The sequence below is a fragment of the Platichthys flesus genome, chromosome 3, assembly GCF_949316205.1.
Source record: "Platichthys flesus chromosome 3, fPlaFle2.1, whole genome shotgun sequence".
Lineage (NCBI taxonomy): Eukaryota > Metazoa > Chordata > Actinopteri > Pleuronectiformes > Pleuronectidae > Platichthys > Platichthys flesus.
The window spans coordinates 20,292,253-20,418,067 of NC_084947.1; the positions used below are offsets into that span (position 1 = coordinate 20,292,253).

At 41.5% G+C, this 125,815-nt stretch overlaps 9 protein-coding genes across 15 annotated transcripts; 5 read left to right on the forward strand and 4 right to left on the reverse strand.

Annotated features, from left to right (window-relative positions):
* Window positions 1-28,736: 28,736 nt before the first annotated feature.
* On the forward strand, window positions 28,737-37,793 carry anapc5 (anaphase promoting complex subunit 5). Its single transcript, XM_062384741.1, has 17 exons — window positions 28,737-29,254; window positions 29,341-29,420; window positions 30,358-30,467; window positions 30,584-30,827; window positions 32,271-32,337; window positions 32,475-32,576; window positions 32,695-32,885; window positions 32,970-33,051; window positions 33,180-33,272; window positions 34,309-34,490; window positions 34,752-34,887; window positions 35,033-35,107; window positions 35,604-35,725; window positions 35,801-35,908; window positions 36,116-36,263; window positions 37,074-37,236; window positions 37,339-37,793. Exons 1-17 carry the CDS (start codon window positions 29,057-29,059, stop codon window positions 37,557-37,559), a joined length of 2,322 nt encoding a protein of 773 aa, XP_062240725.1. The 5' UTR covers window positions 28,737-29,056; the 3' UTR covers window positions 37,560-37,793.
* Window positions 37,794-39,439: 1,646 nt separating this feature from the next.
* On the reverse strand, window positions 39,440-45,740 carry ggt1a (gamma-glutamyltransferase 1a). Of its 2 annotated transcripts, XM_062381973.1 has the most exons (12): window positions 45,568-45,740; window positions 45,329-45,459; window positions 45,155-45,244; window positions 44,609-44,801; window positions 43,773-43,933; window positions 43,455-43,604; window positions 42,874-43,010; window positions 42,089-42,276; window positions 41,843-41,970; window positions 41,306-41,418; window positions 41,115-41,228; window positions 39,440-40,368 (listed from the first exon to the last, which is right to left on the reverse strand). In XM_062381973.1, the coding sequence occupies exons 1-12, from the start codon at window positions 45,738-45,740 to the stop codon at window positions 40,222-40,224; spliced, it is 1,725 nt and encodes a 574-aa protein (XP_062237957.1). In that variant the 3' UTR covers window positions 39,440-40,221. The 2 variants fall into 2 exon arrangements, with proteins under 2 accessions (XP_062237957.1, XP_062237958.1); XM_062381974.1 differs by lacking the exons at window positions 42,874-43,010; window positions 43,455-43,604; window positions 43,773-43,933; ... (2 more) ...; window positions 45,329-45,459; window positions 45,568-45,740 and having other exon boundaries at window positions 41,115-41,235; window positions 41,271-41,418; window positions 42,089-42,264.
* Window positions 45,741-49,894: 4,154 nt separating this feature from the next.
* Window positions 49,895-62,871, forward strand: lrrc75ba (leucine rich repeat containing 75Ba). Its single transcript, XM_062380360.1, has 4 exons — window positions 49,895-50,458; window positions 53,242-53,370; window positions 54,201-54,313; window positions 60,593-62,871. Exons 1-4 carry the CDS (start codon window positions 50,171-50,173, stop codon window positions 61,194-61,196), a joined length of 1,134 nt encoding a protein of 377 aa, XP_062236344.1. The 5' UTR covers window positions 49,895-50,170; the 3' UTR covers window positions 61,197-62,871.
* Window positions 62,872-63,906: 1,035 nt separating this feature from the next.
* ggt5a (gamma-glutamyltransferase 5a) lies at window positions 63,907-73,850 on the reverse strand. The gene is made up of 12 exons (XM_062380327.1): window positions 73,684-73,850; window positions 73,168-73,295; window positions 72,985-73,080; window positions 71,647-71,833; window positions 71,398-71,558; window positions 71,035-71,181; window positions 69,985-70,112; window positions 68,949-69,133; window positions 68,764-68,855; window positions 67,051-67,157; window positions 66,761-66,871; window positions 63,907-66,328 (listed from the first exon to the last, which is right to left on the reverse strand). Exons 1-12 carry the CDS (start codon window positions 73,848-73,850, stop codon window positions 66,182-66,184), a joined length of 1,656 nt encoding a protein of 551 aa, XP_062236311.1. The 3' UTR covers window positions 63,907-66,181.
* A 1,899-nt stretch (window positions 73,851-75,749) lies between these two features.
* On the forward strand, window positions 75,750-81,641 carry asphd2 (aspartate beta-hydroxylase domain containing 2). 3 transcript variants are annotated; one of them, XM_062384150.1, is made up of 5 exons: window positions 75,755-75,863; window positions 75,987-76,061; window positions 77,137-78,341; window positions 78,839-78,952; window positions 79,179-81,641. In XM_062384150.1, the coding sequence occupies exons 3-5, from the start codon at window positions 77,477-77,479 to the stop codon at window positions 79,307-79,309; spliced, it is 1,110 nt and encodes a 369-aa protein (XP_062240134.1). In that variant the 5' UTR covers window positions 75,755-75,863; window positions 75,987-76,061; window positions 77,137-77,476; the 3' UTR covers window positions 79,310-81,641. The 3 variants fall into 3 exon arrangements, with proteins under 3 accessions (XP_062240142.1, XP_062240134.1, XP_062240126.1); XM_062384158.1 differs by lacking the exon at window positions 75,987-76,061 and having other exon boundaries at window positions 75,750-75,863; XM_062384142.1 differs by having other exon boundaries at window positions 75,766-76,061.
* A 2,652-nt stretch (window positions 81,642-84,293) lies between these two features.
* Window positions 84,294-94,727, forward strand: cabp1a (calcium binding protein 1a). The gene is made up of 7 exons (XM_062380238.1): window positions 84,294-85,180; window positions 91,692-91,722; window positions 91,895-92,038; window positions 92,141-92,250; window positions 92,344-92,418; window positions 92,624-92,696; window positions 92,801-94,727. Exons 1-7 carry the CDS (start codon window positions 84,437-84,439, stop codon window positions 92,824-92,826), a joined length of 1,203 nt encoding a protein of 400 aa, XP_062236222.1. The 5' UTR covers window positions 84,294-84,436; the 3' UTR covers window positions 92,827-94,727.
* A 3,352-nt stretch (window positions 94,728-98,079) lies between these two features.
* Window positions 98,080-105,446, forward strand: mlec (malectin). Its single transcript, XM_062384168.1, has 6 exons — window positions 98,080-98,294; window positions 98,697-98,917; window positions 99,442-99,620; window positions 100,097-100,273; window positions 102,274-102,331; window positions 102,487-105,446. Exons 2-6 carry the CDS (start codon window positions 98,716-98,718, stop codon window positions 102,738-102,740), a joined length of 870 nt encoding a protein of 289 aa, XP_062240152.1. The 5' UTR covers window positions 98,080-98,294; window positions 98,697-98,715; the 3' UTR covers window positions 102,741-105,446.
* A 1,150-nt stretch (window positions 105,447-106,596) lies between these two features.
* Window positions 106,597-108,905, reverse strand: si:ch211-170d8.2 (uncharacterized protein LOC571755 homolog). The gene is made up of 3 exons (XM_062382026.1): window positions 108,372-108,905; window positions 107,372-107,516; window positions 106,597-107,242 (listed from the first exon to the last, which is right to left on the reverse strand). The coding sequence occupies exons 1-3, from the start codon at window positions 108,763-108,765 to the stop codon at window positions 106,900-106,902; spliced, it is 882 nt and encodes a 293-aa protein (XP_062238010.1). The 5' UTR covers window positions 108,766-108,905; the 3' UTR covers window positions 106,597-106,899.
* A 462-nt stretch (window positions 108,906-109,367) lies between these two features.
* On the reverse strand, window positions 109,368-116,692 carry hps4 (HPS4 biogenesis of lysosomal organelles complex 3 subunit 2). Of its 4 annotated transcripts, none has more exons than XM_062384181.1 (13): window positions 116,368-116,689; window positions 116,052-116,204; window positions 114,701-114,791; window positions 114,395-114,538; window positions 114,187-114,294; window positions 113,557-113,673; window positions 112,986-113,080; window positions 112,816-112,888; window positions 112,049-112,167; window positions 111,271-111,922; window positions 110,870-110,996; window positions 110,483-110,594; window positions 109,368-110,186 (listed from the first exon to the last, which is right to left on the reverse strand). In XM_062384181.1, the coding sequence occupies exons 1-13, from the start codon at window positions 116,430-116,432 to the stop codon at window positions 110,015-110,017; spliced, it is 2,028 nt and encodes a 675-aa protein (XP_062240165.1). In that variant the 5' UTR covers window positions 116,433-116,689; the 3' UTR covers window positions 109,368-110,014. The 4 variants fall into 4 exon arrangements, with proteins under 4 accessions (XP_062240165.1, XP_062240180.1, XP_062240173.1 ...); XM_062384196.1 differs by having other exon boundaries at window positions 116,052-116,275; window positions 116,368-116,688; XM_062384204.1 differs by lacking the exon at window positions 109,368-110,186 and adding an exon at window positions 110,727-110,783 and having other exon boundaries at window positions 116,368-116,692.
* Between the last annotated feature and the right edge of the window lie 9,123 nt (window positions 116,693-125,815).

Genomic DNA, 125,815 nt, shown 5'->3' on the forward strand with positions numbered 1-125,815 from the left:
AAACTGTGGTTCCAATCTTCTCTGTTTTAGCGCCTCTAAATCTTTGTTTGTTGTGTGGCCATATCCATTGCAGAGTTTATGAGTTTGCAAATGTAATGGTATGAATGTAACCTTACAATTTTTGCTCATCAGCACCACATTATCATAAGTTTAGGAACTTTGAGAATAATGTGTAAGAAGCTGAATCTGTTCTGAAGAAAGAGACCTTGAGGAAGTTGCATCTTTTGTTGAGGAGAAAATGTTTGGTACTGGGTCTATATATATATTCTTGTTAAGAAACCATGCGATTGGTTAAGATTTTGGACCAAGAAGGATTGGAACTCTTGGTTCTACTTGCTGCTTATTCCAAGAATTTTTTTTTTTGTTAACATTTATATGTATAATATTCTGACTTTTTCTTAATAAGTAACATCTTATTCTCATGATTTCACGGCATTATTCCATTAATATTTTGACATTATTCTTCTCATGGCACAACATTATTTAGAAATGTTGGTTAGGAATAAGGCGATGAGGCATTCAACTGCCTGAAGTGGAAATAGGAAATTGTAGCAACCATTGTTGTTTCTGCTAATGAGTGCTGTCAATGTATTTAGGTATTTCTATAACTCTGCTGCTACTTAAGGTGTGAATCCTCCTTTCATAATAATTATGCTGGTCCCCATGCCCTGCTCGGTGCACAGATTGGCATTTGTACAGAGGAAAAAAAAGGTTGCTAGGCAATCCAATGCGTTCTAAGAAAAGGTCTGTATGAGATGTAGCAAAGACAGAGAGCTGGCAGTTGCTGGGTAAATTGCAAGTAGACAATCAAAGTCATATCACACTGAGCTGGGGGGAAGAATGAGAGTAGCAGACTGCTGAACAAAGCTGTTTACCTCCTGTCCCCACACATTGCAGCAAGTGCTGGATATCAACAGGCAACATGAACAATTAAGTAAACTACATAAATTAGTCAGTGATTGATTATGTTGTTTTGAAATTGAGGGCGAGAGAGAGAAAAGCACAGCATACATGACACCTTTTTCAGGATATTACATGCTCAGCCGTTATCCATAACTGACTCAGTTAGAAAGGCTTAGGATGTGTCTCTGAGCAAACAGCTTTGATTTTCACTGGGACAAGTGAAGGAGATGGCATAATTGGTTTCACACTCTATGGAGACTGAGTAACTCCAAGCACCCCCCTCTCTCTCAAGCATCTGAAAAAAACCCGACCAGGAATAAATAATGGGCTGCTGATGAAAAGGCACCAATTTCTGACACCCGACCAAGTTCACCCACTGACATGGCACGCCGGGGCAGGCCGAATTTAGCCGTCTTTCAGTTTAATACACAGGTGTGGCTGTGTGCCCTGCAGAGTGTGGGGGGATTTATGGCTGGGAAGACTGTAGCTGTCATGTCCCTGCAGCAGCAGCACCACCACTGCTCAGCATCTCTGCCAAGGCGCAGTTTACTCTGCCAGCACTGCCCTTGCATCCCAATGAGCTGCATGCAGGAAGCGGCTAATGTTACAGCCTCTCATCATGTATCCAGGGATATGAGCTCAATTAACTCAACATAAGCACTGTCAATGGGGATCAAAACAGATACAGGTCCTCCTATTCAGCTGTGTCCATAATTAGAGTTTATGAAACAAACCAAGAGCAACATAGTAAAAACAAGGGCAGTATCAGTTCAATGAGATTCAGAGTGGTTATGCTGAATTTCTTTTATTACGCATCTCTCATTTTTGCCTGTCAATCCATCAAGGGGCATTTGGGGTGATCTCCAGCGCCAAGAATAAAACCAGAGGATGCTCCATCAATTTTCGCTCGCTACACTGATTTACATCTCCCTGGCAGAAGGCAGTTCATGGCTTGCGGAAATCCGGCGTTTCCCCCTCTATTTTTCCACATGACTGGGAATCTGTCACGGAAGATGTAATCAAAGACTTCAAGGGAGGCTGTGGAGGGATCACTTCTGTTCCCGTTTAATTTGTTATCGTGACCAGAAATGAGTGAAAATAAGAAACCTGGTGTGAAGTAACCGGCAGATCTGTTGCTATTAGAGTTTGTAATGATGAATGAGGATCAGAGCACTTTGAGCATGGAAAAGCCTCTTTGTAACTGGCAAGGTCTCACCCGTGAGTTATCTGTTTAGGTTACACACAAACACCTGGCAGGAGGGAAACTCATTAGAGGGATCGGAGCTGAGCGTTGCACAACACTGATGTCCCTGAGATCAGTATCACATTAAGCTGGTGTGTGTGTGACGCTCCTGTCCCCTCTGAAAGCAGATCCATTTTGAAGTTCTTTGTGTGACACAATTCGTAACACACTCCTTCAGAGATGAATCATGGATTTTACAACTATTGGATGTTGCTTTTGTTGCAATATCTTTTCGATGTCACGTGTTAACATCACCCAGGCTGCAGATAAATGTACAGAATAAAAGCATTTGGAAATAAAGCAATTACAAATGTATTCAGCCCCTGAAATGTATTGTAGTTGCATTGCTACTCTTGTACTACAATTGTTTAATGAAGCTGTTTGTGTGCAACAATTGTTGTTCTTGAATGTGTCATTAGCCTACAATGCAAACTTTATGTGTGAAGCCAGAATATAAATACAATCATTTGTGCCTTTCAGGGTATGAAGCTGTTTTATTGTTTGTCATTCTCCTGTTCTTTCAGCATCTGCTGACTAAATTGATCAACAGCTAATGTCTTGTTTCGCAATTATGTTGACAAGAGTAGCACAATTAATTTAAAATCATTTAAAAATAGAAAAAAACAATTGTAAGCCAACACACATGTGGCTGGAAAGGATTGTTCAAGTCTCACCATTACAGCCATTTGTTCATATTTCCTCAGGAATACAGATGCTGCGAAGTGGAGTGGAACGTTTAGCCTTCCTTGAACTGTTTAATAGTTTTTTCTCATCTGTCTTTTGGAGACTTTAGCTGCTAAAGCATGTTGCTTGTGTGTAAAGCCCATGGGCATCGTGAGCACCACAATGAACTGATTTATTAAAGTGATGGCCTCACAGCAGCCACAAATATCCTCCATATTACAGGGGAGCTGAAGACTGTTGACTGGTGCAGCCTACCACAAAAATGATAAATTACATCAAGAGCAGACACACATACACACATACACAATGTCTGACGTGGGAACCCACACACACACACCGACATACAACACTAGAAGAGTTTCCTGTCCCTTTGTGTGAAAGACAAATGAGTGTTGAAAGGACACGTAAGTAGAAAGTGAATGGTGACTCTTGATTCTTCACACTCAACATCTTTGCTGTCGGATGTAGTTATTGCACCTTGTGATATGTGTGTTCTCTCTCAGGATGTAAAGTGATCTCCACCTGATGTCTGCAGAAACTGACATCACTTCATTTGCCCACGTCGGCATCATTAGTGATGATGAGTGACAGCATTTTTACTGCTGCTGTAAATGCTCAATGTTTCTGTTTAATAATGGCTTCACATCTAATTATACTTCTACTTCTCTAGAATTCAGAGGGATCCATTACACTTTGCATTCCATATTTAATTTATTTTACAACTTCAGTTACTTTGTTACAGAACAAGATTTAAAATGAGTAATGTGTTACATTAATGCAATGATGAGGATAATAAATATATTTTAATATAAAATTTACATTATGAGTCCTTATTAAAGGAAAAAAATATGACTAGATCGATTTTCTTACATTATGCTCATCAGTAAATCAATTTCTACTTCAATATTGATCAATACTGTATTGCAATAGATGTATGAATAGATGTTAAAAAGATGAATGAATAGCAAGTAGAAACTGAATGAAAATGTGGAGAGGATTGATGGTGCAGCTGTGTGTTGGTCTTCTATTGTGAACAATGTTCTGTTACATTACTTTAGTACTTTATTTGACAGGGACAGTGTATATTAAGAATGTTTCCTAAAATATAACAGAGTTAGTTACAGAGGCAAATGTAAAAGCAGTGAAGACTAAAGAGACACAAATAAGAACTGCAATACATAAAAGTGAGTTGTATATTGTACAATATACAACTAGCAAGATAAATAATAAATCCTTCCTTCATAGGTTTCCATGCTGTTGTATGTAAAATATAGATAATATGGACAGTATAGAAACTGTCATTTTGTAACATTTCAATGCTAATATAGTATACAATACATGTTTTTAGTCTAAAGATAACTCATTTAAATTTGAATGTTTGTTTAGGATTTAATATTTTGCTTTTTGTAGTGAAGAATTTTGAATATCTTTTCTTTTCAGTGATACGATGATTAGTCGGGTGTATGTCATCAGTGGTGAAAATTTACTAAATACATTTACACAATGAAGCACTTGAGTATGTTCGTTTCAGAGTGAAATATTTAATTTTTTACTTGCAATGATTTGCTTTTACAGTTACAGCCTACATCTGACCAGCAGTATGAGGTAAGATTTAACATGTTCCAATACTCACCTACTATTGCTCTTACATGTTAATGCATCAATGATACTACTAATAATACTTCTACTCATACTACTAATACTATTCATACTACTACTACTACTACTAATAATAATAATAATAATAATAATAATAATAATAATGATAATATACCTGTAAGATTTTTAATAAAAACCTTTGGTGTATTTTTATTGTATTCTCACACCTACTTTGACTTAATAATAGTCGACTTTATATATTTATAGTTACATATATCACTCCAGAAATCAGCACCAAGGATATCACTTAATCTCGAGGATTACCACTGTGTGTCCAAACCAAAGTCAGTAACTGTGAAATGTTTGGATGTTTGCTCAGGTGGCTGTTTAAACAATGCATTCCTCTCCTGCTGGCGGATTTTCTCTGCCAGTGAGGTTTAACAAATTTTGAGAAACTATTGAAAAAGAGGAAATTGAGTAAGCGTCGTGCTTTGTGCATGAGGATAATAAATGATGGAATGTTTTGCTGAACACATTTTTGTCATACAAAATGTTCACTCCAAAAATGCATGGAAGTCCCCTTCATAGACCCTGCACAAAAAAAAAGAACATGAAAACTCACATCTGTTAAGTACATGTCTACACTGCTAAGAGGTATTAATGAAGAAAAATTGAATCTTCTCTGTCGCGGGATGAAAATCTAAATTGTTGTCCTTTTTTGAGTGCTGCTGCATTATATTATCTGTTCAAAATGTTCCCACAACAAGCCGCACAAAAACCTCTCACACCTGTCAGCTCCATAGATCACCCACACAATCTCTGCATTTGTCTGTCTGCCCTGAGTAACAGCTCATCAGCTACCAGACTCTGTGGACAATGACAACAGCTCACTCACCCCCACACACACACACACACACTCACCCACAAACACACACCCACCCACACACACACACACACACGCACACACACACACACACACACACACACACAAACAAGCTTGCACGGATTCACCGCCTCCACTGCCACCCAGACCTATGCACATCTATCATAATTATGCACAGCAGGAATTCAAATAGCTCTTGGTACTTCAGAGCGGAACAACATTGCACCAGTTTCCCTCCACATTATATAGCACAATCAAAACAAGCAACATACAAATCTATTAAGGCTATTTTCATTTGCTGACTATATGACATTAGAAAAGCTTTGCTTGCCTCATCCCCAAAAATATTTTTAAGGTATTTTTCTGCTTTCTGTTGTTGTTTTATCTGCTTCACTGAATCTCATGAAAAAGTTGCTGCACAGTAAAATGTTAAATACCTGGAGGCTGTATTGAGTTGCTATGCAAACCCATCTCCCTGCTTCTATCATAACCTGTGTGGGATATATGTCACCTCTTCTGTGAGATTTTTCACCCACCTGAAGGACAACTTCAAGCTGTGCATCCCTACTGGTGTCATGTCCACTTTTTCCAATCGCACCTGAGAAAGACTTGACAGACGGCGTCCTCCAGCAAAGCCACACAGGCCTGTGTGGCTCTCTTTGGTAAAAGTTAAAGATAAAGAAGAGACAGATGGAGAATAAAAGAGAAGGAAACTAAAGAAAGAAATGGTGGTTCAGCATTACTCTGCAGAAAAACCTCTGTGCTGAAGCCAGCAACTATATATTTTTTGGAGCAATTTCATTTCTTTTAGAATCCATTTACTTAATTACGTACCGTTGAAGTAATATCATTGGAGATGAAATTTTAACTAATAATTTTATTTACAGACTTTACAGACCACCAGCTGTTTGAGGGTGTGTGTGTGTGTGTGTGAGTGTGTGTGTGTGTGAGTTATTTTATGTGTGTTGCTCATGGCCTTGAACAGCACTGTTTAGTCCAGACGATAACAGGATCAGCTTAGTGTAGACTAAATGCAGCTCTGTGAAATTGAATCAGCTTGAATTGTGGGGTTTACGTGTGGAGTTGTGCCGCGACGACTGCAATTCTGTCTGCAAGTTTTAGAGTGAAATATTCAGTCATGGGGCATCACATAAGACACCCAGTGATAAAAAATAAGATTTTCTTTTTCTTGAAGATTGGATTATTCTCAATCTACTTTACGGCTAATCCATTTGGATAGGCCTTTCAGGGAGACACCAAATGTTGCTTGACATGCAAAGTTCAATAATGAAGAATATACATTTCGTTTTAGGCCAGGTCATCTGCCTCTGTTGCAGTAAGTCCATACATAATAAAAAGAAAATGCACACTTGATATCGCCGTAGGGACAGGGAAGGAAGACGGGACGAGAGAAAAAATGAGAATCGTAAACGCGAATCACAAATCATAAAGTTTTAACTCCTTGAAAATGGAAGGTTGGATGAAACTCGGGGGAGATTAAGTGAGATTAAAAATGCTTAATACCTGGCAGCTCATCACTGGGGCAGCTTTCCATGAAGCAGTGACACGAAAGGTGACTTTGACACAAAGAGTGGAGCTGTGGATAACACTTTCATGGAGCACAGCTTTTTTTCAATTATAGAGCAACAACATCTAATAAACTACAGAAGCTGTGGCCAGTGGGCTCCTTTTGTCGCATCCTCCTAAATCATTTTCATATACTGTTGGATTTGAGAAAAACAAACTGCTTACACATTCTGTGATTTCAGATTTTAAAGTGCCCGTTCTAAACCTGTCTGTTTTGAACGGACTGTTCTCTTGTCCTGTGTTAATGCTCCGGAGCTTCTTCAGAATTATTTCTTGACATTAGTGAGTCCTACTTGAACAGTTGTACAATATACTGTCCCTTTTTATGGTTTGTGTGCAGAGATTGTTATGTACAGTCTAGAGCAGAGTGACAGTTGCGTTCCTCCTATCTGGTTTATCTGCAATAAAGATTTTATAGTCAATGTTTTTCACAAAATGAAACTAATTTGCTTTATTGCTGTTCACGTGTGTATATATATACATCTGAATGATTTACTTAGCTGGTGTTATTTTGAATACATTGCATGAAAGCTATTTCAGAGATCTGCTAAACAGGCAACACAACTGTCAGACTCAACATAAAGCATTGCAGCACGGCATGAATGTCTTACTTATACTTTGCAGTTTCACTCCAAATGATAAAATAAAAATAATTAAATCATCAAAATGATCTGGAGGGACAGATATTGTTGGCTGTAGGCGGCCCATTGCTGAGCAGTGCTGTAAAGTTTCCGAGGACGTGTTTAACTCAGACCACAGACTACAAGGCACTGATCGTCTGTTTATTCTTATTTAATTGATATTGAACATATTGTGTGTTCAAATCCAACCAAATTCCCCACGGCACTCACCTGGAACCTTACACATGCCAGGTAAGTTCTCAAGATATGTTCCGAATACAAACAAGAAGATTAATTTAAGAAATTAGTAGGTAGATCAATAATGGTTCAACTAGCACATTACATCTTTCTTTTAAGGTCTTAACACTACAAGAGTGTCCACACTTAAAAGAGTATTTATCAAAGCAATAGTCTTCCTGTCTGAACCAGTCATCCTTCATTTTCGGTTCCTTTATCAAAACCCATAACACCAGATATATATTTAAAGTGTTCCTGATCACAGTGAGTTGCACAGTGGCTCCATACACTAAATTATGGCTCTATATCTTAGGCTTTCATTGACCTGGGCGCCACCAGTCCATGTTCCATTTCCTCCCACAGTAATGTTCCCCTTGAATTAAATGGGTTTGTGGTATGGTTTCCTGAGAATATAGGAAACCATTTTGGAGAGATAAAATTATTTTTGGTACAGTGGGAGCAAAGTGTATATCCTCTTCTAAGTGATTTCAGGGGGTACAAAAATCAATAGCTCTCTAGTTGCATTTCTGCCAAGTAGATGGAGGTGGTTGAGTACAGGTGCAAAGATAGATCAAGTTGGAAATCAATCAAATCCGAAACATTCCATTTGAAAGGCGAGAAATGTAGGGCACTGAAGTGAGCAGGAGTCAATTTCAGAGCTCCAGAGGTTCTGTCGTGCCGGAGAAGCAAACGCCACCTTGTCTTGGAGGAAAGGGACTTTATTTAAAAAATATTGCAGGTGAAAGAATTGTTTAAATGGTAATCAGCCAGTTAAGGCAGCGAAAATGTTTCTAATCTTTGGATTACTTGCCGGCAGAAAATGTGAAAACACAGTATTTTTATAAAATAATACATTTAATCTACTTTAATCTACTTAACAGGTGGGGTGGGTATTACACTGCCTCAAGAGTCTGTTCATACCCAGCACTTGAACTGTCTCGAGTGGGAATGGATTCAAGGGTTTCAGGTTTTTTATTTTTCTGCCTCGAGTGACAAGACAGATTTCCTCCCCTGTTTCCTTCCCCTTTGTTTTGATGGTTTTCAGGCAAGAGTAATGCCTTACACTGAGCTTATTTCCTTTATCACTGGACGTGACCTTTGGGTGGGTTCAGAAAAAAAGACCAACACTTACCTTGGAAATGTCACAAAACCATCTTGATGTCTTTATAGTTGTGTATTGGAGGGGGGAGTGGGATGACACCAGAAGACGTGTCTTGCAGGGGTGACAAGAAATCATTCATCACATTGACCTGCGATACATTATTGTTTCAATAAATGGCCACAAAGTGCGATTCTAATTTTAACTCTTTATTTTTCATATAGGTTATCTGAAAAATACATAATTACAATACATTTAGCTAACGCTTTCATCCAAAGCGACTTACAATAAGTGCATTCAACCATGACAAACCCAGAACAACAAGAATCAAGAAAGTACAATTTCCTCAAGAAAGCCAAACTACAAAGTGTTATAGGTAAGTGCCATTTAGTGCTACACAATTTTTAGTTCAAACTTTTAGTCAAGGTATAGTTGGAAGAGGTGTGTTTTTAGTTTGCAGCGGAATATGAATAGACTTTCTGCAGTCCTGATGTCCATGGGGAGCTCATTCCACCATTTAGGAGCCAGTACAGCAAACAGTCGTGATTTTGTTGAGTGTTTAGCTTGCAGCATGGTGCGCAAGTACTAATGTTTTGAAACGGATGCGGGCAGCCACCGGTAACCAGTGAAGGGAGAGGAGGAGCGGAGTAGTGTGAGTGAAATTTCCACACAATCTTACTGCACTTCTCCTTGCTTTACAGGACACTATGAACCTATGAACAAAATACCTTTCAATGTGGTTGTTTATGATAAATCATATGATGTCCTTTACAAAAGATTATGACACATTTTAAAACATGACCATGTCTAAATCCAAGTTATTTTAAGTTTAATATTAATAATTTCAATAAGAAAGTGCAGCATAGACAAACATAAAGACTAGAATTATTAAAAATCATTTGACAGCTTTAATAAACTAGAATCTGCTTTATAATGTGGAAGTATAAAAATAAAGCCAATTAAGTTCAGTGAATAGACATAGTCATGTAAATAGCTCACCGCAGAAACTTTAAAATTAATATTATTTGATTTAGGCACACATATTAATACATTCTGCACAAATAAATACCACACCAGGACTGAAAAGGTACCACATTGTTAAAAATGGAGATCAATTGTCGCAGGGGGAGAAATGTGAATGAGTTTATATGTGAGATAAAGTATTGACTTCCTGTGGAATGATAACAAATTATAGGAAGGTTTTCTTAAACTTTACAAAATACAGGAAGATCTCTGATAGTATTTTGAGATCTGACCCCAGGTCTGTGCCAGATGTCGAGCACCGCCACTTTGCTCCACAGGTCAGAGAAATTGAGCGGGTCTGCACTTGACAAGTATGAATACCTGTTTGTGTGAGTAGCCATAATTACGCCGATAGGAACCATTACCTGTCCTTCCCAGGTTAGATTATCAAGTCAATGGTGTTGAACTAATGACCAGAACATTGAGCCCAGACCTCTGCGAGCTGCTCAGTGCCTGAGCTGCGGAGGCACCAATCAGCCTTTTCTACAGCTTCTGGTGAAAACTCGAGAACAAATTAATGGCACTTAGACCAGCAGAGAGTGAAGATTCAGTCCCCAGTCAGAAGAATGATTCACAGCTCCACTTTGAATTGTTTGAGTGAGAATCTCTAATAGTCCTCATTGTTATTTCGTGTTTCAAAAGACCAAAATGTTTGGTTGCTCTAATCAATATTTTTAAATTAACAATGCAGTGACTGTGTGAAATAGGTTACCGTTAATGATGAATCCATAGACTGTATAAAAAGATGAATGATGTGTCACTTTATTCCTCCCACTGTTTAGGAATGAAACCCAAAATAGTCGACACACTAACGCCGCAATCTTACACATTTGGAGTCTCCAGGTATCATTGTGCACACCTGACCAATCATACGTCGTTCTCAGCTGTCAATCTTTATGTTTTACCGTTTTTTTAAAGCTTAAAAAAAATGAATCAAAACTGAAATTTACCAGAAATACATCATACAGCATCACACATTAGTCCAATAAGAACTACCATAAATGACAGAAATAACCTTTGAGAAAAAGTGACCTATTTTGCAGCCAGCCACCAGGGGGAGACCAAGATGCTTTGGCTTCACGTTTGGAGAGCCAAATCCCCTACAACTCTATGAAACATCTTAGCACCTCAAGCAAAATGTTTCGTTTTTCCGATAAGCTCTAACCACTAAATGTTCACTACCTGCCCTGCACCAGATGACACAATGTTTGCATATTGTAAGCATAGCGTACCAATTTAACTAAATACTTCCCTCAACAGTTTGTACAAAGGGAATATTTACTGCACCAAAATTCACCATGCAACATTTAAAGTGCAACCAAACAAATTAATATTGCTTCCTGTCTGCTGGATATTTTAACTGTTGGCTTACTTGTTCACCACATCAACTTCAGCATATATTCATTTTCAGGATTCAAATTTCTATTTTGAATCCCGGCTTGTGCACATGCCCCTAAGGAAAAAGGGTAGTTAGCAAATTCATAGAACAACTAATATGTCAAACGCTCTCACATATTTGTCAAAAACAAGAAACTTACTAAACCTGTATGCACTTTGTAGCTTCTAGAAAGACAGACATTTGAAAAGTGTAAAACCTGCTGATAGTCAAACTGGAGATAATATTGTTTCGCTTTAATAAAGCACTCCCTCTCCATCTTACACACGAGCAATATAATTTTAAGCTACGTCTCAACAGAGCCGTCATCCCAGCTGCCTGGTTTCAAGTTGGAGTCCTATACGTGATAAGATGAATGATAAGAACGATACAAAGGAGCAGCTTGTGTATCTGGTGAGGCTTTAATAGCACCACATCTGCTCACCTCAAAATAAGAACGAATCATAATCTCACACCTGCTGCTTGCTTTCACTCAACTGCACCGGCAGATAAATCTCACGGATTGGCACACCAATGCACACACAATCACACACACACACACACACACACACACACACACCCCAACTGTCACAGTGAATCCAAATGTGTGAGGCCAAACATCTGGAACTAATGCTCAGGGAGAGACTCTCAGATTTGATTGAGTTATCCTCCTTCTGAGAAGAACTCTATTTGGTCGACACTTTAGAGAGGGGAAAGTCGACTCGACATCTGCAGCACATCACCCTGAAGCAGCGTTACATCAAGTGTAGCTGTCCTGTTTTGGAGAACTGAAATGAATATAATGTTACCAAGGCAATCCTGTTAGCACGGTGTCATCCGACTCAGGCTGGTAGACTTGAGGACTGGTCTCGTAAGCAGCTTGAGGATAACCCAGCTTGAGTCTCATAAACACCACACATTCTGGTCGCTATGTCTTTGGCCAGAGCTGAGAGCTTCAATATGTCAATCTATTGGAGGTGGAGCAAGAGAAAAACTGGGGTCACTGACACTCTGGTCTTTATATCCTTGCTGCTCTCACCACGCACATTAAGGTTGATATAATGAAAGAATGGAAAAAGAATAACAGCAAGTGAAAAACAACACAGCGAAGCAGCATGCGTCATCCAATTGTAGTCAACACTCTGGGGGCCTGCAGTCTCAGATGGCTTCTGAAGGCTGTCGGTGTTTGATATTTACCAGTATGTTTACATCTGTTCCTCCTGTCTGTGTGGGTATTAGAAGTTTTTATGCAGCAGCTCAAGTTTCACTTTTCATTTACCCAGCTTTGCCAGCATGTCTTTCTGCTGCTTTGCTTTCTGTTTGTCTTTCATACCACAGTCTAAATTGTCCGGATCTTTACACAAAATGGATACAAATCAATGACAATTGCTCCTCTAGAACTGCTGAATAGCAAATTAAGGCTAAAGGGGCGATATGTTAGTTTTAGCTTTTGCTACATAGCACATTAAAATACAATACTTTTAAGCCTCTGGTATGATATGTCAACATTTCACATCTTGCAACCTTTCCATTGCTCTACTTGAGTTAGCATGCTTACCAGCTAGCCATGGCCCAGCTGGCCTGTCTCGTCTCATCACTTTCCAATATTGAGTACTGTAGTGTTCAGTCTGCTCTATAGAAGAAGAACTGCTCAGAGGACATAATATCACCTCTTGTCTTGTAAATGCAATGATGGCTGAAGCACTTGGCAAACGACCGTCACTGCCACCCACTCCTGGCAAGAAACCCAGTCAGCAACAGAGAAAACTTACATATAGCACCTTAAAGTAATTATAGGTAAAATGCCACAGATAAATTACCCTCATCCACTTACACAGCGTTCATCACACAGTACAACACATTAGGGCTAATTGGTCATTTTTGCCATTTGGGTGGTATTAATTGAAAAGTCATCACTGCCAGCCATAATGACCAAATGACCACATTAACTGTCAACATTATGTTTGACACTCTCCCTGATGAAGTAGTGCTTGGGGAGCTCTCCGTGGGCTCTTAGAAACACCAGGCAAGAGAGACAAGAGCCACGCTAAGCTTGTGTGTGGGCTGTCAGGCCTAAAGTCAAAGAACAAATTGTCATCTCTCTGCATCACTGGTGCTAATCACCGATGGATGGGTCTGCCATGTCATCCCGGATCTGTCTGTGCTGCGATGAAACTGCACAAACTCCCATGCTGTGTCATAGGTTCAGCCAGCGATGAAACATAAAATAATAAATGATCCCCTTGGTCTATTTAGAAAAGAGAGCTTACAAGCTGTTTCCCTACATTTTCACCTCATTTCTGTTTGCAGCACATCTATCATGTTATATCTGCAAGATATTTTCACCCTCGTTGCTCCCCGGGTTTCACCCTGTTTGAGTATCTGAGCTTGTGTTTCAGAATAGGTAGCCTAGGGAATAAAATGCAGATTCCTGTCTCCTTCGGTACTTTGTGCACTCACTCATGCGCAGCTCTGTGCACTGTGTTGCTTGTAAAATGACAGCAGCGCTTAATTTTAACATAAAGGTAGATGCCAGATCCCTCTAGAAATTCTTTGACCTGTATGTTTGCTCAAGGACTATGTGGCATTGTGCTATGCAGTGGGTTCTGGAGTCAGAAATAGCTGAAACAGCTTTTAAAATTTGGTACTTTTTTCTGAAATGTTTGAAAAACAAGTCGACATGAATAAGTATCCGTACAAGAAGCTACTGACTTAGACAATCAAGCAAACAGGGCTTTCAGAATGAAATGTAAATTATTAACTATTACTCATATTACATACAAGAACACCCCCAGTTGAGTGTGATGATATTTTGTGAAAAATAACAAATAATAAATGACAAAGCCAACTGAGTTGGGAAAATGAAATAGAGCAGACTGGGGGTCATATGATAATCAGTTCTTTCATACTGAGACTAGAAGACAAATCAGTTTTTCATTCAGTTTGTATGTCCCCTTTCATGTTGAAACCAATATAGTGCAATGAAGATCTGAAACTGGAAACGCAGACTGAATAATGACGACAATGTATTGAATGACAGATCAGGGTTAACCTTATATTCATACTGCAGCATGTGGTGCCCTCTGTGGATGTGTCCCTGATGCGTAAAAAGTTTTACTTAATCCCACTTCGAGGACATTTCTGGATCTGCCAAATGTCTCCAGGGAACCCTTCCTCTGAAAATGCCTGGGAGACTTGAGTTAGAGCCTCTGATGTGACTTCCTCCACTGAACCTTATTTCCATGTTGGCCTCACTGGTAACGGTGGATAGTAGCGAGGAGAGAGACAGATGGTGCTAACATGGTGAAGTGAGGTGCAGGGTGCGCAGCGGGCTGTGCACAGTGGTAGTGCAATTTGAGTGTTTTTGTGGGTGGAGCATATGATGCCAGGTTAAGACGAGGAGGAATTCTTAATCAGAAAATATCAGTGGTTGGTGAGGGTGTGAAGGGAAATATTAGGTTTATTGGCTTAACCAGCTAATGGGCTTGATGTACCTGTGGAATTTTAGTTTAAAAATGCCTCAAATGCCTTATTATTTTTAAGATAATATTCCGTACTAATTATCTATAGCCCTGAACTCCGGATAATCTCCTGACATTCTCCATTGTATGTGACTGTGCAAATGTCAGGGTGATAGGTTCCAGACTTTGTGCGGTCAGTCCTCTTGTAAAAAAACTCTGGATAATGTCCGAATGAGCCGATATGAGAACACAACAGGAGATCCTCCTCAGTATTCACAGCGATCGAGTGGGGGTGTGGGTGATGTTTCTCACAAGCATCAGATGCAGAAATGAAAGAAAAACAAGACACAAAAAGAATACAAATATCTCAGAGTGAAAAAAACGGTTGCCACACACGTGGAAGAAACCGATGTCAAATCAAGACAACTTTTGTTGATGAGAGCCTATGTTTGTGTTGTTGTGCTGTAAACACAAATATGTGATCTCCGCAGGGGAATTTAATATACGCCCTGACTCTGCATGCTGCTCCTCCCCTAACAAAAACACTCCAGAGATTTCTGTGTCGCTTTGAACGAATCTGTGCGGAGATTCTCCTCCTGCGTTGTTGATATCTGAAAGGAAAACTCTTGAGACAGAGCAGGCCCAATTCTCCGGAGTTCAGGTCTAACAAAGGCATCTGATTAGCTACTTTACCGATCAGGATTATCTCTGGCCTTAGCAGTAAATTCTGGTGGCCCTGAGAGCTCAACAAACAGCAACTTACGAAAACACATGCAAGTTGACAAAACACATGCAAGTTGACAAAACACAAGCAAAGTAAGAAAACATCTTCATCAATTTCACAACACAACACAACACATTACAGAAACGCACTGCAAATAGACACACGCGCTGCAAATAGACACGCGCGCAGACACAAACACACACACACACCCACGCCCGCTCCTGGTATTTCATGAGGGCCTGATACGATGATTAAAAAAAGTAACGTGACGTTCAATCACGTTCATCGTTACGTTCACGTTAATAATATGAAAACTGAATCGTTAAGTTCAGCGATCGCGAAACATATGCACAACACTGTACTGTACAGCCACTGCAGAGGGGCTGAAGAGCCGCGTTCGGATCCAGAGCCGCGGGTTGGACACTGTGGCAGCAGTGTCCATCCCTTTTAGCTGTCCTCTGGAAACTCTTCCGTTGTGTTGTCGCCTCTATTTGCTGCGCGTTCGTCTATTTGCAGCCCATGTGTCTATTTGCAGCGCGTGTGTCTATTTGCAGTGCGTTTCTGTAATGTGTTGTGTTGTGTTGTGAAATTGATGAAGATGTTTTCTTACTTTGCTTGTGTTTTGTCAACTTGCAATTGTTTTGTCAACTTGCATGTGTTTTCTTAAGTTGCTGTTCGTTGAGCTCTCAGGGCCACCGTAGTAAATCCATACTCATGCTAAATGGTTAATTTATATGATATTATGTGTCCTTTAATATGTGATGAAGCCGGTGAATAAAAAATATAAAGATGCCATCATGGGCTTATAAACCTGCTCCAGCCTTCAGAAACACAGAGGTCCACAGACAATTCTCCAACAGCCAGATTGCAACCCTATTAAATCAACCACTCTGCTCAGACAAATTAAATCATCTGCTGAAACTGGAGCGAGGCCAAGTTTACATAAATAAATTAAGAAACAGATTCACTTGCATCCCCTTCAGTGAGTGCACCTGGATTCCCTTAACAGGAAAATAGCTTAATTTAACTGATAAGGACCTTTAAATAAATTGTGCTCGAATTGTGTTTGATTCAGATGGGTCTTAAATATTCGGGCCTTGACAATTTATTGTATTGGTCATTGTGTGCAAGCTCTTTGTTACTTGAAAGTAAATATGGAAAAGGAGTGTGTGGTGGTGGTGGGGGGGTATATATCTAGCTAATCTAGTACAAATCTGTAAATTGTCAGCTCAAATTACTCCCATTAGCCTCAATGTTGATATCTATTCCGGATATCCTCTGCTGCAACATTATTTTCACACACAGTAAATATTGACAGACTAGAATGGGGCCCTTGTGTTTAAATCAGTGATTACCAAGGAGCTGCTGCCTCAGGGGGAACCATTACGTGTGCCAAGCGGATGTAGAAAGTTTGTGGAGTAGCTCAACTAATTAACTATATCTTGATCTCCAAGATGTTTGGAAAAACCTAGCTGACAAGTACCTCAACGAACTGAGAGCAAGTGTACCATGGGAACTTGTTGGTGGTAACAGTATATACTGATTTAGTTTAGGGGGTTTTCTGTTTACTGCACTTTGACAGAGAGATCATCTCAACCTGGGAACTGTGAGATGCAAATGAGTGTATGAAATCTTTAGTTAGTAAGCAATAAGGTTAGTTTCAATAGATAGATAGATAGTAGATAGAATTTAACTAAAAGCAATGTAAAAACAGTTAAATGTGACTAAAAGTAATACAGTTTAAAAAGGTAGCTAAGACTCAATGTAAAGATCAACAACACATCTCCACTTCCTACCACTATCCAGAAATAAAGCTAAAATATCCCGGTGACGAAAGCCGGCATATTGCGTTTTTGGATTCTACATAAGTTCAATCAGGACAATGATCCTCAGTAGCAAGGTCCAACACACTTAACACATTATAGGTCAGTCCCAGCTGTCAACCATGGTGTTTCACCTCCTTGTTAGAGAATCAAATAAAAAATAAAAAAAAACTAACCCCGAGAGAAGAACACTTGAACAGCAGTGTGATAAAGACTACCTAAAAATACAGAAACCACCTTGGAGACAATTTGGCATTATGTCCTATACTGCAGTTGGCCACCAGGTGGCGCTCATGACACTTTGGCATGACTTTATAGGGTTGCAGTCATGTCATCCATCTCTTACAGCCCATGGCCAATACCAATGGATAAGTAGTGAAAAAGTTCAAAGCCATGACTTAAAGTAGTTAGCTAATAACTGATATGCCACTGTATCGGTTGAAATTATTAACTAAGAAATGGATAAAGGATTATTTAACTAAAAGTAATTCATAAATAGATTAAATAGATTAAAAGAAAATAGTGGTGGAAATACCAACGCAACATTTACCAAATCAAGCTTAATGCTGAAAATCCAGAAGTATGATGTATAATTGTAACAACACATCCACTTAATGTCCATCTAACAGTTGTCTATGTAAAAAAAAAGCCTGGCAACCACTGAAATCATGCAAGACATATAACCTGCGCTGATAGCATGATGTTAAAACATGCAGACACACACCTACATATCAGAGAGAAGATAACAATGTCAGTTACTGAGCTTCGTCTTAAAGGCAGCCGCCAGATTCAACAGAGAGCTGCATGAGACTGTGAGTGTAGATGGATGAGGCTGTTTGATTGCTTGTTATCCAGGTGGACTGCTCCAAGGTTATTGTGTCACTGCATCTTGCCTAATTATGTAAAGTCAAAGCCAAAGTCTTTCCATGTCAGAATTCGTTAGGCTTTGCAAGGACCCTCCCCCACTGCTCCAGTCGCTAAACTAGGCAAATGCTGGGAAGTTATTAAAAAGCACAACCCCAGAACTCCAACTGAGCTTTGTTCAAAGGCCTTGCATGTCAGCGAATGTCTTTGGCACGATAACTGTGTTGTCAAGAAAATAAACTCTATTCTCTCAGTTTTCTGAAGGCTGAATTTCGAGCAATATAGCTCAAAACCAGGCTGAAGCCACGTTATACTTATTCGTTTCATTCAGTGTCAGCGTCTGTGTGCACATGTACTGCAGGTGTGCAGTTATCGCCTTTGTTTCATAAAATACTCAATTTCATTTCCCGAATATGCTAAGATGGATAAACGCAATTATAATTTAACATCCTAAAAAGGAAGGGATATTGTAGCAAACATTTCATTATCCTGGCTCTGAAGAAATTGCATTATGAATTAAAAGCAGGGTTTGAAGTGAGGGGTTCAGTGACACTGTGAGAATTCCCATTAGTGGCCAACGAAATGAAAGATCCTTCATCAAAGCTTGAGATGACAGCACAGTATCATTCACTTCAAGCAGCTGGATGTGTCTTCTTTCTGCACAAATCTCAGATTAATGATTATCGGTAGTTCTCTCACTCTTTTTTTCTGTGATTATTTAATCCACATGTAGAGAGTAAATTTCAACATACCCCCATTCATAGACACTTATTCCACTGAGGGAGATTCTTCAAGTGGTTTTGAAAGTGGATCATTTTAGAAAGCTTAAACTCTGCTGCAACTTAATCACTTGTTTTCTTTATTTGTCCTGCAACATGCAAAAATATAAAATGTGAAAAAATGACCCCAAGGGTATTACACTTTAATGGTGTTATTACAGCATACAAGTACAATTAGTTCATCAGCAGAATGAGGAGACAATTTCCAGTGGCTCAGCTCTATTTAATGGCAGTCCTGGGAACGCTGGCACAGCAGAAATAAGACCCTGTACCAGAGAACTGCAACAACAGATGACATTTAGAACCATAAATATCTTACTTATAAGCTTTGATTAAAGACAGTGTGAAAAAACGTTGGTTAAAAAAGAGAAAGTATGAGAGATAAACCTGTCTGTATTGGACAATCATTTATAAACGCAATACACCGGCTTCCTTCACTCTAATTTACAATTACAGCAAATATTTCGGCAGAGAGGCTTAATTTGGATGCTGCTGCTTTATTAAATTCTGCAATGTGCTATCATAAAATAGGTAAGTTGGTGGAGATAAGATGATGTATAGCTCCAGTAACACCCATCTCACGGCATCAATTATCCTGTGACAGTTTCACGGTTGTCAGGCCACCCATAATGATATCCGATGGGTCAACTTGAAATTGCACAGGTGAGATGGTATGTCATCCTGACATAAGGACAATGGGAGCAGCATGAGCATTGATAGCTGGACAATTTATTCAGGGGTTTTCTATTTTTTTGGGCTCCGAAACATTTTTAGCAAGCGTGAAGATCATTCACTAGAGGTAAAATAGTATAAAGGTTCTAGATGTTATAAATAGGGCGTTGTCAGTTCAGTTTGAAGGGAAATAAAAAAACTGACTCTGAGAATCTTGACATATTCTCACTCACTTTGAAAACAGTCATCCACATTCCTGAAAGAGATTATCGGGGTTGCCATGGCTGCATGGTGAGGAGCCCTGCTGCGTATTTAACCCCACTAATTTACGAATCAGACTCTGAGTCATTTTTGCTAGGTGAAGAATCTTGTAGCCTCTGCCACTGCTGCCTCGTTGTTGTCACTCGTTTCAAATTATAAATGCTTTTTGCAATGTATTAAATGAATTACCGGATGAGCGAGGTAAGACAAGGAGAGTCTGTGGGTGGAAGCTAGATCAAGGTATTGCATTCAAGACAAATTCTCAGAGGGTTTAAAAGAAAACAGACTATTTTTTTTCTGTGGAGCAGAAAAAGCTCTTCCATGATTCGTCTGCAGTTTCCTTGTGTAGCTCAGCTCCAGTAAGTTCCAGAGACAAGTTCTATGGTGTGTTTAATGCTTTCCCACCATCTGCTGCAGACATATAGTTAGCGTGACTTCATCTTACTGCATTGCATAAGAAGTGAGAGGTGATCATTACTTCATTGGCTGGAGAGATTCATAAAGATGAATAACTAACATAATCAAGGCAATCAAACAGGCATGACATTAGCTGGCATTAAATCAAAGGTTTAAAAGACACCATTTAAAACACATCCATCCAGTGACAAGCGTCTGAAAATGAACCTATTCATGGATAAAAACAGTTTTTTAACCAAAGCTTTGCTTATGAGCCTTTGTCAGGCATTAAATTAAGAATAGAAAAAGAACAGATAGGAATAAAGATATAATACAAATCTTAATACTCGATAGATTTTGACATATGCTCTTTGTCTGATTTAAGTATATTTGTATATATGTTGTGTAATTGACTTTTCAATTGTTTGTTGAGGACAGATTTTCTAAATTTCATAAGAGGAATTCAATGTGATATTGCTGAAACTGACCAGGAATTCAACCTTTTCATTAACATGCCTTCGTCTTCCTGCCCATCGATCTGAGATTATCCACCTGCAACAAAAATGAACCCATAGGTCATCCATTGTTGTGAATTTGTCTGACATTTGTTAGATTGTTTTGACCCATAGACACTGTTCTTTCATTTATCCATAACCATTCCACAAGCTTAACTGTGCTAACTATTGTTACCATGACAACAAAGGTCTTCTTACCTGAAGGAAATACTTACAGAACTATGAATTGCATAAAGGTGATGTCTCACAATTTCGATGCAACAAACTGCAGATTTTCTAATTAGACCATTTAACTTAATAGAGCAAATGATTCCCTTTTCCTCTGGTTCTGTTACTGAGCTTCTTATGTGCAGGGATGCTGAAATGAGTAGCTGCAGCAATGGACACTTTGTGGATAATGATGTGTTTTGTGAGCTTTAGACCATGTAAACCTGTTAAAGTAATAACCCAAATTAAAAGATTAAACATGAATATGAGAATAATGTCTCTTTCAATGTATTAAGTTTCTAGTTGAATGTTTGGTCCTCAAGTCCAGACCTCAGTATTTTTTCTGAAGTATAATAACAGTTATGAACCAATTGCCTGAAATAACCCTGCTGATCACCAGTGTCACTGCTTGTGTGTGTGTGTGTGGGTGGGTGGACTGAACAGGAAGGAAGAAACAGGACAAGAGGAGGAGACTGAGATAACTAGAAAGAGAGACGATGAAGAAGGATTAGAAATGCCTCCTTGTGCTGTTGAGCACAAATAAACCCTGACCTGATCACATTCAACATTGAAGGTCTTATAACCATTGAGTTGTATGTTCTTAACAGTGAAATCTATAGGCTCAGTTTAACTAACCCTGTACAATTATAGTGTTATTGTATGAATAAATTATTGTGTAAAACATATTTACTTACTTGTATACTGTAAGACATCTTCATTACTGCTACACAGATAATCTCTGCAGTTGTTCATAAGCTTTAAAGCAGGGGTTAATAATAAAAAAAAACTTAAAATGCACATATGTTGATAGAATAAAGCAATATTTTCTCCTGTTTACTGCACTGTATTTTGAAACATTCAATAAATATATTTTTAAAAACAATAATGATCTGTTTCTAAGGTTTGTGATTTTTATTTATGCAAAATATTGCCACTAGAGTAATGTTTAATATGAAAATGTGCTACCCAAATTTATGTTTTGTATACTCTATATACAATATCTAACTATATTTATGGTCTACCAGTTGTGCCCCTTTGAGGGATTTTGCATATTATATAACATATGTTCCCAGATTATTATTTTTTTATTCTGTTGATTTTGTTGCCGGTTCTTCATTGATTCAGCGTAATATGTTTGGTGTTGCATTGTTTTTATCAAATTGAAACTTTGAAATAAGAACAATTTGAATTAAAAAAAACTAAAATAAAAACAAAGGTACTCTTTACATTTAAAATACAAACATCCAGTACTGACCTACTTGAAATAAAGCCGTCCGTTTATGAAATCAGTTTTATATGCTTCAAAAGCCAAGTCTCAGAACTCCTCTGTGGTCACGATACTTGTACTAAACAGTGGTTGTTGATTTTTTGCATCTTCTTTTTGGACAATGTAATGAGGCATGCTAATTGACCAGGAGAAGGCACTTCATTTCCCAGCTTAAACCCAGAAATTGTCATGTCTTTAGTGAAGGTGGGAAGCTTTTTACAGTGTATTGTATTCAGGCTTTTCTGTTTACGGCTCCGTCACGACGTCACACACTAGCAACCGTTACAAGGCATTATCTTGGTATGAAAACACAGACTCATACGCACGCCCACACAAACACAGGCACAGATACACAAACAAGCGCAAATAACCAGGCTCAGCAAACCAAACACATTTTCCCGGAGAAGGAAATCCACAAACACACACAAACAACTGACATGTTTTTTTTTCGTGGCTACCTGATTAAATGCATCCAAATGCATTGTCACAGACTTTATGCCTTTCTTCCATCCTTTCAATATAGCACTATGGGCAAAACATGAGCACCATGGATAGAGGAAGTGAGGTGAAGTCCATTTGAAAAGACTGAATCCCTGCAAAAAGGCTGAAATGGGTGTCACTTTTAGACAAGCTGGGTGTCCTTCCACTTAAGGTCAATAAGCGTCTGGGCAGTGTTCTGTCTATTCCCAAATCCATTAAGACCTCAAGAGTCTCCTGTGCTTATTTTTCATTCTTATCTGACTTTGCGATGGTTGCAAACAACACAATCAGATGGAAATGTGCCAAGATGTAAAAATAATCCAGGAAATGAATGATTGCAGCTGTGGGTTTACATTCTCCACCTCACAAGTGCAATAAATTGCTGTTAAAAAACACAATATTTGCTCAGGAATTCATGGAATATACTTTTAATTCACTCTCCTCTAAGTGAAAAGCCCTCAAGGAATCACAGAGGGCACGGCCATATCTTAGATGAGAAAGGGGAGAGGGAAAAAGTTGCAATAAATCCGAAGTAAATCCCTCTGATACCATTTGGCAGACGGCTCTTGATATACCTCAGGCTGGATATTAAAAATCTCAGATGGGCTGTCCAACTGACAACTTAATCCATTTAGAGACACTCAGTAAGCAGCAGGAAGCTGAGTCAGGGTCAGTGTACATAGAGGTCTGTCATTTCTCACACCAGGCACAATAAGTTTATCCTTCATAATCTATTGCACACTTAAGAGTCAGACAAAAACAGCAGAGAGGCGGGAGAAGAATGCCATCATCTTCTTTTGATATCATGGTGATTAAAAGGAGCTACAACGTGAAAGCCGACTCAAACGGAGGATACACGAGTGCTTGAGAGAAGAAAATGCGTGCTATTTGTTCTGTCACTCTCAAAGCCTGTAAGCTCTGACTTGATGTGTGAATATGTTGGAACAAAATTCTTGACTTGTTATGGTTAGACAAAACGTCTTCTATGTGTCAATTTATCAGGCCATGTTTCAAGGTAGCAGTCTCACTGACCTTCCTGTTAGCATGAACAGAAATATAGAAAGAAATTTGCTGCAAATAAAAAATTCTTAACTGAGGTTAATTTCAAATAGTAGTGATAGTATTTTACTTTATACATACACATGAAATAACACAAAAACAGTAAAACCTTGAATTTGATCTTATGCTATTAGACATGGACTGTATATAAAGAGGGGAAACATGTCGCCACACAAAGCCGAACTATCCTGGATACAAATGCTGCTATCTTGCATATTTGGAGTCTGTGCGACTGGGATAGGAGCTGCAGTAGCGAGGTCCCACCGATACAACGCTCAACCGAACCGGGGACAGTCTCAGCTGTCAATCATGATGTTTCAACCTGTTTTTACATCAAATAACAAATTTAAACAAAAATGAAACACTTGAACAAGCATCAATGTGAGAGGAACAATGTCAAATGACTGAAATCATCTTTGAGAAAACATATTTTTGACGTGAATTTTAATTTGGTGCAAATCCCATCCACTAACATGGATGAGGCAACGTTTGTAACCTACATTTTTTGCCGATTTTGCAGCCAGCAACCAAGTAGGGTAAATCCTATTTCTTGCCCAGATATACATTAGCTTAAATATGTAGCAGCAGCATAAATACTGGAAACAGCTACCTTGGTGACAAAGTCTTCAACCAGCCATTCTTAAGCTCCATGTGTCATCTTTCCTCTAAAGTTTATGAAATCCATGAGATGTCAGATATTAATTGATGACCTGTTGGTGCGGCTGGTCAGATTTGATTGGCTCTATCCACCTGTTCCCAGCCTTATCGCTAAGCTACGCTGACCTGACATTTTTGGGTTGCAGCCATGAGACCGGCGCTAAGCTAACTCTCAGCAAGAAAGTGCTCACAGGTATTTTTCAGTTCCGTGAAGAAAATGAAAATAAATCATTGTGTAGGTCTGTTATTTTAACGGATGATGTCCCAGCTGGTAAAAAGCTATGATGTTTCCTCAACTAGTTTTTAAAAAGAACTTTTCATAATTGTGATGAAGTCGTTTTAGGGCAGAAATGAGCTTCTTTAGAAGTTTCACAATCCTCCATCATAGAAATTACACCTATTGAAATGAAAGCAGGTTATACAAATATATTGCCTCTATATGTTTGCTGTTTTGTTTTTTTAAACAATTTTGCTTTGAGTATGTTAAATATATTTTTATTGAATAGGTACCCCAATCCATGTTAAGTCTGAATAGACTGCTTTTCAACTTTCAATGTTTGCAAAGAAGAAAGATGGCTAGATAGATAGATAGATAGATAGATAGATAGATAGATAGATAGATAGATAGATAGATAGATAGATAGATAGATAGATAGATAGATAGATAGATAAAGTTTTGTCATCCATAACTCATAAAACCTGGAATCTGATGACAGTTTCTCAGCTCGACACACATGTTTGTTTGTTTGCTGATCTCTTCAATCTTTAATCCTACAAACTGTGCAGTCACACAGTTGGTACTGTTTGCTCACTGTGACTCATGTATTGACAAAAAATGGCAAAAGGCATTAACAGTCAATTCATTTAAGCTTTTCGTAAATATCAAATCTGACAGGTGTCATTGTACGTCTACCGACCTCAGCTTAACAGGAGAAAGAGGGGGAGAGACAAGGGGGGGGGGGGTGCTCTCATCCATCTCACACTGCATTCTCATTCTATGAAATTCTGAAACAGACTGAATAAGCTGGTAGTTCAACACTGCCCTCTTCTGGAAATTATCCCTCTTATTCCGGCTCTGCACATACAAATATGTATATACAGTACCGCTGTTTTTTTTCTCATTTCAGGCTTCATATTTCTTTTTTATCTCTATCATCACAATTTAAGCTCATCCAATAATCATATTGTTTCTCATCCACATCATTGATCAGGACAAGAGACAAAGGCTGTGTCTGACTGCCACAGCAATACATTTTGTTACTGTTAAACTCATCTCCTATAAGCTCCACAATTACAGAGATTTTGTGTCCATGTATGCTGGTATACTTACAATGTTAATGACCTCGTGCAAAGTTGGAGATCTTAAAATGTTGCTTTAGCAAATGTATGATTTTATTATGAAACCAAATGAGTGACAAGACAGGAAGGTATTATCAAATTTGCAAAAGAGTGAATAATTTCAGTTCTATTTATATTATCTCTATCTTTATATTAAAATAAATAATTTCCTGAAATATTAGCCTTGTTGGGGTAATGTGAGTTCATTGTAAGAGTATGATTAAAGATAACTAAGTACAAATGTTGAAATATGATAACAAATCTCAAGTTTTCGAGATTAATTTATCTGCTTTATCTGTGACTTGGAGACACAAGTTATAAAGGTGAGTGTGTTTGACAATTCATACAGTAGATGCTTTTTATTAACTGACACAAGATAACTGACTACTTATCCCGGCTGTTTAAATTGGGATTGCGTTTTTTTATGTCAGAATGTCAGTGTGGAGATAATATTGTTTGGGCAGCGTATCATGGTGCACCACGCATATGTAAGTAAGTAGTAGCACTTTAGATTTGTAGACACGACAAGCTCTGTAAAACGATGAATCATTTATTGATTTATTGACCTTGTAGAACAGATAATAAAAAACTAAAAATGGTAAGCCACATATTTGTCCTCGCCTTCATGCTTTTACAAACAAAAGGTTTGTGGATGACTTGTAAAGTTATTATTAACTTTGTGAGGGGAGCTGAAAATTGTCAGCTACATATATAATATCATAAAGAATTTTTTCTAGGTTTTAGACTTACTGGCTAAAAACTGTACAAAAAAGCAGTTCTTATAATATTTTTTTGTATAATAAAATACATACATTTTGATGCATTAAATCTTGGATGTACACACTGGGTATAATACATCAGAAGGATTTCTCAACAGATCTTTGTGTTAGTGTAAAGACACTGTAAGTTACTTGCTTTTAAGCCTATTGTATGAGACTATGCTTCTTGTTTGTGTTGTTTACTTCTGATTATTTTGGCCAGCACAAGGTGTAAACATTTCTTAAAAAGCATTGGAGACTGCCACAACAAAAAATTACAGAAATGAATGGTTCTGTTAGAATGTGAGCTACAAGTTATATAGCGGCAATTGATCGATACACGTTCTATGTTCAGCAAAGAACCAAACCTAAAACTCTTATTTACACTTGTCTTTTATATTTTGTATTGACATTTCTCTGAATGACCTTGATGACATTGAAAGACACCCACATCGAGAATCTTTTTTTACTCACCTAGTGGAGTTTTTTGTTCAGCCAGTTACTGAAATACTTTTAAATATGGAATCAGTGTTTTTATTTTCAAACATAAGTTGACAAAACTATATACATAAAACTGTTATTTATAGTTTTACCCGCGTTAAGTAAATCAGCTATAGACTGGATTTAACGATTTTTTTTTTTTGCTATTCTGTTCACCCCATCAGTTATTCTGAAAGACCCTGAGTTCACTAATACATGGCGACACATGAGATATGATGGTTAAAAGGTCTGAAATTGTCGTGGATCATTATGAATCATGTTGAGGTTAAGTATTCAACTCTCACTGGATCCACTGCTGGTGAAATTTCTTTGTCGATTGAATAGTCGGACAGAATATATGTCAACATCCAGATATTAGCAGATGATTGGCTTTTGTTCACATTTTTACTTGAACAGATGTGCCAGAGGTCTTTGGGAGACTGTTTTTTATCCACAGAAAACCTTGGGATTCAGCTTGGAGTCTATAGTTATAGCATTAATCTAAATCAGGGGGGCAGGGCAGGAGTTTCCAGAATAACAAATTATAGTACTGGAGCAGTAGTGAGGTTACTTGTTTGATTTTTATAGTAGTCAATCATGTCTTGAAATCCCAGAATTCAGTGGTAAGTGTTTAAATCATACACTTTTGGCTTAGAGATGTAAAACTGAAACAACATCAGGACGTGTATCTATAACTTATATGAGCTGAACTCCTGTCACTCATCACTTTGTCAATTGAAAGCAGATTGGGGTTGAGCTGTGTGCAGAGACACCAGGTGACCAACACACTGCTGAAGGATGTGAAGAAACAAACCGAGCTCTCTGCATGGCCCGAGGGCAGAGTCTGCAGCCTCCCAAGCTCTGTCAGCCATCTGCCAAAAAATACAGCATCCATCATATGCTGGGAACATGTTGACTTGAAGAATTGTAAATAAAGTTTTGGGTTTATTTTACATTATATTCTGAAGATTATTAAATTATACCAGGACAAAAACTGGATAAACTTCAGTCGCTTGCATGTTATGTTTCTTTACATAATATCATATTCAACCAATTAGAATTCTTGAATATAATCTTCAAGGTTAAATAATTTATGAAAGGAGTCACCTGAGATATAAAGGAAATTGTGAGAAAATGGCAAGAACATTGGACATTTAATTTACTGTTTCTCAATAACTGATTTATTGGTTTTCCTGAAACACCAAACAAGTGGACCTATACTCAAAACCCTGCTGTTTAACTTGTAAAGAACCACCAACTTTTAATTTTCTATCAGATTCATGTTTGATCATATTCTGCATTACTTAATTTTGTTGATGAAGACATAAAATGATAGAATTATTGTTATTTGACTTGATACAACTTGGACACTACATGGACCTTGACGCTAGGTAGAGAGGCAGTGGTTGACTGATTCTGTATACTGCTCTCTGGTGGTCAGATTGTGTAACCACAGCTCTGGCTGAGCACTAATAAGCATAAATAATAGTCAATATAATACACATAGATGTACTTGTTACTATATCTTTATAACAGGTATAGTTATGACACCCATCAAATCCTTCAAAATAAATTATGATGTAGTCAAATCACACACAATATCAACTTTAAAAAAACAAAAACATTATTTGAATTGTCACCTCAACAGTATTATTATCATTATTTGTAGTTTACAGTAGTTGGTGGTCCGTTTGTGCCAAAACCAAACTTACAAATAAAGTTTAATGAAAAAAAAAGCTCTGCCTTTTGATGACGTAATTAAAAGGGGACGGAGGGAGGGCGGTTTGAAAGGAGAAACTTCAAATTTATCAACATGTTTTAAATGAACTACCTGATCAGACCATAGACTGTGAACGAGGATCAGACCGACGTGGCAGTTCTCTGTCAGTGACATGTTCAGTGTCCGCTCTTTTGTTGTTTCTTCACAGTACTCAGCTGATGCTCAGTGTAGGCTAGCCACGTTAGCTAGCTAGCTGCTGCTGCCTGTGGGACCGCGGCTGTTGAAGGAGTTTCTCTGCTTCATCCCGAAACCGCTGCGTGTCCGTAACTAGAACCCGCGAAGATGGCGAGTGTGCACGAAAGTCTGTATTTCAACCCCATGATGACGAACGGAGTGGTGCACGCCAACGTGTTCGGCATCAAAGACTGGGTGACTCCGTATAAGATCTCCGTGCTGGCGCTGCTGTACGAGATGACCGCATCGAAGATCACGCTGCCGGAGAGAAGACGACTGAACAAGCTGATTCTGCCCCTGCAGCAGGTCGGTGGGGAGCGTGTAGTTGTGTCTCTCGCTGCGCTGCGCTAAGCAGGTGATGGATCTTTGTCTGTCATGTTTGTTTTCATCAGGGTCCAGACCTGACTCTGGGTCAGTTCCTGCAGACGGTGGAGGAGTGCTGTCCTCAGACTGCTTATGCTGTCAAACTCAGGTATGATGCACACTGACTGCCTCTGATACATCACTACTATGCAACCTGTTGATACTAGGCTCAGACTCCTGGTGCTCCCACCGTCCCCAGAGGTTCAGGAGATCAGGTCACTTTATATTAATATGGTCTTTTTCTTGGGAAAATAATAATAACAGTAAGTAAGTAAGTACATTTTATTTATAAAGCACTTCCTAAAACCAAAGTTACAAGGCTCTGTACAAAACAAACATAAAGACAAAAGCAGGAAATAACAGAGTAAAACATAAACACTAGAAGAATGACAACAACACAGAGGGCAAGCAAAAACAATAGGACCAAAAGGACTAGACCAAGTTTCAAAACAACCTCCTAAAATTGTTGATGGTCTCTGCATGTTTTATAACTAAGGGCAATTGGTTCCAGAGGATGGGAGCCGTGACGGAAAATCCGTCCGGCTCCCAGCCGGCTCCCATTAAGTCCGGTCACCTTCAGTTTTAAATCTGGATTTAGGGATCTCTCCATGTGCAGGGGACGCAATAATTCACAAGTATAATGAGGGGCCCGCCCGTGTAGTGCTTTGTATGTGATTAGAAGAGTAAGTGGATTTATATAGCTGGCGCAATGAGGAAAAATAAATAATAAAGAAAACAAAACATTAAAGACAACAAGCAAAATAACAATATGATTACATTTCAAATCGAACACAGCGAATGATGAAACATTTAAATGAATGGAACAAAGGATAAAAGAAACAAGATTACATCTGAAAACAATTAAGTAAAACTTATTAAGTAAAAGTACATTTTGAGGGATGATTTAAAAACAGTCTGAGCTCCTCTGGTAAACTATTCCATAGGGAAATCCCCTGACAGCAAAGGCCCAGGTCCACGTAATAACCTGGACGCAACACGATAATCTTGTTGCTGAGGCTTTTCTCTTTTCTTTTTTTTATTCAAAGGCTGCATGAAATGGCAGATGGTGAGCTGAAAGACATGGAGTACTTTTTCTCCACTCTCCCCACTCCATTCACTGCTTTTGATTCCGAGGCTTATAAAACCAGTGTTGTGGGTGAGTAGTACTCGTGATTCGACGACTGCACCTTGAGTCGGATTGGAAATATCAGTATTATTGTTATTAAGGAGTCTTGCATTAATTAACTCAACTGCTTTGTTGTTGTTTTTCAGGACTTTTTATGAGACACATGCTCCTGGCCTACAACAAGCTGTCCTTCAGTCAGGTCTACAAACTCTACAAGTCCCTGCAGCACTACTACCACAGTCATTACGCCAAGCCTAATGATGGGCAGATTGGTTTGCCAGCGCTGGTCGCCGACGACTCAGATATGGACCTTACCAGCACCGAAGATACTGTAGGAGACAGAATAGGCAGAGACGAGATGGACACCCCACTGCACGCGTCAGAGCTCCGGTTAGTGATGCTCTTCTTGGAATTATGTTCAACTATCAAGGAACAGACAAGTTTATTTCATCCATTCCTTGATGGTGGGATCTTTTTTAATATTTGTATCACCCACTGCAAGTTTCTAACTCAGCTGCAAAAGATTTATTCAGCCCCCCGACCTCTCTCTCACTTGGGCTGACAGACACTCACACGCTTGTCTCTCTACAGTTGTGAGGACACTCATTGGCATAATGCATTCCCCAGCCCCTTACCCTCACCTTACCAATCATAACTAAACTTAAATCTTACCCTTCAAACAGCCCTTTGACTATGTGAGGACCAGCTAAAAAGTCTTCAAATCAGTGTTAATTTCGTTGACGAAAACTATGACGAAATATATTCGTTAACGGCCCTTTTTCCATGACCGAGACGAAGACGTAACGAAAACGGATCTTTTAAAATAAAAACTATGACTAAATCTATTTTTTACTTTCGTTGACGAGACGAGACGAGACGAAAATGTTGGTGGTTGACTAAGTCACAATAATTTTTTTAACATCATTGTATCAGGCCGTCATAAAGTATCAGAGGGCGAGTAAGTCTGTGAGTCTGTGTGTCTGTGTCCTCCCAGATAGCGCACCGGTCCCGAGGCTCCGCCCCCCGCCTCGCTCACTCGCTCAGAGACACAAGATCAGAGCTAGTACACGTTAAGAAGCCTCTCAGTGACTGACTGCTTCTTAACTATTGAAACAGTGAAAAGAGTTTCTCTGGTCTCAGCTGATCAGAGATCAGCGCCTACGCGTCTTGATCAGAGCAGAAGCTGCAGTTGGTTTCTACCAACCTGCAGTTTCTGTGTTCGCCTCCAGTCTGACTTGCTCTCCCTTTTTGTTTTCACATTTAAAATTAAATATATATTTTTGAGCTATTAGGCTGCAGCTATATGTTTTTATAGAAAAGGAGTTTAATGTGGCTATTAAATGTGACTAAAACTAAGAAGGATAAAAATTACTAAATATGACTAAAACTAAAATGCATTTTCGTCAAAAGACTAAGACTAAATCAAAAATAGCTGCCAAAATTAACACTGCCTCACAGTGATGGCGTTGACCCAAAATTGCCCCCCTGTAACTCTAGATAGACATCTGTAAACTCAAATTGGGTAAAACCAACATAATTGGGTCTTTACGAACAGAAAGGATCATTTGCATATTGAGTGGGGATCCAATCACAGGTGGTTAAAGGAGAAACATTCAGGACTCATTTTATTGGCAGGGCGTGAACACTGGTACTTCATATTGTCCATTTGTGATCGAATCTCTCAGGCTGGATGTTAACAATAGTTTTGAACAGGGCCCTTTGTGATTCATATAAATGTAACCCAATATAGCATGGAATTGAAAACACTCTTTTGATTTTTTTTCTTTGTGAATGATTTTTGTTTTTTACAGTGGTGTGTTATTTTGTTCCTAGAAATGATAATGCTCCAAGCAGAGGTCCCCTGTCACAAAAACAAGCCGAGTATTTTCTGGCACGACAGGTGAGTGTTTCCGTCACGGCTGAAGAGAACTAAACTATATAGGGGCCATCATTTTTGAAGACACAAAGGGGAAAATGAAACTATCAACACCGTGTGTGAAAACTAGACGGTACTTGTTTTTGAACATCCTCCATCAGGCGTATCTTCTGAAGAATGATGAGAACAAGGCTCTGAGGCCTGCTGCGCTGCAGGAAGAGCTCAACAACATGCTGAAGTTTAACCCAGACTTTGCTGAGGCGGTGAGACCCATCCCCCAAACATCCACTATAACTGTTATGAAACATGCCTCAAATTGATCAACTCCAATGAGTTTTAGGGCGAATTTCATCGGCTCTCTGTTCTTTTGTATCTCTGCAGCATTATCTGAACTACTTGAACAGCATGAGAGTCCAGGACATCTTCCTCTCCGCCCACAGTCTGCTTCATTATTTTGATCGCCTCATCTTGGCCGGTAATGAGGGGAAGAGCAACGGGGATGAGGGCTATGGTCGAAGTCTGCGCTATGCTGCTCTTAACTTGGCGAGCCTGCACTGTCGCTTTGGTCACTAGTAAGTTCAAGTGCTGGTGGAGTTCTTAGTTCATGGACAAGTTCCTAAGCAAAGATGAATGAATCGTTTTCTCTCTCCCCTCAGTCAGCAGGCGGATCTGGCTCTGCAGGAGGCCATCCGTATTGCCCAGGAGTCCAATGACCACGTGTGCTTGCAGCACTGTCTGGTAAACTTTGTTTCAACTTTTATTTTACTACCTGTCGCTGTTGTTCCACGAAATGATGGTTCATTATGGCTGAGTTTAAAGAGTATCTCTCAGTTTATTTCTCCCTTTCTTTTTGTGTCCTCTATCAGAGTTGGCTCTACACCCTGGAACAGATGAAGGGATCCGACAGCACTGTGTTGACTGAGGATTCAGTGAAAATGGCTGCCCATTTCTGCCTGCCAGTGAGTTTCACATAATACAACAACAAACAGCAACGAGTGTGTCAAAGTGGCCTTTTCATTATTTTTGAATTGCTTTTGCGCCGTTGTCATAAGTTTGAATTTGCAAAATGTAACAGAAAGTGCTATAATCCAAATGTTTACAGAGCACATGCATTTACATTTACTAATTAAACGCATAATAAAACATCTGTCCCAAATTAGGAAAAGCTTAAGCATCCATTCCAATCCTGCATTCATAAAAGGGAAACAATGATTGTGACTGTACTTCATTGCATCTGTTTATCTGGTTCTGTAATAACAAGAGTTTGTTTTCGAGACACCAAATATTCAAATCCACTTTAATTATGTAAATATAAACTTTATACTAATACTTTTTTTACAATACTGCCATACATTTACTGGGGCAGAAGTAGTAGGCAATTTGGTTATAATAAGGAGATATGTTTTCAACACATCGCAGTGCATTGCTCCGGTGATCAGTGCACTTACTTCTGAGCACTTGATCGTGTGGAAAAAATGTGGTGTTTTCACATTTTGTGTTAGAAAGATGGTATTTCACAGGTCAGTTTGTCTCCTGGAGTTTTTGTCTTTAAAACTGGTGAAAATGAAATTCTAAAATACTTGATCAAATGTAATTATTAGGGATAAAATTATTCCCGAATCCATGGCCTGGTTCATCCTTCGTTACATTGATTTCAATTATGTGGTTTAGGGGGCAAGGGGCCAACATGTTTCACCACGGCTGACTTAAATGTAGCAGGGGACTAAGAGTTGTTATTTTGAGGTTAAACTTGCCTACATTTGATATAAGATTTTTATATCATTGTTTCTAATCTAATTTTCAGAATCGTTACACACCTAGTAATTACAATTTATGTACAAGTGTTAAACACTGGGTGTTAGATAAATGTGTTGATTGTGAGCAACACCCTTATATCCTGATCCAAAACACAAGAAAGTGTTCTTAAACTCTTAAACCTTATTTGTGATCATTGACTTGTATTATCGCCACACTGACTGATACTCTCTGTTGCAGTACTTGGCTTCTCTGGGCATTCAGTCGTTGTTCCAGCAGGGGGCGACACAGGGTAAGACGGCACACAAACTGATGGACGCACTGAAGGACACGGACATCCTGCACTGGAAGCACAGTCTGTCGGAGCTGATCGAGATCAGCCTGGCCCAGACTACGTCCATATGGAGGATGTATGGCAAGAGGTCAGGCTCACCTTGCCTCCACACAGTTGTCATGTCTGTTCACAGTTACTGACAGGAGACCGCATGCTAGCACACAACCTACCCGACTGGTGTTAAATCCGCTCTGTGAAGTACGACTATGGTCAGATATTTTTATGCATGGGTTAACATCCGAGGTAGCCGAGCATCTTCTGCTCACGTTTGACTTTGCGAAATAAGTGCAATGGCCTTAGATGACCAGGAAGTTATCATCATTAATGTGGCCTCCCCTGTCTGTTGCAGCACCATGGCTCTGCAGCAGGCCCAGCTGCTTCTCAACATGAGCAGTCTGGAGCCAGTCAACTTCGGGGTCCAGCAGAACAACACAGAGGCCTTCACCGTGGCTCTTTGCCACCTGGCTGAGCTGCACGCTGAGCAGGTAACACATTTGATTAATGCACGTCCATTAGCGAGTTGGCCCAGCCTTGCGGGAAGGTAATAAACATTGATCATAACTGTTTTCCAGCTCCTGGGCAGAGTTTAGCTCTCAACTCTTTGTCTCATGTACCTTTGTTTCTGTCCAGGGCCTGTACTTCGCCGTTTCAGAGATTCTCCAGCATCTGAAAGAACAGTTTCCTCCTCACTCACTGCATGCAAAGGTAAGCTCACTAACCTCTTTTATGCTGCTCTACAGAAGCTGTTACTGCAGAGTGAAGTTTAGAAAAGCAGTCTAAGGTTTTTAAGGTCACCTGAAACCTCCCACTAGTCAGCTGGAACTGAAGAAGCCTTTTGGATGAGCGGTGTTAAAGAAACACGGGCAAATCCAGTTGCATATCTGTGAAGACTCTCAGTCATCCAGGTCATTGGTATATTCAGAAGTTGTCAGAGTAAAAATAAAGGTCCAACTCCTAAAAAGGTCATGGCCTGAAGGACTGAGAATCATCGTAGAGATTAAAATTATATTTTCTTAATTTTATACCTTTTTTTTAGTAGAAGTCATTGTGGTAGAACGCCCATACCACCAAAAACACATAACACTCTGCCTTTAGATTAAATAAAACATCGAGTTTGAGAACTGCTGTATTATGTGTTGCACAATATGTTCATTGTTTTTTTTTTTTTTTTTTTGTTTGTTTACTTGAATCACTGCCTCAGCTCTGGATGCTGTGTGACCTTAAAATCCAGTTTGAGAGACACATGAACGAAGGAAAGTACCACTTAGCGGAGCCACTCGTCGCAGCCATCTCTGCCTTAAACAGGACAGAGGGTCTCTACAGGTAACACTGAGGCACAAACCTCACAAAGTCTGACTCATACTTGTGATGACGCACTAACCGTGTGTTTGTTGATAGGAAAGCTCATGTCCTGAAGGCTCTTAACCGCAGCACAGAGGCGTACAGCATCTTACAGAGACTACAGCTCCACTGTGAGAAGACTAAATGCACAGAGATGGTCATCAGGTAGGTGCTCATTTATGTTACATTGTCGGTTACTGGTTTTGGGATGATTTCTAAGCACGCAGTGTGAACACACTAGCTTCCTATTTGTGGAATTGAGTTGACTCACCTGTTGGACAAATAAAAATAGATATCTTCCTTTTCCAGGGATCAGGGATAAGTCATTGTTTTATTCTCGTCTACATCACTGCCTGTTTATGTCTCACACAGAGTAATGCTCGCCACAGCTGAGCTCCACTGGGAGTCATCTGGCTTCTCCACAGCTCTTCCTCTCCTCCTGCAGGCACTGGCCTTAGCTAGACAGCACCACCTACAGTCACTGGCCTCAGAGACCATCCTTCACTTGGCCTTTTCTCAGGTCAGACCCAACAATGACACAGACTTCACCCTGAAACTGTTACAGCTCCCATTAATGCAAAACATGGCAGCCTTAATCTTCAGTATGACTGCTGTAAATGCTTAACGTGTTTGTGTGTTTGTGTGTGTGTGTATTTATTTTCTCTATTTTTCGACTAAAAACAACAAAGAGTCATGCTTGATGACCTCATTTTTCACCTGAATAACTCAGTTCTCCCTAGCCCATCTAAAGCTTGTCCAAAATGCTGCAGCTTAACTATTAACTAACAACAGTCATCAGTCCCACATCGGCCCAATTCTTGCCTCTGTTAATTGACTAAAATAAAATGTAGAATAGATTTAAAACTCTTATTAATTACATTTCAGGCCTGGCTCCTGATGTAGCTGAGCCCTTTATTTAAGTGGCCGGCCTCTTGTGCGTTTCAGGTTCCTGTCCCTGAACTTTGAAGCAACCTTTTTATTCCCAATCCGCTGAATCTGTGGTTTGTTTTAAAAGACTACAGGAAACTAATTTCAACATTCTATGTTCAACTCAAGTGATTGTTTATTTTGGTTGCATGCTTAATTCATTTGTCTGTGAATGAGTGTATGCTTGATGGTATATCTGGTTGTATGTATTCCTGTATTTGTATTAGAGCCAGAACATATTTTCACTCCATAATATCCGTATTGGCATCACCCTTCAAAAATCCATATCGGTCAGTTTCTATTTTTAACCAGCTGTATATATAGAGCATTTTGTCAATGTGTTTGAAAAATTGCTACATAAGTAAATGTAATTTTATAAAACTGTTTTCTTTCCTCTCTGCAGTTGATGCTGGGGGTCCCTGAGCAGGCTCTGAATGTCCTTCATGAAGCCCTTGAGCCTGTTCTGGCCCACGGAGCGGTCATAGATAAAGGTCGAGCCCTGCTGTTGACAGCCCGCTGTCAGATGGCGGTGGCTGGGTTCAGGCCAAACAGACAAGGGCAAGCAGGTAACGGCCTCACCCCCCTGTCGAACACTGATCCCTATCTCGCGGCTTCATGTGGTTTGTTCATTTACATTCACACACTGCTGCTTATTATCGCCCTAACAGATTCGAATTTGGCAGTCTTGGCTGTTGACACGCTGAACGAGGCCGCGGCTTATTTTTCCAAGCTGAGCTGTAAGGAGCGGCTGCGGGACGTCCACTACCTGCAGTCTCAGCTCCACCGATCCCTGGGACAAATCTCACAGTGCAACAAAAGTGCCATGCTCTTCAGGCTGCTTGACCAGGAGCTGCAGTCACCAGCACCACCGGTCTCCATGCGACTCTAACTGCTTATTATTTACGGACAAAAATGTTTTGGGTTTTTTTTTGGGGGGCTGCTGAAAAAGAGAGACCACCTCCTCCAACTGCTGCGTCGAGTAGCCTCAGTTCACCACTAGATGGTAGAGAAACTCTGTCCTGCTCTATCAGCTCTCAAACACTTCCTTTATAATTTCATCGAGATGCTGGGAACAGTGGAATTCTTGATAGTAAATAAACAGGACAGTGTCAGTTGTCATAAATATTGTCGTCGTCTCCTCACTTGTCGGTTACAGAGTAGAACAATGGCCTGTTATTAACTAGGTGTTTTGATAGCTTCCACCACAGCAACGGTCCAGGTTGTGTCTGACAGAACGCTGTGGCAGAAACGTCGAAAGTTTATCTGGAGCTGTCACAGCTGGGCCGATTTTCCCACCACTCTTTGATGAATGAGGGTAATATCACCATTAGCCACATGATGAATGTGTTCCAGTGGCCTGGAAGATTCATATTTCACCGGTAGAATACTGATGAAGCTGGAATCCGTGGGGCAGAAATCGCGATCACATAACGTGATAGACCCGCTGTGACATAACCACAGATACTGTGACTCTATTCCACTCATGTCTGGGAAGATTTGAATGATTACATTTCTTCCAAAGCTGTTACTTAAAGCATTTTTCTCCAGAAAATAATTGACTTGTTTTATCTTCTTTAGTTTTCAGTTTAGGGCTAAAGCAGAAGGAGAATTTAAATGGGAATATACTTGCAGGCAGAAATCTGTGAAGGACCGTTTATTTTAAAGTAACTAGTAATCCTGATATTTCAGGATGTGCTCGCTTTGTTTCTCCTTTAGCAATAGCATCTCTGAGGTGGGCTATATTATGGGAATCCGTTAGGGCTGTTTGTCTGGTTTTCCACATGTCCCAACCCCCTGCAAGTTTCTCTGTTGAATTTGTTTAAGTTACTTGTCATTTTCCATATAAACAGATAGATTACAGCAGTGTGAAGTAATAGCAGGCTATGTAAATATCACACAGTCACCCCCGCTTTCACAAGTGCGAGCTTGATAACAGAGCATGTGAGCCGGGTCACAGGGTTGCTGTAATATAAACTTAAACAAACATGCTCCCCTGTCTGGATATAGGAGCATGTTTGTGTCAACACAGTGCAGAGTTGAGTGTTCACGTTATGCTCTACCCAAGGAGTTTTAATGCTACAGATATGATGAGATTGTGATTTAAACTTGATCGCTATCAATCAACTTTGCTCCTAACGCATTTGAGAAAATCCAACCATCGATCGAAAAAACATCTTAAAAGAGATTTTTTGATGAAAACCAAAAGCCGACACTTCTGAGAATGAGGTCTCATTGTGTCAGTATTTGGTTTCTCATTTGCTCAAACAGTAGAGTGGAGATATTTACTGAATCCTGATTGAAATTCATGAACAGTCAGAGTCAAATTTATTCCTTTCAACTCAACTGAACCCACTGATTCCTACACATTGTTTGTTGGGTTATTTCCCTTTTTCGTGCTGAACTTAAATTCCATTAACAGATTAGTCAATTAACAAAACTAGCTAAAGTTCCAAACATTCACAGAGCCAGCTGCTTTTGTCCAACTTAGCCATTCTGCTTGTATTGCTGCAGGGATGACTGTTGATCCACCGCCACATCCTGATGTAATATTGCGTATGACCGATTCATTGACAAGGTCACCGACATTTTCTACGCTCGTGGTCCCCAGAGGATGAAACACTTTGTGTTGGGAAAGGTTAGGGGTTAGTTTAGTATTTACACTAAAACAAAACCTGACTAAACACAAATTAAAGATATTAGATATATTGATCACGTGCCTAACATTTCAGTACAGAAACAGCACAGTTTCTATGGTAAAATATAGCATCTTTGTTCAAAATGTTTAATAACAAGCATGGCAACAAACATGGCATAAGAACAATGCATGTTTAGAAAAATATATCTGCAAATGTATTTTTCAGAATACGCTATACATTCACCTGACCTCTACTCGATATTAAACATTTACAGTTTCACTAGAGAGTGACGGTAGAAAACAACACGGTCAGTTCCTGCTAAATGATGTGGATGTCACGATCAGCTTACATCAGGAGAAAGATGTAGGTAGACATTTTGGGAAAACAGGCAAACAACCTGAGGTGTCCTTATTTTTTAATTGATCAGTGCTTGTCGGTCGATACTTGATGTTTTCACAAGTTTGACATGAAAACAACACCCATCTCCTTATAATTTTTACTTAGACAAAAAAAGAAAAGTAAACATGGACGACCTAAAACCACTCGGATTGTTACCTAAAACATAGTGATGAAACCTTCAACATAAATGTATTATTTATAAAATAGGTTGAGTAGAACCAAATGTGTTTCGGCCTACCTTACCAGTATCCAGTAGTGATGATACAGGAGTCAAACTAGGTGCAACCTCTTACTTTACTTCAAAACACAAAATTAATGCCAAACGAAAAAGTTATGCTGAATAGTCGAGTTTGAGTGAAAGAGGTATTGAAATTGAGTCACTATCCATGTTTGAGTAAAAGAAGGATTGGCGGCTGTGTCTCCGTAGCTTAAACACTGTTTGGGTCTTCCGTGCGGACACCTTTTTGTTCACTGAGAATCTGTCCAAGTGTCTTTGAGGAGGGCCTGAGGTCACGGTCAGTATCCCGCTGGGTAGCCTCCTTTCCGTGGGTCAGACTCCGCACACAGACGCTCTCCCTGCCGCACCACCGCCTGCACCACCGAGTCCGGAGTCCTCAGCAGCTGTGTCACGTGGTTCTTCAGGGCCAGACCCTCCAGCACACTCTGCCAAGGCCACGTCACACAGACAAACATGTAGAGTCTTCTGCATGTGGTTTTACTACTTTTTAACAGAGGTCAAAACCTTTGTTTTTTTTCTCTGTCCATCTACATCACTTCACATATCATTTGCATGCCACACGTCTTTGGAAAGTTTTTATATCTTTCTAGCAGCCAGTAAATCAACTTACATAGATATTTAAATCAGTTTAATTCTAATTAATTGTGGTGATTCCCTAGGCTTTCCTCTGTAGTAAGATAACTCACCAACTAACACTTAGAACAGACATTCATGTCCCTCACGATGATTTGTAATTTTTAATCTTTTTCTTATTTGCCGTTGTTTGTTGAGATCTGTTGCTGTGTTCAGTACTCGTCTCAGTACTAGTGATAATAATTCAATTACTGCAAGACTTATAACATGCTAGCATATTAACACTAGCTTGCTAGTCTTGCTTCCATTTATATGTTATTTATAATTATTTTTCTCACATTGGATTCAGATCAGAGATGTGATTGTTTTAATTGTTGTGCATCTTAATGCACAACAAGTGTAATATAATCCCAAATGAGCTGTTTTTGCAAGTAGATTTTCATACTGACATGAGCTAAAATGACTAGTTGCATGTATGTTAGGAAATTAATCCAAAAATACACAGTGAGCTTTGCAAATTCCTGAAATTTGTAACCCAATTAGTTTGTCAAAAGTAACATTCCTCTTAAATCAGTGATGTCTGTGATGTGTGACCCACCTTTTCAAAGCCCTGCTCCACCACTGTCATATTTGGGTTGAGTTGATTGTGGAATCGCGGCTCCGTCACAGCTTTCTTTAGGTCGTAGTTAAAGAACAAGGAGTTCAGGATTACCTGTTTTTTAACCAGAAAATGCAAGACGTCAGATAAGTGTGTAATTGTGTGTGTATGTGTGAATGAATCTGACTTACTAAGGCAGTAGCTGTGGTGATTTTAGTGCCTCCAGACGCTCCTACAACCATTTTCACTCTGTTGTCTTTGTCGAAGATGATAGTGGGACACATGGAAGACAGCGGCCTCTTGCCTGCCAACAGATAAACATAACGTGGCTATGACTGCTGAATGGATAAATTGTTTACCTTTTGGTTCAATGGTCCCTGAACCGCAATGTTAACCTAGCACACATTTAAAACAACTGTAAACACATTAAAGAGCAGCAGCGAGCCACAGTTTGATGTTGGAAATTAGCTTGTATCTGTGAAAAGGGGAAGGAGAAGGATGCTGTGTGTGTGAGCTGGACGTATCAGAGCCCCTGACAATGACAAATGCGAGGGCAAGTGAAAGGCTGTTTGAAACATCACCTTTTGCATCCTCCTCACTAAAGAAAGGATTAAGTGACTGTGGAAACATGGCCTTATTTAGCAACACCATCCATCAAAACAGAAGCCCCCCCCTCCTAAACAAGGGAGATGGCGCAATGTGTGTGCGATAATTCAATCAGGCCACACCTGGTTGGATGAAGTTGTTGGGTGAGGGAGGGATTCCAAACCCGTTGGTCATGTACGGAGAGCTGAAGTCGTCCATCTCATCGTTGAAGATGATTCCAGTTGATCGAGACATGACTTTGGAGCCAAAACTGAGGAAATAAACAGCTTTTTAACGATTCATGATTCATTCAAAAAAACTGACTTGCTGTTCAGGAAAACACATTTCCTTTATTCTACAGGAAATTCTCTAAAAGCGTGACTTCTTACTATAGATTAATGGTGCTGGTGGCGGCCACGGCGCTTCCATCCTCAGCTATGACCGACAGGTGAGCGGTTCCGTGGTTGTCTGGGACAAAATAGTCTGGCTCGTAGTAGTCATCTGGGTGGGTGGTGTCATCTGTAATTCTACTTCTTATGCCATCCGCAAAGTAGTCTGAAGTCATGTTGTGGATGAGCTGAGGAGAGAACAACAAGTCAGCTGCAGAACTCACTGATTTACATGATGATCGTAAAGGCTACTCAGTAGAAGAACACTTTAACAATACAGAAAACAGTCATGTGTTATTATTCTACTTTATCTTTTGTGATTTAGTTCAAATGCATATCTGTGGCTGAGTGTTTAATTGTATTGTTTAATTGTTATATTGTATTTATGTATTTGCTTGTTTTTATCGGGTCCAGTGTTTTAATTCAGGGGATTCTGATACAGTTAGTTTGATTGTTATTTATAATGCACATGAATTATCCATAGATTTTTGCACTCATATAAGGGGTCATTTTTATTTTGTTGCAGGTAGCTTGTAAAAACTGGCTATAGGGGCAAGAGATGAAATTTAGCTTATGTAGCCAACTCTGGCTCATTTACATTCTTTTTATTAATGAGCGCTGTCCCTATCAAATTCAATGAAAATCAAATGCTCATGTTTCCCTTAAACATGGCATTATTAACACTTACTCTCACTGTAGAGGCAAGCAGGAGACAACTGCGATCATACTGAGAACAGTGAAGCTGGAGATGCTCCAAAGTAAACATCTGAAGTACAAAGACTTACATCGGTGATGTTGAGATAACGTGGGTCTCCAAGTCTGCTCCTTTTGGCATAAGCAAAACGAAAGGCCTCTACAATGCGATGATACGTCAGAGTCTTTGTCTCTGATGTAGAGACGCTTGTGCCTGAGAAGTTGTACCCTGCAAAATATCCACAGCAAAAAAAAATAGTGTGGAGTAAATTAATTACATTTTCCCAGTCTCCTTGATGATGCTTCTCCATCACTGTGTTAAAAGCCCATTTCTGCCCATTTCTCTCTATTGCAGGTCTTAAACAAAAAAAAGTTGAATACCAACATGAGCCCTACCAGCAGATATGTGTCTGAGGGAGCATTTTCCTCCAGAGTCATATATGAACACATTACATTTGAGCCCTAATTTGAAAGTAATGTAGCCACTTTTTATTTAAAGCATGACTAAATATTCTCTGTGGCAACAGATGGGGCGTCGATGGTGAATTCAATTTGGCAGCAGCTCAGTTTTCTGCTTCCAGAAGAGGCAGAGGAGCAGTTCGGGGACGACCTGGGGAAACCCTGACATCCTTTCTTTTGCATGGCTGCACAAGCACTCGGCCAAGCTGCTCACCATCCACTATGTTGAGTATGAGTGCCAGCACAGGGCCACTGGAGGGGGCGTCTGGGACATGCATTGTGTATTCCCCGACGTTCAGCTTCAGAGGGTTCTCGCTCAGCACAGGCTGGTACTCCAACAAATCATCGAGGGTGATAATGCCACCTTGAGCGGGCACGGAAAGGAACAGAGTGAATTTAAAATGATGTGTAACAGCATTATTGAGGCTGTATTTTGTGAAGTCTTGGTTGGAATTTGTAGTTTGGTTCTGAGCCAATTTAACATTTATTCCTTAGTGTATCTCCTAAGATAAAATGAAAAAGAAGACAAGACCTGCCGCCTGGATGTCCTCCACGATAGTCTGTGCCATTGACCCATTATAAAAGACATCAGGCCCCTCTTCTGCTATTCTTTGGTATGTGTCGGCCAGCTTCGGGAATCTGATGATATCATTCTCTTTCAGGATTTTTTTTTGAGAATCACAAAATATCTCACTGGAAGATGGACAAAAGGAAAAAGATGAGAATCCCTCAAATCACAAGAATATTTAAGTTTGTAGAAGATTAAAGCTGCTGTGAATGTAATTTAAACATTTCTGACTTTAGTGCCCCACTGCGTATCAGAAGACAATATTCCAGGAATCTTTGCATATGACGTCATGCCAGGATAACTTAAAACTTAACAGGACAGAGTATTTGTGGCCAGAATAGGAAATAGACATGGGCTTCCGGACACTTGGAAGACCCCACAGAAGACGTATGGAAGCTTGTTATGTGTTTTTTTTTCTGAAACTCTAGGGATCCCAGATCCCATGCAACTAATGAATAGTTTGAGCACTTTTTTTAGATTTTGTAGATGGGTAATATTTGACAAACAGATGGCTAGTCAATAATAATAATAAGACGTTTAGAAATAGGAAAGGTGGTACAACCTGCTTCCCCCATTTTCAGTCTTAATTGTGAGCTTCATCTCTGACCTACAGACTTATCGTATCAATCTTTGTTAACTTACAGACACAATGTGTCAAAATATGCCTTTTCAGCACAAAATATTGGAGAAATCCTTGTGCTACATTCACATCATGAAATAAGAAAAAGCTGAGATATTAGAGCCATTGTTGCTGCTCTTCAACTTAGCTTGTATATTTCCTTGTCATGCTTCATCCTCACCACATGTTGGCATCTCCTTGAATCGAATCTTTGCTCTTTAAGATGGCATGGGCCAAGGCTTTTCCTATAGGGAAACCATGACGAGCCAAGGCAATGCTGGGCTCAAACAGTTCCTTCCATGGCAGCCTGCCATGCCTCTTGTGAGCCATCTCGTAGCCGCGGATCTCCCCGGGAATGGCTATGGACAATCCACCTGTCATGTAGAAACAGCCATAACAATAAAGTGAATTTCACAAGCTTTCTCTTTCTGTCTCTTGTCCGTGTGGAGCACAAAGACACGATGAGGTCTCTACAGATACTGATACAGATATAGATTTTAGTTATATGTAACCAGAAGCAGATACAATGGGAGAGAGGCAGAATTTATTTTTAAGTGCGAATAGCAGGACAGACTGATCTGAGACGAGAATATTTATCCTCTCTAAATCCCTTTCTAGCCTCGGGAGATGCGTTACAGTGGCTTCAACAGTATCACAGAACTCAGTGAAGTCAGATCTGACTGAATCTTCCTCTCTCCTCTGCATCGGAGACACAGCCTGCTGCTACCTGTGCGAGAAAGCTTGGTGTTGTTGCCAAACATGTCTTCAGTGGCGTTCATGGGCGCTGTCTCTCTCGCATCAATGGTTTCCACCTTCCCTGTTGAACAGGAACGGAGAACAGGTTGATGATGGCTAAGTAGTCGGCTTTGTTGACAAGGTACGACTGATGATGCACACTCACCTGTGGAAGCGTTGTAGATGATAAAGAAGAGTCCTCCTCCGATGCCCATGCTGTGAGCGTTCAAAAGGCCAACACATAGCAAGGCAGCGATGGAGGCGTCCACGGCTGAACCGTTTTTCTTCAAGATGTCTCTGGAAACAAATGAAGACAACTGGTTAAAAAACAAACCCTTGAAGCACACATCCAGACAGAGACAAAAGGGTTACCACTGTGCATCTGGAAAACAGAATACTTCTCACCTCCCCACTTCTGAACACTTTCCAGCATCGGCAGCCACAGCAGCCCTTGAGTAGAAGTGGTCCGAGGTGGGAGGCGTGTTTTTCTTCCCCAGCCCCATAAAGACCCCCAGGAACAGGCTCACTGCAGCCACCAGGAGAACCACCAGGCCAGCAATCAGGGGCTTCCCAACCATTTTCCTGGGGAAATCATTCACATGCGTCTCACAGTCAGACACAAGTGTTTTCTCTTCCGGACACCACCAATCAGTTTCCTCATGCCAGCCAAACCTTTGACAACAATCTGCCAAGGAGACAATTCACTCACCTTCAGTTGTATTTGCTCAGACAGATGTTAGAATAAAGGACAAAACGAGACCGATGAAGCGAACTCGCAGTGTGTGCCACTAGTGATGGAGCTTGATGTGTCATCTCTGGTTTTGTGATGATGGAGCGTGGCGATCTCTTTGGTTTTCAAGTGTTATTATCGCTACGACGTCACATTGTTGTTGAGCAAAGCTTTTCAGATAATAAGCATGTGCCTCATGTCCACGTCTATTTTTTTTTTTTTTTAAAGATACAGACATTTAAAAAGAAGAGAAACAGAGGAAGAGGGAGATGGGAGGACTCAGGTCATGAAAGCTACAACTGTATGTTTGATCTCAAGGGAATATTAGCAAGGGAGCAACAGCGGTTGACATGTTGACATAAAACTGCACTTTTAATTCTTAGTCTATTTGGGAGTGAAACTCTTGAGTTGGTCTTTCCTTAACCTTCCCTTTCGCTCTGATATCAATCTGGCAGGTTGGCTGAAGTGAAGGTGAGACAGGTCTGTTTACAGATGCAGCCGGCATCCAGCCCCGGCTCGGGGGCTCTGTCTGATTGGTTTACCCCGCACTGTTGCCATGCTCAGTAACCGTGTCACAGTCTATTTGGCTCATTCTGCCGGCATCCTCACACTGATTGAAATGCCTGAGCCTCCATCCAAGCAGCACAGGTCCAACCGGGCAGCGTTGGTGACAGGAGCCCCTCAACGAGAAACAGCCCTTCCGTGGTACAGCCCCGGCTTGTCCAGCGTGCAAGGCTGTTGCTGGGCCGCATTGATAAAGCACTGTGAGAGGAGCCTGTGGGCTGCTGCTAGTGCTGCGGCTGTGATTGTGGCATAATCTAATCACCGCTATCCTGTCCTGGATCTCCCAGGTTCAGAGCCACCCTAAGGATGTACGTTTATTTAATGGACAGAGCTGATTTATTCCGGAAGAGGACAATTACATATCTATTTGTCGCACATCACAACAAGGGCCTTCCTTCAGCTGTTGTGTGCACATCACTGTCACCGGATCGAGGACGTTTTATGAAATATCAGCTGGCACGTGTTTATATTTGTATCCCTCAGTTGCAGTTTGACTTTGCTAGGAGGAATACGCTGCTACCCTCCAAGATTCCCTCAGATAATTTCCACACAATAGAGGAGGTGGGCTTGTCTGTACTGTATCCTCTGCAGCAAATCAGATGACACACTACTGTTGTTCCTCGGCTGCAGGCAAAAACACTGACCACAGTAGAGAAGAAGATGATATCATGTGTTTTTTACATGTGACTGCAGACCTTTAATGACAGGTTCTCTACAGAGTGTGTGCTGCTATTATCATTTGTAAATGCAGCTACTTCTTTCCAAGCAGAGGTGGACAAATGTGTCTGTAGCCTGTGTTTAAATGAAGCTGGTTTTGCATGTGTATTATAATCACACTATAATTTAATGCAGCGACATTTAAAAGTATTTTTGGGGCATTAACAAAGATCCACGAGCAGATTTAAAATCAATTTTATCAATGTTTTGTTGCTTTCGGTCAGTCAGAATGATTTGTGTGCTTTCTTTAGAGATATTGTTTCCATGCTCTTCATTTAAGTCTCTTGAAGTGTTAAATCTCCTCAACCTTGCTTCATTGGACCCATAAAGAGGTCAAATGATCTAATAATTTAGAGAGAGATGGATGGAAGGATGGATGGATGGATGACTTAATTAGGTGCTGCACAGCAGTCTTCTGAAAATTTGAGAGAACAATAACACCTCCAACAACAACTGCACTGACACCTCCCGTCACCACAATAAGATTACATTACCTGTCATGAAAAGCTGCTTCAATTATTTTTGTTTCACAGTTTGTTCAAGAGGGCAATACTTGTGGGCACAAACGGTCTGTGAATCCTGTTGGTTTGAATGGATTGGCACCCTGAACGTCTTCCTGATGGTAAAAGCTTATATGTACTAAGGGGATGTGCTTGGTCATTAGTTATGGCTCATCCTTTCTTCACCACCCGAGACTCAGGGATAATTGTCATACAGTTATTTAACATATTGACTATTTTTTGCAGTTTATGTTTATTAACAGACGATGAAACAGACCGGATGGTTCCGTTTGTGTTTATTTAGGAGGAGATGTTTTTAAGAAATAACATCAAGATATGTTAATATTTAGTCCCTGATCAAACACCAAAATACAGTTCCCATGATGTCTCAGTGATGTTTTCTTAAATTAGACCCCTCTCTTTAATGCCCCAGTCTTTCGATTCCCAGAGCTCCTGTTGATAACACCGACTGTCTGTTTAACACGTTAGGTCGTGCTGAGATAACCCTGATGACATCACCAAGGTTTTAAAAGATTCCATCGGGAACCACAGATGATCTATCTATCTATTTTATGAGCTGGGTGGTGCTCTTGATAAAGGGTTAGTGGAAATATATGTGTGAGAATTGGTATCCCCCCTCAATTATCTATTAACCACGATTAACCCTTTTCAACCAGTGTTAACCTGGTGCTATAGGGCGAGTTCAGAGTTGGTTTAAGTTGTGAACATTTAAAAAAACAATTAGGTTTGAGGCAGAGCCACCATAGAACCATGTCATTACATCACTGTATACGTAACTTTATACGTCTCTGATTTCCCAGCAACACTAACGCCTATTTCAGGCAAAACATCAACTGTACATGCATGACTGCAGAATCTCTTTTCAAGTGTTGCTCCTGACTTTGCAAATGCCATTCAAACATTACTGGTCAAAAGCATTTGTACTGCCCTTCATGATTGCTTTTTGAGTTAGTTTGCTCTATACACACGACACAAAGAGTTCTTAAAGAATGGTGGTCACCATGTTTTGTTTGGGCTTGGTTGGTCACGATAATCCCACCCCCCAGGCCATGATATAAAAGATTCTTTCTTCTAATCTAGAGCAGTGTTTTCTGTTTTTTGGAACACAAAGAACATGTTCAAGATTAGGCCTTGAAATGCTGCGGAGTATGAGACCCCTTCACATCTTGTGACCTCTCAGGGGATCACAATACTTTTGTGTGTTTCTTTCTTTATTCCTCTTCTTTGAAGACAAATCACAATATTCAAAATCTAACAAGAACACAAGTGGGTCTGTGAACAAGATACTGACGCATGTGACAGAAAGGTACGCTGGGACATGGATGTTCTTCAAACAATGACAATGATTTAGTGGAGTTGTGACAGATGCAAACAGGATCTGACAGCCTGTACAGTGGCTGTTACCAAAGTGTCATATTTATCCAGGGCCACCGGCGATGCTTAAATTTGGGTGAGTGGATGAAAGAAAATACAAACTTTATATTATTCTGAAGTATTAATGTGAAACATCCTCAGTCAAGACCCAAGTCGCAAACTGCAAATTTGAGTTCTCATAAATGTCTAGTTATTGCAGAGGCAGATCCATGGGCACTGGCCCCTTTGAAATTGATTGGCTTCAGGAGACCCCCTGTTCTGTCAGTAGGTTTAGATTTTTTAAATTAAGGGTTAGTTATTTAGTATACATCGCCCTTTAATCTGTAAACAAACTACTGTGAGGCGTAAAAATGCCAAGATCCTTGGGCGGGGCCAGGGGGCACTTGTTTAAACACTAACAATAATTAATGTGATGATTTCTTGAGAATTTTTATTTTAGAACACAATGTGTTTGATCAAGGATGTTGGACATGTAACATCCATGTAGGAGTAAATTGTGGCCCCTTTTGGGCCCCTGATTCAGAAACATCCTTGACCGGCCACTGAGTGATTGTCTAAAGTGTTTTGGGGATTGTGCATTTCGGGTTTGCCTGAGATATATATATAAAAAAAACGCACAGCCATCTCCAGTCTTTCATCTGATCTGTAGCTGACAACAGGAAGAGGAAGAGGAGGAAGAAGATGAGAATGAGGAGGAGTTGGTTCAAGGCTCGGAGGATGACCAGATGCAGGGATTGGTCGGACGCTCCACGTTGCAGAAACCTAAACAGCATCGTAGAGCAGCCGGAGGATGAAGCAGCCGAGGAGCATCCCTCATCATCAACATCATTATCATCATCATCCGAGCCAAGCGCATTCACGTAGCTCTCAGTGCACGGGTGCAAAAGTCCAAATAACAGCGGTGTGAGAGGATGGCGATAAACCGAGACTGTCGCACCGGGATATTTTGCAGCTCTGCACCGGATCAGTGTTGCCGCTGACGGCCAGAGCCAGACAGACAGCACGGCTGATACCCAGTGAGGAGCGTCAGCTGCAGCCAGGAAAACAAACACCAACAACCGAACAACACTGATCACAGCGCACACACAGCGCGAGGATCACGATGGGCTCCAGACTGAGCAGACAGAGCAGCCTGGACAATGAGAATTTCTCCAAAAAGCGACGCAAGCTTCTGGATGGCGCCGGGGAGGTGAGCGAGCGGGGCGGCGGACGGGGCGGCGGCGACTTTCTGTTCGCGCTGATGCTGAAATCGGACAAGCTGCCCGGGATGCTGCGGAGATCCAACCACAGTCCGTACACGAGGCGGGTGGCTTGGATCAAGGAGATACAGAAGCTGCTCCGAGAGCGCAGGATCGAGCAGGCGACCGACGTGCTCAAATTACTGAGGAAGGTAAGAGGAGAGTGAATGTGCGCACTGCTCGGCCTGCAGGAGCCCCGTCAACAACCTGTTTACATTGAGCTGCTGCTGCTCTGGTGCTGATGCTGCTGCCGAGCATCCTTATTAACATATCCCCCAAGCAACAGATGGGGCAACAAGCAGAAGATGCTCCCATACGTGTGTGTACAGATATCTTTGTCAGGACCATTTTGAGCCTATCCTGGCCGGTCCTCACCTGCTGACCCACTTCCAATGAGAGTGCTTTTGGTTTGAGCAGGGTAAGCTTTAAGGTTTGGCATTTCGTTGTGATGGCTAGTGAAAGGGTAGGGAGATATAGGGAATGTAATAAGCCAATTAGTGTCCTCGCAAACAAGTTCAAGGTTGTTTGTGTGTGTGTGTAGTTTAGTATGTTGGCACAGGTTCCTCATCCCTGACCCCTGACCTCTAACCTCTTACCCCAAGCACTCCTCCCACCCTCATTAACACTCCCTCCAGAAGTATTATTTTCTACAGAAACTAGGCCACTGGCAGAGCATGACATATCGTTTCAGTGACAGACGCAGCATATGACTCAACACACTCTCCCGCGGGCAGACGAGCACCACGCTGGCACTCTGTTTCATGGGATCACCTGCACTCCCCTGAATAAGCAAATGCATCCTGCGTGTCATCACCTTCATCCCAAATTTATCACTGTCTTTACAGCACACGCAACCGTCCTCCCTCCACACCTTTCATGTTTCCTTGCTGTGGCCAGCCTCATCTCTCCTTAGCCAAGTCTGATGCTCCCATTAGAACGGCCTGCCCCCCTCCAACCCTTTCCACTTCTTATGTCTCCTTCTCTCTCTCTGTTATGGGCTGTGCTCCAGCAGCAACAATGTAAGCCCTGGAGCCCTGCGTGTTCCACAGAATATACATTACTCCTCTCCAAAAGGTTTTATTAACTCTTGCTCAGAGAGAAAAGGTCACTGAAATGCAAATGAAGAGTGCTCTCATGGCCTCAAAAGGCCTTTTCATATTTTGTTTCATATTTTGTGGCTGCATGTTATTTTTTTTTAGGTGGATTACTTCTTTTTTTTCTATGGTTTAGCCTGTGGCTGATGAAAAGAAAATCTTAAAAAACAATCGGCTAGGATTAAAAATGCAGTCATGAAGCCCAGAACACTAGTGTTTTTAATGCTCTCTTAGAAAATATTGAATAGCTATGAGCAGGTGGTCGTGACCTAGAGAATGCAGTGCTACGCTGAGGAAATAGGGTTTGATCACAGTCAGGGGTTTGTTTTCTAAGACTTTCCTCACCTGCTGTGGGAGATGTAGCATTAAAACATGCCTAAAAGATGTAGGTGCACAAAAAAATTGACAGCAGCTTCAGGGATCTCATTTGTTTGCCTGCCCTCAGGCCTCCTTCTGTCTTTTAGCTGTGGGCCAATTCAGCATTAATTACTCTGAAACTTTGACACGTGAGTGAGAGAGTGGAACTTCCTTAATCAAGCCGATGAGATAAACTGGCTTGCTGAGGCTCCATGACAGCCACATCACAGGGGACACGGGCTCACTCCCTCCAAATGAGCTCCCCTTTTATTAAATAAGTCTTACTTTATCTTCTGTCGTTGCACTGCAAGCCGGCAGATCTCAGAGAGATCATTTCCCCCGAATTTAAAAGGAGTTTGTGGCAGAGTTAATTGGTGTAACATCGAGCTCTGCTCCAGATATGAGAAAAGATCTGAGCTGTGCTGGGGATATGGTGAGGATTCGTGGCCCCGTGCTGCCCCTTCACATAACAATTGAACGTGTCTAAACCCAGATGGGAGGGGGGGGGGGGTATTTTTATACCTTGTTTTTTTTATTTTTTTTATTTTTTTTCAGTAGGGGAAGAAGCAGCTTCTCTGCCACCCTGGGTTTAGTCTGTGTTTACTGTTGCTCTTGTTAAACGAGGAGCCAGTAATGGTGGGCGGCCAGCCTCCCACTCAACTGTCTATTATAATCAATGCTAATTGTGTTCCAGAGAGAAGCAACTGTGCCCGCGCAGGTGTGTGCACACGTATGTCTTTCAGGCTTGCCTCTGCCATTAAAGTTGCATGGGCTCCCACAAGGGCTCTGCCTCCTTCGGACCTGTGTTGATGAAGATAGATAGTTGTAGCTCATTGCACACAGCTCTTTCTCATCACAATCAAGGAGTCGTCTGAATTTAAATCTGCTCTTTTTAGCTTTGATTTGTTTTTAATGCAGATGCTGTTGGATTTGTCACATGTGTGTTTAAACTGCCTTGACAGTGATCAGCTTTGACTTCTTTGGGAATATATTTATGGCCTGCTCCTTTCTGCAACTGTCATATGGTTATATATATATATATGGGAAATATCACACGGCTAAGGGATTTTGAGTTATTCCAACAGGGTTTTAAATGATATGGTTTCTTAAGTGCTAGACTCTTACCCTCTTAGTTTGTATAAACAGTATGCTCCTTGGCATGTTGGTGTATGCAGGGAGGCTCAGTGCAATGGAGGTGTGATTATATATGCTGAAACACAGCGTTCCCTGTGACTCCCTCTAGATTTCACTCTCCCACTGTAGATAAAAACACTGTCTCCTTGAATGAATATTTAAAACCAAACATTTCTTTTATCTTTCCATTTCTAGTCGCATTGGCCTAGACACAGCAGAGGCCCCCTTTTTCTATCACAAATGCATTCTCCACCCTGCACGTCCAAGGACACGCTGTTCCATTTTGTAATTATTGCAGGGTGTTTGTAAAATTTCCTCTTTCTGTGATGTAATTCTTCTAAATTTTTTAGGATCTGGGTTTGGAGGGCACCTCTCTGAATGACATCTTGTACAAAAACGCAGCCTTCCTCAACCTAGTGGACCCCATCTCCCACGAGCTGCTGCTTAGCCTGGCTCGAGAGATGCAGTGTCCTAAGAAGGTCAGTTTTTTGCTGCAAAAATCAAGCTCGATGTTGGTATTTTGCAAAAGAAAGCATTTCTTACCCTAAAAATATTCCCCTGATGATCTACTTTGAGCAATCTTAGATCCATGAAAATCTAATCTGAGGATGTTGCTGAAAGGGTTGAAAGCCATCCTGCAGACACATGCTGCTTTTGAGGAGCTAGAAATAGGAATATCTGTTAAGTGTGAGTCCTGGAGAGCTGTGCTCAATGCTGTTTGTTTGTTCATATTGAAATGTCACATCTGCAAACTTGAGTTACCTGTAAATATATGTAATATACGTGGTCAACCTCAAGGAATGAACAGAATAAGTATGGTAAATAAATTATGGCGTTTTTCATGTAAAGAGAGACATTTATAGCTTGGTCTTAAACTGCAGCAGTGAAGATTTAAGTATTTTGGCGAAGTCAGTCTGAACCAGCAGCCACACCATGGTTATGAAATGAAATTACCAATGTTTACAAGTATCTGTGTTGAATCTCACTGCTCCTGTGTACTTCCTGTGTTTTCCAGCCCAATGCACACTGCATGAGATTAGAATTTTCCTGCTTCAGCAGGGCAGCTAAATTGTGTTTTGTTTAGACGTAGCTCAAGGTGTCTTGAATTATAACAAACCTCATCTGTTGATTTCATGTGAAATATAATACAGATAGGAAACTTTGTTTAAAGCCTGGATGGGTGCAAATAATGAATTGTTAGGATGTTTTTTTCTGCACACACACAAGCAGAAAATCACATTTCTGCTTCACCACTGTCAGTGGTTTTGTTCTTCTAAATTCTAAACACTCTTCTCACTCTCTTCTGCAGGATGCGGACACCATAAAGTCCTCTGACAAGATTTGCAGGCAGCTGATCTACCACCTGACCCCGCACTCAAAGTGGCTGAGGCAGAGCATGTCCAGACAGAAATCCCAGGCCTGGTAAGCCCCTCTGTCCAGACATCCAGTCGGTAATAAATCGGCAGCTCTGCACAACAGAGAGCACAGCTCTGCTCCATGTCGAGCCGTAGAGATTTCCATCTTTGTAGCTGACATTGTGCTAGGGCAGAGCCGGCCACAGGCTGACCTGATGGGAGCACCATGGTAACCGCAGCTGTCTGTCATCCCTCTCTTAAGTGATCATGTCCAGGCAGTGGATGTGCATTGCCACTGGGCTTCTATTCTCTTCAAAAGTGGCATAGCTGCAAATTTGTCCATCTGCTCGCTGGAGAAAAGCAGGGAGGGTGACGATGAAATGTAATTGTCCTCGTCTTGATCAAAGACTGAATTGCTTTTGATGTGCAAATGATGACTGCAGAATTATCTTGTGTACAAATAGGTTGTTTTTTTGTATGCAAAGGTGTTGCTTGGTAATCTATTCACGAACAGAACCAGGCGAGCTCTCCCGTGTAATTGAGTATTCTACAGCGGGCCAGACGAGCAAGTAATGCATTCACTTTCTGGAGATGAACATAATCTAAAGAGAAGGAGACAATGAGAACACAGTGAGATGTGGAAGGGTCGTTATGAGTCAGTCAGAGGTATCAATACGCAGAATCTGAGGCGAAGCGACATCGTATTCCCACCCTCCTCCGCGGAGGGCTGTGCTCTGGTCGTGGGCCTTTAATTCAGCCCCGCAAGAGAAGAGACAGAATTGAACTGACACTGACAGCATCTCTGGAAATGGGCAGATACATACAATTGCTTAATTCCTCACTAAAGGGACTTTTTTTTTCATGTTGTTGGCTTCATAAACCTGCAGAGAGAGAGAGAGTCTGTCACCAGCTGAGACAGCAGGAGCAACATGAATCACTAATAATATGAACACGGCTGCTGCTATGAGCTCTGACAGCTTCGCCTGCCTTGGTGATTGCGAACAAAAACCTGTCAAAGCTGGAAAGAGACAAGACAGGACCAGTCAGACTCTGACTGTTAATTCACCTTCAAAAATAAATGTTCACGAAAAGACTTTGTCTAGATCAACAAATTTATAAAAGCATCTATGCGATCTTTCCATGGGTGGAGGGTTGGTTTCCTACTTAGTATTATTAAAGAAAGCAGCCTGGCTGAGGTTGTGGTGTTTTAAATGTTATTGTATGTGGTCGTGTCAGGTGGGGAAGGTCAAAGGATGCTTGTTTACATTTTTGGGAATTTCTTTATTCCCTTTCTGTTTCGAGAGCTTGATGAAAAGATGCCACTCTTATTCCAATAGGCTATTCTCAGTGGCGGATCATGAGTGTTCTTAATCATTGGCCATAAAGGGGTCTCATACTACATAGAGGGCCAACATCCAGGCACAATTCCTGATTCAGTAAGGTGCACGTTTATGGCATTCCTTCTTAGCTGTTAGCTCTACAGTTTTGAGTAAAACCACACATCATGAACATATTTTGAAAGTTCCTTGTTCAAGCACACAATCAATCACACTCACAAAATATAAATTCTCAACACATTGTCATATTACTGACAGAAGACGGGCTAAGTCAATTTCAGCTGCGGCCAGTGCCCCCCTGGGTGTATGTGAGATCACAAATGTTTGTGTTAGAGTTGGACTTTCTCCGGAGTTTCTCTGGCCTGTCTCCTCATAAAAACTGCCGCTGCACCCTTCCACTCTTGTACTTGCATTGCCTTGAATCGCTCGGGACCACCATGGTCCTCCACAACACTAATGTCCACTACATGGGATTCCTGAGTGGAGAAGTTCTCTACCTCTGGGGCTACAGGTGCCACAGATACTAGAAGTTCTAAGTTGCACTTTACAAAGCAAGATACAACATCTAAATTATAGAGCTTGGGTTGTGGTATACAGATTTGTAGTCTTTATACCAAGTTAACTGAACTGCTCACCGTCTGTAGCTTCATCATAGATGGAAGAGTGGTATCAAGCTTCTCTCTAACACTCTGTTAAAGAAATGAACAGGTGCATCTTCCAAAATATTGAACATCTCTTTTATCAAAGAAGGATTTAATCGTCCACATTAGAACACACCTCATAAAGATTATAGTAGCTCCCTTAAACTTCCTTCTTTGTTCAGCTGCAGACAAACTGCTCTCATCTGGGCAAAAATGCAGCCGTGTCACCCCTGTGAGGCTCCTGTGTTCTCTGTGAGGGAAAACAGCTCAGTCTGTTTAATGCCACCGGCTTATTCATCCCTTCATTATCCAGCATTAGCACTGCACAGCGGCCCCCATAGATACTGTACACACATTTCTGACGGAAATACCACACTGAATTAATGTCCTAATTTCACAAATCCCGTTAATCTGTCTAAGTAGTTTATTTGTTTTTTGCTAGAAATGTTGTTTTTTGGGGTTTATATGTAATGAAAGAGCTCAGCAATGGGGTTTGTGGAGGCAGTGACCCACAACTGCTGCCAAGCCGCTCCATCCTAAAGGGTAATTTCATGTGCGTGTTGAAAATTGCAGGTCCTTTGGGACCTTTTTCCTCTTCTATTTTCACACCACTATCTTCCGGTTGCATCAGCCTCATTTGACCCCATAATTATCTATTTCTTCCTTTGTCCTCTGAATGTTCAGAAATACAAAATAACCATTTAGTGGATTTTCCATTTGGTTTCTGCATTACTCCTCTTCCACCTTTTCTCAAATTCACATTATATTGTGCACTGTAGCATACAATGCACATTAAAGGTTCCTAAGGGGCACATCAATCATTTTTTTACTGATGGTTTCAGCTATGCCAGGAAAATACAAAGTGGTCAGAGCTCCCCTCCTCTCCAGGCCAAACATCCACCACATGAAAAGATATATAGGTTATAATAAAGGTTATATTTATGTGCAAGAACCGTTTTTCTTGTTGTGAGCTTTCAGTTGTGAGGTTTGATTCCCTTTACCATCAAGGACAATGCAGCAGTGTGAGTGAGCGCATGATTCCTGGCCCCAATTTTCACTCTGGCACTCTCCTCTATACGTGATACAGCAGAAAATGAATTGGAAATGAAAGTGGAATGGCAGAGAGCAGATGTGATTAGACCGCTGATCTCACATCTCTCTTGTGCAGCTTGCCTTCAGCCATCAGTCGAGAAATGAATAATGAAGCAAAACTTGAATATAAATGACTGCAACAAGAAAACAAAAAATATGAGCTGGATAACAACAGCTTCAGGGGAAGCTAGGGAACAAAAATGAAGTCCTGGAAAATATAGATTTAAATTTAAAATAAGGTGGGATTTTCATGACTTCTGCTACCATCCATCCACTTGTTGTTCTCACCTGATTTCAACCAAGAAAAGCTAGTATCAATATTCATAAATGACTAGAGTCAACTGAATTACGCTGACTGAATTCAAATGCTGCCTCATTATATGAAATCACTGACACACAGAGACCGACGAGCCGCCCACAGACAGGAGACGTGCTCTGCTTCTTCCGTATTTAAGTGGAAATACTTTGTAGACGGCTTCATTATACAATGCAACTTTAATTGATTAAAGATTACTTAATTATGTAATGGATATTTATTAGATAATGTCATTGTGAGCATAGTTCGGGAAACACTCTTACGACAATGTTGATGCCATTTGTGTTATTACAGGCATCAGTTCAATGTCTGTGCAGGGGGGGATTATTTTCTCTCTCTCTGCTGCCTCCAACATCTATTTAGTGACATGTATTGAATGTGATTGGATTAATTGTGGAGAACACTGCAACGCTGCACCATTTCTTTTTTTTAAAATCCATTTTAATTGCTTACCTATAAACTGGTTTTATGGTTTAATGTCTTGTCAGCGTTCTCATGGACGGAGAAACGACAAAACAAAAGCAGTCCTCTCGTTGTCCGTGGCGCTCCTGGGTTCTGGCATTAAATTAATCTTGTGGAGGGACGGAAGACGCTACCTGAGAGGACGCCTCAGACATCTATTTTTCATGCTTGCTGCGCTCAAAAGGATGAGTCTGTCTGAAAAGGAGGGAGTTGTGTGATCAAAACCTATTCACACCTGCAGGGGAGCCTCTGCCAGGCTATTATAGGACTTTTGTGCCTTCGGTGAGGATGAGGTTTCTATCATAGAAAAGGCTACCCGGGCAAAGCAGACAATGGAGAGGTAGAGGACTGTGATAGAGTTACAGCAGCCGTGACAAATGTCTCCATCCGATAGATTCTAAATGAAACTTGCCTTTAGGCTGGCGTCACAATTCGATTTTAGAATTATTTTTTTTGTAAGGCTATTTGTAAAAATACATTTGTGTTCATCAGCTTACGACGTGCTCTCAAAATGGAGTCTCACATGCTGCTCAAGGCGCATCTATCTTCAATGTGACCAAAACACACTTTAAAGCATTGCAAGTGACAGGTGCTGCAGTAAATGTCACAGTAAGTCACTCGGCGCCAGAGGATGCTATAATTCATCCTGATGCCAGATCAGCTGTACAGGCCACTTCTGTAACAGTTCATGTTAATCATGGAGTATCGTTGTGGGGCAACATGGTCAGTGCTAAAATGGACAGACCGGAAACAAAAGGGCAAAGGAGTGTGTAAATAATGAATATATTTTCACATGCAGTGTAAAGTTGAAGAAGTCTCACAGGAGCGTCAGTTATGTTAAAATTTAGCTTCGAATCCTGTTTGTATGGAAAACACAAAACAGGTCACTCAGATACAACTAGACCTCAGCCAAGGTCAACACTCCTCAGCCACAGTTGTACAAATGTTATATCGTGCAATCATCCTGTGCCACTGCACTTTACTTTATAAAATGTCTATACAAACCACTACAGTCAAAAGTGTACAATGTTTAATGTACATATTCAGCATTTTTTATAAAATGTTTATCATTATTCTATTAATATTTTGTAATCTCTTGTCAACCTCATTCTGACCTGCCTGCTGCTGTAACAACTGAATTCCCCCCGTGTGTGGATCCATAAAGTTTGATCTTATTTTATCTTATTAATAAGCATTAGACAATCAACACATTTCAAGAAGGGTATAAAACATATGCTTCAGTAGTCCTTACTTTACGCTCTGCACATGATGATTTAATACATAATTCCTGTAGCTGACTTTTACAAATGATCACTATGAGTTGATGGGCTCGCTAGTGGATCATCAGTTACTGACTGTTCATTCACAGTAACTTTATCTTCATACAGTCACTTATATGATTAGGCAGATCAAATGTATGAAGAGCACTTTTGTCTGTAATTGGATTCAGCTAATTGCATGGCATGAATTCATATTTGAAAGAGCTGTGATTTAAGCATCCTCAACTGATGATTCATTAACTAATCATTTGATGTATTAATGGCAGGCAGCAGGTCATGGTAGAGCCTTCGTTAATTTACGGTCAGGAGTCATGCAAACTTTGTATGATTGAACCAATCATCCATCCATCCGTCATCTATACCAGAGGTTCCTCATTTTTCCTCTGCCAAGGACCAACTACAAGATAGAAAATATTCCAGGGACCCCCTCATGAATGTCCCTTGGAATAATTTGACACAGCCTTTCTTTTTTTACTTCTACTTAGTTACATGAAAGAACACAAGAGAAACCCCTAACACTAACCCTCAACCGGGTTTCGAACCAGGAACCTCTGAGCTTCTATTTAGAAATGTTAGAAAATACTGGATCTGAGCTTAATGACCTAATTTTCACCAAATGTCACTAAAATCACAAGTTCAAAAGTCATTGCACGGTGGAAACACCTGCTACCTAACAAATAATATTAAGCATTACTTCTGTGGTGGAGATAATCCCTTAATTTCAATTGTAGAATCTTCTGTAGTATTTCCCCAATAGCATTTCCAAAGATGCCTCTTATTTTTGTTCCTGACCTAAAAATATAGAAGCCAAAATCTATGTCTAAGTTATATCTTTTTCTAAAACACACTGCATAATATATCTTTTTAGTTGTAGACTTTCCTAGCTCTGGGCTATAAGGAGCTCCTGCCCATCAGAGCTTTAAGCTCAAGCTGCTGGCTCATTCGGATGTTTTGGCTCCTCTGTTTACACTAGTAAATCCCCATGCTGCAGTCCCTGTATCAACCTTCCGCTCCATGCCGGCACATTCACCCCCTCTTTTATACAACACAGGAAGCACAACATAAAACCAGGGCCTTGTTCCAGTGTCACAGATAGTGGTATCATTCTAAGATCTGTTTCAGCCCCCAAGTCTAAAAACTTCAACTGCTATGTGCTTTTTTGTTTCATCTAAAGTGTCATCTAAGTTATCCTCTCTTTCTCTTTGTGTTCCCCAACAGTCTCAAGACCACCCTACAAAAAAAGCTGTCTAGTGATTCTGTTGACTTGTCCGGCATCCCTCTCTCCACTCGTGATGTCCGCCAAGTTGCCTTCTACCTCCAAAACAACAGAGACACGGTGGTGGCTGTGGACATTAGCTTCACCGAACTCCAGGACGATAACCTGAGGATTCTACTGCCTCTTCTCGCCTCACTGCTTAAACTTAGCACCCTGGCTCTCAACGGGAACCGGCTCACCCTGGCTATCCTCAAAGACCTCAGCGAGATGCTCAAAGACCCCAAGATGTTCTCCAGCCTGGCCTGGATCGACCTGGGCAACAATGTGGATATTTTCACCATGCCTCAGCCGCTGCTGGTGGCGCTGCGCCGGCGCTGTAGCCTGAAGAGCAGCTTGCCGACGATCTACGAGTACACAGAGGGTCAACCCTACAGCTACCATCTGGAAACCTCCATAGAGGAGCCCAGCCACTACGAAGAGGAAGAGGAGGATGATGACGAGGCAGCGGACGAGGACGACGTGGGGAACAAATTCGAGCTGGAGCCATGGGGTCTCGGGGAGAAGCAGCACTCCAAAGACTTCACCCTCCACTACTGTGAGAGGTGATGGGGTCTTGTCTGTGCGAGGCTCTGACAACTGTGGAGGACACCTCGTCCCGCAGCACACCGTAACTTCCTTCGCCCTCTCGCCCTCACACCACCCTTCGAGGCATGAGAGAGACCAGTGCCCACATTGTGAACTTCTCGTCCGGACACAGCTTTCAAGCTATTCCTAAACCATCTCTCTGAGTTAACCCACACAAGATAGTGACAGTCACAACGGCAGACTTACTGTGTTGGTGGATGGTGCTCTTGGGAACAAGGTGCGGTTTCATTGGAGGGGGGCTGGAAGAGTTAATGAACCGATGCTCTCTCTCTCTTTCTCTCTCTCTCTCTCTCTCTCTCTCTCTCTCTCTCTCTCTCTCTCTCTCACCCTCTATCTCTCTCTATCTCTGTGATGGTGGCAGCTGAAGAGCCAGTTCCAAGGAGGTGTAGATCAGTTGGTTGGATGGAGGAGCAGCATCCCAGCGGTGGCTGTAGTGGAAGTTAATTTCGAAACAGAGTGTCCCTCTGGGTTCTCTACCAGGACTGAGACTATCTCTGGCAGGCAGGGCCACATTGTGTGTTCTCTGTTAATCTCTCAACAAAAGCTATGACACAAGTTCAACCGACTATACAGCCGACGACCTGTCACGTGACGCTGGCAAAACTGCTAGGTCAAGACTTTTTGCGGCTTTTTCCCCCCCTTTCCAAATGTCCACTTGTGAATGCCCGCGCAGCCCTTGTGTAGATGTAAATGAGGACACAAAACATGGCTCTGTTGTGTTCCAACAGGCTATTTTTGTGCACTTTGGGTGAACAAAGCAATCTTAGAAGACAACAGGCAGGACTCAACAATGGGTAGCTGTCACTGATTGTTTTTTGTACTTACCTAAATGCTGATACTCACCTCTTTGTAATTATTAAAGTGTTGTAGTCATCACCACAGTGTTTCAGTGCAGTTATGACAAAAAACTTCCAGCTGTATTATGTGCCGGGCCCAAACTGCCCTTCCTACTGACATTCATCTCCACAAACATGTTGTCGTCTCCGTTTATTGAACTCCACCGACCCTGTGTGTGTTATGAGGCACAGTCATGACTGTTATTTATTGGTTATCGTCCCTCTACAGTAGCACATGACGATTAAGTTAGACTGACCGAAACCCTGCAATGCACTTTAAGACACTATTATTTTTATAGTTTCCTCCACAGAATATTCTTGTGGTTTATGAGAGAGAGATTTACAAGGCAGAAGGTGAAGGCGTACCTCGTTAAGATGAAACGATGACAAGCTCATGGTTCATTACAAACATTCACCAGATATATGATATTTGTTTAAGTGTGTGTTCTACGTGTTTGTAAAAGTAATACGTCCAATTACTGGTGTAATTATTTGTGTTATTGATTTGGTGTTTCGTCTTTTAGTCCACCTAATTATGATAATGACTCTAATGTCTATGAAAGTGTGCCCTGCGATGACCTGCTGCTGTATGAGCTCGAGCAGTAAGCAAAAAAAGGGGAGGCGGTGGCATAGTGGAAATCTTTTATGTGGAACGCTTCATCTGAATAATGACCAGCACTGTCCATTTTGTTGTATTTTATGTTTTAGTGAGTCAACGTCGAACTCTTCCCTGTTGTAGTATGTGTGTATTCGTCTCATGCCAAACACTGACTGCCAATAAAACTGGTCCAAAACTAAAAGTGTTCTGTTTTATTTTAAAGGAGAAAAAAGGAGTTCATTGAGTGGTTTTGACTCCTGGGTCACGAGCAGCTGCTCACAACCAACAGTTTTATTTATGCAGATTAGTGTGCAAATTGGGCAATAGAGGAAATCAGCTCGGACCGTGCTGTTTGGGATTGGTTGTTTGAGCGTTGTACTGGTTTCTGAGCCAGCGGATCATACGAGCTGCTCTGTGTTGTCAGAGAAATGCCTGACCTGCCACAGTTTACCAGGAAAAGGCAGGGTGGTCCTACCACATGAGGCCCTACCCATGATCTTCCCCTGGCAACCTTTTGTCCCTGCTGCCAGACATGGTAATTTGGCATTTATAACAGGTGGCTCCTATAAGGTCAGGGCACAGTGTGACTGTCGCACCCATGAAGTGCAAATACCATGTGACAGGGCCACAGAGCCCGCCCCTAAAATCACCGGGATCTTCATCATCTGACCTTTTCCTTTCAGATTAGATTTGTCGCCCAGGATTTTGATGACATATAACAAAAAACAAAACTTGATTTAACGTGTGATTTGAAACTGTGGTTCACGTGGAATTGGTGCATTACATTTCTTCAAAAACTTTCCTGGTTACCACTCTCCTGTTTGTGTGAGTCACTATTTGAGGTGGTTATCTTGCCCCAGCTGCAGCATGCTCCCGCACAAAATGAAAAATAATTTGTGAAAAATAATTAATGAAAAACAGCCCTGACAAGTCACGCAAACTGTTGGGAATACATTACGGTACAAAGGAATAGATTTACAGAGCAGATTGCAGCAGACGTGGCCTCAGGTTAAAAGGAACTTAAGCATCCAAAAAAGCACTTTCTATTATTAGTCTTTGTCATAGGTTTTAATAACTATAACCCTTATCTATTTAACTCTAAATAATATATATTCAGTTTCCCAATTCCTGCGTATATGACTTTCAACACCAGGACTGGGAAAAAACAAATAAATCCATTTCAGGTACCAACATTTTTTATTATTTGTGTTTAACTCAATAAATACAAGTCAAGAATTTTACATATTATGAATTCATGTGCTCCTGTATAATGTATTCAAGTAATAAAAATATTCCGTGCAGACCACATGGTCAAAATATAATGTCAATCGATTAAAGTTGTAAAACGAGGCCTACTTCCTTGCCGCTATCAATTAGATCGGTTCAGGTCGGGGCTCTCATGAAGCGTGAGCAATTTGGGGCCGATTGGACAATGTACAGTAGAGTAACAACAACTTCACTTCAAGCTGATAAGTAGGTGGTGCTATTACCTTCACGATATACTGAGTATTTTGGTGCCGATTGGACAATGCACAGTGGAGTCAAAAGAAACTTTTGTGTCACAGTGAATCAGTAGGTGACGCTATGACCTAGACTTAATATTGAAATGTGGAGCTGTTCAGGCCATGACTCTGATCATGGGAAAGTATTTTAGTGAAGATTGGACAATGCACCATGGACTTATGACAACATCGTCTTCTTTGGGGAGGAATGAAACTTTGTTGCATCTTAATGTTTAAGGTCACAATTCTGACCATGGTCATATGACTTGTCTTAACTAACTTTAGCTGTATATTGTAAAGCAGCCAGGAGCAGTGCATCAAAATAAAAATCATGTCACTTCCTGTCGCCAGCAGGTGTTGTTGTGACAATGAGTCGATATTGAAATATGGATCTGTTCAGCGCTGTGATCTTGTGAAAGAGGGTTGAGGCTGATTGGACAATGCACAGTGGAGTTATAATAAATCCCTCTTTTTTGGCTAATCATCAAACTTTGACGCCACACCACGGTCAGAACGTGTGATGAAAACTCAAAAAAGGTTCAATTAAAATACACAACGTGTAAAATAGCCCAAATGGCCATAAATTCTTAACGGCTGACTTCCTGTTGGGTTAATCTTTTTTCCCCGTCTGCTCATAGTACCGAATTTCGTGAAGATCGGTGAAACCAGACTCAGGGGCTACTCTTTAGAGGGCGCTGTTAGGGCCAATTTGCCAAGCCCATTTCAAATTACTCCATAATACAAAATTGTTTTGGGGTTAAATAGGTTTTTGAGTATGTCTAGGCCCTGAAAAGCGGGGCGCTGGATCATGCATTACGGTCCACGCCATCAAGTGTGGACCACACGCTGAAAAAGTAATGTTAATCGAATTAAAGTTCTAAAACAAGGCTTACCTTGTTTTGGCAGACAGTGGTGCTATCACCATCACTACATACAGACCCATAGATCAGTTCAGGTCAAAAACACTTGTTGTGTTCAGATAGTATAAATCTTTCACATTGGCAACATCTAAGACATCTAAGGAATCAGTGATCACTGTTACCTGTTACTGTGACATTATAAAAATACAACAGCCTTGTGATTTGATGGCATGGAATCAAAGTTTGACGCCACACCACGGCCACACTGTGTGACTAAATCTCAAAGATCAAGTTAGTTTTAATCTCCATGTTGTTGAGATGACCCTCAACGAATCTGAAGTTGATCTGATGAAAGTTTTAGGAGGAGTTGAAATACGAATGTGTAAAATGGCCAAAGTGGCCCCTAAATCCAAAATCTTCGACTTCCTGTTGCTTTTTCATAAAACTCCTAGAGAGTTTTTTGTGCGTCTGTTCATGATACGAATGTGTACCCAATTTCCTGAAAATCTGTGTAAGCTATAGAGACAGTTTGCCATGCCCATTTCAAATTACTCCAGAATGCGTACATTTTTACCACTTTTGAATTTCTTACAAAGTTTCATGAGTTTTTGAGGCATGTCTAGGCCCACAACCGCCCCCTAAGAAAAATAATATAAGGCCCTAATTATGTCTGAAGAATCAGGGCTATAGTACTGAGAGTGAATATCACATGATACCAGATATTAACAAGTTATTAGTTTAGTGAGACAGTGAAAAGTAGCATGTATCCCAGATATTAACAACATCAAATCATTTGTATGATGTCAGCAATGGAATGAATGAACATTGATCAGTGTTTGAATTCAGTTTTCCGACAGAAATATGTCAGAAATGGCTCGAGAGATAAGAACATGTAAAAATAAGCTGAACACGGAGCAGTGGGAGGTCGGGTTCAGTCACAGAGAGAAATCCATCATGTAACAGTAACAATCAGAGGCCATGTGTTTTTAACTGCTACATGTAAACTGTAAGTGTTCAGCTGAAGACGCATGTTGTTCAGCGCCCCATGCGATCATTTTCCAGCAGGACAAACACAATCTGTTCGTGGCAGCAGGAAGGTCTCCTCAACCTTCAGGCCATCCCACGCATCCGACGTCACTCACTCGCTGTCTCAGTATCCGGCTGCTTGGCCCAGTTTCCTGGCATCAGACACGGCACAGATACAGCCATTCTCCTGCTCCACAGCGTTGACCACATTGTAGAAGATGTTCGACATCTCTTGCTTGTGCCCCAGAGCTTTAAGAGCCTTGATTACATTCTGTGGGGATAAGATAAGATAAGATAAGATCAGTGTAAACATACTTGTTACAGCAGCAGATAGTCAGAATGAAGAAGACAATATAAAAGCAATATATTAAAAGGAATAATAAAAAGAGTATGTAAATAATGAAAAAATAGAAAAAAAACCTTAAACTACAAATATTGCAAACAGGTATATTGTATTGTATAATTCAATAATACAATATGGTATGAATATTTAATAGTAATGCAAGTACACATATATATATATACATAAATTCATTTATTATCATAATAAGAGGCATACATGTTGTATAATATATTATAATATAATATAATAAGTTATATACAGATAATGAGCAGGACAGCAATGCGCACAATATTATTTTCATTTAAAAAATAGTTTAAGTAATTATGTGTCACTATCAGATAAATGCAGTGAATGTTGTACCTTGTCAAAGTTGGATTCAAACCTCAGTGTGTTTTTAGAGTCGATGAAAACAACAGGGGCAGCGATGGCCTCCTTCAGGCTCTTTCCAAACCAAAGGTGGTTCATGAGCGTCTGGAGGAGAGACAATAATCATTTTAATTATCCAAATGGAACAGTGATGATCAAACAATGGATTGTGGATGTGCTGAAGTTGCTGCTGAGGACAGCTCTTGCTATGACAACAGTGACGGGCATTGGCCTGCAGCAATTTATCTTAATGGCACTCAGTGTGATTGCCCATGGACGTGTACCGAGGCAATCCCGGTCGTTATCATGCTCCCCCCGGTCGCTCCAATCACCAGCGTCTTCGACTGAGACTTCAGCACGGCGGGAGACATGGAGGAGGGAGGCTGATCCCCTGAGAACACAAAACAAAATGGCTTTGACTAACAGGACAGGCGGCTAGATTTCAGACTCATCAGTGTGAAGATAACAAAAGAGTAATTATTATAAAGGCTCCCATCGAAGGGTGAGGGGCTTTTATTAAGCCCATCACTTTGTGACTTGACCTTTGTTCACCAGCTGACATCTAACAGTTGTGAATGTTTCACTCTGAGCTTCATACTTTCATCAAACATGTCCAACAAATGACATTTCATATGTTATCTCTCTCTCCAATTTGGCAATATCAATGCATATTTGACTGTTTTTTAATAATTCATGTTAATTTAACCTCAACAGTTTAACAAATACTGAATGTATATGTATATATGACATATGTATGTCTGATTTTATTATTTACTCCTCTGACCAATTAAAACCACAAATAAATACAAAATATAGAAATTACCATTAAGCAGGATTGCGCAAAAACTAAAGAATGATTTAATTAAACTAGCTGGAAGGATTTGGTAGGGGCCAATAAAGAAGCAGATTTTATTATAGGGGCATATCCAGTATTCTTTTCTTTTTTTCACTACCTACTAATGTTTTTCTACTTTTTATTGAATTTCTCAAGAACTAATTTAGATATTTTAAGGAAAAAACGGCCCACTTTGGTGCATGCAGCTTGATTGGATTTAGGGGGACTGGACTTGAGGTATGTGCTCTCCTGAGTAACATTGTGTCTCAAATAGTCAGAGACAAAGAAATCTACAGTGTGATGTTAATCATGTGTGGGTTTAGTCAGACCATTGGGAGTTCTTATACTTGATTTACTCCCCACAGACATCCCAATAGATTGATTTAGGGTTAAGGAAGGCAATGCTGCCAAAAACGACTTGGCAATAATTTTATACCTGCACCAAGGAGGTTATGTTTGTCAACTGCTTTGCTATTGTTTTTGTTAGTTAGCGGGTTAACGCAGAAACTAATAGACAGATTAGTGCAAAACTTGGTGGGAGGATGTTGTATGTGTCTGGAGAGAACCCATTCAATTTTGCAGTGCATCCAGGATTATTCAATTTTTTTATTTAACATTGAGTGTGTTCCCACATTTGCGCTGATAATTCATGGATCTTGATGAAATAAATAAGGCATTTTAAGAGGACTTATATATATATATATATATATACATATATATGTGTGTGTGTGTGCATTTGGTGCAAATCCAAGTTTGTATTGAACTTAATTGTGGTTTCATGAAGGGGGCTGTTAAACATTGGTGCCCCAATTCATTAAATTTAAATCGTTTAGGGTGTCCAGCGTCTCCAGGACCAGTAAATTTGTCTAGAAGTTACATGATAGAAAGATTACTTAATATCAACCCGATGAATAATATGTGGTGCACATTCTGAGGTCTCAGATACAGTAAAACAGCCCCCCCCCCCCCCCCCTGCAGCACTTACTGTCTCAGAACATCTAATCAATTCAATACATTCTGCTCATTGGATAACTCATTAAAGACTCCTAGAAATTAGAGTTTTTTATACAACTATAACGTGCTCCATCCTCAGACGTCCTGGTTATCAAAGAACAGAAAAATACTCAATGAATATGAATGAATATGAAAATGATCGGGTTACCAGGAAAGAGATTGTCGACTCGGCCGCAGAAGTCGGACAGCTCGTTGTTGAGGATGACTCCGGTGCTCGGAGAGAAGACCTTGGAGCCAAAGCTGCAAAGAAAGTACATAAACTGAATCATCAAACTATGACAGCTGATATTAAATCATTCCTCTACTTTTGTTGCTGTCTTTGCAGGTACTGACATGTGGTTGATGGTGCTGGTGACAGACACAGCAGATCCATCCTCAGCCAGCACCGACACGTGCGTGGTGCCCACACTGTCCAGGTGCGGGGTGATGTTATAGTACTGGGGATCGTGAGTCTTGTCGCTGCTGATCAAGTTGCGTATGTTGTCGGCAAAGCTGTCCTCTGTGAATTTCCTCGCCATCTGCGGAAAGTGCAGTGAACTTAAAAACGCATGTGTCACAGATTTCAAGGATTGGTGGATGGATGGATGGATAGATGGATGGATGGATGGATGGATGGATGGATGGATGGATGGATGGATGGATGGATGGATGGATGGATGGATGGATGGATGAGTGGATGGATAGATGTAACTGACACCAATTTTTGTCTCGACTCTTCCCCCACCTCAGGAGATGACACACAACCTCACACAAGTTTCTTTGGTCGCCAAAACAACAAAGTCTGCGTTACAACCAAGCATGTTAGCTTAGTGTGCTCATGAGGTCTGTTGATATGTTGACTGACATGTCAGATAACTTGTGAGCCTCACTTGAACACTGAAGAGTTCTTGGACTGTAGAGAGTAAAGGCATTTAGTCAAATGATGCTCAAGTGAGTGTAATTTTGAAGCATAATAATACCTCGCTTGTATCTTTCCATTTAATGTAGCTGTATATATTTGCTCTGCTCTATTGCAGAGGAGGACATTGTACATCTAACTAGAGTAGAGCCTGTCTTTATTTGAGAGCATTAGCTGCTTTGCAGTTTAATTATCAGTACATAAGGTACTTGGAATGAGCTCAAGCGGCACCTAATCTGCAAAACAACTAGATTTACTCTTAATAATCTAATAACATTTCGCTGACTAGACATTTCACAGAAGGACTTCTACATTAGAGCAATACTTCAATAAAACAATCTAAATACTTCTTCCATCTTTGGCTATAAGGTTTAACTAAACTTAACTCCTTTAGTGTAATGGTGATGTGTACAGCAATGACATGTGTAAATATGTGCTCCCATGTTCACTCGAACATTTTGCGATTCTCACTTGTTCTGAAGTGAGCTGTGGATGGATGTGTTTCTTCAGTCCATTGGCAAACTTGAAGGCTTCAACGTAGCGGTGATATGCCAGAGTCTTCAGTTCCCCTGTCAGAGACGCTGAATTCAGGCCATATCCTGTAAACACAAACACTCGTTTGGTTGGTTCAACTTGAGACAATCCTACCTCCCAAGATATGCATTGACACCATGAAACAAAGAAACTCATTTCAACTACTTCAAATTTGTTTGTCATTATTTGATGTGTTTTGTTTCCCGATATTTGTATGATTTACTTTTATGGACGGCGGTCTGTTTTTGCATTAACACCATATAGGAACTCTGTTACAGTCTGTATCTTGCGGGGACGTGATAATCGTTGCAATGTTTAACTCTAAAGACAAACGCGGCTGGAGAGGTTTTATACTCAGCTTATAGTTTTCGACTGTTGGTTATTAGAGGACAGTGATGTGGAGAGAAGTTAACACAAATAATTCCATCAGTCAAAGAAGAACTGCAGTGTGGTCTATATCCTTGGGGAAGTGAACTATCAAAATAATGTATTAATATATATATATTATAAGTATTAGCCTTTATGTTTGCCAATATGCGTCGATATAAAAAAAACCATGCAAAAAGATGTGCATTTATGTTTATATTTGCATACATTCTTTGACATACATCAATTTCTATATCTTTAGTTGCATTTGGGTTTTATTTTTGTTTGTTTTATTTTTGTTTGTTTTGTTTATATATATGGTTAAACTGTAAAATATCAAGTCTCCAGGGTTTAGATAAAAGCATCTTAGGAATCATTACTGACATTATTATTACATATGTATCTGTTCATGTATCATATCAGAAATGTTTTACCACCTAATGCTGGTATCAGTCCCCAAAACTCCATCCTTATTCAAACCAACCCTTTCTCGTTATTTGAGTCAACAACATGAAGGCTTTGATGTGGACGGATCTGTTCAAAGCACGAATATAGCTTCCACGCTATGTGATGTGAAAGTGAAGATGAGCAGCAGCTCTGCAGTCTATTTACAACAGGGACCTTTGAGGATGTTCAGGATGAGGCTGAGGATGGTGCCGCCTGCAGGGGGTGGAGGTATGTACATCTGGTACTCTCCCAAAGGAACAGCCCACGCATCAGTCACTGTAGCTCTGTACGACGCCAGGTCCTGCATCGTGAGCGTTCCTCCTGAGCGAGAATATCACAAACAAATGGTTCTGCTGAGTGAAAACGCAACTGAGCTCAAAGTAATCAAGATTTTTAATGGATCCAGGCAGCCCACACTGCAGTCTGTGAAGGACCACTGCAGTGCTTCAAGTGATTTGGTCATTTCTAATTAGATCAGTGTGCCCGGCAGAGAGAGGACAGAGCGAGGAAAGAGAATACAATGAAACCTCACAATACCTGCCTCCTGTATGTCTCGGATTAAATCCTCTGCCACTCTCCCAGTGTAGAAGACGTCTGCCCCGTGATTCGCAATCATCTCAAAGGTGTCAGCCAGTTTCTCAAACCTCACTGTGTTGCCAGTCTTCAGCAAGTTCCCGTCCTTATCTGAAAATAACTTCCTAAAGGGCAAACACAGAGAAAGAACACATCACTCAGTTACAGGGATGATAAAATTGAAAGTGATGTTTCTGTTGGTGTGTTTCGTACCGCAGTGCCTGGGTCTGGTTCGTATCAACGTGTGAGATGTATCGACCTTGGATTTGAGGGATGGGAAACCCCTTCCTGGCCAGTTGGATGGTCGGCTGGAAGAGGGTGGCCCACGGCAACTTCCCATAAAGCCTGTGTGCCTGTTCGTATCCTCGAATTTCCCCTGGGACCCCGATCCATTGACTACCTGGAGGGAAAGAGATTCAGACAACTCTTTTGACAACCCCCCCACATCTACCTTTGGAGGGGACCTGACCATGAAGTTGGGAGCCACTGGACGAAACCAAACTCCACTTCGACTGATGACAGATGCATACGCTTTTTGTACATTATGTAATGCAATATTTATAAGTTTTAAGGTAAGAGGCATTTCAATGAACTCTAATACATTATCGTGGTGGAGGATAGAGATCGTGGTGGCTGCTGATCATGGACTTTATGATTAAAACAAGACGGGATGTCACACCTTAATAAGCCCTACCAGACAAATTATGATATGTGAATGTGTTGAAAATAATGTTTCCCTCTTCTCCAATTCACTTCCCTTTAATTCAATTAGCCTCTGATCACAACAGACATTCTATCAAGGCACATCCCAAAGTAACATAAAAAAACTAAAGAGAAAGTGTTGGTTTATGCTTGAAATTTTGTATGTTTGTTGTATGTTTTTCTTATATTTTGGCTTATTCCTCCTACTATATATAAATAAACCTTATCTTAGGAAATTATAAGCTCTTTCAGCAATGAGGAAATAATCATGAAGATGCTTTACAGTAAAGACAAATAATAAAAGTGAATGAAATGCAGAGCTTTACAATAAATACCCTCAGTAAATAAAAAGTGATTTTTAAGAAGAGATTTAAAAGAGGATATTGAATTACATCGCTGAGCACAGTGAAGACCGGACCAGCTTCAATGAAAGGGAACATGTTATGATTTATTTGAATTGTGTTCTATTATAAACAAAGATTTCACTTTCACTTGTGTGTTTTGAGCACGCATGTGCCTGTGTGTGCGAGTCTGTGCGTGTATATACAAATGCATATGCAGGTCCAGGAAAGGACATATAACATCTTCATGGCTGGACCCGACATTAATCTTTCAACTTGGTGTCTTGGTGTGATAAACATAGCAGCTCTCCTGATGTGAACCAAGCTGAAGAGTCTGACATAAGGAACAAAATGTTTATGTGGCCTCCTTCAGTGAGAATGCAGGAGCAGAGTGACCTAGTGACTAAATATCTCACACAATAGCCTGAACCAGAAAAACAAGGACAGCCTCCCAGGGAGAGGAATCAGAAAGATAAATCAAATAGATGTCTTAAGGTCAGAGTGTTACCTGACAGCAACTGGAAGGTCTTGGGACATGACTTGAGCAGGTCAGGTTTAAACTTCTGTGGTACGGTCTCTCTGGCGTTGATGATTTTCACTTTACCTATGAAAGGACATATTAACTCTTCACCTCAGCAGGGCTTCATTGGCTCTGCTGTATTGCAGTGATGTATTCGTATGTGTGTGTTACCAGAGCTGTCCATCACAGTGAATATGGACCCCCCTCCAGGGCCCATACTCTGAGGGTTGATGATGGAGGTGCACAGCAGTGCAGCAATGGCGCCATCTACTGCTGAGCCCCCTCGTTGGAGGATGTCCCTAAAAGATTTCACACTTAATTACTGTCATTATGACCTCATTTTACTACTGCTGCACATACCAGGTAAGGTATGTTTGTTATTCGCCGGCTGGTCTTGTTATTTAGAGACTGGACTTGTTTTGGCACCTACTGGTGTAAAAACCAGTGGGTGAGGCATTTTTCAAATGCCGCTGTTTTGTTCTGATAATTTTTGAAAACGTAGAAACCACAAAATAAAACAATAAATACAAATATATAAGGTTCAATTTATTTAACCACGCTTTGAATTTGTAGGTGAGGTTATTCTTGAAAAAGTGCAAAGTTTGGCTTTGTTTGTTGTGCGTAAAGCGTGCGTAAACCCACTGGGCAGAACAAATGATCCAAGTACACAGCAGAAGTGAAACTCACCGTCCAATCTCTGAACACGTCCGAGAGTCTGCGGCCACTGCAGCACGTGAGAAGGTCCCGGCTGGACACTTGCGTCTCACAAATACAGCAAGACACACAATTAAGACGAGCACGCAGAGAAGCAGCAGCGCGCACCAGGTGTAAACCCTCGCCTTTGACTTCGCCATGGATGATTGTAGCAGACGTCTCTACGGGGCTTCTGACCTTTACAGGTTATCACTACTGAAATAAGAAAACTCCTCTGAGTGACTGCGCGGTTGTGCCATCAAAAGGGGCGTCTGCATCGGACTGGTCAGGCTCCGCCCTCAGTCCGGAGGTCCAGAGGAGGAATTGGAGGAGACGAGGGGGGCACATGTTGCGCACAAGTTGTTGTTATATTTGAATGTATATTACTGTACTGGTGATGTGTCCACTTAACTCAGGTAACAGATGACAGGCATCAGTACGGTGGCCGGTGGCCCTGAGAGCTCAACGAACAGCTTACGTCAGGAATATTCACATACTTTCCAGATCCCAGTAAGCCTCCACCCTTAGGGCACTGATACAGTGTATCCCAAGCTTGGTGCCAGGTGAGTGCACACAACTAACAAGTTATTCATATTTTTGTTTAGTATTTTTACTGACCTGGCAGGGGAAAACTGCTTCAAATCAAACTCACTTAAAAATCCGCTTCTTAGCTTGAATTATTAATTGTTTTAATACACAGAAGACCTCGGGTGCTTAGGGAACGAATTATTACATTATCAGTGAAACAAGCAGCTGGATGTGGGGAAGACAAACAATGTTTAAATATAATCCGTGTTCAATTCCTGGGTAATGTTCTATGTTCCCCAGCATGTGGTCTAAGTAGTTGGCCCTTTCTTGGTTTAAATGTGTTGACCATGTTTTCCTGTTGTGTATTAAACTATCATCATCAAACTGCTGCTCTGTGACGCTGCGGACTCAACCCAAGAGAGCCGCACTGCATCATGGGAAATGCTGTCTGCAGTCGCAACAAACAGTCGACGGGTGATTCAGGAGGCTCACGGAAGAGGGAGGATTACATCTGAGTCAAGTCCACCAAATAGAAGCAGAGCTGTGCCGGATATAAGGTAAGATTTCCTTCAAAAGAAAAGAATGGATATACAACAGTTGGCTCTCAGTGAGTCATTTTATTAACTACTCAGTTTGTTGAACTTTTAAATAGAAATTGGTTAAAAAGCTCAGTGCCTAAGTTGACTTATTCTGGTTTTTTGTTTTAAGATTTAGTGGTATGTAATGGCAGAAATAATATTCATAACTATATAGTATTTTATTTTCTGTCCTGACACAATTTTTTTAATTTCTGTTGACATTATAGCTACTTGCACTTTATTTATGGCCATGACTTTAAATTAGTTATTCCACTAAGGCTTTACCATAGACTTTATATAAAGATGGACGACATGACAACTCCCCAAAAGTGTAGCCGATGTGTCTCAATTACCACCTGGTGGCTGGCTGTGGTATAGGTCAGAAGTCATGAGGTACACAAACAAATACATTTTGAAAGATGGTTTTCTGACATTTTAGGTTGTTCTTATCACAATGATGTATGTCCAAGTGCAAATTGTATTTGATCCTATGAAAACTAGGTGAAACATCTTGATTGACAGCTGAGACTGACTCACGTTAGGTTGAGCTTATGCATCAAGGGAACCTCTCTAATGCAAATTCCATCCCTTGATTGCTACTGAGCAGACTATGCCTCCAAATGCACAAGATGGCAGCGTTCATGACCAGGATATTGTTGGCTCCCTTTCTGGATAGTGCGAGGAAGTAGAGAAACATTGATGCATCGTCCATCTTTATAAACAGTCAATGGGCTTTACCAGGTCGAGTAGCCGAATCCTTATTAATGTAAATTGTTGAGCAGCCAACCTGGAACTTGTTGCACTGTGGTCTTGTGTGAGGTGGGAGGTGCTTTGAGTTCTGTTGCTTCCTTTGCTATTTTTGCTGAATGAAATCATTCAGCAAACCATGCCTCGCCATGACGTTTATTTTGAAAGGGTGTGACCGGAAGTACTGTTGTATGATCCTCCGGCCTCTTGACGTTGGGTGTCTTCCTCCGGTGGAGCTTGACTATTTACAACAATATAGTGTGAAAGCCTATCTGACGCTGCCGTGCACCACAGACAGGCAGACCGGGAGTCGCACCGTCGGTAGGACAGCTTTTGTATTTTATTTCCTCCAGAGTACGATGCGTGTCGCTTCCTTCGGGACTTCATTTGTGCGTTTTCCCCATTATGTTGGCAAGTGATCTCCGTCTGCTCTGTCCACTGCAGTGGTGCGCAGCTTCGCCTGGGGAAACACCTGTGCGCCTCTCCTCCCCAGCGGCCACAGCCATGAATGTTGAGTAGGTATGGATCATGCAAACCTGTGCAACAACCATCCACGAGGGAAACGTGGAAAGCTTCTTGTTTACCGTGGGTTATTGGGGCGTTATAGCTCATCCATATGTGTGGCCAGCACTTTGTGTGGCACCATGGCCCCTGGTTGCAGCAGCTCCACTGGCCAGATAACATGGAGGCAGTGTTGGAGGAGCAAAGCTAATAAGTATGTGAGTGTGGGTGTGTGTGTGTGTGTTGGTTTCATGGTTGGGTGTAATGGTTCTGAAATGCAGCGGGAGTGTGGGGGCGTCTTGATGCTGTCAGGCAGGATGGGGGAGGATCTATTGGATCAGGATTGCCCGACCATTTTTGGTGAGGGGCGCACCGTGGAGCTCCGATCACAGCTGACGCATTGCACTTCCTCGCGTTTTGTTTCTTGGTCCATTACCATTATATAATCGCACCCATTTAATCCAGTCTCTATTGTGTTTCTGAGGCAGATTACACAGACTACCACCCCCAACCCACCCTATTCATCCATTTATGCAGCTCCTGCTGAGAAACCTATGAATGCCAATTAAATGAAATGTGGGTGGGTGGCAACACTGTTTATGTTTACTCAATGCAATGTTTAGTGCGCGTGCACGTGTGTGAGGGTGGGGAGTGCGCCAAAATATATACAAGAGGAAGAGATGTCTCTTAAATGCAGCACTGTGCCTGTGACTCATGGTTTTAAACAGTGCAGCGCAGGGGGCTGTGTGGAGAGTTGACATTCAAATAGTCTCCAAAGTGTGTGTGTGTGTGTGTGTGTGTGTGTGTGTGTGTGTGTGTGTGTGTGTGTGTGTGTGTGTGTGTGTGTTTGTGTGTGTGTGTGACTTCCAGCAGGTGTGCTGTCAAACCCAGAGCAGCAGCAACGTTTCTTTTCACAGACACAACGCAAAAGTGTCAAGAGGTTCCTGCATATGACTTCACACACATTAACATCAAGCATTCGTTTTACGGCATTAAGATCAGTCTCAGCACTCTTCTGATTTAACTCTTCTCAGTTACAAGCGTCCTCTTCCCCTCTCATCCCCTTCTTTCTCTCCTTCTGTTTGTTTTCCAGAGAACAGATTACCCCAAGGCGCGGTGTCTGTCTGCATTTGTCTGAGAGAACGAGAGAGGGAGCAGCACAAATACCGCACAGCCAGACGCCATGCGAGGAGAACGCATCCCTCACTGCAGAGTGCTGAAATGTTAGCACAGAAGAGCGAGTGTGTCAGATCAAATCAGCAGACTGTTTACACTCGGGGGGGGATACGAGCTGCCTGACACCAGACCCACTAACGCCCTGTGTGCAGTTTAAGGCCCCTTTCAGTTGCGATCAAGAAAAGACGTGTTAACACTTCCATCAGCACTTTTTGTTACCCCTCACGTCAGATTCAGCAATCCAGAAGCGAGCCGAGATGGAGTGGTCGCTGGAGAGTGTGAGGGAGATGGTGGCTGGAGGGATGCAGTCTGTGAGGGAGTGTGAGATCTGTGCTCTGGCCATAGCCATGTGCGTGCTGCTGCTGTTCATGTGGTATTGTTACAGGGTTGGCCGGGAGCACGGCTCAAGCCCCCTGCGTGGGAGGTATCTGGCCGGGCCTGGCCGGATTGGAGGCGTTGTGGGGGGCTTCATGAATACAGACTGTCGTGGCAGGGGCAAAGGGAAACTCGGATCATTGCTGGAAGAGCAGAACGGCTTCGCTTTCTGCCAGTCGTCCGATTGTTTCCGCTGCACCAGTGCCGGGGAAAGCCTGAACCAGAGGCTCTACCACAGCCTGCAGGATTACGCCAAGCGCTACACCTGGTCAGGTATGGGCAGGGTGCACAAAGGAGTCCGCGATCAAGGCCGCTACCTAAACAGCAGACCAACCATCCAGCGGCCGGAGGTCTTCTTTCTGCCCGACCTGCCGTCAGCGCCTTTCTTCTCCAGGGAGATACAGAGGCATGACGTGGAGCTGCTGGAGCAGAGCTTCCCCGCCCTTCTGGCTGAGTTTGAGAGCATCTACCACCAGCCTCCGGCCCGCAGCGGCTCCTCTCTCCCGCCGGGGTGGAAGGTCAACAGCACTCCCCGCGGGCAGTGGTGGACCTACTACCTAGTCAACCAAGGCACCCCTCTGGTTCTTAATGTGAGGAGATGTCCACGGGCGTGGAGGGTGCTGGGACAGCTGCGCACCTTCATCGCCAACAACGTGTTCGGCAACGCCTGCTTCTCTGTGCTGACGCCCGGAGCTCTGATCACTGAGCATTATGGTCCGACAAATGTCAGGCTGCGCTGCCACCTGGGTAAGAGAGTGAAGTGTTGTGTACCGATTCAGCCATGTGATATATGAGGCACTGAATGCAACACAACAGCAGATGATTTCAATAAGGAGAAGAGGTGAAGTGAGTCAGCTGCTGTAGAGTTTAAATTGATGGAAGAACATGGGTGAAATTTTGTTTTCATTGCACCTTTTGATATATTTGCCTCTGTACACCGTAGTTTGTTGTGTAGAAAGTATATTTTGCAGGATGCTTTAATACGGCACTGTATAATGATACAGGCTTTGAAGGTTCAGTGTGTAGAACTTAGTGGCGATGAGAAACACCAATGTAAACATCAATAGGATTATTTTATATTCAATCTCTGCCAATAGATCCTTTTCACCTAAATCTTACACACTGAACCTTTAATAACAGAACATTTAGTGAGGGATGGGTCACATGTGAGATTTCCTAGCAACACAAACTGCCTTGTATTTAGCCTGACCCATGGATGGACTGTTTATGCCCTTCTTGTGCAGGTCTCAGAGTTCCCCCTTCCTGTGAGCTTGTGGTCGGTGGAGAGCCACAGTGCTGGTCCGAGGGCAGCTGTCTGCTTTTTGACGACTCCTTCCTCCACAGAGCCTTTCATGAGGGTAAGAAGGGATTACAATGTCAAATATTTGACTGCACTCTGCCCCCTTCTTTTTACTTATTTCATGAAGGAGGATTGACCCAAAAGGGTTATAAACCAATATCACTTAAGAAAATGTAGTTTATTTTTGTTTTTTTTTAACGCGTTTGATATGGGTTCCTGTTCAAAACAGTGACAAAATACGGTTCTTGATTCTTCTCCTGTGGTGTTTCCCTTTGTGTTTGCAGGCGGTGAAGAGGATGGCCCCAGGGTGGTCTTCATGGTGGACCTGTGGCACCCCAACGTGGCCGCTGCTGAGAGACAAGCCCTGGACTACATTTTTACTCCTGGCCGCTTAGAGGACAGGGAAGGGAAATAGGTGTGAGTGAGAAACCATGTCCAAGCGAGAGACGGATGGCCTTTAGAGAGGTGTCTGTAGGATTGGGGAGCAACTCGTCTTTTTCTTGCTCTCTCTGCCTCCAGACCAGCTCTCACTTTCACTGTGTACATATACAGTATCGGTCGTAGCTCTTCTTAGCAGATGACGAAACTTTGGGCCTCTTTTATCAATCATGCTCATGTTTTTGCCTGTAGACTGAAAGACAGCCATACGGGAAAGTACTTCAAACCTTAGCAGGTGCACGATTGTTTACGCAAACATTTTACTTGAGTGTATTAAAACCATAGCAGAGACATGTGAGGTTTTCTCTTTCATTGCTGTTTGTTAGTGAGCAGGATTACACAAAAACTACAGTTGTGGAGGGGTGGGAAATTACCTTTGGAGCAGAAACAGATGATGCTCCGCAGTTTCTACGGACTTTATCCGCCTGGCCTCCATAGAATCCGATACGTAGAAGCCACCCACAAAGATGTCAAAGAGTTTGTGGTGGTAAAAGCTGACGAATGTATCGTAAACATGATCAAGAGAGCTCTGCAGCGGCGTTAATACGTCACTTCTGCCTCTGCTAGCTGCACCCGGCTGCTCCACCTCTCGTAAATAAAAGGGGGGATTTGATGCTGTTGTGAACGTTGAGGACCTCCCACTGTGGTTGTGCATGTGTGAAAGAGAGACCAGGGTTAACCTCCGTAGCCAGTTCTCTGGATTTTATCCTCAGTGAATGAAAACAGTTAAGGAGATCCATAAGGCCAACCTGCTCTATTCGCTTTACATGAACTGCAGTCGCTGGGCAAGCCTTTATGTGCCGCGACCTCCTCCCAGGCATCAGGACACACAAATCACAACGGCACATGACTTGACTACACTAAACATCTAACACATGCTATGGTTTATTTTACTCTGACTTATCTAGGTACACCCACATATACATTTCTGCAAGGGCTAAGATATTTGATCATTTAACTTTTTACATGACTCAACATATCCAGTCCCACTCCAGCTTATCATTTTGTGGGTTTGAATATTTTCATTTCAGAACAGACGCACAACAAACCTTTGACTTTTGCCTGCTTGCAGAATGTATATTTTAGTGATTGTAGCTTTCATAATGTATTTGTGTTAAAGTAACACTGAAGTTGAGGAAGCACTCGTAGACCACTGGTTCGTTCACTGACAGACGGGTACAGGATGATTCAATAAATCAATGAAGGGCGTTTGTTTCAGTCAAATTTGGATCTTGGTTTGCGACAGGGTGCACAGTTTGGGATTTTAATAACATCCTGACAAAACTGGCGACTGCAGATAGATCTATGACATGTTCCTGTGTTAATCATTATTAAGGCAAACCGATTTTATCCACATGTGGTTTGATATTTGAGGTCCAATGTCAGTCGCGACATGAATGTTTACAGACAGTCTCTGTCTCGACGACTCCTGCTGGTGTGGTAGTTAATTGTGCTCCTCTCTGGAAAAGTCCGCCCTGCTTTCTCAAGACACGGTTAGAGAAGCACATTTTTAGGTCCAACTGTGTGAGTCGGCCTGTGCTGTGTCACTGGATATGAAGTGTTTTTGGTAAATTTACTAAACTCTTGTAATTTGCTTGTATTTGATATCAGGTTTGTATTTCTGTAAATAGGGTTGAGTTTAAAAAGAAAACAACAACAACTGAACAGTCTGATGATGTTTTAAAATGATTGTCTTCAATGCTATAACTATTGTGTTGTCTTGATTTTACAGCTGAAGTGATGGCAATTTCATTCTCCGTTCTCAAAGAGCCAACCATGAGATCATTTTGATAGATTGAATTTGTAGATTCTGTAAAAATGTTTATGAAGTATTATCTCCGTTGTTCTGTGACGTTTTTTTATTTTAGTCATTTTTGCAGCGCCACACGTTGCCCATTGTTAAAGCCACAACCCTGGATTCTACGATAGCACTTCATGGGCGTTCGTGCACAGTGTGGAAAGGTAGCGAAAATTCCTCTTCAGCATCTTCACAAGTCCAACTGCAATTCAAGATAATCATGGAGTCAACTCCAATGTTTACAGAAGTATGATCATTTTCAAGTTGTTTACGACATCGGACGACACCGACACTCACATTGAGCTGTCCATAACTACTGTAGATTTGAAATGAAGAGTGCTTTAAATCCACTTAAGACAATGAAATCTGTCATTCCGAAGCATTTGCTTTACAGTATAAGATGGGGCAACCATATTGTTTACATTTGGATTAAAGATTTGTGCTTTAACACAGTCTTGTGTGGATTTTGAACAGTATTTCTGTACATTTAATAAATGGTATCTTATCTAACGAGCTGTTGTCAGAGGTGTCACTTTAACACAGAAATAGAGATGTGGACATCACATGGTATGAACTTAATCTAGTACATTGTGCTCAATGAACCATTTCAGAAGAAAAAAATATCGCTTGCGCAGAATTGCTACCCTGGTATCGACAATAGACTTTTCCATTTAAAGCAAGAGGACAAAATAAATTGTGTTGCTTCCTCTCAGACAGATGCAGTTTGGATGCAGCGGTACCAGGAGGCGTTGGCATGCAACGCTGCTGTCACTGCTCTGATTTCTCATTATAGCAGCAGCTATTTACTGCCAGGCTTTGTAGCCTCAGCATGGACAGCATTAAAGCGCTGAGGCAACAAGAACAATGCTTAAATAAAATCAGTAGGGTCATTGTTACTTCATGGGTTCATAAAGAAACTTTCTCCAGAGCCAAGGAAAATGGATTCCTGACACAGCATCAGCATCCTTCACTGTATGGGATCTCCAATGGTACGTTCCCTTTCTCCACATCTGTCACATGTTGGTGTGCCAATAATCACCAATGATAAAAAATACATATAGGCTGACTCATGTAGGAAGACAGTAGTGATGGTTTTTATAGACTGCATGTTTTGCGGACACAGAATTGTTTTTGTTTCGGCTGTTGAATCATCAAAGAAGACAATAGTAGTTATTCTTAGATTACTGCCTTGCATCCAGAGTGGAGCCTTCTGTGTGTTTGAGAGAGAGAGCGAAACACTACGTGTCATCATCGGAGCACCAGAACATTACTGCATTTGGACAGACATTTCATGTAGTGTAGAGATTCTTAACTCATCGTAATAAGAGCAATACAGAGGAAAATGTGACTCATTATCAACCACTAAATTCACATTATTCACACAACTTGTCATCCTCAGAGATGTTTTGAAATCAACCATCGTCGAGGGCCAGTGGAAGGATTCCTGTTCTCAGCTGCATGTCACTAACAATGTGTATAAATGTGTGTTTTTGTCATAAGTCAGGCTTGTGTGTGGGCTGATGAGCAGCAGGGAATTCTATAGGTGTAGCTGATGGAGTCCCATGAGCCCCCACCTGACACAGTGAGAATTAGCTTGACATCATTTAAATCAAATGCAAGTGAACAGCTAAGTCAGACTCATGAAACCCCCTCAGTTATTCCTGCAGTGTAATGCAGCAGACTGGTGTTTCTCATTGTAGTCTACTTGTACAATCACAAAAATAGCCTACATTATAAAAATAGCATTCAGTTTTTCATGCCACATCACTATGGGACCACACAATATGCAATGGTAGGGGCTTGGAGAATTTGAACTGAGTTGAATTGTAAGGGTTCTTTCTCCCCATGCACTAGATCCTATCTACCTATACATTAAGGATCGTTATTATTGGAATTTTGATTATCAATTCAGATTATACAGAGAATCTTCTTTGAGTTGTGTGCTGCATTATTTTACAGCAAGTACGTGTTTTGTTATGTTTGTGATGTTGCTCTGTTTGGTTGTTTATTTGCCAGGGATGAGGGGTCAGATCAGCCGGTCCTGATCAGGTCTCAGAGAAAGGAGGGGCTGAGCAGACTCAAGGTGACACACTCCAGGAGTTCCATTTATCTTCTGTATTTTTGCAGATAGATTGAATTGTGTTGTCAGTTGAAGCCCAGAGTCCTAATTTGGTCTTGTGATCGTAGTGTTGATTGTGGTTTCTCTACTTGTCATTCTGTAAAGCCTGACCTATTCTTACCAGGTCAGGTAGGTTCCAGGCAGGTGAGGATGTGGAGGTAAATGCCAGTTGGTGGTGAAGGGGGGGAGAGGACTTGGCAGCTTGCTAGGAGGCTGCAGATTTGTCTAGTTTTGTTTAGCTTTTCCCTCCAAGTATCATTTGTTTTTTTCTTTCTGTCCTATAACTTAAGTTGATCCTATACCTTTAGTTGAAAACTTGAAAAAGGGGAAAACAGAAGATGCAGATCCTCAGGAAGGAGTAGGTATACTCCTTCCTGAGGATCTGCATCTTCTTGGTACTGAAAACTTTTTCAAGTTTTCGGTACCAAATATCTCTCAATTCATTCAAATGCAGGTGAGTTAGTGAAGCCAGAATCTCATCAGCCTCTAAAATCCATAAGTTTGTGCTGTAGCTTTTGAAACACATGGAGATGTTTCTTTAAATGTTACAGCTAATTGATGCAGATGGGAAGGTGGTCCCTGGTGTTTCTCTTATTTTGTCCACCAGGAGGAAAACAATGACACACAGACACACAGCCTATTCATTTCCATCCCACATCTTGTCAGTGAAAAATATACTGTTACATTAGGCCAGTTTAGAGTTTGAGTGGATTCGAATTCTACAGTTTGCTGACAAACACATGTGCGTTAGCATCAGGGATTGGATATTATTGTAGTATTGATTTCCAGCATTCTTGCAGAATGTGTCCTGAGAGTATATGTATTTGTTTCTGCTTTAGATTACAGCTCATGTTTGAGTTGGGCTCAAGTCCGTCTCCTGCATCGTTTATCTAACGGGTTAATCTCTGTGATGGGAAAGTTGGCCGACCACTGGCAGACTACACCTTACTACCGTCTCCACCCACGTCACAGAGACGAGCATCCACATCAATGAAAAGGTGACGCGCTCTGCAGCTACGTGTGTGCTCCGCTGTGTGTGCGCGCTCCTGCTGCGCTGCTGCCGCACAGCAACCAGGTGGAGAGATGAAGCCCAACTCAGCAGAGAGCGTCACGGGCCGACGATGGAGAGAAGACGGCGAATGATGGAGGATCACCCGAGCGAGACGGAATAGAGCAGACCCGCAGCTATGAGCTCCTCCTTCCCCAAATCTGAATCCACGACCTCCTTGTTGAAATCGTCCGCGGCGGCGACGAGACCTACACACCTCCCTGAGCGCACAGCAGAGAGCCGGAGAAGTCAACACCCGCAGCATCAGCACCAGCATCACCACCGTCCCGCCGCCGTGCTCCGGAGCACTGGCAGCAAAGCCGAGGAGTCCTTCTGGTCGGCCGAGTGCGACGTCAGCGCCCGGAGACCCCTGTGCCACCCCTCCCTCGTCGGCAGCCGGGACAGTAGTGATCACGCCGCCACTCGGGACAAGTGCAAGTCTCATGCCCCGACCCACGGCCAAGTTCCCGACCCGCCGAACAGCGGCGAGGCGGGCCGAGGTGTGAGGGAGCGCTGCAGGTCCTCCAAACCCACACACCGGCACCACCATCGCAGGAAGCACACCAAGGAGGACCGTCCCCTGGCGGCAGGGGCACCCGAGCCCGAGCATGCCCGTCGCTGCCCCACTCATAGCAGCCCGGTCCCCAGGGTGCCCTCGCTGTCGGACAGCAACGACGACAGGGCGCCTCTCTGTGAGCCGAGGGACCGTCGGGGAGCCGGTTCGGCCAACAGTGCAGGAGGTCAGGTCCCCAGTCCCTCCCCGTCCTCGTGCTCCCTGGTCCCGCTGTCCAGCAGTTCATCCCGTCGCTCCCGGAGGTCCAGTGCTGCTTCTTCTGCATCCGATGTCCATTTACGCACGATCCTCAATTCTCTCTTTGGCCAGGTAACGGATATAGAAACATGCATGTACACGTGCACCACTAGATGTGGTCCGGATCAAGTCATCCTACACAGGTTCCGTTCATTTAAAGAGTTTTAAGTGCAGCTCCTCGGAGTTGTGTGGCCCCTGACAAGCTGTGCTAGTGACACCCAAAACCCGAAATCTAATTCATGCAAGAGCCTCTATTCTATGGGTTTAATGAGACGGGTTACCACGGAGAAAATAAGGTTTTGTTAACCGACGTGAATGGACGACAGCAGTGTCTTCAGTAAGGCATCAGATCCAGGATTCCCCTGTAGAAGCCCCCTGCTAAAAATATAATGCTTTGCTACTGTCATTTCCACTGGCTCCAATGACGTTTCCAATCAATACAAGCCATTGTGCTTTGTGATGCAGTCTGCAAAAAACTGTCCTCACTGTATAGATTGATTATATAGACAGGGAAAAAGCGTCCTCTATACACATTCATTTCTTATATAATTTTTAAATACAGCGCTACCTCCTACAGACCTCCGCCAGTCCGCCGTTCCCTCTTGAAGTGGATGTGATGGGGGCATTTTAACATGCTCAATATCAGAGAGGTGCAGATGTTTGATGTGCTAATGTTTATTTTGTGAAAAAACAGACAGAGGTATATTCATTTCCTGCATCATCATCACTGCAGTAACTGATGTGTTGTGTTGGGAGGAAATCACTTTGATGCTCCCGTTGGTGATGGAGGGATCTATTTTGAGCCTGCCGTCTATTTATACATAGAAAATAGGTTCCACTTAATATGCTTGGGTTGGTATCAGTGATATGGATTTGCATAATTTTTGCTCGCAGACCTCAGGTCTGCAACCAATTTCAGTTTTACACAAATCCTCACAAAGCTCCACCATGTCGCATCGTGTGTGGCGTTTTGATTTTAGGCTGATCCTTAATGAGGAGGTTATTCACAGATTTGAGAATTAGGAATCTCTCTGCTATAGGCTCCGCATGGGAACACTTGGAGCATCTTTTGTGGCTCCGGGAAGAAAATCCTCAAGCACTTGTATGAATGCTTCCTCTACAAATATCCCATGAGTCAGTGTGCGAGCAGCTCTGTGAAAACATTAGTGTGACCTGTAAAAGGTCTTTGATGAGACAGCTAGATGGTGAGGAGGTCAATGATGGGCAGGAATGTAATGCCGGGTTTTAGAGATATATACACACTCTGCTCTGCCTTTGGCATTTTGTCTAAACAATGCATTCAGAGTAAACAGGATTTTCACTGCTCTGGCTTCAAGTTGTGGTTTCACTTGCCAAATGTAAACAGATGGTGATCGACTGACTACCTTGAATCAAATTTAGATTTCTGCATATGAACAAACACACACACAGAAATCACACGATTAAACAAACGTCAGTAGCTGCATTGCTGCCTCTCCCAGTCTTCATGGAGGTGCAGCGAGGCTGCTATAGGTCCGGCTGACCTTGTCTTTGACTGCAGAGGGCACTGGATGATGTGTGTGGCGCGGGGGAGTGAGGCGAGAATACAAAGGCATTTGCAGACAATTTGAGAACCACACAGGGATTCAAAATGCAATCTCCATCCAATCATCCGTTATCTTTGCACTTATCCTTTGAGGGTTGCAGGCGGCGGGCCAATCCCAGCTGACATTGGGCAAGATGCACCGTGAACAGGTTGCCAGCTTATCACATGTACAGCCAACATACAGAGACAAACTACCATTCACACTCACCCCTGCAGGGTTTTCATCTCGCGTGTCTTTTAAAAGAACCCAATCGAGCTAGGTTTCAAATCAAGAACCTCCTTGCTGTGACGCAGCAGTGCATGGCAGCCAAATGCAACCTCAAGGTTGCAAATATTTAAACGAGTCTGTTACGTGAGAGTGCAGGTGAGGAGCTGGAAATAGGTCGTTCCAGAGTACTCTTGTAAACCTGCCTGCTACAGCAAATACCTGGTAGTATGTGTGTATGTGTGTTACACTTGGGTAAAAGGTTACTGGTGCAGTTGTGTGTATATATCCCGGTTGGAAAGATGACAGCGGCTGTGGCTGAGGGGTAGAGCGGTAGTTGGCGGTTCGATCCAAGTCTTTCCCATCTGCATGCCGAACTGATCTAGAAAAGCGCCATTTACCATTTATCACATCGCTCTTGTTTATCCTGATGTGTGGTGTCTTTGTGTGATGCCGTGTTGAATTGTCTGTGTTGTTCACATATCGGCTACAAACAGTTTGGTCAGCGTGACAGTTTGGTGAAATATCCCACAGACGCTCAACTTCTTTTCCTTTAATAGGCATACTTCATGCTTCACTTCCCTCTCTCATTGACTTTCTCACTCTCACTCTCACTTCGTCTCCCCCTCTCTCTCTCTTTGAGTGTCACTGGCCACACTTTGCTTATACTTCCAGACAGACAGCGAGGTGCAGCGAAGTTCACAGTTGTTTTTGTCTATCAGCTGCAGGTTAGCACCCCAGGCTTCATGGGTCTTGCTGAAACCAGAGTTTTTACTCCTCTCAGAGCCCAAACTGCAAACTTGACGGAGAAAAAGTCCTCATGGTCCTTTGTAGTGTCTCTTTTCTCTCTTGGTATGGGAAACTGCTTAGACTGGCCCCTGAGAACGGTAAGACTGTTTTCACTGTGATATGCTAATGTCACACCCTGTCTCTCTCACTTTGTTTGTTGGATTTTGTGACAGGTTCAAAACTGAAACTGGCAACAAAACTTGTCAGTGGTGTATCGTTTTTGGACGTTTTGTCCAAGTTTTGCAAACTTGTGTGCAGCTGTTTTCATTCTCTGCTCAAGCTTGACTGGATGTTGCAGAGGTTCAGTCATCATACCGCCCACATTGCTATAGAGGATTTTGAGGTTTTTTTGTCTGTGTGTGTGTTTTTAATGATATCCACACACAGAGCATTTACAAAAATGGTTAAAATCTGCATTCGTTTGCGTTGTGTTATGTTTGTTTAAGTAATGTTTTTTCTTACATGTTACTTTATAATGACTTGACACTTGTCCTGCTAATTCGCTGCTTGCAAATGGCTTCCGTTGTATTTAGTTGACCTTGTCTTAGATTAATGGCTTCAGATCTTTGTTGTGCAGCAGGCACTGTTTTTTCAACATGTGTCTTGATGTCTTCACAGAATCTATTTTTTTTTTCTTCTGTGACAATACCCTGACACATGTAGCCAGCTCCAGGGTACTTATGAGCTTGCATTTATATGTATAAGTATGTTTACTGTTCCAGTGACAGTGTATAGGTGTGAGTTGCCAGTTTCGCACGTCACACGTAAACAGTTGTGAACAATGAGCGGAAAGTTGGCAATGTACCGGTTTATTGATGTGTCTAAATTTCTGCCTGGTTTTTGTATTCCAAACATTTGCTTCATATGCAGTTACACAACACTCACACACTTTCCTGGATACCTGGTCTATCCCTAACCCTAACCATAACCTAGGAGGTTAAGTGTCCTCATAAGGAAGACAATTCCCCTTCATGTGACTGTGTAAACCTCACAACATGAATAATATCTGGACAACACACACACACATTACAGAGAGAAACTAGTTGACTGTCACATGTCCTCCGCTCTCAGACGGCAGCTTTATTCCATTCTGCTCTGAAGCCTCTACATATTTCTAACTCTGTCTCCCCCTCTGGAAAGATGCTCCAGGACGCTGAGAGGAGACTCAGAGGGGTGCTGCCTTGTGAGGAGATGGGCCATGCAGGGTATCTCCGGCCTTATCAGGAGTCCATTGTTTCCATGACACAAAACTGCGTTCTCGTGAGCAACATACTGGGACAAACCTGTGTCTTCCTGAGTAATGGCGTGGCCAATTGCAGGCAGACTGTACGTAAGTCTGGACAAACCATCCTTTTTATATCTACTTCTTGTTTGGGTTGTTGCGGACCTTTTGCTATCACTGCAGTGCCCGTTCTTAAAAAGTCCTTGTCATTAGTAAGTCCTCCTCAATCATTTCTACAATATACTGTCACTTTTTATTGTTTGTGTGTTGGACGTTGTGTGCAGAGCTTTTTATAAACAATCTATGATGCAGAGTGAAGTTCATTCTACCTGGTTTATCTGCAGATTTTACAGCAATTGTTAGAAAAAAAACAGGTGTGTGGTTTCACACATCGTTTAACTGATGCACTTAAATGGTGTTAGTTTTTCATATATTGCATGTCTAACTTTTAAATTCATATATTTCAATGGTCTGTTAAGCAATCGACACAATTTTCAGACCGTTGTTCACATCTTTTCAAAAAAAGTTCAGCTAGATACAAAGCAAACAACAAAACAAACTTCATGCTTTTACTTTAAAGACAAATTGCCAATTTCTATGAAAATTGCGATTTTGACCCATAAATTTGAAATAGTTGTCAACCACTGCTGTAGTTTATCAAAGGATGAAGAGGAGGACGTGTTGAGGTCGGTCCACATACTGACTGTTAGCATTGCCCCGCCCCTACTGACTGCCACAGAACGCTGGTCGCCTGTTTATTCAATTTATTAATATTAAAGAATCACAGGTCCAAATTGCACCAAATTTGGCACTGAACCTCCCTGGGCCATTACCAATACACATGCCTAGTGTGATGTCGATAAGAAGAATGGTTTGCAAGATGGGCAGTCCAAACACAGACTTTTGTGTTTATTAGTAGGTCAATCATTTCTCACGACTTCCACTCTTGCTGCTTGTGACTGGCATCCTTCCATCCACCAGTGTAGGGAACACACAGGTTTGGAAAATAACAGAGCATCAAAGTTCACAAGTGACTGCATATGTGTTTAGGACCTTGTGAACAGATGCAGTGCACATGAATGCAACAGCCTTAATTGATCAGTGGTTTCCAACATTCCTCAGCTTAAACAGGTCAAACTGGGGCAGTGATGCTGATTCAGCAATGCTTTGCTCCACTGCCCACCTTTCACAGATATAACTATATCTTTAATTGTATGGTGAGTGCATAAAATATTTAAGAAATACAATAGGTTGGGAAATATTTTTTTTCCCAAGATTTACATGAAAGGCTTGATAACACTCACATGCCTGTAGTAGCTAAGCTTTGTTAGAGACCAGCTGTTTCCGCCTGTTTTACCATGTTAATGTTAAGCTCACCTGCTGCTGGCTGTACTGTAGCTGAGTGGTATCAGTGGATTATCATATTGGCCAAAGTGAAGAGTAAAGTAGTGGAGGTTTTTGAATAGATATTTCAGTGGTCTGGATCTTGTCAGTGTAAATTTTGGTGGATAATGAACTGGCAGTGATGAATGAAGGGCTGATGGTGTTGCACACACATGCATGCTGTACTGGCTGGTTATTCTGGATCTTCAGGTGCCTGCTCCTGTGGTTTCTATCTCAGAGGTTCCGGTCAGACAGTTCTTTCAGGCTGACGTCAGCACCTCACTGTTGTGTTTAGACGTGTCACTGCTCCTGCTGTTAACCCCTGAGGGCTCTGGGATATGTCTGCCTCTTTCTCTGCCCTTTAAAGGTTGTGTTCATCTTAAGCAAGCACTGAAAAAATAGAAACGGCCACATTCTTCTGTAAACTGTGAGGGTTATGGTTCCCAGTCATGCTTGTTAGGAATTGGCCGATTTATACTGGGAGGTTATGTCATCAAGATGTGAGATAGTTCCAGTTAACATCTTTTATCGTTTAGCGCAGAGATCTTCAACAGGGGGTCCGCGACCCCTAGGGGGTCCGCGGAGGTACTGCAGGTCGCGAAATGTTTGGTTGATTAGAATTTTTTTAATATTCTTTATAATTTTTGATTTATTTTCTAAACAATTTTTTTTACGCAAATTTGAATGTGTTTAAATACACATTAACATGCATCGACTACTGTGAGGCTGATATGACCCTCTGCCTAACAACCTGCATCCGTCCAAGGTTAGATAAGTTGTGTGCTACCCATCAGGGTCCGACATCTCACTAGTGTGGGAGTATGTGTGGCATCCACAGGTGGCTTGAGGATCCACTGTCTCTTCTACATACATAGTTTAAAATAAAAACATGAATCTGTGAATTAATTGAATAGCTCAGTGTTGTATGCAAGATGTATGTTTATAAATGGCAGGGACATGGCCATCCTGTAGCTTGCACATGTTTAAATAAAAAAACATGAATATATGAACCTGTGTAATATTTGAATAGCTTAGTGTTGAATGCACAATAACGGGGTACCTATGTTTATCTATGGCAATAGGCCCAGTTTAATATAAAACTCGATTTTATGCAATATATATAGAAAGGGGTCCCTGCTCCATCTCTCCACCAGTTTGGGGGCCTTGGCCTGAAAAACGTTGAGAGACCCATGGTTTAGCGTCCTCACGTTAAGTTGACAAAACAACTGAGGACTGTTATGGAGAAGGCTGCTGATTCAGGTTTGGGGATCACTCGAGTCACAGCGTTGTCAGGGGTATGTTTACATGATACTTATATATAAACTGTATGAGTGTGTTTTTTATGATGTGACTGCCTTCGTTTTGTGCTGACAAATGATCAAATGTAATTTCTTTACAGGACAGAGAGCTGCGGCCAGAGGAAATGGATGGTAGGTTTCCCCATTACTCGAGTTGAGCACTCAGACAAAATGTATCGTAAAATCATTGCTTGACAGGTTTGTCAAAGCTTTTAGAACAAAACCAGAGGGGAGACTAGTTTTAGGTATTTACTTATTAGTTGACAGTTAATGCTCTGGTACATTTTCTGTCATCTCTAAACAGAGTTGCGCGACGCTTTCAAAGAGTTCGACAAGGACAAAGATGGTTTCATCAGCTGCAAAGACCTGGGAAACTGTATGAGAACCATGGGATACATGCCCACTGAAATGGAGCTGATTGAGCTGAGCCAACAGATCAACATGAACTGTAAGGACCCACCTATTTCGTGCATCTACGTGTCCTGCATACAACTGTATCCTGTGTGTGTATTGTGGTCTGAAATTCTGTGCCCAAATCTTTTTTGTCAAGTGGGAGGTCATGTTGATTTTGAGGATTTCGTAGAGTTGATGGGTCCAAAGCTCCTCGCTGAAACGGCTGACATGATTGGAATAAAGGAGCTGAAAGATGCATTCAGAGAGGTAAGAGGTCTACTTCCCATAGCTCTGGTCATGTTGATATTTAGTCATTTGCATCGTCATCATCAGTGTTGTTCCTCTGCTTTTTGTTCTCAGTTTGACACTAATGGAGATGGTGCCATAAGCACATCCGAGCTCCGAGATGCAATGAGAAAGCTGTTGGGTCAACAGGTAAGATCATAATGTCAACATTTCTAATACCTCTTTAAATTAAGCAGGCATATGCTAAAATGTAGAATGGAAGGTAGAACGATCCATTCCCATTCCAAACAAAAGCAAGATGTAAGTGGTTGTAGTAGGTTTTCTGACCAGTGAAAAATGGACTTTACATGAGTGTGGGGCTCCACTCTGCTTACTATTACAATTTTTTTTCCAGGTGGGTCTAAAGGAAGTAGAAGATATCCTGCGGGATGTTGACTTAAATGGAGACGGGCTTGTTGACTTTGAAGGTAAAACAGCGTCTGCAAACTACTTATTTATTCAAGGTATCCTAGGAAGTAAGGTTCGACTGCTGCATTCTGTCATCCCCTCCCCCCCCTCTCTCTCTCCACAGAGTTTGTACGAATGATGTCTCGCTGAGTTCACAAAAAGATCGGACCTGAATGTGAAGCTGTGTCTTTGTCTGTACTTGACCGAGTACGACAGAGGACCATGCTGAGATCTTCTGAGCCGCCCCAATATAGATCAAACTGGAATCAAAACTCCTTGAATGTAACGGAGAAAAGCGTCACCTCTCACTTTCAATCAATAAGTGTTCTTCCTGAAAAGTCTCTGGTTCGTGTGAGGCGAAATTTGCCGTAGCCTAGCTGATGATTGTTCAACTTAGGTTTTTGCACTTTAATTCTCACTAAATAACTTCCTGTGTGTATAGAACTCTGGTGTCTCGTCTCCTCTTCTACGTGGATAATATAAGTGTTTTGCATAACGTCGCCTAATGTGCATATCACAGTCAGGATTAGAGAATGTATGCCTATAGAAAAGATTGAGAAGACGTTACATTTCATTTTCACACAGTAAGAGGTTATAAGTGGAATGTCCTTTGTGTGACACTGGTGCTCCACCAAGGAACCAACGTGGTAATATCACACCTGTATTGTAGCCGTGTGACCATCTGTGATTTCTCACTGTGCCAGTCCAGTAAACCGAAGCATCAACTGTCTGACAGCTACATGCAATGAAGCAGCAGATCTCTGAAATTGATGAGCAGCAGAACTTAGAAATACAGTTCCTACACAGTATCTCATTCTGCATGGTCTAGATCAGGGACAGTGGACATTTTTTTTAAAGGAGACATATGGGGCTTTTCATCAGTTTTTCTTTCCTCTAGTGTGTTTTAAAGAGCCAAAACTCTCCTCCACAGAAAACATTGCTCCTGAAGCTCCTCGTCACAACCTGGCCGATACCTCCGGGCTATCATAATGTCACATGATATCACAATGCCGACATTTGCATAATTTGAGCCTAGTGGCCACTCTAGCACACCCTCTAGTAAAACCAGTTAAAACGAGAGCAGAGGTCAATATTTCCTACAGGAGCGGCCAATAATGCAGGAATAATTGCATGATATGTCTCCTTTAACTAGATGCATAGCTCTCTTTCAAAAGCCAGAAAACCAAAGTGCTCAGTAACACTAGCCTGCTGTGGTTTGCAGCATCCAATGCAGTGTAAATGGAGCCTCTCCACACTGTCTGACAGCGCTCACAGGTTTGAATTCCTGTTCTGTAACCTTGCTTTGGGAACAAGTAATGTCAGTTTTCAAAGAATCACCACGACCCTGTCTGTGAACACACCGCAGGAAAGACATTTTGTCTGTATATGCAGTGGATGTGATAATGTTGTACCCGTACTGTATGTCAGTGTCAATATGAATCTAGTTGTGGAAATGTTTCACACATCCGTGTTGTCGAAAAGCAATTTTTATGCATGCCAAAGAGAGAAATTTATTAAATTTAGTATGCACATTACATTTTTTTGTCTAAGGAAGTAAATACAACAATTTCGCCAAGTTGACTGTATAAAAAAATAAAAGGTGTCTAAATTTGAGCAACCTTTTCCCGTGGTGAAATTATCAAAGAAAATACATGAGCAATATGGTAGAAAGTGGTTTTGCGACTGTTATTTAGAAATCCAATGAAAATATACTATGCTTACTCTAATACATTGACAACAGTTTTTTTTGTTATGAACCTTTACTTTCAAAAGAATCTTCTCTGTTTCTATTTTTTAATCAGGAGAGACTTCGATTCAATGGTTTAACAGTAATTTGTTGACCCAAGCACAGAGAAGGTTATGTGAATGTTATAAGTCTTCATGTTTTAGATCCCTATGTGATGTCATCAGGATTAGAAGGGGGTGGAGCAGAATGTAGTAAAGGATTCCACCCAGGGGTCTAGACACTGGTTTGACAGTTTGACAGTTTGACAGTAGCCGCATGATTGGCTGGAAGAGACTGTGGCAGAATCTGATTGGTTGTTTAGAAATGCCCACAATCAGCTGATCAGTAAGAAAAGATGAATGAGAGAATTGAGATTGGTTGAATGGGGTAAGGTCTTCGTGACAGAACCTGTCATTATCAGTATATTGTTACGTCACTATGCTGTCACAGCACGTCATGAGTTCAAACCTCATCATATCTTTTATTCATACAAGTCTCTGAGACTTAGGGTTGGGTTTGTTGTCTTGTGTGACCTAATAATATGACTTAGGTGTAGGTAGTGACAAAGTATTCTTCAATTACATAACAAAGTCACGTTCCTCTGCTTTATTAGGGCAACTGTGACAACATGAATTAACAAGCCACTGCAGTAAATGTATTTCCCTGTTAAGCTTCGACTATTTGGTAACAGCATTGTAGGTTTTTTCATCTGTATTTGGCTTAGTCTTGACACAACTTTGATAAATTACACATTATTTAAAAGCATTTTGTTTCTTAATGATCTCTATGTGAGAGGCGGTGGACTAGTGGCAGAAACTTGGACTATGGGCAGAAAAGGTCTCTGGTTCGTCTCTGGTTCGACTCCACGGAGAAACAACAAAAAGACGACCCTGGATTGATTTGTCCAAAAAGCCAAGAGTCTCCCTACCCTTTCTAGTGCCCTTGAGCAAGGCACCTTGCTCCCCCAAGATCTGCTCCCCGGGCGTCGTACATGGTCGCTCACTGCTCTGTGTGTCCTGCACCAGATGGGTCAAAAGCAGAGGTTAAACTTCCCTACCTGCATGAGTGTGCCTCATAAATGCATCTTTAAAAAAAATGTAAAACATTTTAGGATCCACAAATAACTGTAAATAAGAGAATTTGTTGAGACCTGCTGAAAGAGCTTCAAAGTGATTTCCACACAATATGTTTGACCAAGGGCCTATGTTTGTGTCTTGTTCAATCTGAACTTTTGGTTGTACAATAGAGGGAAAATATGACCTTTTTATTTCAGGTACATTATATATCAGGGTTGGTAACAGGTTCAAGTGATAAACCGGCCGTATTATTAACACAAAAATGTTGAGCAAGCCTCAGTTTTCATCCAGAAAGAACAGAGGAGATTGTTGCAGGCACCGCAACACCCACAACTAAACTGCATGTACTCAACACGCTGCCCGGGGGCCGCTTCTGGAGGAACATGAGGTTAAAAGCAGCAGCAACAATGTTTGCACTCCCAATTATAAAGTCCATAAGAACTTCAACCATTTTAAGTTTTCTTATCAAATCAAGTCAATTCTACTATGCATGTTTGTTTCATTTTATGAATAGAGGGCAGTTTTACTGTATGTTCATACAAATGCTGTGGTTGGTAGAAAAGCAAACACCTGTCACCCACAGAAGTAATACTGTTTCCATAGCAACTATCTCCATTCATTCCTTTCTTACCAGCTCTCTAGTGCACCGTGTACGCACGCTGCGTTGGTCCCCCTGATTGGACAAGACTCCGTGTCAAAGAGAGAGAGAGGGTGGGGGTACCTGAAGATAAGAGTTATTAAATAATATTGTTTTACACAGAAACACACACACACACAATTTACAAGAATAATATAGAAAATAAGAATAATGGAGATTAAAAAAGGAATGCACACATTGTAAGTGTATCGAGATGAGTTATACTTACAGGGACAGTTCATTCTTTTGGAATGGACCAGAAAATACGTTTACCAGATTTTGTTCTAGAGATTTATGACCTAGACAAGGGTTTAGCCCTTTTTACCTTAAAGCATTTAGTTATCAGTTAATGTTACTTTTTAGCTATTAATGCTTATGTTAGCCCTTCACTTAAGAGAATGCAGAATGGTAAAGCCACTAGAGAAAGTTTTATAAGGATAAATCTAATTCTTGTTATTTTGATTCATGTCCCCCTTTTTGTAGGTCCAGTATGTCAAGGTTTATTATCAAAGGTATGTTTTAAGAATCAGAATAAGAATCCCAGTTTATTGTCAATCAGTTGTACAGGAAGAAGGACTTTGCTGTGGAGTATTTATGCAAGTATAAATGTAAAAAATAAAAAATAGGATACAAAATTAAAAATTCAAAATACTATAAGCACCAGGGAGAGATTGTGCAATACGTTGTAGGCAAACACTAGAGACTGGACTGTGCAAAGTACAGTACATTATTTGCCACAGGAAGTTAAAGTGTCGCAGGCAGGGACATCAGTGCAGTCCAGTGTGTTGGTTTAGGATCACCTGAAGGCTTCACTACCTGGTACTTTCTGAAAACTCATTGTGACAATAATCAAGAGTGAAATACTATACTTAGGTAGATTTTTCAGGTATTTGTAGTTTACCTGAATTACTATCTTTATGAAGACTTTTTACATTTATTGTGTACAATTTTAAACAAATCTGTACCTCTACTCCCTGAAATTTAAAAACAGCTGGTTACTTTTTAAGTTCCTCACTGTATATCCATTGTTGTATATCATGCTAAACCTACACAAATCAGCTCTACAGACTTATCAAGATGAAACAGACGGAAGAGAGAGTCAACAACAGAGAAGAGGCAAAGCACATATGTCCATGACAAGGAATAACAACCTGGAAGAAAGTGAAGAATCAGCTTACATCCCTAATAATATTGATAATGTCCACAACGCAGCATTAAAAAAAAAAAACCTTTCTCTGGCCTTATTTAAATAAAGACTAATAATTAATACTTTATTTCCTTGTAGCCTATACATTTCCTCCTGGACAGATCTGTATGCTCACACTTGCTTTGATAGAAGTTAGTGGGGTTTAATTGAATTATAAATTAAAAAATATTCTCAGTTTGATTTGCACAGATTAGATGGCCCTCAGAGAGGAACTTTTTACTTGCATACTTGAGTACACTTCAGAGCCTTTATTTTTCATTGAGTAAAGGGGTTCAATAAATACTTTTACTGGAGTCATTTCTGACACAAGTATCTTTACTTCTACATGAGTAAAGAATTTTCCACCTCTTATAATGTCAGACCTGCCAGTCAGTCTTAGAAGGGGGCGTGGACCCAAACTGAGGTCTCTGCCTGACAGGCTGAACCCAGGGCACAAAATACTCCAACCCCATACCTGACGTGTAAAAGCGACGCAGGGCCTCTTTAGTTCACGTGTCTGTCAATCAAACTCAGAATAGAGACATGCTGTGTTGTGTGAAAAACCCCAACATGTCGGAGTGTTTCATTTTCTTAGTGAACACACTCAAAGTCGCTCTTTGTGCACAGTTATAACGTAGTAGTCTGTGATTGGTCCGTGATGCGGAAGCTCGTGTTGACTGGCTCGGGAAACCTCCACAGAGAGGACGTGATTCGACGGAGCACCCGTCACTCATCGGTCACGGGGAGTCTCAAGTTAGGTAGCGCAGTCCCGCCCCCTGCACACTGGCTGAGCCAATGTTAGAATCTACACATTGAATGAAAGTCAGCGTAGCATCAGCAGAAGCAGCAGCAGGAGGCTGTGTTCCCAGAATATCTGCAGCCTGCACTCATCTGACAGCTTGTCGAGCGGGCAGCCGGTGACACTGTGTCCGCACAGAGAGGAGAACGCGTTGGCAGAACAAAGACTCAGATTGTCGCTGAAACGGGAAGAAGGTAGGAGACATTTGCATGAGCGTTAGCCAGCTGGGCTCCCATAGACCAAGTATTACTGGTTAGACAGGTAGCTAGCTAGCGTTAGTCACTGCTAATGTCTCGGTACTCCTCACTGCTTGCCTAAATAATACGCACGTGGTAACATTATGTCGCGGATCTGTCGACGTGATTCTGTTGATAATAAAACTGTCATTTCCTGTGTCTCTGTGCTAATGCTACTACCGGTGTTGGTGTGAACGTTAGCATACTGGCTAACTCTGGGATATCACGTTGCATGTCACCACGACGAGCTTCGATAGCCCCTTACGGTAGCCGTGTGTGACCAATGTAATATACGGAAGGGTTAGCCCTTGGTTTCGCTGCACGTAGCCAGGTACCGACGATGTCTGTGTCTGTGTGCAGGACAGCGCTGTGCGGGGCAATGCAGCGGGTCACGCCGCACCTCGTCGCCGGGCTGGTCGCAGCGGTGCTGTCGCTGCTCGCCGAGCAGTGCTGGGCGGACGGCGGGGGCCCCAGCCTCGCCGAACGGGTCATCTGGGCTGTCAATGCCGGGGGTGAAACACACGTAGACGTGCACGGGATTCACTTCAAAAAGGACCCGTTGGAAGGGAAGCTCGGTAAAGGTGAGTCGCTCATGTGATTGTACGTGTCTTTTTGTCTGGCTTCGCCTGTGAGGTGATCTGCAAGAGTGACATTGTGAAGGTAAATGCTGCTGCTCCTCGGAGCCATAGACTGTATGCTCGGAGCCCGGGGAGTTTTTGCAGCAGAAAATCTGTGCGTGCTCCTGCTTCCGCAAGTGAGCAGCGGTTAATGAGGAGTCAGCATAGAGGGCTGCAGCTCCGCCCATCTCAGCGTGGACAGGAAGCAGGTGATGATGATGCGATCTAATTGACTGTAGAGTCCTTCATGGCGTCAGCTATGTGGCAGAGATGCTGGAAGTGAAAGTTTTCGTGATCAGTGTGGTAATCTGCCATTTGAGACAAACAGGAACCTGTATTTCACATGGTGGTGGAAGTGGGGAAAAGGCCTCCTGTAATGGGGTGCTTTGCTGAATTTAAAGGACCATCAGTTTCCCAGCACTGCAGGTATTATCGTGGTCCCCTGAGCAAAGTGCATACTTAACTTGATGCCTTCTCCTCCTTTGCAGCCTCCGACTACGGGGTGCGTTTGCCAATTCTGCGCTCCAGTCAAGAGGACCAGATTCTTTATCAGACGGAGCGCTACAACGAGGACACTTTTGGATACGATGTTCCCATTCGCGAGGAAGGAGACTATATACTGGTTATGAAGTATGCAGAAGTTTACTTTGCCCAGTCACAGCAAAAGGTATGACAAAGAATCTATCAGACATCATCAAGTCTACATGTGCGTGTGTTGCATGTTTTATCTGCACAGTTTGAATGGACAATATGCGCAATGAACACATTTTTAAGGTATAATTATTATTTATAATTAAAAAACTACCCTGTCAAGTGCCCCTGAGCAAGGCACCTTACTCCCCCAACATCTGCTCCCCGGGCGCCGTACATGTCGCTCACTGCTCTGTGTGTCTTGCACCAGATGGGGTAAAAGCAGAGGTTCAATTTCCCTACCTGCATGAGTGTGCATGTGTTTGGGACAAATAAATGCGTCTTAATCTTAATTTCATTTTTCTCTCCTAATTTCCCTGTAGCTGTACACTGGTGTTCAGACAGTATTCTAGGAGTGGTTTGAGTTACCATTGGGGTACTCTATTGATGATGCCTCAATTGTTAGGTTGTGTGTCTGTGCGTGTTAATCACTATGAAAATCTGTATTACTAGGTGTTTGACGTCCGTCTGAACGGCCATGTGGTGGTGAAGGACCTGGATATTTTTGATCGAGTGGGCCACAGTACTGCTCATGATGAGATAGTGTCTTTCTCTATTCGACGTGGCAAGCTGAGCGTGCAAGGGGAGGTATCCACTTTCAACGGCAAGCTCACTGTGGAGTTTGTAAAGGTGAGCTGTTTTTCCTTTTCTAATTATATTTTGACAACTTGGTTTAGTGTTAACGGGTTGATAAGTTACAGAAATTGACTGTATGTGAACGCTACTTTTACTTTTTTAGGCAAATTGGCTCAAATCTGGTAGTTTTACAGGTTGGCTGATTGGCTGTGTCCATCTACTGGTAAAGATAGTTTGAGAAAAGATAGTTTTGGTCATACTTTCTCTGCAAGACTAATTCTGCAGTAAGAGTGTATAAGTAAAAATTATTTTTATAGTTCTCTGAAGAAAGAGGAACATGCCACATATTTAATATCTTTCATTTCAAACTGCATCTATTTCAGACTTCAGGTCTTTTTGAAGCGTTTGACCCACCAAGTTATATATTTCTTTCATGACTGCTGGACTGTGGGCCATGTTTTTGACATCGGACCCAAATCTCATCAGCTTTTATCATATTTGTTTAATACAGCGTTTAACTTTGCTCTTTTGCTCTCACCAGTCTATTTTCTGTAAATCATCTTTTCAACTTCCCCACTATTCAATATTTCTTCAAGTTAGTGGTGGCTTTTGTTAATTTCCCCTTTTCGTGTGATCCCCGTTTACTGTGATTTACGAGAGGATGTTAATGATATCCAAAATATCTGATAGAATTTGGAGTTAGTCTGACCATGAACCCTTCATTCTTAATCTCTGAAAAGGGCCAGTGATAAATTCAGTAATTGTTTCACTCCTTTCCTTGTCACATTTTATTCTTTGCTAGTAAATCCACTGGGCTCTGCCACATGCAGAAGGAGTAGTGCTGGTAATTTGTGTCTAACCTGCACAATATCCTTTAGCAATGCTCTTCCTTTTAGTCACTTCACACAGCTTAACCTGTATTGCTATCGTTGCTCTAAAACAGGATCATCTCACACAATGATGCTCTATGCTTTTGACTTTTGGTATGATATTTATAGGGTTAAATCTAATTCGTAGTAAATGGTCAAATTGGCTGTATTTACATATAGCGCTTTTCAAGGGAAAGTGCTTAACTGTACAAACCACATTCCCCAATTCACACACACATTCATACAGTTCTGAACTCAGCCTCAGGGACATTTCAGAAGTTGAGTGGCATGCCCCCAACACTTCAGCATGCAAACTGGAGGAGCCAAGGATAGAACCACCGACCATCTGGTCAGCGACCCGCTCTGCCTCCTGAGCCAGGTGTACAAACCTTCCCCACAATGTGACTAGGTGTATTTATTCCCACAGAATTGAATTCAAAGGGAACTTGGGAGGACGTATACCTCCGCCAAGGCTTAACAGTCTCCTTATAAAAATCACATAAATTTAGTAGATCCTGAATGTTGTTTTTATATGCAACTGCGCACCCTCAAAAATATTTGTCCCGAAAACATTAGATTGATGGTTTTCATGAACTATCGTGCATTCAAAGAAAATGTTGCAAACGCCTTATCACTAAATGTTAAAGAAAAATCCTGGTGATCGGGATCTGAACCAAAAACTAATGGATTCTTCCATAACCCATACCGCATCCTTCCACCTTGGTAAGCCGCTCCGTATTATACTACCTAACAGACACATGAACGCAGAGGAAAGTGTAACCTCTTTGGAGATGTTTGCTCATATCAGCACCAAAACATCCAACATGAAAAACATCAGTCAGAGCATTTTTTTCCGGACTCGATTATTATTCCCTTTAAGCCCTGAATTCCTACAAATTCAAAATAATTTATTTGGGAGTTTGCAGAACATGTGGCTTGGCGAAATATGTAGCGTGGCTTCTTACATTTTTTTTCTAAGTGACCTTTTTTTTTTTTTTAGGTCACTGATTGTCTGTGCTTTTATTTCAGTCGAGAGAAACAAATCCTCTGCTCTACTCTTTTTGCAGATTAAAAAAGGCATTTCTAACTGTTTTCATCTTTTATGATTAATGTTATAAATACCTATAACTACTTACTGTCATTTGTTTAACCTGCATCATGGGGCTGATCTGTTCTTTGTTTCAGGGTTATTATGACAACCCAAAGGTCTGTGCTCTCTATGTAATGAAGGGAACATTAGAAGGTGAGTCCTGACACTGAACATATTGAAACAATTAGCCTTTTGCATAAAGCAATTGTAAACCTAGTAGTAACTGTGTTATACACCAGCACTTTAGATACATCCCAATTTTTTTTGTACCTTTCTTTTATGTTCCGTGTTTATTTTAAATTTGACAGATGTACCAAAACTTCAGCCTCACCCTGGCTTGGAGAAGATTGAGGAAGATGGTGAAGATGGTGAAGATGATGAAGATAGTGAAGTAGGCGAGGAAGGTGGAAAGAAAAAGTTGCCAGCAGGTGTGAAGAACAGGGTCCAGTCTGGTCCCCGAACACCAAACCCATACGCAGCCGATAACAGCAGTCTAATGTTTCCCATCCTCGTGGCATTTGGGGTTTTCATCCCCACACTGTTCTGCCTCTGTCGGCTGTGAGGTCAAACAAGCTGTCAGGAAGACGTTAGGAGGACGAGGAGGACGCAAGACTATGAAGAGAGAGGGGGAGAGAAGAGGGGAGGGGGTCAAGGTGACAACAGCAGCACAGGTTGAACCGAGGGCTCGCAGAAAATTGACGACGACGGCGGTAGGAACAAAAGGAGACAATAATTTTTTCGGGAAGCCACCTCAAGATGAAGAAAATGCTGCTGGTGAATTGTACCGGAGGACAGAAAAGGAGAAGTAGGAAGTGTATACTGTGCGCTTCTTTGTGAATGTGTTTGGCATCCACCTCTGCGGACCCTTTTGAACAATGTTTGTAATTTTCCACTCATGAGACTGGGCGGGATTTACAGAGGCCAGTCCTCACGGTTAGAAACCACATCTCAGCAGCTATGGGACACTCAGGAGTGATTGGTCTGGGCCCGTTTTATAAACTAAAAGCATTGTTTTGTATTGGGTGTGGCAAGGAAGCACACTTTAACACTCCTGCTGCTCCTGCTCAGCACCTGGTCATACATGCTACCTTTTAATTGGATAGGGTGCTGCAAAGAAAATAGATTAGAAAACATGAGTCTGATGGTTAACGGAAATGCAATTGCCATTTAAATGCTTTCATTTTCAATTTGTTTTTTTTTGTCTGTCCACTCAGATCTAGTTAGTCCTGCCTTGACGTGCCATCATCTGCTTGCTGTTCAATGTTGAAACATCGAAAGGTTCACGTGGAATTAGCTCTTTGGCCAGCAGGATTATTTGCTATCTGCTGTCTTGACTCGGCTTGCCTTTACAGAAATATAAAACGGTTTTCAGAAATTAGTTCATTTGAGTGTTCATAGAGAAACGATTCCTCTACAGTATCTACCCATTGTCCTTTTTTTTTTTTTTTTTTAAGGATCAATCCATTTTAAAAGGTGTGAAGAGACAAGTGTGCGAGTCCTGATTATCACGTTGCTTTACGTCATCTTTGTTTTCATTATTTGTCCATCAGCGATGCAAGACTGCCTTTTTGTTTCACCAAAGAATGTTTTAGTTTTTTTATGTTTAGGGAAAATTGGGAGCTGTTTTATTATTTGACAAACCACTTAAGATTGAATCTGATGTTTGTGGCAAACGGTTAGGTTTATAATACACTTAATAAAAAAACACCATGAAATTTGTTACGGTTTATTTAGAGGAACATTATGTTCCACATTTTAAATCGGGGGGGGGGGGATTAGGGTTAGGGAGGGGGTTGTTTTATCTTTACATAATGATGTGTTGAATCTGATTGGGCCATGAACTTCACTCCATGTTATCAGACTGAAAGAGAACAAGCCACAGTAGCTCAATGATAATATAATAATTTAGAATCACCTGTGCCTGTGCTGCATGTGTTTGATACAAAGTCTCTCTGTGGCAACCAAAAGCTCATCCACCTGAAGTGAGAGAAAGCACAACATTGGTATCCGTAGAAAGCCAAATGTTTACCAGATGTTCCAGATAAATTTTCCACATTCTTGACTTGGCCTTTCAGATCTGTTGGCTTTTCGTACTTATGTAGACCGTACCATTTAGTTAATTCAGTGCAGTTAAGATGCCTGTTCTTGATATTGAACCGATTGGATAATACATGATCATTGTTGTTGTTTTTTTTCTACATGGCCATATCATTGAGTTAGTTAGTTAGTTTCAGCTTTCGGACAAAGCAATCCTTTCTGCTTTATATCCGAACTTAGAAGCAGCTTTGTTCTTTTTTTTTTACAGTGTTGTCTTGTAAATCCTCCTATTACTTATCTAGTTACTTCCCTTAAGTGCTTAGCTCTCCAAGGACAATTTTTTAACTTTGCCTGTTTCACTAATGCGTCTTAAATTTCCCACGGGCCCCTCACCCAACCACCCAACTTAGTATTGCTGTTGCCAAATGCATTACTTGGAAAAACTGTTAATAATTCAGTTGTTGCGGATTCTCCCCCACTCCTTGATCTCCCCTTCCCAGTGTGATTGATTGGCAAGAAGTTTGTGCTATAAAATGTTGTCTGTGTTTTGGGGGTTTCTGTTTTTTGGGGGGGGGTTATGATTTAATCTTTTCAGCTGAAAACTCGACACCCTTTTTTTTTTTTTTTTTTTTTTTTTATTTTTTAATATAAAAGAAGGAAGGACCTTTCTTCTTCCTATTGGATGCTGCAGAAAGTTAATTATTTCAGCACCAAAGTCGTCATGTTCTGTTTCTCTACACAAGTCCACACAGTTGCATGTGTATATAAGGTACAAGATCACAAGTTTTGTTGTGTGACGGCAGTTTTGATCTCATCACTTTTGTGTTTTAGCTGAGGTGTTTCTCTCTTTTTTTTCGTGAGGAGGACTCTGTGGCTTTCCTCTGGGGAAGAATAGTTGTTGGTACAGAATAGGAAAAATAAAAAAAAATTAACAGGCAGCCAGATGAACTGTCGGTAAAAGAGTAACAAATAAAAGAGATTACGTCTAAAAATGTGGGATCTTCCATTCTATTACATATAATTTAAATCAGAGTGGGGCTGATCTGGAGATATTTTATAATACACTTGGATTTGTATGTTTGAATTTTTCCTCAGGATCTGTTTTGTTTTTGAGTTCTTAAAACAGGATATGTTATTGGTGTGACATTTTGCACTGCCTCATGTATTTTAATTTTGATGTGTGTTTGTCTTTGTTGCCTTGAATTATTGAATACAACGTGCTTTACCATCATTCGCCTTGAGGTTCCTTTTTTTGTTGGCTTATATCAAATTTTCTTATTTGTTTTCCCTCTTCTCAGTTAAACCCACATTTCAGGGGGAGATCTTCATACCAAACAAGCGGCTCTTTCTTGACATTAGACATTGTAGGATCCATATACATTCAGTCGGTTGTTCACGTTCACCTAAACTTTTCTTGGAGCAAAGCCAGTCAAACACAAGTTGAAAGGTCTGAAATGTCAATGTTTTCTTTTTAACTCCTCACCAGCCTTTTTGGAACTGTTGTGATCACTAACACCTCACAGCTGAATAGACTGGAGGGGAATGAAGATTTGCTCTATTATTTATTTACTTTCCACGAGAACCAAAGAATTTCTGTCATTCCATCCAGATTCTTTAACAGTGTCTTAAAAGGTTTTTGATTTCTTTCATCCCCCATTACATGGTAAAGCAGTAGAAAAACACAGGCAGCAAACAGGTCATTAGATTTGTCCCCACATATCATCCGCCTGTCATGAAACAATCTTTTATTTTCTCTGTAATTGTAAAAAAAAAAATAATAATTCAACTAGATGCTGTTTCCCCTCGTGTCCCATTTTCAAAGCAGCTGAGATGTGAGATGAATTTAAATTGAGACAAATTTGAACAGCGAGCCAATTTAGGCCATCGTATGCGTACATGAAGGGCGAGGTCTTCCACCAGTCACACAGTGGGATTGAGAGACAGTGAGCGTGAGCTAAAATACGAAACCCATTGTATAGCGATATATATACATGTGTTGGATAAAGACAGGTTATTTTGATGACTGTGTTGACTGATTTTACTCATGCCATGTACACCTGCAAAATGGGAAAGGCTAATTATATGCTGTCTCTTTTTAATAAATGTGCTATTTTATCAGAATGTCTTGTTTTTTGGATTCCTCTGTGTTTGACAAGTAAAATCCAAAGTATTTTTGGAACTGTGCAACCTTGTGGGCACTTGCAACCCTTGAAACTCTTCACGTTTTCGTCTAACGTTTCCTGAAACAAATTAACAGAGCAGCTAGGTTCATCAGGGTCACAGCAACATGCACAGGCCCTTTGTTTGTCCAGGTGTCTTTTTTTCCACCTTTTTCCACCAACTGTGAATACTTCTTGAAATAGAACCACATATCTAAATGCTGCTGGGAGCCGAATATTTAAAGACAAACACAGCTGAACAAAGTAGACGAAGCACGTACACACACTGAGGCGGCCACACGCTTTTGTCAAGAGCCATTGTTAAATCGAGTTTTAATAACCAATGAATGACTGCATAAACTCCCGGTATATCATATTCACTATTTACAAATTTATATATATATTTTACAAAACATAACATTTATAAATTAATAGATTTTTTGTTGAAGTGCATTATTTCCTTGTCCCTCTTTTCAAAGGTAACAGATAAAGCAGTTTCCATGCAGTCCCAGTCTCAACATGGCTTTATCTGTAGTACAGAGCCATGAAAGGTGTGTGTGAGAGATGAACACCGCCACTCCCGCAGGACACCCCTGCTCCAGCCTGACTGCAGCCCAGCACCAGCTCCAGAGCAGGCAGCCCGCTGGCCAGCACATCCCCCCACGCGTGGCTGTTGGCGTCATGCAGAGTGTGAGGAGCAGGGTTTTCTCTAAGTGGATCCCCCCTGGAAGAAAACGCCACCCGCCGCATGTTCACCAAACTGGGACCCCCTCCTCCGGCACCACCTGCCGCCTGCTGCAGACTCTGGAAGAGAAATAGCAGATCCACTCTGAGCTCCAGCCTGCTGCCCCCAGACCACACACTGTACCTAAAGGAGGCAAGAGACAACAAAGTTTCAACCAGGCCTGAGACCACCAGAGGCTTGCAGCTCAGCACTGTCTATGGAGGCCTAAAAAAGGCAACTAAATGTGATACTCATATCGAGAGTAGTTTTTACCTGGTTGGAAGGCTGCGCTTTGCCATGGATGGAAGCACAGGGTGGATGTCCAGGTGCTGCGGGTTGTTAAGTTGAAGGTGAAGCTCGGCTCTCGTTACTGTCAGTGACAGAATCTCCCTGTTGAGGAGAAACTCCACATCTCTATCTGGGGAGGACGAGAAGAAGAGACAGTGTCAGAGTCAGGTTACAGAGCAGTACATACTCATGTCAGGCTCGATCCTGATGAATCTCAGGGATCAGAAAACAATCTCTAGCACAGAGGTGATGTTTTCACTGCTAATACCATGTTAATCTGTCAGCAGGACATCTCAGCAATTCATGAAGGGGACATTAAGGCAGCTGAAACTCATTTATATGCAGATGACACCCTCCTCAACACCACTGTATTAATCAAGCTATTAAGTCCCCCAAACTGCCTTTCCAGCTAAATTTCTTTCACCTCTGCAGCCTAAGACATTCCTGCACACTGTCACTCTGTCAGCTCCACAAGCTGGATGAACTGCAGAATGTAAATGGCATCTTGAATGTGTGTATGTTCAAAACGCCTCTCAGTGGGTCTGGACAAGTTTTATCTTTGCAAAAGATAAGAGCATATCTCATCTTATCTAATGCAATCATCTTGGTGGCTATACACCTGGACCGTCTTCAGAGCTCTGTGGGCTTTTTTTTACCTAAGGAAGGCTGCCTTCTGTTATTCCTCACGTACACATATACCATCAAGAAATCAGTTTAACCTACATTTAAGGCAATGATGAGTTGTGATGCAGCTGGAGGATTGGTCACCAGTTTAAAGGCTCTCAAATCCTCTTTCCTGCCTGATAGTGCTCTCGGCCTGCAGCCCACGCGTAGTTACAGTAGCTTGAACCACAGTTAGTGGAATTATCCTCACGGAAACAAACCTGATATTCAGTTCTCCGGTTAAGCGCTGCATCACTCGACACCAACCCCACCCCCCACTACACATCAGCATTACAACAGAGATTATTAGAACAACTCTTACCTCCTCTCGAACGACCTTGAATCCCTTTGACGCGTCTGCAGGTTAGTCCCCCGTGACAGCATTGGTAAACCCGTCGGACAAAGTTGAAAAGAGATTTGCCGGGGAACACAAGGCCTTGCGAGGCTCCCGGGGAAAGGGGTCGACCACGGAATTGCAAAGTAGTCGCGTTATCCCCGGGTGCTTGTTTGTTTTCCAGCCAAGGCGCCGCCAGCTCTGCGCAGCGGTCCCGGTGCGCCTCCTCCGTGCGTAAAGTTGGCCCGGTTGATTCATCTGCTCTTCTCGACGACGGCGACGCAAATCCCAGCGCATCTACTGCGCGACCGTATACTCCAGTGTTACTTGTCATCACCGAGAGAAGAATTAGAGCAATCCAGATACAGTGCGAGCAGGCCATGGTGGGGTGTCTAGATCCTGACTCTCGGATCCTCAATGATGAACAACAGGCTGCTTCTGTGTTGTGCCAGCTCTCCTTCCGGCGAGTTGGCTCTGCCGGCTTTATACCCCAGTGACAATGGGAACAACTTACCACTTAGAATTTGAATTCTGGCCCTCCTCACAGTCCCTGCCCCTCTTTTTGTTCGTACCTTTAACCACCCATTTGCCCCCCATCGCTTTCTTTTAATGCGCCTGCATAATAAGGCGCCCCGAAGAGCGCCGACCCCATCCATTCAAATTCAGCCGCTGAGCTAATGACTCTAATTACTCCATATTCGGATCATCAGGAACGATCTCATTCACAACACACGCAGCACAGAAACCTGAGGAAGGAGCTTGAATGATAACATTTTATGAGCATGCTTCTCAAACAACCGTGCGCACGTCATCCTCCAGTCAGCTGGGACCATTTTGAAACGAGGCATTAAGCCCGAGGTGGAAAACAACTGGGTCCGGAGTGCAGGGTCACATGCAGGCCGCTGATGGCCCTAATAAGGCCGTGCAGCCCCCGTGGTTTTTACACAAGCCTTTACAAAAGTAGCTCACACAAGACTCGACACAGAGAGGATCCTGTTTCATTTAATTTCCACTAATAATTAAATAAAATAAACGTCACAGTGCAAATGAGAGTTTAATAACACATTTATGTGACAACAGTTGATTTGAAATAAATACACTTTTTGTTTGTAAAAGGGCTTTAGCAAAAGTTTGATTATGTACAGAAGTTAAACAGTATAAAGATTTGGTTCTAAATGAATGAATACAAGTACAGGGCATTTGTACTTTGTACCGAAGAGAAATATGTGTCAAATGAAAAGTCCAGAAAAGTCCAGTGTATACAGGAGTGTGTTTTAGCATAGCAGAAATCAAATGTAAAGCATGTGAGTAACTAAAGAAATGGCTAAAACCTTGTTGTAAACATGTGCAGATGTAACCTGATAAAAATCGTAACAACATAAATTACTTACATTTTCATAGCAAATTCCTATTGATGATACTAGAAAACGAGGTCTTCAAAATGAGTGCCATAGTATTTCATAACACACCATAAGCAAATATCACACAATATGTTAACCATGGCAGTTCACAAAACAGAGGAAGCTTTTAATCATATTTTAGTCAAATTTGCTGTGTAAATGTTAAAGCTATTAACAGGATAGTTTTTCTTTGAAAGAATATCAAGAGCAGACAGTCACACTGTTGTTAGGTCAGAGCAGGTTTACCCCGTGCTTCAGTAGTCTGTGTCGGGCCTTGCTGGGCAGCGAGAACGCGCTGTCCTGGTGGTTGGGGATGCCAGAGTTCCTCAGCGATCCCCCGTGCTGCTGGAAGTAAGTCTCCTGAGCCACGCTGCGGGTTCCATACACTGCTGCACCGGCACTCCTGCGATTCAAGCATAAAGAATGTCTTCATGCAGCAGAGCAGAAGATAAAGAGATGCAAAGAGCAAGGACAGACAAGATTTTGTCTTCCAGTAAATACAGTATGAGCTGTTGCTGCAGTGTGATCTATGCAAGTAAAGGAAGAACATTCAGGGATTGGTGGGATGTAGTGATAGACACGATGTACTGACAAACCTCCACCCCCGACCTATACTTGAGGAGCCATGAAAGGCATGAGAACCACCCCCCCCGACACACACACACAAAACCACCACCACCACGTCCCTGCCATACTGACCTGATAATAGCCTCCTGCAGAGTTTTAGTGTTACAGAAATGCGAGTGAAGAAGCGATGTTGCCCTGACAAAAGGATGCTCCGGGGCTCCCCCTGGTCGACCAGACAGGTTGGCTGCAGAGACACACAATAACAGTGGCACATTAACCTGGACAGGCATGCCTGCTGCACAAAGGAATGCTGACCTCAGTTTTACTAATTAGCCGTTAACTCATGCAAAGACAAATATAAACTTCCAAACCCCACCCCAGTGTCCGAGAAGAGATGCCAGGGATTTTACTCACTCCAGCAGAAAAGTTAAAACTGGAAAAGACAGATTCAGAGCAAAGCCAAGTAAAGGAAAAGTCAAAGAGTGAATACAGACACGTGTGAATCTTATGAGGCCTTACTCGTCAGTGTGCTCTGAATGCAGTCAAAATGGGTAAAGATGTAGGGACCCGGAGCCCCCAAGGCCCCTGGAGATATGGTCCTCAGATGAGCCTCCAGTCCGTTTAGTGACGCCAGGCTGCTGTGATACTGGATACAAACCATAAAGGCAGAGCCAAATATTAGCATCACAAAGGCCAATTAGTGCACTCATGCACTTAAATTCAAATTCTGCTGAGTCACAGCTGGTGGATTATAGAGACAGACATTGTGATGCATTACATCTGCTGTGTCATGAAGCTTCTTTTTGTTCCACTCATCAAAAGAAGTGAGGTCAGGTTTTGTGCTCAAAGAGTTTCAGTATGGAAATGTGACAAACATAGCAGAAATCCCCGTTATTGGCCGCGTGGCTTTTGTTTCTCACCACTTCCTCCATAGAAGCTGTGTCACTCAGGAAGGGAGGATCCACCAGCAGGGCCAGCACCAGGCCTTTCACCCGGTGCAAGTACAGCGTCATGGGGATCAGGGGACTCTCCTCTGGGTCGTCAGAGGCACCAGAGGAAGGAGGGGGATCTTGCACCTCCGCCTTTTGACCTTGTGCACTCCCACAGCCATCCACGCCTCTATCTCCCACCACCTCCTCATCATCGTCATGTGATTCCTCGAGGCCTGACTCTGCCCCTCGCAGGTCAAATTCTTTTCCGCAGCCATTGATGAGGGAGTTTTCTTCAAACACAGAGCCATCTCCTTTGCTATGTACCTGGCTGTCTCCACCTTCGCTGCTGTAAAAACTCTGATAATACGACTCGTTCGGTGTTTCAAGGGAATGTTGTTCATTAGAGAAAGGAGGCTCGGGGGACTGCGATGGAGGGTTGAGGGGATCGGCGCTCTGCGATGGAGCTGGGCTGGACACTGAGTAATCGGATTCTGACAGGCAAGGACTGAAGGACACCTTCTGAGGAGAATGGGAGGGACCGAGGTCAGATGAGTCGGACTCACTGGAGGCCATTTCAGATAATGTTCTTGACAGGCGGGTCTTCTTCTGGGGAGTGTCTCTGCGCGGAGTAGAATGGGAACTGGAGGGTGGAACACAGTTTCAGAAAGTCTTTTTAGTCCTGCATCATGGTTTAAGCTACTTTTTAAAGTCTTAAATACTTGCTTTAAAAACTAATGATCCAAATCTCACAAGGGGAGGACACTACCTGAGATCTTTGTCGACAGGAGCAGACTGCAGGTACTGGAGTTCAGATAAGGTCAGGAACACTGTAGTGGAGCTGACAGCAGCAGCAGATCTGCCAGAGGCCCCTGATCCATTGCGCCTCTAAAAAAAAAAAAAAAAAAAAAAAAATACTGTTAAAGCAATGTTCAGCTTTTAGGGAAATATTTGTATTTCGTGTGTTACTTTGAGCACCACTTTGTATATTTCTGGTGAGGTAGATAAGGAGCTCAAAGTCACTCTCATGTCTCCACTTAATATCTTGTGGACTGATGCAACATGAATAAAACAGCTTTTGTTGTAGGAACAGTCACTGTTGAATGTTTAAGTTAGATATCAACCTCCTAATCCCACAATCTATCTAACTAACTGTCTGTCTGTGGAACACACAGCTCACAAATCATTCATCTAATCGACTACAGACTTGGCACGTGTATTCTTTATGTGTTGTTTTCTTTATTTTAATATATATATATATTATAAAACAAAATTAATAATCTTAGACTACTTCTACTATACTACTAATATTAACAATAATCATCATCATAGTAATAATGCCTTTTGTCATAAAAAGGTTGGAGAAAACAGCGCCCCATCCACGGATGTAAAAGAAAATAGAATAAAAAAATATATATTTATACAAACAACAAAACCCTGATATTAGAAACATTACATAAAAGCCGGTCTAAAAAGGAGGGTTTTTAATTTATGTTCAGATATATCAACATTTTCAGACTAAATCTCATGTGGTACCTTTGAGTACGTTTCACTCTCATGGACCATGACCTTCATTGTGAGCTTAGGAGTCATCTGTGTGCTGACAACTCTGAGGACGAGAGGAAGAAAAGCTCTGGTTTTTCCGACTGCTCATGCTTACAAAAACAATTTCTCGGAAAATGGATGATGTCAAAATGTCAGCTTACCTTCCTCTGAATAGGATGCAGCCTGCCAACACTAGAGGGCAGCGCTGACATGCCTGAAGAATAAGGGCAGCTTTGAGCAACAGAAGTGGGTCAACCTGAGGACAAAAACATATATTTTTTTCTAAAAGTAGATGAAGTGAGAAGTAATGAATACGGAGATAGATTAAGAATAATACTTATGTGTTTATTGCTGGAATACAATTATTAAAGTGGGAACATTTCATCTATCATGAGGCAGGGTCGTCTCAGAATGGGTTTTAACGGGACTTAACGAAATGGCCTTTGAAATCGGCACATTTTAAACGTGGTCATTTAAACTTTTGTGTGGCTAAGAGGCCAGAAAATAACCAGGATTTACTGGCACTGCCTTGGGAACATCTAACCTGATTCCCTTGAGACAATGAATAAGCAGAAGTTTGCCTCTGTGTTTCTGTTAAGACACATCGAGGGCTTACACAATAACACAGTCATATCCTGTCAAAAAAAATCAAACATATAGTTTATGTCCAGCAGCATCACATAAGACACTGCAGCTCTGAACCGCAGATGGCTAACAACATTTAGTGCGTACATTAGTTGAGTCGATGGTACGTAAACAGCTGAAGATGCGATGGAACTCGGAGGATCCTGGCTGCAGGTGTGAGAGGTACTGCCCCCATCGAGCGGCCAACGTTTCCTGACTGTTAAGCTACAGCACAAAACAAGCTCAAATTACAACATGCAGAGACAGACATAATATTTCTGGGGTCAAAGTTCTTCATGTATTTTTTTCAATATATACAAAAAAGATAATAATAATTTCACACACAGTAATACTAAACTGTGATCATCTATCTTGTAAGCTGTTCTTTGATGCAAAGCTGAAGACCTTCCGGTTTGCCACCACCTTTTATTAAATCAATTCATCAGTCTTTTATTACTGTTCCTTTTACGCTTTTATTTCTTAGTTGTTGTTTTTAATTCAACACTAAGTATAATATATATTTCTAAATGCTCCTTCTATATATTGTCTTATGATGCTTTTACTATTTGCCATAATGCCTGAATTGCTTTGCTGTCGAAATGTGCTACACAAATAAACTTTCCTCTCCTAACGTTGGTCAATGACTTAAAACAATCCTCTTACAAACTCTTAGGGAACAAATCAGACTTCCAACATACAGAGCTGTTGTAGAACTAAGAGGACGACTGGAGTGTGTACCTGGTAGCTCTGCCGGACAGAGCCATTGTAGAAACAAAAGAGATTAATGAGCTGATCCAGGAGCTCACACACGCTGGTGGTGGGGACTTCCACTGAGCAGCCCAGAGCCTGGGAGTAAAAAACAAAAGAAACATACATCCCAAATTAAACAGGCCAAAACAAAGTCTCCTTGAAATGTTGCAGGGGGACCACATGTGAGCGCACTCACCCAGAAGAAGTCATCCTTCATGCGGATGGCATACTTGCTGCGACGTAGCCTCAGGAAGCGCACAGGAGAGGAGGACAGCTCAGACACACAGCGACCTACGCCAGCGAGCTGTCCGCAGAGAAGCTCCTGCTTATCTACAGGGGTCTGCAAGGAACACACAGGGCAATTACACAGAAATAATAATAATTCAAACCTGTAGATTAATATACACACAACACAAATGAAGGAACAAGGATTCATTTTTCAACATACAGGACATCCACCCACAACATGAACCAAACGTGTAAGAGTTTGTGTGGGTCAAACCTCTTCAGGATAGAAGTAGCAGATTCCCTCTCTCGTGGGGTCCCCCTCTCCTTTGACCTTTGATCCATCGTAGAGAAAGAAATAAGTACACCTGCAAAATAATAATATATTTATTTGTACAGCCCATTTCAAGGAACTCAGACACTTTACAAAGGATTTGAGCCTGGCTGTGGAGGGCTTTGTGGGTGAGTAGGAGGATTTTGAACTGGAGGGACAGGGGTGATCATGGGAGCGGGTGTGGGTAAGCAGACCAGCAGCAGGATGGACATAAGTTTGTTAAGAACTTAGGAAGATGAACCACAGAGGATGCTATTGACTATTGAGTTAATTCTGGATGTGATATAGACAAGGATCAGGGTTTCAGTGGCAGAGTGGGTTAGTGATGGATGGAGAAAGACTATGTTTATTAGCAGAAAAAGGCAGTTCTCAGATAAATGGCTTAATGTTTAGTCTGCCTACACGTAAACTGCAGATTTGATTCATATGCTTGTAAGGAAATGTCAAAAATGTATTAAAGGGCCCATATTGTGTAAAATACATTTTCTGGGTTTTTGGTATCTGTAATTACTTGAAGGGGGTCAGTAGGGACCCTCAAAGTATGAAAACAGTCACTCCGTGGACTTTTTCACTCAGTCCCTTCTAAGAAATATGTTATCGAAATTTCTCGATTCGTATTTCCTCCCCCGTACGAGTCATTCAGGATCGCACTTACATGTGGCTGGTCTTCTAGGGCAGCAAACATAACGTGACTTTCAGCCGTGTTTACTAGAGTGAATGCCCCAGAATGAGACCTGTGATAGGCCTGGTATCACTCAAAGTGCAGTCAGCCAATCAGAGGAGGGGCTGAAACAGCCTGTTTGGTCCGCAGCTCCAGAGAGAGGTAATGGAAATACACATTGCAGCAGTTTTTTCGACTTTAACCCACTGATATATCAGCTTAGGGGGACAATACCTCAAATTAAATCCCAGAGAGGGCCCTTTAGAGTTGCTTTTGTGCAGGAGGACTGACTGTAGGCAGCAAGCTGAGCTGGGAGGACTGTTACATTTATGTTGTACTATATCAAGTCAAAGTCAACTTTATTGACAACTCTGTACAGGCCATAGACAGGATTGAAAGGCTGTTTTCTCTGATTCCCAGAGTAAACAGATGAGTAGTAGACATATAGCCAACCACACACTCAACATACAAGTAGCACAACATGTTAGTACACAGCGTAGTAGGTATTTAACATGTTATGTACTAAAGTAACATACAAAACATAGTATGCATTTAAAAGGTACAGGATAGACAGGGTATGAGTAGTGCAAAACAGAATAGTGCAAAAATAAATTGAGCAGTGAAAAAACGTACTGTCCATCCATAGGAAGAGTAGAATAGCAGCAGATGTAGTAGAAACGCATCAGATGTAGTAGAATAGCAGCAGATGTAGTAAAATGGAGACAGATGTAGTAGAATGGAGGCAGACGTAGTAGAATAGCAGCAGATGTAGTAGAATGGAGACAGCTGTAGTAGAATGGAGGCAGATGTAGCAGTGAAGACAAACAAGTGTGGCTCCCATGGATAACTCCTCTCAGCTGAGGAGACAGTGACTAGTGATCAGAGAGGTGTGTTTACATCCACCCTCCAGGTCGACAGTGTCCGCAGACTTCATCTGAGCTGATCTCACCTTCTTATTAGCTCAGCCATCACCGAGGGAAAGCCCAGAGAAAGCGGAGAAGGTTCCTCGGTCATCAGTTATCATGTGCCCATGTATCCCCACGCTTCCGCCGAGCTGCAGATCCCCTCTGACACCGAGCACAGGCGGAGTCAGTTGTTAGAAATCTGTCTGCGGGATGCTCCAGTGAGCTCTACATGCTGTATAAACACAAGGCGCTGGATGTTGACTCTCCGCCGCTGTTTCTCTTCGATGCGGCCGTGGAGACATCGGTGGGACTGGGCTGCTGCCACCTGAGGAATGCGGGGGAGTCACACGCACTGGAAGTCATGTGAAAGTACGGCGAGCTCACCGGGACAAAACAAGTCGCCGCTTAGAGCAACGTGCCGCGAACGAAATCATCTGTTTCCGGAAGTAAACTCCTCGTTCATTTTCTCCTGTGACGTCTCAGAAAACTCCTCACCAGAGTTTTAATTGTGGAAACCAAGTCGAGCTAAATTCAGTATCCCACTTTTTAGTCGGATTGAACAGACGAAATACCAAAGAAAATACATTCAGACAGTTTCAACTGCAAATGGAAAAATTTGTAATTCTTTAAGAAGTTATATTGTTGCATCTCCTGAAGAAGGGGTTTAAATCATCTTATGAATAATATTCCTTTTTCAGAACGGTGAACGTTTTCGGTTTTATTTTCCGTCCAAACTCTTTAGGAACCTTGGTGGTAAATAATTTTTATTAAGATCTGACGTTGACATTTCTAAATGTTTATCTACTTTTTCTCAAGATCTCCCCAACTGGAAACCCATATTCAAAGATGTAACCAGAAGCACAAATAAAAGTAAATTGATGTGGTGTATTTGCGTAAGTGTAAATATAAAAAATATTAAAATAACTACAACCTACTTTGTACTAACTGGCAATGTAATATTCTAATTAAAGATATACCACATAATGCTGACTTAGTCTAAAACATTTTATAAGGAATTGGAGATGTGGCCAGCCCGAGACTGGGCAAAGTTTGTAGACATGGGCCAGCGGCTTAAGACCTGACCTTACAATCTGGTCCAACAGCCTGCAAGTCGGCTACTTCATAGCCTGGGAGGATGCTGTTGATGAAGTGAATGAGAGGATAAGGCATTTGGGGCAGAGCAATGTGGATGGAAAGCGATTCTCATTAAATAGTGCAGTCTATAGGAAGAACGTACAAGGGATATTTCTAATTTTTTCCTATGTTTTAAATGAGGCAGTTTAGTTTAAAAAGGCCTAGATCTGATCTACTGAGAAGGACACATGGCCTTCATAGTATTGCCATACAAGCCAGTAGCCAGTCAGATTTACCTTTGTATCCTCAGGTTCAGCCTGTATCATTGATATCAAGGGAGATTCTCAACTGGTGGGGTTGCAGTCTGTTTTCAGTGGGTCTCGTGCCTTGGCCTGGTCAAAAAATGTATCCTGTGCTTTTATTTTGAAGGGGATTATTTATGCAGCGTAATGCCGCCTATTCACACTCCTTTACAGTATTTTGCATTAATGCCTTGTAATGCTAACAGACACCCGCCATTTCGCAGCATAGAAGAACAGCCGCAAAGTTTGACTTCATATGCTAATTGAGCATGAGTCGAACTGAAGTTACTGAAGTGTTATGTATGCTGTATTACCTTGTGTCCTTAAGATGCATTTTTTGTATTAAAATGCAGCTTATTGAGTGTAAAAGGGAATATTTACCTCTCTAGCATTGCCACCTGCTGGTCGTTCTGGTATTTCATTAAACTTTTTTTTGTGTTGGCATACTGTGATATTCTGTACCATCTCAGGTTCAAACTGCACCATCTTTCATTGAATACATTTGAGGAGTTGGAAATTTTCCTCGATTTGGGTTGCGGCTTATCATTAAGCCACTGGACTAAAGCATGCATGCCTAAATCACATTGTGTCCTTGCGTATTGCTATTGTAGTTATACGCAAAAGAGTTGGTGCCTCTCTGTCTGGCGCATCTGAGTTAGAAATGATAGTCCCTGAGCGTAGAAGCTATAATATTCTGTTAGTTGGCCCTTTATCTATAACCTGACGATGTGTATTGCTTGGAGAGTGAAGGGATTATGTGTGGAATTCATGTGTATAGATGGTCAAAAATTCCTCAACAGTTTTTTGCTGGCACCCTTCTCAGCTCAATAGGCTATTTGCACACAGTGGTGCTGACGTAAGTCTGTGTTTGTAAATGGCATACTTAAAAAGAGGATGTTCGTGAGCCGCAATCTGAGACAGGTCGGCGAATGTTAAAGAAGGGAGAGGTTCCAGTGTTGTTTGAGTCAAACAATTACTCCGTCCCACTCTGAGACCAGGGGTTTGGAAGGGTAGGCAGCAACTGGCGACAGAACGCAGCTCACCGGATGAGGAGGCCTTTACTGTTCTGCTGGCTCAGACAGAGACATCCGGTTTTTCAGAAGGAGCAGACTTAGATTATGAGTTACGTGAAGTGCACTAAAATGTGCTAAGCTCACAAACATATTCACCCGTCACAATTATAGTACAGTAATTTATGAAACTAGAACTAAGCCAACCTAGTTGTTAGTTATTTCTATTGGCATATGTACTCCTGATTGTTGTGTTGTGCAGTAGGTTAGCAGTAGCAGCGGATATAGTATTATGTGTGTTTGTGAGAGTGAGAGACAGACTGACAGGGCGAGAGAGAGTAAAGAAGGCTAATGTAATCATATATTTGTGGCTGAAGTACTCATATATTTGTCATAATCATTAGTGAGTTCATAGTAGACATCTGAATTGTATTTCTATAGGTTTGCATCCTTTGACCACCACATGCACTTCTGCGCCCCGCTAGAGCAAGCACTCCCTTCTACGGTCAGTGTTACACAAGCACAGAGAGGCCGCTTAGCAGATCCAAGTTCCACTCTAGTATGTATTCTTTATAATATAAATATTATTGACTATGTGTGAAGTTCTCTATATTAATGTGCTGCTATTTGAATGCACTTCACAGGAGTCAGGATTGTATGGAGCAGTTGGACTGCTTTATTCTGCAATGTATTGGACAAACACACAACCACAGTTGTGAAGTATAGTTGTAAGTTGATTGAGTCTGTTCCCACTTGAACCATAGTGTGAGAATGTTTTTTACAAAGAGATAAGTGATCAAATAGTGGAAACTTTTGTTAAGAAAAATAATTCAATTATTTATACTAAAACACTACTCGTTATCACAAATTCTTTAAACATCAAATGATAAGGTAGCTTACAGTAATTACTTAGTTTATGCCCGAGTGAACAGAGCTGTTTTTCAACTATGGTTGCGGTCCCAAGTTTAACAGGAATCAAACTTTTCAACTTCTCATTTTGAGTGTCCGACCATCTCAATAGACTGACCCTTTGGACTTTTTCCATCCCTGTCAGTAGCTTCATAACCTTATAATTCATAATTAATATTTTGGACTGTTGTGATGGAAATTGATCTGGTGAGACTTCTGTAATAAATAGACTAGATAATCATATACTTTATTCTTTCCAAGAAAGGTCAGAAATCATACAGCTTACAAAGAGCTTTCTGTCTGATTCTGCAGAGGGAATGACAAAAAAACATTTGCAGGCGTATGCTTTTTATACAGATGCAATGAAGAGGTGTGTGTGTGTCTGGTGTATGTGTGAGAGAAAACTATGTGTGTGAGAACCATGTGTGTGAACTGAGTGCATAGTTGAATCTCAGGACGACAGACACATGCTGAAGGCCTCTTTGAGGTCTTGGTGGGGGAGATGAGCACAGTCTCAGATTTGTGGCTCTGATGTAATTTAAACAATTTCACAGAGAGAAATAGTATGCATAATCAGAGATATATATTATATTCTGTATAATGGTAAGATTTCTCATTACACTGTGCAATACTGATTCTCACAACACTATTGTAGATACTTAACTATTTAACACATTTTAAAACATTTTTTATTTCTAAATTATTGTTATAAATTGTAGCATAATGGATTTGTTATATAGTGTAGTATTACAAAACACCTTGACAAAGATCAGGGTTGATGGAATTAAAAAACGTTAAGAGAAACATTACCCTAACTTTGTTTTCTTTTGAACAGACTCATTCCCTGCAGCCTATTGAAGAGATGTCCATGGTTCTGAAATGTCTTGCACTTGGTTCAAAAAAGCCTGACCTCGCTAACCTGTCCACAGTCAGTGGCACACTTACAAGTGGAGCAACTTTCTGTTTACTTTATCTGTATCCAGTGGAAAACATCTGGGAACATTTGACAGCAGAGTTCAAGGACTATGCAGACATTACAGTCACCCTGGACCGCATGGAGCTGAGGTGCCAGGGCCCATCATCGCCCTCTCTCAAACGTGAAGTGTTCTCAGCATACAAGTCCCACTGTGCTTTCAAAGGTTAACTTCGGGTTGCTCCTAATGGTGCAATCACAATTTTTTACTCTTATTGAGGGCAGAGGATGTCACACCTTGTTAAGCCCTATGAATTTTTTTGGGATTTTTGAATGTGGGTAATACAAACAAAATTAGATTGATTGATTGATTGATTGATTGATTTCTCCACTGTATGCCGGATCTATCAGTGACAAACAGATCATGCAAGAGTCTGGAATTCTCTCCCGTTTAAGACCTTGGATGGCCATCATGGTCTGCCAAGGTTTTATTATTGATGAGTTTTTGCCATGTAAGATCTATAGGCCGACATTTCTCTCTGGCAGGTCCCAGATGTCTGCCTGTGAGGTCAGGGAGATGCAGAAAATTGCATGCCTCAGGGTGCACGTTGAGTGCCTCATACACCAGGTGAAGTAACACAAGTTCTTGACAGAGGCTTTTCGGCAACTAATCAGCTGTATGCTGCTACATGGCTCCTGACAAAATATGAAAACAGGCCGCTTTGGCCAAGAAGCCAGAGTAGCTTTTTCAAGATTCCATCACCTCCATCCTCAACGTTGAAGACCCCTGGACCAGAGGATAAAATGTTAATGCTGTAATTTTCATTTATCTGCATGAAATCTGTTTTATATTGGACTTAATTAATATGTGTTTATTCAAATACATTTACTTTTTTCAATGTTGATTAAATGATGATCTGTAACATCACTGTGGTATGAACCTTAAATGTTACTTGCAATCGACCAGTTAACCAAGAGAAGAAGAAAGATATTGGCTCCAAAATGTTTTCTTTTCAGGGTCATATCACTGGGATAATTTGTCAGGAGTGGGGGTAGCTACCAGTGGTTGCCAACATCCGTTTCAAAAGATTACTACTTGCGTACCGAGCTGTGAATGGATCTGGTCCAGTCTACATCCAGGACATGGTCAATCTTTACACCCCAGCACGTTCACTCTGCTCTGCTTCGGCCAATCGGCTTGTTGCTCCCTCATTGCGAGCTAAACACTCATCAAAATCACGACTGTTTGCTGTCCTGGCTCTTAAATGGTGGAATGAGCTCCCCATCAACATCCGGACATCAGAAAGTTAACACATCCTCCTCCTCAAACTAAAAACATACCTCTTCCGAAAATACCTTGAATAGAAATTTTAGAAACCATCAATTTAGTAGCACTTAAATGGCACTTACCTATAGCACTTTGTAGTTTTGCTTTATTTTTGAAGAATTTGTACTTTCTTAATTGTTGTTGTTCTGCGTTTGATCCTTCGGGGTTGAATGCACTTATTGTAAGTCGCTTTGGATAAACGTTTCAGCTAAATGAAAAATGTAAAAATGTAAATGTATGGTGAGTTCGGAGGGTGGACTAGCTTGGTTGGAGAAAAGAATACGATTCTATGATGACATCATACGGAGAAGATGTACGAAATGCAACGTTTCAATAAAATATTTCTTAAAATGGGCTGAGTAAAAAAGACTGTTCATGTTAATATTAATTATTATTTATCAATTATCAAAGTAAAATGTTTCTTTAACACAAATGCTGTTGTCATGTAAGTATGAATTTTGCCAACATCTAGCCAGTGGTCATTCATTAATCATCCAGTTTTACATTGTACCACAAATATTCAAAGGAATTTATTTGAGTTAATTCTGGATTTAATTCAGGCCCGACCTTCATGTTCATAAAATATTTATTATCAAATGTATTAAAAGGGGAAATCTAGAGAACCAGGAGCAAACCCTCTACATGTTCTTAAACATTAGTCCATGCATTTGTGAGTTATTGTACTCGTACATATAAACATACAGCCCCTTAAGGGTGGGCCAGAAATTAAGGACCAGACAATATGTCCTCCCTTTCCCAAAATGTCGTAACTCCGTAGGACGTAGGCTCTAAGGGTTCCTCACAAAGACATCAAACTCACCCACACTCACGACGATCCCACACAATAAAATGGGAGAACTTGGGCACCCAGAGATAACCCTATCAATTTTCAGAACAAAAATTTGTGTTCAAGTTTATGTTTTTGATCATGTGTGTCGTGTCAAATATATATGTGGAAAACGACCACTGCCACAAACGGCCTTTAGAGTATTACTGCACCCACAAATAGTACAATGAAAGGAGCTGAGGCTGCCAATGATGTTGACCCAATGAAACCCGAGAGGACTTTGAGGACACATTCACGGCTGCAGATGCAGCGGCAAGGCTTTGCTATTTTTTTGAGGATCTGTAATTGAAAGCACTTTGCCACAGCAACTATCACTCCTGGATCAGGTAGCAGTAGCATGTATTTCAGTTTCTTGCCAAACTTGCTGTGAAGCTTGGAATACACAGCCTTTGACACACTCTTGCTGCACACATCTTGGAGTCCTTTCAGTATTTCTTTTGCCAGACGCTTTGTGTACCTGATTATCACAGAATCGCCGGCGTCCTTCAGTTTACTCTTCTTGATGACTTCCATGACCACCTTGGTAACAAACTGCCACGGCGTGTCTTCTCTTAATAATCCACACTGTCAGACCACTGCATTGATGGTATACTATTCTGTGCAAGCTCTATGTCCTCTATCTAATCCATGTCAACTTGCTGCTGCTGCATGGTGTCTGGAGGTGCCTGCATGTTCTCTGCGTTCTGTTGCATGTCCTCTATGTGCTCCATGTCATCTGAGTACAGCTGCACGGTGTCTGGTTGCGGCTGCATGTTGTATGAGGGCCGCTGCTGGTTTTCAACAAACAATAATCTAAAATTGTTAGGCCATGTCCAGTACAGAAGTGATCACTTTTTACTTAGCTGATTCAGACAAGAGTTTATGATGCACATATTTTCACAAAACCCATAGAATAACAGTTCAACATTTTACCCGACATGTATGAAAGAATAAACCTAGTTGGGTAAATCATTCAAATTTACACATAAACCAAACATCTACAAGCTTGTCTTTGCACTCAAAACAGGTCAATCTGAGGAGGGCTGTTTGAGACAGGTTAAAAAGGGTGCTGTTTTAAATGATCCTTGTGGTATTTTGACCAAAATATGTTACAGACATTTCATTAAGACCCCAAGGAACCATATCAACTGTGGTAAAATGGGCATAATTTGTCCCCTTTAAGGTCTTGATTTGCCCTCTCCATTGATCTTGGAATGGTATCCCGCTGATAGGATGACTTTATAATTTTTTTATAATAGTCCTTGCATTTGTGAGTTATTCTAAAAATACACACACCTGTATAAGTACACCATTAGTTTGTGTCCCATATTTAGCAATTTTTTTCATAATAATTTTTTTCTTTAACTCACATGCTGTTGTTATAAATGTTGAATAATGAATGAATTTTGCCAACATCTAGCCAGTGGTCATTCATTAATAATCAAGTTTTACATTGTACCACAAATATTCAAAGGAATTTATTTGAGTTAATTCTGGAATTAATTCAAGACCGATCGCCATACAATATTTATTATCAAATTTATTAGATTAAAAGGGGAAATCTGGAGAACCAGGAGCAAACCCTATAAATATTCTTAAACATTAGTCCATGCATTTGTGAGTTATTGTACTCGTACACATAGGCATACAGCCCATTAAGGGTGGGCCAGAAATTAAGGACCGGACAATATGTCCTCCCTTTCCCAAAATGTCGTCACTCCGTAGGACGTAGGGTCTAAGGGTTCCTCACAAAGATATCAAACTCACCCACACTCACGACGATCCCACACAATAAAATGGGAGGACTGGGGCCCCCAGAGATAACCCTTTCAATTTTCAGAACAAATATTTGTGTTCAAGTTTATGTTTTCGATCACGTATGTGGTGTCAAATATACATGTGGAAAACGACTGATTCCATCTCTGGCTGTGTGTTGGAGAGCCCCGTGGCAAGAGCCACTGCTACATCGGCCTTTAGACTATTACTGCACCCACATATAGTACAATGAAAGGAGCTGAGGCTGCCAATGATGTTGACCCAATGAAACCCGAGAGGACTTTGAGGACACATTCACGGCTGCAGATGCAGCGGCAAGGCTTTGCTATTTTCTTAAGAAACCTTTTGGAGTCCTTTCAGTATTTCTTTTACCAGACGCTTTGTGTAGCTGACCATCACCGGATCGCCGCCTCCTTCAGTTTACTCTTCTTGATGACTTCCATGACCACCTTGGTAACAAACTGCCGGCGTGTCTTCTCTTCATAATCCATACTGTCAGACCGCTGCATTGATGGTATACTATTCTGTGCAAGCTCTATGTCCTCTGTCTAATCCATGTCAACTTGCTGCTGCTGCATGGTGTCTGGAGGTGACAGCATGTTCTCTGCGTTCTGTAGCACAGTGATTTTCAACCTTTTTTGAGCCGCGGCACATTTTTTACATTTGCAAAATCCTGGGGCACACCACTAACCAAAATGACACAAAATGACACTCTACGGCCTAACACAGTACATATAATACATATAGTTAGTAAAATAGTTTATAAATGTATTAAAAAGCACTATTTTAAATTATTTCAGCCCTTTATCACTCTGATCTTTTAATGAGCACAAATTGAATCAGATTCATGAAATAATCTTTGATTAAACGAAACTTTATTTAACAGAGACATATTATTCCCATTTCACCACAGTTGATATTGTTCCTTGGGGTCTTAATGTAATGTCTGTAACATATTTTGGTCAAAATACCACAAGAATCATTTAAAACAGCACCCTTTTTACCGTGTCTAAAACAGCCCTACTCAGAGTGACCTGTTTTGAGTGAGGGCGTGTCCAAGGGGAATCTTTGAAGGTGGAATACATGCTGTACGAGCAGATCTGCAGTCTCCAGAGTTTAGGGAGTCTAGACAGAGGCATAAAATGTACTGCTTTGTAAATCTGTCAACCACAGTGAAAGCCAACTTGTTAAATCATGGTAAACCAGTGAAAAAGTCAAAGGCAATGTGAGACCAGGGCCAACCTGGGAAACAGACGGAGCAGGCAATGACAAAGGTATGGACGTCCACAGCCATGTGTCGCTTAAGCCGGGCCAGAGTGCAGCCCACTCCTGGGTGGCAGGCAAACCTAAAACAG

Excerpts from the sequence above, each read along its gene's own strand:
- ggt1a (XM_062381973.1), bottom strand. The coding sequence starts at position 45,740 with ATGGTTGGGAAGCCCCTGATTGCTGGCCTGGTGGTTCTCCTGGTGGCT. Across the intron at positions 41,971-42,088 it reads ACCAGCACCATTAATCTATA|TTTTGGCTCCAAAGTCATGT; the intron begins GTAAGAAGTCAC and ends TTATTTCCTCAG. Across the intron at positions 41,419-41,842 it reads CAACAACTTCATCCAACCAG|GCAAGAGGCCGCTGTCTTCC; the intron begins GTGTGGCCTGAT and ends ATCTGTTGGCAG.
- anapc5 (XM_062384741.1), top strand. The coding sequence starts at position 29,057 with ATGGCGAGTGTGCACGAAAGTCTGTATTTCAACCCCATGATGACGAAC. Across the intron at positions 29,421-30,357 it reads GCTTATGCTGTCAAACTCAG|GCTGCATGAAATGGCAGATG; the intron begins GTATGATGCACA and ends TTTTATTCAAAG. Across the intron at positions 32,886-32,969 it reads CACTGTCGCTTTGGTCACTA|TCAGCAGGCGGATCTGGCTC; the intron begins GTAAGTTCAAGT and ends CTCTCCCCTCAG.
- lrrc75ba (XM_062380360.1), top strand. The coding sequence starts at position 50,171 with ATGGGCTCCAGACTGAGCAGACAGAGCAGCCTGGACAATGAGAATTTC. Across the intron at positions 50,459-53,241 it reads TGCTCAAATTACTGAGGAAG|GATCTGGGTTTGGAGGGCAC; the intron begins GTAAGAGGAGAG and ends TAAATTTTTTAG. Across the intron at positions 53,371-54,200 it reads AGATGCAGTGTCCTAAGAAG|GATGCGGACACCATAAAGTC; the intron begins GTCAGTTTTTTG and ends TCTCTTCTGCAG.
- mlec (XM_062384168.1), top strand. The coding sequence starts at position 98,716 with ATGCAGCGGGTCACGCCGCACCTCGTCGCCGGGCTGGTCGCAGCGGTG. Across the intron at positions 99,621-100,096 it reads TTGCCCAGTCACAGCAAAAG|GTGTTTGACGTCCGTCTGAA; the intron begins GTATGACAAAGA and ends CTGTATTACTAG. Across the intron at positions 100,274-102,273 it reads TCACTGTGGAGTTTGTAAAG|GGTTATTATGACAACCCAAA; the intron begins GTGAGCTGTTTT and ends TCTTTGTTTCAG.
- si:ch211-170d8.2 (XM_062382026.1), bottom strand. The coding sequence starts at position 108,765 with ATGGCCTGCTCGCACTGTATCTGGATTGCTCTAATTCTTCTCTCGGTG. Across the intron at positions 107,517-108,371 it reads TCAAGGTCGTTCGAGAGGAG|ATAGAGATGTGGAGTTTCTC; the intron begins GTAAGAGTTGTT and ends CGTCCTCCCCAG. Across the intron at positions 107,243-107,371 it reads AAGCGCAGCCTTCCAACCAG|GTACAGTGTGTGGTCTGGGG; the intron begins GTAAAAACTACT and ends TGCCTCCTTTAG.
- cabp1a (XM_062380238.1), top strand. The coding sequence starts at position 84,437 with ATGAGCTCCTCCTTCCCCAAATCTGAATCCACGACCTCCTTGTTGAAA. Across the intron at positions 92,039-92,140 it reads CCAACAGATCAACATGAACT|TGGGAGGTCATGTTGATTTT; the intron begins GTAAGGACCCAC and ends TTTTTTGTCAAG. Across the intron at positions 92,697-92,800 it reads CGGGCTTGTTGACTTTGAAG|AGTTTGTACGAATGATGTCT; the intron begins GTAAAACAGCGT and ends CTCTCTCCACAG.
- ggt5a (XM_062380327.1), bottom strand. The coding sequence starts at position 73,850 with ATGGCGAAGTCAAAGGCGAGGGTTTACACCTGGTGCGCGCTGCTGCTT. Across the intron at positions 71,182-71,397 it reads CCGAGACATACAGGAGGCAG|GAGGAACGCTCACGATGCAG; the intron begins GTATTGTGAGGT and ends ATTCTCGCTCAG. Across the intron at positions 67,158-68,763 it reads AGTCGACAATCTCTTTCCTG|GGGATCAGCCTCCCTCCTCC; the intron begins GTAACCCGATCA and ends TTGTGTTCTCAG.
- asphd2 (XM_062384158.1), top strand. The coding sequence starts at position 77,477 with ATGGAGTGGTCGCTGGAGAGTGTGAGGGAGATGGTGGCTGGAGGGATG. Across the intron at positions 78,342-78,838 it reads CAGGCTGCGCTGCCACCTGG|GTCTCAGAGTTCCCCCTTCC; the intron begins GTAAGAGAGTGA and ends CTTCTTGTGCAG. Across the intron at positions 78,953-79,178 it reads CCACAGAGCCTTTCATGAGG|GCGGTGAAGAGGATGGCCCC; the intron begins GTAAGAAGGGAT and ends TTGTGTTTGCAG.
- hps4 (XM_062384181.1), bottom strand. The coding sequence starts at position 116,432 with ATGACCGAGGAACCTTCTCCGCTTTCTCTGGGCTTTCCCTCGGTGATG. Across the intron at positions 112,889-112,985 it reads TGCATCCTATTCAGAGGAAG|AGTTGTCAGCACACAGATGA; the intron begins GTAAGCTGACAT and ends TCTCGTCCTCAG. Across the intron at positions 110,997-111,270 it reads CAGCTTCTATGGAGGAAGTG|TATCACAGCAGCCTGGCGTC; the intron begins GTGAGAAACAAA and ends GTTTGTATCCAG.